At 37.7% G+C, this 144179-nt stretch overlaps 2 pseudogenes; both read right to left on the reverse strand.

Moving 5' to 3' along the window:
- Positions 1–26816: 26816 nt before the first annotated feature.
- On the reverse strand, positions 26817–32211 carry LOC149224955 (protein MICRORCHIDIA 1 pseudogene; annotated as a pseudogene).
- Positions 32212–33991: 1780 nt separating this feature from the next.
- LOC149224956 (protein MICRORCHIDIA 1 pseudogene) lies at positions 33992–103784 on the reverse strand (annotated as a pseudogene).
- Positions 103785–144179: the final 40395 nt, after the last annotated feature.

Raw genomic sequence — 144179 nt, forward strand, 5'->3', positions numbered from 1 at the left:
ACATATTCCAAGGTCTTTGAATACATTAGCAGATGCAATTGCTTCTCGAATGTTGGACAGACATTTACGATAATCATGCAAGTAAATTTAAAAACATTTCATCACATATGTTAAACAAGATAAGCCGGTAATAGTGATATATATAGATAGAAGTGTGTCAAAAAAATATATACATCGTCTTCGATCATAGGTTGAAAACACCTTATGATCGGCAAAATGATAGTACAAAAAGTCAAAATGTCACATGTGACTACAAAAGTGACTAGTCAATCACTGGTGGTGCTCTCTGTATGACACCACTGCGCGGGCTACCTTACGCAAAAATCTCCTAAACGGTCCAGGGACCGCGACTACAAAACGCTGAAGCCTGATAGGAATATCATCCATAGTAGTCTCAGGTATGTCTGCCGTGAGACGCTCTAGATCATGCTCCAACTCAGCTAGTACGTCTGCAGCCGCGTCCTGTGGGGCCGGTACCGGTGCAGCTGGATGTAGTCTATCAAAAGGCCGGAGGTTGGCTGGACGCTGTGGACCAACATCTGCATTTTGAAAAGTTTTACTATTAGTTTTGAGACGATATATATGAAAAATTAAAAAAATTCATAATTAGAAAACTTGTGAAAATAAAAGTACCTCTGTCGTCCCATTGTTCTCCCTGTGGAAGAACCATGTCCGGATCACCTCTGAAATCCATTCCGGCATACGGAAAGTCCTGTATCGAAAAAACCTGGTCCTCTAACCAGTGAAAGTAACTATCTGAGAATCGAACCACTGCCGCACCCTCGTCAGGATGCCGGGCCATCACCGCAACCCATCGTATCAGCTTTGGCTCCCGAGGACCCAAGATATCAACAGTGAGTTGCTGAGGGATCAACATTGGAACTCTCTCCAAGGCAAAGCTCACGACTATAGGCCCATATCCAAAAGTCTTTAGTCGTCCGTTCTTTGCCTTGGTCAATTGGCTCTTCATATGAGCCGACACAGCTTCACACCAGTTGAAAATGGTGCCTTGGTAACAGTCAATTGCCATCCGCATTTGGGATCCGGAAGCAATGTGTAAAGCGGCCGCGCCGCAAATTCTGGTAACCGTGAACGCTATGACTTTGAGTTCCGGTAGAGTGATGTGTTTTATCTCTATGCCTTTTGAATGGTGAGCCCCACGTGTGCACCAATCCTCGCGGAGACTATCAAGGGATTGGCCACCCGGCCTAGTCCCCGCAAGACTGAGTTGCTCACCTCTGTTCGGCAAGCCAGTGAGAAAGTATACATCGAGGGCTCTATCTCGAGCTGGTGCCCTCCTATGTAAAAGCATTGTTCTTGAACGTTCCATCGCTCAACCAGCCATTCCAAGAATCTTACCTGGCCCCTCATGCCCGGTATGGTCCAATATTTGTATAATCCGCATGCTCTTAGGGCATCCAGAGAAGGTTGGTGATTTATTGCAGCTTCATCTTCCTCTACATGCTCTCTTTCTCTCCAGTCTAACATGATTATTGCCCTGCATATCAAAAATAGCAATTAGAAATTGATTTGGGAATTTTTGGTGGTTTTTTGAGAGAGTTGGGGTTTTGAAATGCGCACTTCTCGGAAGACGCACCCCGGCTTTGTAGCACAGGGCGCCCGGACGCAGCTGGCCTGAAGGCGGGCTGCGTCTTCCGACCGTTTTCCCGTATGAGAAAAAGTCGGGGGACGCAGGTCACCCGAAGGGCACCTGCGTCCGCCGAGAGGCGCATTCCAAAACCAAAACCCCCCCAAAAAATGAAACTAAGACCTAAAAATTAATTCTAAACGGATAGAAATGCAGAGTAGGATGTGTAAAATACCTGGATGAGACGGCGTTCGATTCCGACGGTCAGATTTTCCGCAGCAACCACGGGAAGTTTCTTGTCAAAAGCTCCTTTTTCAACCTCCAAAGTCAAACGGTAAAAATGACATGGTAAAAGGTCTTTTTATAGGTTTTTTGGATGAATTAGTTCATTTTTTACCATGAAAAGTTGTTTTTCGATGTATTTTTGCCTATTTTAAACAGGTATGAGTAATGTGTCGCTTTTGTGCAGGACAAAGGGATTTCAAGGGAAATTGTAATTTTTTCACAAATAAAATATCAGAGTCATCTTTTAAGCCCTTTTCTGACTCCTAAAAAATGAAAAGATCGCCGAGCGTTTCTTTTACACTCGTTAAAACGGAATTAAAAGACGGTCCCCTTTTAGCTCTTTTCTGACCGCAAAATCAGGAAAAGATTGCCGGGTTTTTGTCGTTTCGAACTCGATAAGGAAATAAAACGACGTGTCCTTGATCGCTTTTTACTTTTCAGGTCGACGACACTATTATGAAAGTACTCCTTGGTCGCAAGATCAAGCGGTTCCCCCAGGTATTATTTTATACTTTTTCGGGCTTGAGGGACACAAATATACGAAAAAGTTCAACGTGGAGTCTCCTTTTGTTTTTTCAGACTCTCTAAAAATGAAAAACGCCGAGTTTCTCCTATACTGGACTCGTTAAACTTTTACAGTAAAGGACCTGTTCAATTACAAACAGGAACGAACCACTCCTTCCTAGGGTTCGAATTTAAACTAGGTTGGACTCGTCCGAAGGATGAGCTTATAATCAAGCATATGTTATCCTCCTCAAGCTTGTTAAAAATAAAGAGGTACTTGCTAGAAATGGTGGGGGAAAAGAGAGAAGAATGAGCCTATTTGTTACCTTTTATCTCAAAAGAAACTTTATTACCGCTCTTGAACACGACACTTTTCATTCACCTGGGTTGGGAAATCTTTTACCTCACAGTTGACCAAACCACTTTGAAAGTCTTTAACCGGGTTCCGGGGATTAACTTTGAGTTATTCGTCACCAAGCCATCTGTTGTGTCGTTATGTGTTCAAGAGGTCTGCAAGCAAAAACTTTCATCTGCAAAATACTTGTCATCCATTTGACCATCCCTGAGTCAGTCCTTACAGCAACATTTCTTCAACTTGAACAATGATTTCGTGTTGCGGGCTTGCCTGCAACGGGTCGCTTTCTATCGACATCGACACATTATCTAGAAAGATGACTTAGGAATCGACAGCACCTTGAAGTCTGCATGCATCAATGGCAGGTTTCTCGCCTTTGACGTCAGTTTACATCATTGACTTTCGATCAAAGGATTCCATGAAGTGTTCGACATCAAAACATCTATTCACATTTCACGGGTTGTGCTTGGTACTTTGAGAACCATTGACATTACTGGTGGTTTCTCTCACGCTTGTTAACAGTTTGCATCATCGACTGGTAATCAAGTGGTTTCTAACATGTTCGACATCGAATCATTTAATCACATGGCTAGAATCGTACCAATTCGGGAAGTAGAAGTGAAGACCCTGGATCTAGTTTCTACCATCCAGGCTGCGAGGAGTTTTGTATTCATTATCTATGTAGACTAATCATAAACAGATGGCTGCGTCCATACTGTGTCTACAAAAGTCTATAAAAATGATGTACTGCAAGATCATTCCTGTATCAGAATAGTTAGTCCATTAGTTAAAGTTTTGAATCTGAGTATGGGAATGCCTACCTCAGTGATGATATAATCTTATACATGTATTTTGTGTTGAAAATTGCAGGTTCCAACCAGGCCATCCACAAGACAATCCTTGAAATGATAAAGCGCTTCACCCTTCCTAGAATTACAAAACCCTAAATCTATTCCAGGCTTCGCACTTTAGGGGGCAATCTGTTACACTAAAAAATGTCACCATGACCACTTACAGTTAGTATGGCTCAAATCAACAGTCATGCTACCCCCTTAGGCAAGTCTTATGCCTCTGTTATCCATCTCAAACTCAAAGAAGAGAGAAAGTCTTGTAAAAAATATGTTTATCTCTGGGGTCGCAGGTTCTCTCTAGCCTTACCTGCGGGGACGCTGACCATGTTCACAAAAGGTGCGTCCTTGGACGCTCTGTATGTTAAGGGACAGGTGCGTCCTTCTGTAAAAGGCAAAATGCGCGAGTTTCATCTTAAAAAAGTTACTTGTGGTTACTTCTAGAACTTTCTAGAGGTCGGTTTGATGATTTGGATGCGCCTCCAGTTGGTTCATGTATCTCTATTAAGGGGGAACTTATCCCATCAATAAGGGAGCTATCCCACCCAAAGAGGGGGATTATCCCATTGATGGTGGACCTGAATAACCTCTTTACAGCACTATAAATAAAGACATTGAGCCAGAGGGAGGGGAGGTTGGAGCTATACATTTTCTTTGGGTAAATGCTGCAGGAATTAGGACTCCCATTTAGAACCTTGTGAGGAGAGATTGTCTTTGCTTGATTCTACTTGGAAGTGGGTGAGCTTTGTCAAAGTAGAGGAAAACCCTTGATGGACCCTGGGAGGAACTTGCACAACACCAAGGCCAGGTTGTAAGAGTTTCTTTGTTTCGTTATTAATACAAACTGGTTTATTTTTCTCAATAGCTTGTGTTAATGAGTTATTTCATGTGTTCCTTGGTCTGCATGTTAAATATATGTTTTATTATATGAAATGCAAGTGCTTGGTAATTGTTTGATTGTTTGTGGTTGCAGGAATTGACTTGAAGGAGGAGCTCATCCGGATCGGCAAGGACGGACTACAACAACCGCGTTTTGGAATAAGGTAAGCCTAAACACTTGTAGTTTTCATGTGTTAAAAGATATATTTAGAGAAAGATCACTCCATTTTGTCTTGTTTGTCGCTAGAGAGTTTAGACTCCTAGGGAGGTCAGTTGTGTCCGCACAAACGACTTTTTCCGCCACGACATGGGGTTAATCATCTTGGGGTTCTAATACCACCTTATCTGAAATGGGGACCTAAACGCTTCTTGTCAAACTTACAAGAACCTCTCCCACTCCAAAGCTTATATATTCCCAAGATCTATGCTTATGATTGACAATTTGTGGAATTAAAGGACTTGAAATAGGTGTATGCTTTTGTTTTCCTTTAACTATTAAGTGCTTATGTTCATTTGCTTAAACTGATATGAAATGCATATAATAGTAAATAAAGCAGCAAATAAGCAAACCACATAAGGCAACAATATAATATGGAGTTCACCCTAATATCTTGGGCTACATCTCCTTGATCTCTAATCAACTCGATTAGGCTCTTTGGGATTATGGTAAACTTCTTTTACAAGTTCCACACTCAACTCCATTGGTTTACAACTGAACCTATGGGTTTAGAATACCATCTTATCCTGCTAGTTGTCCATACTCTGCAGACAGATCTAGGCTTCTCTGGACTAGACTCCTTCAATTAGCGCTCCAGGCTATCTTGAGCTCCTGGATTGCACCAACTCCCTCAGAATTCTTTTACTGTCTCTGGAATTCCTTCTTCTATCTTCAGCACACATCAGACACCAACAACAGCTTGATCATTTGATCTCTTTTCTGTTCTGAACTTCATTACAGCTCCAAGGCTCTTAGAAATCTGGTTTGAGCTCTTTGGCTTTGGCTCTCATGAGCTTCTGGTTTCGCTTGACCTCCAAGCGACCCTCTACTTCTGAGTCACCCGGACTCCGCAGGTTGCCTCCTCTGGGCTTACACTCAACATTCAATCATCTCTGAGCCTATTGGGCTTCTCTGCACTTCTCCTGAGGATAACTTTGCCTCTCTGTGTTATCAGTGGTTCGCTTGACCTCCAAGCAAATCTCAGTAGCCTTCCGCTGCCTCCAACCTCTGGTGGCTCTCGGCTTTCACGAGCTTCTAGTTTTGCTCAACCTCCAAGCGACCCTCTGCTTCTGAGTCACCCCGAATCTGTAGACTGCCTCCTCTAGGCTTACACTCAGCATTCATCTCTGAGCCTCTTGGGCTTCTCTACGCTTCTTCTGAGCATAACTCTGCCTATTTGTGTTATCAGTGGTTCACTCAACCTCCAAGCAAATCTCAGCAACCTTCAGCAGCCCTGTCCATTGAGCTCCATGTCCTTTTTTGTAATACATTAGTTACAGTCACCTCCTTCATTGAAGACCAACTATTTCATTACAAGAATCTGTTTACAAATGGAAAGGAACCGGCGAGCATGGCCACCCAATCATTTTTCCTTCCTCTGGCTGAAATAGGAAAATAACGGAAATACACAAGAAAGTGTACGCAAAACACATCATGAGCCTTTGAGCCAGAACTCAAATAGAATTTAATCACATTGATAAACCTATCAGGTCCGTCGTGTCATCGCAAATTGAAATCGCACAGGCATAATGCTTAAAACCCAAGAAATGGACAAAAAATCAATACACGGGGATACACTGAAAATCCTAAAATCCAGACTTCAAATAATATGCAATCGCGTCCCTTTCTCTATCGGATCTGCGCCTTGATTGTTGATAACAATCACATTATCATATGTGCACTGGCCCTTGTATTGTTGCGATGCGATTCACTGATCACCGATCGGCGCTATCGCATATCGCACAGTTGCATAATTGCATGTCGCATTGTCCTCCCGCCAGGCCTTTATCCCTTCAATGCTCCAATCCGATACATCTTACAGATTCGATAAGGGTTTAGGCTATGGAACATAATACTTCGAGTCCACCTCCACATCGCTCCATCGCCGATCACTTTGTCGCACATCACAACATCGGCATATCACCAATCGGCCTACCCAGGGCTCCAATGTCGCACGAAGGCCTTCCTTCGATGCGATATATTGGAGACCACTATCGGGGAGCCCTTAAGACCTGTTGCTCTGCCCTTTAAACCTTTCTGATGTGATTTTATTTAAGAGATTCACATTCTCCATTAAGTCCCATTTAACAAGAAAATATCTCCTTTTCAAAGGACAATGGGCAATTTTCTTTTTACAATATCTCCTTCATCTGAAGTTTGTTTTCACCCATTCAAATTGTGTTAGATTCAGAATAAAGAGATCTTTGCAATGAGACTATTTCCAAGAGCATCCTTTGACCTTAATTTTCCTCTGTGAGAAAGATTTTTAGACTTAGAAGTCTATTCTAGATCCATTTTGGATCAGTTATAAACAAAAATCCTTAACGGATTGGAAATACTTAAGGCAAGGCAAAGGTCAGGATGTTCAAAGCTTTATAGGGGAATTTAGAAAACAGGCACTTAATTTGGGCATTGCACTTGACTCGCCTAAAGTAGTAACTAAGTATATTGTATCATTACATAGTTACCTTAGACATTCATTATTATTGTTTGAACCAACTACTATTGACTCGGCCAGTGTAAAGGCCATCCATCTTGAGAATAGGGGCAAAAATGAAAGAGATGATCATTTCAAGAAACCACCTTTCAAACCTCCAAATGGAAAACCCAAAGTGAAAGGAAAAGTAAAGGAGAAGGGGACGGCATCAACCAGGAAAGATGAAGGAGAAAGACCTTATTACACTCACTGTAAAAAGGAAGGTAATGACGATGATCATTATTGGAAACTGTACCTAGAAAAGAGACCAAAGAAGTATGGAGGAAAAGGAAACTAGAAGACAGTGGAAACTGTGCAGCAAGACCTTGGATCTGATTCTGGAGATGAATCATTGATCACAACAGTAGGAACAATAGATACTCTTACACCTCATGTTAATTCTGAATCACATGAAGGCACTAGTTCAATAGATGAGTCTCTTCCTAATGAATGAAAGAGAATTGAGCTATTTCATATTAGAGTTATCATAAATCATGCAAAAGTGGAAACTCTATTTGATATCGGATCCCAAGAAAACTTAATTTCAAAGTCCTTGGTAAAGAAGCTAGGCTTAGAAACCAAACCACATCCACAACCTTACCCACTTGGATGGATACATGATAAAGAAAAACTGAATGTAACTAAGCAGTGCAAGGTTAAATTTGTGATTTCTTCTAAGCTAGTGGATGAGGTAAAACTTGATGTGATACCATTGGATATATGTGGCATGGTGTTAGGGAGTCCATATCTATATGATAGAAAGGCAATCTTCTTCTGTCATGAAAACAAATACCAAATCACAAAAGATGGGGTAGAATATCTTGTAACGGCTCATGGAACTAATGAACCAAGGGGTCATCAAACCGAGCACTTCTCCATGCGGCTCACTGATTATCTTAATGCCAAAGAAATATGGCACATGGAGGATGTGCGTGGATTATCGAGCACTAAACAAAATCACAGTGAAAAATTGTTACCCTCTTCCCCGCATTGATGACTTACTAGATCAGTGAAAGAATGCTATCTATTCCACCAAATTGGATTTGCGTAGTGGTTATCACCAGGTCCGAATTGCAGAGTAGGATGTGTGGAAAACCACCTTCAATACCAAATAGGGTTGTTTGAATGGATGGTGATGCCATTCGGACTTTGCAACACTCCAGCCACTTTCATGAGGGTCATGAATAATCTCTTTAGGCCTTTCATTGATGAATTTTTTCTTGTACATATAGATGATATTCTTATCTTTAGTAAAAGTTGGAATGAACATGTATGTCATGTGAAGAAATTTCTTGATGTATTGAAAAAAGAAAAACTCTGTGTAAAATTGTCAAAGTGTGAGTTTGGGAAAACCTCTTTGGTTTACCTAGTCATATTGTTGGTCATGGTCAGCTAAAAATTGATCCTTCTAAAGTTGAAGCAATTGTGAATTGGCCTAAGCCTACTAGTGTAACCAAGGTTCACAGCTTTTTGGGTGCAGTACATTATTGGAGGAGATTTATTGCTAATTTCTCTATTATTGCAGCACCTTTACACACATTGACAAGTATAAATCAAGTCTTTCAATGGGGACGAAAGCAGCAGAATTCCTTCGAAACACTGAAAGAAAAGATCAACACCGCACCGGTCTTGGCCTTACCAGATCTCCAACAGCCTTTCGAGATCAAGACAGATGCCAGCAGATATGTCATGGGATTTGTATTGATGCAGCAAAAGAATTTGATATGTTACCTTTCAAAGAAATTATCTTAGGCTGTGATAAACTATCCCACTTATGACAAGAAGTTATATGCCTTGCTCCAAAGTGTGAAAAAGTGGAAACACTACCTGATCGGCAAGGATACCATCATCCATATGGATCATCAGCCCTTGCAGTATCTTCAGTCACAAACCAAGTTCCAGCAATCTCGTCATTTCAGGTGGATGGGTTTTCTTCAACAGTTTCATCTGGTAATAAAGTATAAGAAGGGCACAAGCAACAAAGTGGACGATATGCTATCTCGCCCTCCTATTTCTGCTTCTGTTATTTTGCATAATGCTTGGTTATCTTTTGAAAGTTATGTTGAACAATATGCTAACGATGATGACTTTAAGGAGATTTATGCAAAACTAACCCATGGTCAACAGGTGGAAAACTAACACTTTCAGGGGAAACTGTTGTATTACCTTGGAAAATTGTGCATACCCATAGGAGAAAGGGTACATGTAATCCGGGAGGCCCACACCACCCTTGTGTCTAGCCATTTTGGTGTTGAAAAAACTTTGTGTCAAGTAAAAAGATTTTGTTTTTGGCCTCATATGAAGAACATTGTAACTCACTATGTAAAGGGATGTGTGATGTGTTTTGTTTCAAAGCACTCTAATAGAAAACTCGGGCTCTACACACCACTTCTTATTCTGAATTGTCCATGAGAAAGTGTGTCGATGGATCTTGTAGGAGGTTTTCCTTTGTCTAGAAAAAGTCACGACCATTTGTATGTCGTCGTTGACCGTATAAGTAAGATGTGCATTTTAATGCCTTGTAAAAAGCAGATCACTGCAGAGCAGACTGCTTATCTTTTCTTTCAGCATGTTTGGGTCCATTTTGGGTTGCCCACATCAATTGTGTCAGATCGGGACTCTTGCTTTCTCGGAGAGTTTTGGACCAACTTGTGGAAGATGATGGACACCAATTTGAAAATAAGCACGACATTTCATCCACAGATTGACGGACAAACAGAAGTTGTCAATCGCACCGTGGTACACTTGTTGTGAGACTATTGTGGGAAACATCCTAAGTTGTGGGATGAGCATATTCCATATGTGCAACATTCCTACAATCGAGCAGTACACTCATCTACGCATCGTTCACCATTTGAGACATGTTTTGGCTACCTACCAAAATATCCTTTTGATATGGTCTTTGGAAGGGAATATGACTCCAGTGGATGTGATGACAAGGAAAAAGCACAGAAATTCATTCAGCGGATCCAATTGATTCACCAAGCAGTACAGGAGCAGTTTGAGAAAAACATCGATTCGACCATCAATTTCAAGTGGGCGACAAAGTGTGGTTCCATATCAGCAAGGACAAGAAGAAGGGAGAACAGAAGAAGTTGCGACCGATCCGGTATGGTCCATTCACCATCTTGGAGAAGATTGGAAACAATGCCTTTCATCTTGATTTGCCAATATATATGCAAATGTACTCCGTAGTGAATGTGGAAAACTTAAAGCTATATGAGCCACCATTGATTATGGACACCGAAGAGGTGGGCACAATTCCTATAGTTGATGAATTTTCACCAAAGTATCTCGAAGAATTACCTGAGGACATCATCCTTGACAGAAGGACCAGGACTTCATGATGGGGAGATGTGGAATACCTTAGAATTGGTTTCAAGGGGATGCACCCTAGCAAGGAAAAATGGCTGGAAAAAGAAAGAGTGAGGGAATAATTCCCTCACTTTCCAATTAATTGATAAAGCTTTTGGCAGTCGAAAAGCTCCTCAATGGGGAGGATTGATCCAAGTGGATCTCCAGACACCAGTGGCATGGAAAAGGCTCAAAATTCAAAATGGTGGAAAGACGATTAACTTGACATCATATCAAAGTGCTCGTCTCCCTGATTCCAATGGTGTGAACGGCGCTCCAATCCAAGTTTGGATGAAGGAGATAGAGGCAGTCAAAGTTTGGTTGAGTTTTGTTGGCTAGGCAGGATTAATGGAGACACAATTTGGACTTTTCCGACAAATGGAATCCATCCAACTCTAGCCAGATTCTGGGAGAAATTGTCACCTAGTTAAAAATACTCCTTCGGTCAAAATCCAAATTTTCAAAAATGGCCTGTTGTTTTTTTATTACAGAAAAAATTATAAAAAAAGGGTGGCGGGCCACCATCCCCGCCACCCCCAATCTCATCAATACAATTACTAATGGAGGGGCAGACCATGACCCTCAACCCCTCCCCCCCATTCACAGGACTGTTGTATGCAGGTGGAAGTTTGGGTGGGTCGGCCCTTGGGGCACAGACCCAACCCTAGTAGAAACAAAATAACGTGCATAAAAGGTGGGCTGGCCCTTGGGGCGCGGACCCAACCTTCCACCCACCAACTATTAACGAAGACACCAACGGTAAGTGAAGTGGGTGGGTCGCCCAAGGCGGGCCCAGCTCAAACCAAATGTTTAAAAATTAACATTCAGTTGTGTTGAAAAAAGAGGAGGCAGGGTTTGACCGCCCGACCTCCTCCATAATAACCGGATCGCAAACCAACTCGCCAATGGAAGTTCTTGTGATGTCTACCACTTACTTATTATTTAAACGCAGTTTATCAGTATGCCCAGGGCAGAGGAGGAGAGTGCATGTAGTTCGAGGCAGATTTTGCAGGTGGGCCAGATTTTCACTTTGTCATATTTTGACAAATTTTATATGGTTTCAGTGTTCCTCGACACCACGAACGCAATGGCGATGTTCATTTCTCCATCAGAGTTCCGAATTTTTCGGTCATTTTTCAGTATGGAGGTATAAAACTCCTTTTTTGTAACTGATGCTTGTATTCTTCTTTCTCATGCCACTTAATGAATGAAGGCCTCCCCATTGATCGAGTAGGGCCTGGAGACGTAGTTCAAGTTAGACGAACTTCATTATCAAGTCTTGTTGTCTTATTTCATGTTTTATGTGTTTCTCCTCTTCTCTCATGTGCACATTAAATTTCTATGTTAAGCTACAATTTATGCATGTAATTATTTAATACATCTATAAGAAAAAGATTTTGGATCAAGGAAAATGCCTCAGTTGCACTCAACTCATTCCATTCTCCGATCAAGGGTGTATAGGTAATTGTATAGGTGGTCCAATGAATGGATAACATCCAGTTGGGATTCATGGCAATCCGGAATCATTCTTCCAAGAAGAAACTTCATTTTACAGTAAAAGCGTACTTTATTCATGTACTAATTAGATCTTCCTCTCATATGTCCCGTGTATGGAATCCACTCATTCTATTCCATCAAAACCTTAGTACCAAAGTGGGAAGTTTTGTGGGATGATTCCTTTCCTTTTGCCAAGGTAATTTCTACCTAACTATAGTCTGGTGTAAGTTCTCAATAACATGAATTTAATGCTACTATATGGTGATGCAACAAAGAGTTACCTTGTTGGGTTGTCTCCTGATAATAAGTGGTCCCATGCCTAACACGGGCCCCTTGACATGGCATGATTTTCCAAACTACAACTAATCTAATAAAGAATAATGATTCTTCCTAGTGAAGACACACCCCTCACGATGAACAAATAGACACCAACGCCTACAACCCCAAAAGATAATGACAACTATAAAATACAGGGGATATGACCATTTTAATTCATTCTTCATCCCCAAAATCACCTTGCACCTGTGTATTAATCTAACCCAACTCCAAACGGAAATCCATAGCATCCCTTGTCAATCTATCGAACCATACAACCACCCCTACTGAAATGTTATGTCCTCAAAACCAATGTGGCCTACCCCCTACCACTGCTGCAAAAACCCGTCAACCTTAGGTGCATTCAACCCACTAGAAATTTTCCTGAGAGACACCACTTCACCACATAAATATGATATTCATAAGAATGTTGAGAGAGGATAAGGTAGGGGTATCCCTTTTAGGTAACTAAATAAACCTTCCTGATCCCAAAAAATATCACAATGTCAAGCGAGACCATTGAAAAATAGGATCCACAACCAATAGACTACCCCAACAAAAGCACTACCAACATAATAAATTCCCCATGATTAAAAAAGGAAACAATTCTACCAATATTAACAGAAATTAGAAACACAGGATGACACTGCATTGCATGCATCACAGAACAAGACCAAATCCAACATAAAATCCAATGAGGATGGTAAGGAACTACCAAATTTTGATAGTGATGATAATAGATATTGTACTACTTAGTGACAACATTTAGAAACCTAAAATTTTCCCAATTTGGTAGAGGAAAGCTAGAGGACCTTCCTTTTGTCTAAGACAATTTCATAATCCACTAGATTGTGAAACTGCTTTGGCTTCGAAAACAACTGTTAATTGACGTAGGCCTGTCCTACTCCAATTTTCTCTTCCACATGAGGCTTATGGTTTTTGCCTCCTTTCCACCAAGCACACTCGCAGGTAGGCCACTACAATTTATTTGCTAACCAAACTACTCACTCTTCCAGCCTCCAACCACCAAGCATAGATGTTTTCCTCCCTTGGATTACCTCCTATCAATGCATTTTGGCCCTCAATACCCTCAAATTAAATCTATAAAACATTCCCTTTACACAACACGATGCTTAAAATTCTTTCAATAACTCTCATCAAATGCTTAAACTCCTTGGTCATCCCGCTCATGGCCTCCCAATGATGTTTCCTCTATACTACCCCTTACATGATGATTACCAATTCATGTGCAATTAAGCCTCGTGAGGGGAATTATGCCACATCCCTCAACAAATTCGGTAGGTTGGGTAGTGGCATACCACCCCCCTTCTTCCACGCACATCACCCCATCCAAGGCTAGATAATCTTGGAGCACCAATTTCCTGTAGGAATCCTTTAGAGGAGACTCAAGCAACTGAGACCATGATGAGGTCATTAGAGTAGAATATTCAAGGCTTCCATGATTGGCTAGTAAGTTTGTTATTTTGTTCCCCATTTGTCAGACATGTGATAGAATGAGGGAAGGAATATTTGACAACATGAAGTATACCTATTCCAGCAATGACTCTAGCCTCCAACTTGATGACACTTTATGGATGCAAGATATTACTTGAATCTTGCAAAGCATGTTGATGATAATCTGAGTGTCCCCTTCTACCAATAGCTTGGTGTAGGCCTGATTTTGAGTTATTTCAAGACCCATATAGATTCCCATCAATTCTATTGTGTTGTTACTACTAATGCCAAAATTTCTTGAGTATATATACATTGACCTTTCTAAAATATCTCTAAATATGCCCCCAAGCCTTGTTGATCTTGGGTTTCCTTTTGTCCCTCCATCAAAGTTCAATTTAGAAATGTTTGTGGTGGAGGGCTCCAAGAGGTTGGGCTTGCAGCCAACGAAATCATGGGGGGTTAAGAAGGGAGGTGCATAAGAGGGGATGGAACCATCAATGTAACAACATAGCCTCTAATCCAAACACCTTCCAATCTTCCCGAGCCAAGTTGAGTGAAAGAATTAATTCTCTAACTTGAACCACTATCATATTCCAAACAAAATCAAAAGGCCTTGCCTATCCATTAAAAATCAACCAATTCATCTCCTTCCATATACCCCATAGCACAAAGCCTAGGGTGAGGAACCATATGTGATTAAGAATCAAATTGACAAAGACTTGTGATCTCCAAAGAATTATGGTATTACATATGTTCGTGGGACCTCTATTAGATCTTTCAAGGAAGTCATGCAATATGATCCATAGGTCCCTTAAAAATGTACATGAATTAAATATATGCTCCAAACTTTACAAATTAATGAAGCAGAGTAGGCATCGTGAAGGGCCTTGGTGATTTCGCTTTTGAATATTCTCCCATGTTAATGACTTATGTTGTAACAACATGCAGAGGAATATTGATACCTTGGGCCAAATATCTGGCTTCCAAATATTTGTCCGCACTTATTCCTTTCATATATCTTTGTGTCCTTCTTCTATGTGATAATCTTCTTCAATAGAAAAAGTACCTTTAGGTCCACAAATCTAGAAAAATTGTTCCTCTTGGTTATATAGAGGTATTTTACGGTCCCTTGGGTTTTTCCAACAGTATCACATGCAACCCCCTCTAAATGGGGTGGCTAGTGAAATCCATCTATGCCATTTATGCTCATTTATTTCCTCTAACCAATAATCCACTATTGTAATTATATCATTGGCTTCCATGTGTTGTCTTAATTTTTCCAACTCATCTTTGGTTTTAACCTAGGTAATTGTTGCTAAGAGTCTGCCCCAAACAATATTGTGCACCAATTTTTAACTTCTTAGAAGCAATACTTTTGAATTAGATCGATCCCCTTCTTGGCCAAGTTCCAAATAGATGAGCTAGGGGTTGAAGTGTTCATTCTAATTATAATTTTTTGACGCAATTAAGGTGCATACTTATACTTCCAAATTTGTTTGCAAATGTCTAATCCCCCTTATATCCATATCCACCAAATCTTTACACCCAGGACAATTGTCATAATTGTTGGATCCCGAAGGCCCAATCCTCCCCTAAGAATGGGCTTGCACATGGTATTCTACGCTACAAGTGGCCATTTCTTCTCAAAATGAGGGCCTCCCCATAAAAAATTTCTCTGAATATGGAGGAATTCCTAAATAATATGGGTAGACACCACCATTGTTGAGCATAGATAAAAAGGAGGATCTTGAAGAGTAGCCATAAGTAATACCAAACGACATGTGATGTTCAATGATCTAAATGCCCAACTTGATAATTCTTTATGGAATTTAGTAAGGAGATCCTCCTATAAACTCCATTTAATTGAGGTCTCTTCTAGTGGGGCACTCAAATACTTAGATGGGAGTTGACATATGTAGATAACCAAAATTTTGGCTACATGTCTTTGGACAGTTATAGGAGTATTAAAAAAGAAAAGTTTTGACTTAGCTCTATTTATATCCATACCTGAAGCCAAAAAGAATTGATCCAAAATTTGATTGAAGACTCAAGCTTATTTTACCGATGGAGTGCCAAATCCCATGGTTTTGTCAATAAATTGTTGATGAGTGAGGGGAAAACATTCCCCATATAGTCTAAGGTCGTACAATTTTTTCTCAGTTGTTTTTTCTTTAAGCATATGCCCTAATCCCTCCATCGTAATGATAAATAAAAAGCGCGATAAGGGGTTTCCTTTTTTAATCACTCGAGAGAAATGGAAAGGCAATGACGGAGATCCATTGACCAAAATTGGAAAGGATGTGGAAGAGATAAGATTATAAATCCAATAGATCCATTCTCCTGCAAACCCAAATGCTCTTAAAATACTCTACAATAATTCCCAATTCAAATTGTTATAGGCCTACAATAAATCTAATTTTATCATCATCCCCAGTTTCTTTGTGACCCTTAGAGAGTGTATTTCCTCATGGGAAACCATTATGCCATCTAAGATTTGTTGTCCTTAATACCTATTTTTTCTAGTGATATGATTTGGGGAAGAAATGGTTTAAGTCTATTTGTAACAATCTTGTGTTGTCACTGCAACAAACACCCTCCAAAAATTTTCCTACACTTGAATTTTGGAGCCTCCTGAGGATATTTTCATATGTCGTTCCATGTTTGTCTAATGTTTTGCAAATTATTAAGTCTTCTTCTAAGTGTCAAATTCACTTTCTCACACATGCTATGTCTTCGATGAATTCACAAACACACATCTTGTATGCAAGCTTAGATAGCCATTGTGTAGCTCTTGAAGGTAAGGCTTGCGCAATCACTAGTGACAATGATTATCCAATCCATAAGCATAGTGTATTGTGCAATAAGTATCAACAGTTAGTGCACACTCTCCATTGAAAGTCTTCCTCACTTCGATTGCAATTTCATTTCTATTCCTGTGAGTTTTCTCAATTATCACTATGGCACACCTTTGTTTTCGCAAGTGTCATTTTCACATTCAAAATTGTTGTTTTTACTTGCATTCACTTTAATAAGTGTTGTTTTCATGTTATATTTTCTCTAGCATGTGTCACTTTCACTTTATTTAATCCTTTACAAGTGACGTCTTTTAGCGTGGCAAGTGTCGCACGGTGTAAAAGTGGAGTTATGGTTCACTTCAAGAGGAAACTTTTGGACCAATGGGTCCTATCTATCATGTAGACATGTATTAGACTAATTCCCAAAGTTTTATGCCCTGGTGTACTAGTGTCGTCACGGTCATCGCAAAGTACATCTTAAGTGTCACACTTCAAGGAGAATATTGTTTTGTTGTCGCACCAAGGGGATCATGTTGATTCTGGGTGCTAAATGTTTAATGTTGTCTCATTGATTGCATTGAGTTTTTTATTATCTTCAATTCCAACCTTAGTTTCATCTCTACCTCATTGATCCCGCACTTAATCAAATTTCGGAAATTTTCATGCCTGACCAGTCAAAGCTCGCTCTTCCCCTTTGAACTCCGCATTGCGTAGCTGCAAGCCTCAAGAATGCATCCCTGCCCCTTGGAACTCCAAGGACTACGCATTGCATAGTCATAGTGCCCAAGGATTTCATCTTGGCCTCCAAAACTGCACAATCCTACCTCGAAGCCATTCCCCTTCTGTGAATTGTGCAGTTGGCAGCAGTAGTATGTCTCCCTACCTACTTGAACTATACAACTGTACAATCCTTTGGCCCTCTCTCTCTCCTAAACTGCGCATTATGCAATTACAGTGGGTAATCCTACCTCACTATGACCCTCAATTGCGCAATATTGTCTCTTGGGCCTCCAGTGCTACACATTGCACAGTGACAAGCATCAATACCTCACTCTTGGCCTCTGGAACTGCGCATTATGCAATCGTTGAACCTTCCTCCCTGTCCAGCACTTAGCTCTAGGTCAATCAATGGATTTCATGAAGAGAGTTAGACTATGGATTTTCCTAACTGATTTTTCCTTGTCATGAATGAATTTTACTTCCAGGTATTGTATCTTGACATGACAAGATGGTGTTCAAGAAAGATAACAAGGATACCATGCAAGATGACACTCATGAAAACTGCAAAACATAATATTCATCAAGCAAGAAGATGAATGGACATGCATTTACAACAAAAGACCAAATATCAAAATCACATGAAGACTCCATATCATGCAATCCCTTGGAGGGTGAAGATGAATAACAAATAATATATTTCATGAAGATGAAGTACTGAACAAACCTCTCACTAATATTATAGACAAAGCAACAGGAGGAACAACTTGGCATTGCCACTTCATCATGGAGTCCATGTCATCATTGTCAAGTTGTGACTTGTACCAGTGCCATCACAATTTCATGTGTGGCATGTTCCTTGCCACATCATTTTTATATGTAATGATATAATTATCAAAATTAAAGTACAAAATGTAATGTGTGGAAGTCCAAGATTCATAAGTGGAATATAAAGAGTCGCATATTCATATATGGACAAAAGAGTCTTTAGGAAAAGTCCAAAAGTCATATAAAAGTCCAAAAGGTAACATTAGAAGTCCAAGAGTCATGAGGGTAACCCAAGAGTCATAGGGGATATGAAAGGTCATCCATCTTGTTATAAATTAAACCTCATAACTCAAGCAAAGGGATTTTGGAGGCTTAAGTTTATGTAGAGCTAGCCTTGGCTTCTTTAGCTTGGAATAGGAGAGAAGATCATTCCTTGGAGAAGAAAGAAGTGACTTAATGTTCCATTATTGGGGCTAGTGGCTCGCCATTGTAATGGTGTACTTGGATATTTCACCTAATAATCAGAAGCTTGATGAGCCAACACATTTTCATGCATATATTGTGAATATTGTAAGACTATTCATTAGATGTTTGCAGTATAGGTTTTGTTCACATGTGCTAAGGAAATTGAACTATTTCATTGGATTTGGTACTTATCTTGTTGAATGTGTGTTTTAATTTCTTTATGTTCATTTTTTCTATGTTAACTATTTCACTAGATAACTAACAAACATTTCCTTGCTCTCATGTGTTGCTCTTAGGATAGTAATATTACCTTGCTTCTAGAGGCTCACTTTTATTTCCCTCTCATGAATTTTTTTGTTTACAAATTTAAATTGGTGTTTCACTTTGTCAACTTACTTGTTTATTTCAAAGGTTATGTAGTTACTCTCTTATGTGATTCATTTCATCCATGGAAAATCTTAGAGGTATGGTGGTCGGGCCTGTTGAGAAATCTAGGGGCAACAAGTTAGGTGATTTCTCTTACTTTGATAAGTGCTTGTGATATGGTTTTGCTTAAATTAATTGGATTCTTATTTCACTTGATTATATTTATTGTTATTTTCATCAAACAACTACCAAAAAATAAAGAAAAATGAGACAAGAGGACACAATATATAGGTGATTGTCTAGGGCCAAAACCTCTCCACTTGAGAGGAAAACCCACAAGAATTATTCTCTTCTTATATAACTTCAATTGATGAATTACAAGGGATATGACCCTTAACCAAGGCCCCTCAAATAACAAGTCAAATATTTCCTTGATGATATTTCCTTCTAGCAACTTCAACCTCACCAATTTATGCAACTTTAACCCCCAAGAAAATTCTTCTCCAACTTCGACCTCAAAGTAGATTCTTCTACAACTTCGACCTCCTGGTAGATTCTTCTCCAAAAACCCTATATCTTGCATGATAGAAAAATTATGGTAGATTATTCCTCCTTTCTTCTTCACTTGAGTTGATTATCTATCCTAGAGAACTCAACTTTCCATGGGTACTTCTTGATGCCCTAACTTGACTTCTGCAACTCAGTCTTTGTTGTTGCAAAAGGTGCCCTAATTTCTTCACATGTGTGAAGAGTAATAGTCCAAAATTCTCGCTCTTCTTTTATTCTTATTATCCTTCTTTTTGCACCTGTTCCTCTTCCTTGATCAAACTTATGTGAAGTGAGGGAGTTCTCTAAGTGAGCTCGAAGTCTCCCTTATATATAGGTCTCCTACTAGGTCAGATTGATTTTTTTAGGCCAACTTGATATTTGCACCATGATGAGGTCTTGGAGGGTCTTTGACTCTAGATTTGACTCAAATAAATTGTCTTTACAATATGTAACATGCCCAAAAGGGTCTTCCATATATGAAAAGGACTTAATTGACTTGTACTCTCAATTGCAATCCCCAAAAGCACTCAATTGGTGTTTGACCTATAAATAAATTTCCCTTGAGCATGAAGCCCATGCCTCAAGAACAAAAATAATATATTTATTTCCTCTTTACATAAAATATATAAAATCATGATTACATATGTCATTATGAAGACCGAACATAGTTACATATTTCAATAAGGTTGATACTCTAGATGGGGCTCCTACTCCAAATGGTGTGAGGTCTAGTTGGGACTTCACATCAGGGAGAACCCCTTGGTTGATGTAACACCTTCCTCTCAGACCTACCCAAAGTAACCATTCCAACTGGGGTAAACATGAGACGAGAGGCTACTATGATCAAATTCGACCTCCTATGTGACCCCGAGGAACTGGCATCAATGGAACATCACACACAATCATCCAACATCATCAACAGAACCCTTAGGAGACAAGTCATCCACTCGGACAGCATGCCCCTGGGTCCCACTGTTTTTTTAGGTCTCTTAGGCCATAGTCACTCTCATGCTATGGACAAGGGAGTGACCAACAACCTAAAATCACTCTCACGGACCTACCTGCTAGCTATTGTTGTGCCAGCGACCCCGGGATTTAAGCCACTTTTTCAGGCCGAGAGCCTGGGCCATTGCCCAGAATGGAATGATAGCATGAAATCAAGAAAAGTACAGGGAAAGAATGAAGCAAAAAAAATAAACTCAAAAAGACCTTAACCAGACCCCTACTAGCCATGATAGGCATTTCGTCAAACATATCATCGACATGTAACCTACATGTGTAAACAACATAATTAAGTGTAGGGATATCATACTTATATGAGAATCACTATGAACCATTGTTCCCTCATGCCATTTGTTTCATATTCATCTATTAGGTCATAGACACATTATCCATTCACATACAAGTAAAAACATGTTGAGAGCCATACATAGCTCCTATCATAAAATGTGCATATAACAAGCATAATAGGAATGTAAATACAATAAACATATCAACCATCAAAATCCATATATACATCAGTACCTTTTCACATGAAAATCAAGAGAATTAATTTCTCATTAATAAATGCAATAAACCAACCAAAGATGGGACTACCACATTCCACCCGAGTGTAGAATGGTTGAGCCAAATTTCTCTTCTGCCATTCACCCTCGTGCCATATTCTAAGGATAAATGTGGGATATCATATAACACATCAATCAAAACTCATCCAGGGCTTCCAGAGGCCATCCACCTCAACCCATCAAATAGTGATTCCACCTCACCGTCGGACTCATAAAATCATCATTAGATTGGTCTCCATCCGAGCCTTTCATGGCTTCTAGAGCATTTTTCCAACCAAGGTTTCAAGAACTAGTAACTCAACCCACAGCTTATATAGGGCTTCCAGAGCATTTGTCTAACCAAGGCTTTCAAGACTAGTAACTCAACCCACCAAGGGCTTCCAGAGCATTTGTACAACCAAGGCTTCTAGGACTAGTAACTCAACCCAAGCTATTACAGGGCTTCAAGAGCGTTTGTTCAACCAGGGCTTCCAGGACTAATAACTCAACCCAAGCTAAGGAAACATGAGAACCAACCAAAAATAAAAAATGAAAGTAAACCCACAATCACCACAGTTATCTAAGAAATGGCAAGGTTAGGCAATCCACTATCGATCTAGGCAATCCTCCATGCCAATGATAGATCATGACCAAAAATCCACATGCATATGCCATGCATGCCAAAACTAGTGAATAAATCATATGTGCAACTCAGTACCTGTAAGAAAATCTGATGTGGCTGTTGATATCGATGCCTCCTTGTGCTTTCCTACTTTTCCTTTGCTTTCTTGCTCCAAGAATCTAAGCATGCCACACCCTCCAAGACTGTTCCAAGAAAACTCTAAGTATCCAAGAGTATGAGAGAGAGAGAATAATGAGAGAGAGCTCCAACATTGAATTGACAAAAGGTTACCAACTGATCCTCATAAGCCTTTTTATGGATGAGGCCTCTATTTTCTTCATTTTCCATTGTTTTCCTTCATTTCCTCCTCACATGTAATATCTGACATTTCACCTCCTTTTTATCCTAATTTCTATTATTTTCATAAATAAATGTGCCAAAAATGCATTTTTTCCTTTTAATGCCTTAGCCATTGCCTTTTCCAATTTCCTTAGCCATAAACAACCGAATGAACACCCCCTAGGATGTCTTGCCCAACATTCAGCTTGGAATAAGTGTCCCATCAACTCTGTTAGCGCTCGAATCTGCCTCAGGCTGAAGAAGGAAAAACTTGAGGCAACATCAAACCAAGCTCAGCCTCGTAGCTAGCCCTACGAGGACAGGAGAGGGCTCTCTCCAGTCAATCTCAATAAAATGAGCAATAGGGTGCGAGATGACTTAAATGGGGACTGATTTTAGGCTAGTAAATAGATATGAAAGGGTATTTTGATAAATGACTGGGTTTTTTGGGCAGCGTGGGATCAAGGAACAACATGAACAAAGAAGTTAAATTAAAGACACAGATTATCTCCTGAGGCAAGATAGGCAAGAGATTTAATATCAAATTTGAAATACTGTGGAGTGGGTGAACTGTTGAGAAGTTGACAAGGGCATAGAAGATGAATCCTTGTCAAACAAAAGAAAACATTAAATATGAACACTTTCCCAAGGCAGAGCAATAAATTGGATTCTGCCTTTCTCACTTTAAAAGCATTCATCTGAAAATGATTACGAATGAACTATGAAACAGAAACAAGAGACATATGACACAGGAGAAGAAACACATGCTAAATTCATACCGCAAGGATCTCATGAAACAGAGCTGTACCATACAATTATTTCTCTGTCAAATCTGTACAATGAAGCCCTGGTTTTTTTCCTCCCACACTTTCCTCAGAAACTCAAAACCATTTACACATAATTTTCATACAATAAATAGATTTCATCTGAGGGGAAACAAATCGATGAAAAATAGGGAGTTGGAAAGCCAATCAAAGAAGATAGGAAAGAGCTGTCCATCTGTGCTGAGGACAAAGCAACGTTACATCTCATTTTCTCTGGTGACTAATTAAAAATCAAAAAATGTAACGTGGATCCCATGAAATCATGATTGAGGAAAAAAATGGGCGAGCGTTCCTATCTCCCTACCGTGGTAGATGTTCTGCGTTCTAATTTTGGCTTTTGGTCCTTTCACCTTATCGCTACCGTTTGAATAAAACCGATTTTTTAATAAAAATGGTTTTCCACTCAAATTTTGCCTTTAATGAAGATATTTTACTGGTGTTCTGTTGCATTTAAATCTGAAGTATACGTGGTTCCTTTTCCCTTTGAGTGAGTTCGGTAAGCACCTTGAATTTATGACCAACACCTTGACATCTGGTAGAGAAATCAAGTGTTTCTCTAACTGTCATTTCTGCGACGCGTAAGTCACGCTGGCTTATGTAAACAGATGTTTTGAAAGGAACAAACGCGTCCAGTCTATGCCCGTTGTAAGTGCTCTCTCCAGTCATCTATTCTATGCACATCACAACAATTTTTTGAGCTTCACACACATCTTCCTGGAGAACAGCACACCTAATAGTCTCAATTAACACCCATCTCAAGTGATTCAGACTCAATAAACTGAATGATTTGCAAAAGGAAGTAATTCTGCTTCTAAGAGCCTGCACTGATTTTATGAAACCCACTCTAATATCATCTTGTTCCTGTGCATTATCAAGAGTGTTTCCTTTCATCGGCCTGGTCGATACTGTTTTCATATGTGCTCTTCCCTTCATAATGTGCTGAACCAATGTCAATCCTATCAAAAGCTTCATCATCTATCTCCCATAGGTCCAATGAGCTACTGCTTAGACCTGATTTATATGACATTCTAGTTTCCCAGTCAAGAAAAATGAGAGCCGCTATAATATGTGGCACTATCTCAAAATTGTCATCTGAAACTTTAAGACAGAAAAAACTTCCATCGAGAACTTGTGCAAAAAAGTTGGCTATATGCAATGTTTCTTCCAATGATGCTTTATTTGTTTGTTAACATTCTTCAATTCCATTAGGCCATATTAAGGAAGACGCATATTTTGTCCAAGCAATGCGAGATATGAGTGCTGATGTAAGATGCTTCAACAATTCCTCACTTACAAGTCTTGCAGCTTCTTTGGAAATAATTCGCATTGGATCCTCTTCTGCTCCTCCAAGGACACATCGTAAAAAATGAACACATGAAGGGTTCTTTAGAGTGTTACGACGAGCAATGGCAACAGCTACCGCATCTAATCTCCTAGAATACCAGTTCTTAGCTTCAAAGCCTAACATTCCACATGATTTTTTCAACACTTTCTTGTCAATTAACTTGTCCAAATGGAAGCTGCGGTGAAGGAATAAAGCGATCCCCTGAAGTTGGCTGGGTTTTGACAGTACCCCGCATGCCTCCACTGTGAATCAAAACACTATGAAGAGTATATAGATTGCGCACACTTCTATCTGCATCTAGAAAGATATATTTGCCATTGTCTCTGTCCAAGTCAAGTGAAATAGAGGTTCATATCGATTATTTATCTTGATCATTGTGTCTCGCATGAAACCATATTCAACGCTTCAACTGAATTTGTAGTACAAGAGGAAAACCGAGGAAAAGAACACCTTTTCTTGCCTTCTGAAGTCCATATTGCTCTACGCGATATTTGTTATCACCATCAAGTTTTTTCAACTTCAACATACTTATCAAATGAAGCATAGACATCTCGGCAGCCTTTAACATCAAGCTGTAGATCATATAATGATTCCTTCCTTGTAGATTTATAATCCACATTTATGCACTCGATGTAGTTCAAATGATGTCTTTCAAATAGATGCTTTATTGTATCCTCACCAGCTATGCCCTTCATTTATCTTCTAACTTCTGGCAGAGTACGTGGTTTAGTTCCTGCCAATCCTCTGTAGTTCTCCCAAAATATTTTAGGTTGCAACCTGCTGATTCCGTAGCTACTGTAATATTCACCCAAGAAACGAAGACTCTTTACAACTTTAGGCCAGCTATCCATGCTAATCTTCTCCACTCAGCTTCACTCACTTTTAGGTACTCGGCTTCATGCAAATGTCAGCTTGAAATTTGTATTATATCAAAATAAAAACTGACATTCACGCGCTGGTTTCTGGAAAGAGGAAGGTGGGTTGTTGTAACAACGATCAACGATTCTCCCTGCAATCATTGTTCTCCTACAGCGCCACGGCAGATGGGCTCTTCACACATCCTTTCAAAGCTCTTTAGTTTGCCTCACATTGGAGCTTCTGGTTACTGGTTAAGATGATGTTGGTTGTCCATTACTCTGAATTCACGTTGCAGAATTGTAATGTCCCTATGTGATGACTCCTTGAAAATATTAGATTGGTCGATGGATTGGTTAACATTCCGAGGAATGCTGGTTTTGAATTAGATATCATCGAGACTTGGAACTTCAAACCTCTATAGTGAGCTCTATTTTCCATTCTAGATTCACGCGAGAAGTCTCTCCACACAAGCACGCAGTTTCGCTAGACAAGCATGTACAGTCAAGCTCTCCATTGTCCACGCATAGTTGTATGCTCTCCCACAATAAGTTGATGCTCGTCGTAATATTAATTAATATTAATTATCTAGTTTTAATATTAACTTTGGTTCATTAATCATTTAGTTATTAATTAGGTATTTATTAGCGCTATTAATTTCCTTTATTATTAATATTATTGATCTATTACCATTATTAATATTAATTAGGTTAATATATTAATTAATTTATATAGAAATTAATTAATTTATTATTTATTATTAATATTAATTAATGTCAATTAATTATTAAGTGATTACTAATTATCAATTGGTATGTATTAACTTTATTAATATTAATTAGGTTAATTAGTTTATATAACAATCAATTAATATATTATTTATTATTAATATTAATTAATGTCAATTAATTATCAAGTGATTACTAATTAGTATTTATTAACATTTTAATATCGATTAATTTAATATATTTATTAGTTTATAACAATTAATTAATTAATTATTATTAATATTAGTGTATTAATTATTATTAATATTAATATAATTTTCTCTAATCTTTAATTCTATTATATAAGTTTTTCCCTTTTAGAGAAGATTCTTCGGCGAAAATCACATGGAGTTTTTCCCTCTTAAATCATAATTAAATAAATCATTAAATAATTAATTGATTAAATAAAATAAAAAATTAAATTAAATAAAATAAATAAAATAAAATAAAAAAAATTTATCATATATTAAATAATTATTATTAGTATTACCATTTAGATTCTGAATTAAAATTAATCTATTAACTCACCTATAAATAAAATTAATATATAAATCTCAAAAATTAAAATTAAAATAAAAATAAATAAAATAATTGAATGAATTATTAATTAATTAATAAATAAATCAATAATTAATATTCAGCCGACTTCTGCTGATTTTAAAAATTTATTTTCCTCATTATTATTTATCTCCTTCTTAGCGGCTCTTCTTTTATCATCATTCTTAAGCCCTGAAGATGGATCCCAGTTGGGATTTGAAACATTGGAATAAAAATGTTCATACTGTGGATTCTCCGGTAACTGAATCAAAAGAACATATTCTCTACACACATCAACTCTCATCTGAGCTCAAATTAACCTCGTCGAAGATTAGAATAGGCAACGGATCAAATGATGTCGACAACAAATTGAATTTTTTGATGAGTCGATGATAAAATTCGGCCTTGGGGCTCTGTGCGGTGCGCGCACTCCCAGTGCACCACGCTTGGTGAGTGCGCCGCGTCAGTGCAAAAAATGCACTGTGGAGGGGCGCCCAATGCGTCGCGCGGCCTATGTGCGCTGCGCTCTAAGCCAATGCGCCGCGCATACTTATAACACAGTCTTAGTCTCAAAAAAAACAATCACCAGTTTTACCCTCTCTCCATGAGACTTGCAGAAAATTGCGAGCATATTCTCTGCACAGATGTTATTAACTAATTTGTTTGATGTACCCGGAACTAATTTTAGTTCCTTCCCACTAGTGACAGCCTGAACATTGCGAACAGGATTTGTCAAGGGGGCCATGCCCTGACTATTCGAAATTTGTTTAGGAGATACTCCTGGAACAACGCTTGGCAATGGACGAGGATTCTGAATTGAAGGTAAATCACTCTGTGGATCTTCTCTTTTTGACTTATTCTTTCCTTGATATCCAATTTTATCACAATTCTCTCTCCAGAAATCAAAAGTCATCTGCTTGAGTCTTGACTCCAACCGTATGAAGACTGCATTTTTTTTTTTAAATCCTGTTTATCATGTGCAGGTTCTATGAGGTTTGCTTCAAGAACACCTACTACACCTCTTCCTCTACTACTATTGTCTTGCCAAACCTTCCAAAATGGCATAATAAGCCGATTTTTATGATAAATATTGAACCCGTGAACATTAATGAGAGGAGCTTCCTTTGTAAATCCTATTGTTGTTGCAACCGATACCTCTTTCATCCCAACATCAAGTTGTGGCTTGTAGATTATTACTTTGGAAAATTTTAGATCATCAGCTAAACTATGATATTCAACTGGCTTTCCCCTTAGAATGATTTGAAAATTTGGAATCTTCCTCAGATAAAGAATAGATGCATAGGCATGTAATGAATATAAATGACGGTAAGAAATATGTGACTGAATCAATTCAGTAGCATGTTTTGTTCCTGACTTCAGTCCACCTCGCAATCTTATATCCTCCTTATCTGTGTCAAAATCAAGCTCCAGGATGCCATCATCATTAAGCCAAAGGTTGTAAACAATAATTTTTGTTCCATGAGGACCAATGTCATCGAACTGCTTCATAAGCTCATTTTTTGATGCATAGGGAGACCACTGCAATATTGTGGCCAAGTTTTTCGTCCAAGTACTTTCTGTGCTGCGAACTAACATTCTAGGTCCTTCATGATCTGATGGAAGCTCAAAATTGACCATTGGAACAATGATGTCATCCTGCCCAATTTTCCTCAAGAACGTATAGGAAAGGATCCCAATACTATGTGTTGACGAGCTACCAAAAGAACTTCGGGTGAAAACAATAGCATCTGCTCCTAGCCTCATCATGCTTGTTTTGAAACCATTACCATATTGTCCAATGGTAGTATTTGTGTTCTTCATGGAGTATCCCAAGCTCATGCACCGTCGGATGCATTTAGGATCCATACCCCCTCCATCATCCTGAAAAAGTAAAGCATGGTTGTAATCTCGTGGGTTAAAAATTTGGTCTGCTTTAACATAAGTTGCACCATTTTGGATCTCATCAACTGCATTATCAAGAAGCTCTGCAATCGCTCCAAATGCCCATTTGTGGGAGGTTGCATTAGAATGAATAAATTTAGGGTGTACACGAACATGGTCCATTCCACCTGTTGTAGTTCTTTTTTGTGTAGATTGAACATCATAATTGCTTGCTCTCCAAAACTGGTGATTTTCTCGGGCAAGAAATTCAGGCTGATTTGGCATTGAAGAGATGATTGGACGTATGCATGTGGTTTGATCATTTGCTATCAATGCCTGACTTGTTCGACTGACAAGACTTAGTCTAACATTGGCTCCAATTGGGATGGCAGTTGCCGCCCTGTGGAGGTTCCAAGAACTGCAGATCTTTGGGTGAGCAGACAGTGCCTTCGTCCATTGGGCTATGGAGTCCATGATTCCGACAAACCAGCATGACATCAATTTACTGACTAAACTTGACTCGAACTGACTCAATGCGAACTGAAATGATTGAAAAACTTAACTCTAGAAAACTAACTCAAAATACCTAGACCTGAACTTAAAACTTAAAGCTGGGTGGCAGTACATGGCCACCCGTGTTTCTTACAAGGAAATATGAGATCAAACTATATCAAAATGCCAATGCAACCATTCAAGAAGATGGCTTCTTGACTGATTCTTCCTATCAGATCTTCTAGTCAACAGTACAAACTGATCACTGGGCATCCAAAAACATAGTTGACCATGATCTCCTTCATCGCTGAACACTGCAATAAACACTTTCACAGCTGACTGCAAAAAACTTGCCAGAGGATCTTGAAAAACATGAAGGTTTGCCATTGCCACCTCCTGCTGAGAAAACGAGATGTCTCTTTCTCTTGCTTCTGATTTTTCTTCATAAATAAGAGCATGTTCCTGGTCTTCAAAAAATTCTGAACAAGTAGATGAGAAGATTCCCTCTTCAAAGAACGTTTCAGAACATGAAACATATGAAGAAGAATCTGAAATGGAATCCTGAATGTTTTGATCTTCTGTGATGTGAATATACTGTAGGTCATTTTCATATGATATGACAGCCAAGTTTTCATGTTCCTTATTACATTCATTAATCATAAGAAAAGCAACTTCAGATGATTCTTGAAACTCAGGCATGACGTCTCTATCATCTATCATAAATTCATCCAGAGAAACTTTTTCACCTACTTGAACAAAGATATCCTCTTGTTGTTCATGAATTGGCTGGATTACCTTGGTAGGAAGGTTGTGTTCTGATGAGATGAGGGCAGTTAGGCCTGTAACTCTTCCTTCTTCGTTTGAGGCAGCCTCAACAATGCATTTCTCTTCTATGGAATCCAGAACAACCTGTTTTTCCTCATTTATTTCAACCAGATCTGAAATAGTACTTCTTCTTTCCTCATTTTCGGCCATATGGAACTCTTCAACCTGTTGATTCTGATCCTGCTACAAAGTTTCCTCTAAGAGTTCTGTAGACTGCTGAAACGGATTTTCGTACAATGCTTCCATGATTTCTTTGTCCGTAAAATTATCATCCTCATAGTATTTTTCAAGGTTCTCAATAAAACCATAAGCATGCTGGCAACAATCCTGGACTAAATTTAATGATGGATAAGATTCTTTATACTTCTCAAAGAATATGGAATGAAAATCCTTTAGACAATAAATGGAAGCAGGTGGCAAACTTTCATACCAAGATTGGGCTTCATTTTCCAGAGTAGCCATAAACATTTTCATCAAACAGTGTTCAGGAAAATTGGTCTTTAATTTATGCACGTGAATGTGAAATTTCACCATATGAAGAGCAGCGTCATTACCTCCACATTTCTGAAAACAGGCAAATTATTTGACCAACCTACCTTGGGTATTTTATTTGGAAAACCTGGGATGTGCTCTCGGCTCATGGGAGCGTATCTTCTTTCAATCCGATCCATCTTAAAAATGTCAAAGCTACTAACCTCTCTGTAGTGGAGATACCATGAAGCACCGGTTGCTAGATTCTTCAGTGAAAGGAGTTGTCGGGTGAATGATTTCAGCCGTCTTCTTATGTCTAATCGTTGTTCACCATCAACAATCAGCTTTGGACTTGAGATATGTACTGGGGCAAAACAATCTTCAAGCAAACCACGTTCGTTCCCCAGTATGGTCACCACTATGTTAGCGCTCGAATCTGCCTCAGGCTGAAGAAGGCAAAACTCAAGGCAACATCAAACCAAGCTCAGCCTCATCGCTAGCCCTACGAGGACAGGAGAGGGCTCTCTCCAGTCAATCTCGATAAAATGAGCAATAGGGTGTGAGATGACTTAAAATGGGAACTGATTTTAGGCTAGTAAATAGATAAGAAAGGGTATTTTGATAAATGACTGGGTTTTCTAGGCAGCGTGGGATCAAGGAACAACATGAACAGAGAAGTTAAATCAAAGACACAGATTATCTCCTGAGGCAAGATAGGCAAGAGATTTAACATCAAATTTGAAATACTATGGAGTGGGTGAACTGTTGAGAAGTTGACAAGGGCATAGAAGATGAATCCTTGTCAAACAGAAGAAAACATTAAATATGAACACTTTCCCAAGGCAGAGCAATAAATTGGATTCTGCCTTTCTCACTTTAAAAGCATTCAGCTGAAAACGATTATGAATGAACTATGAAACAGAAACAAGAGACATATGACACAGGAGAAGAAACACATGCTAAATTCATACCGCAAGGATCTCATGAAACAGAGTTGTACCATTCAATTATTTCTCTGTCAAATCTGTACAATGAAGCCCTGGGTTTTTTCCTCCCACACTTTTTCTCAGAAACATAGAACCTTTTACACATAATTTTCATACAATAAATAGATTTCATCTAAGGGGAAACAAATCGATGAAAAATAGGGAGTTGGAAAGCCAATCAAAGAAGATAGGAAAGAGCTGTCCATTTGTGTTGAGGACAAAGAAGCGTTACATCTCATTTTTCTCTAGTGACCAATTAAAAATCAAAAAATGTAACGTGGATCCCATGAAATCATGATTGAGGAAAAAAATGGGCGAGCGTTCCTATCTCCCTTCCATGGTAGATGTTTTGCGTTCTAATTTTGGCTTTTGGTCCTTTCCCCTTCCCGCTACCGTTTGAATAAAACCAATTTTTTAATAAAAATGGTTTTCCACTCAAATTTTGCCTTTAATGAAGATCTTTTACTGGTGTTCTGTTGCATTTAAATCTGAAGTATACGTGGTTCCTTTTCCCTTTGAGTGAGTTCGGTAAGCACCTCGAATTTATGACCAACACCTTGACATCTAGTAGAGAAATCAAGTGTTTCTCTAACTGTCATTTCTGCGACGCGTAAGTCACGCTGGCTTATGTAAACAGATGTTTTGAGAGGAACAAACGCGTCTATTCTATGCCCGTTGTAAGTGCTCTCTCCAGTCACCTATTCTATGCACATCACAACAATTTTTTGAGCTTCACACACATCTTCCTGGAGAACAGCGCACCTAATAGTCTCAATTAACACCCATCTCAAGCGATTCAGACTCAATAAACTGAATTATTTGCAAAAGGAAGTAATTCTGCTTCTAAGAGCCTGCACTGATTTTATGAAACCCACTCTAATATCATCTTGTTCCTATGCATTATCAAGAGTGTTTCCTTTCATCTACCTGGTCGATACTGCTTTCATCTGTGCTTTTCCCTTCATAATGTGCTGAACCAATGTCAATCCTATCAAAAGCTTCATCATCTATCTCCCATAGGTCCAATGAGCTACTGCTTAGACCTGATTTATATGACATTCTAGTTTCCCAGTCAAGAAAAATGAGAGCCGCTAGAATATGTGGCACTATCTCAAAATTGTCATCTGAAACTTTAAGATAGAAAAAACTTCCATCGAGAACTTGTGCAGAAAAGTTGGCTATCTGCAATGTTTCTTCCAATGATGCTTTATTTGTTTGTAAACATTCTTCAATTCCATTAGGCAATATTAAGGAAGACACATATTTTGTCCAAGCAATGCGAGATTCCATGAGTGCTGATGTAAGATGCTTCAACAGTTCCTCAATTACAAGTCTTGCAGCTTCTTTGGAAATAATTGGCACTGGATCCTCTTCTGCTCCTCCAAGGACACATCGTAAAAACTAAACACATGAAGGGTTCTTCAGAGTGTTACGACGAGCAATGCCAACAGCTACCGCATCTAATCTCCTAGAATACCAGTTCTTAGCTTCAAAGCCTAACATTCCACATGATTTTTTCAACACTTTCTTGTCAATGAACTTGTCCAAATGGAAGCTACGATGAAGGAATAAAGCGATCCCCTGAAGTTGGTTGGGTTTTGACAGTACCCCGCACGCCTCCACTATGAATCAAAACACTATGAAGAGTATATAGATTGCGCACACTTCTATCTGCATCTAGAAAGATATATTTGCCATTGTCTCTGTCCAAGTCAAGTGAAATAGAGGTTCATATCGATTATTTATATTGATCATTGTGTCTCGCATGAAACCATATTCAACTCTTCAACTGAATTTGTAGTACAGGAGGAAAACCGAGGAAAAGAATGCCTTTTCTTGCCTCCTGAAGTCCATATTGCTCTACGCGACATTTGTTATCACCATCAAGTTTTTTCCACTTCAACATACTTATCAAATGAAGCATAGACATCTCGGCAGCCTTTAACATCAAGCTGTAGCTCATATAATGATTCCTTCCTTGTAGATTTATAATCCTCCTTTACGCAATCAATGTAGTTCAAATGATGTCTTTCAAGTAGATGCTTTATTATATCCTCACCAGCTATGCCCTTTCATTTATCTTCTAACTTCTGGCAGAGTACGTGGTTTAGCTCCTGCCAATCCTCTATAGTTCTCCCAAAATATTTTATGTTGCAACCTGTTGATTCCGTAGCTACTGTAATATTCACCCAAGAAATGACGACTCTTTACAACTTTAGGCCAGCTATCCATGCTAATCTTCTCCACTCAGCTTCACTCACTTTTAGGTACTCGGCTTCATGCAAATGTCAGCTTGAAATTTGTATTATATCAAAATAAAAACTGACATTCATGCGCTGGTTTCCGGAAAGAGGAAGGTGGGTTGTTGTAACAACGATCAACGATTCTCCCTGCAATCGTTGTTCTCCTACATCGCCATGGCAGATGGGCTCTTCACACATACTTTCAGAGCTCTTTAGTTTGCCTCACATTGGAGCTTCTGGTTACTGGTTAAGATGATGTTGGTCATCCATTGCTCTGAATTCACGTTGCAGAATTGTAATGTCCCTGTGTGATGACTCCTTGAAAATATTAGATTGGTCGATGGACTGGCTAACATTCCGAGGCATGCTGGTTTTGAATTGGATATCACCGAGACTTGGAACTTCAAACCTACACAGTGAGCTCTATTTTCCATTCTAGATTCACGTGAGCAGTCTCTCCACACAAGCACGCAGTTTCACTAGATAGGCATGTACAGTCAAGTTCTCCATTGTCCACGCATAGTTGTATGCTCTCCCACAATAAGTTGATGAACATATTCTCTGCACACATCAACTCTCATCTGAGCTCAAATTAACCCCGTCGAAGATTAGAATAGGCAATGGATCAAATGATGCCGACAACAAATTGAATTTTTTGATGAGTTGATGATAAAATTCGGCCTTGGGGCTCTGTGTGGCGCGCGCACTCCCAGTGCGCCGCGCTTGGTGAGTGCGCCGCGTCAGTGCAAAAAATGCACTGTGGAGGAGCGCCCAATGCGCCGCGCGGCCTATGTGCACCGCGCTCTAAGCCAATGCGCCGTGCAGACTTATAACACAGTCTTAGTCTCAAAAAAAAAAATCACCAGTTTTTCCCTCTCTCCATGAGACTTGCAGACAATTGCGAGCATATTCTCCTCACAGATGTTATTAACTAATTTGTTTGATGTACCCAGAACTGATTGTAGTTCCTTCCCACTAGTGACAGCCTGAACATTGCGAACAGGATTTGTCAAGGGGGCCATGCCCTGACTATTCGAAATTTGTTGAGGTGATACTCCTGGAACAACGCTTGGCAATGGACGAGGATTCTGAATTGAAGGTAAATCACTCTGTGGATCTTCTCTTTTTGACTTATTCTTTCCTTGATATCCAATTTTATCACAATTATCTCTCCAGAAATCAAGACTCATCTGCTTGAGTCTTGACTCCAACCGTATGAAGACTACATTTTTTTTTTTTTAAATCCTGTTTATCATGTGCAGGTTCTATGAAGTTTGCTTCAAGAACACCTACTAAACCTCTTCCTCTACTACTATTGTCTTGCCAAACCTTCCAAAATGGCATAATAAGCTGATTTTTATGATAAATATTGAACCCGTGAACATTAATGGAAGGAGCTTCCTTTGTAAATCCTATTGTTGTTGCAACCGATACCTCTTTCATCCCAACACCAAGTTGTGGCTTGTAGATTATTACTTTGGAAAATTTTAGATCATCAGCTAAACTATGATATTCAACCAGCTTTCCCCTTAGAATGATTTGAAAATTTGGCATCTTCCTCAGATAAAGAATAGATGCATAGGCACGTAATGAATATAAATGACGGTAAGAAATATGTGACTAAATCAATTCAGTAGCATGTTTTGTTCCTGACTTCAGTCCACATCGCAATCTTATATCCTCCTTATCTGTGTCAAAATCAAGCTCCAGGATGCCATCATCATTAAGCCAAAGGTTGTAGACAATAATTTTTGTTCCATGAGGACCAATGTCATCGAACTGCTTCATAAGCTCAGTTTCCGATGCATAGGGAGACCACTGCAATATTGTGGCCAAATTTTTTGTCCAAGTACTTTCTGTGCTGCGAACTAACATTCTAGGTCCTTCATGATCTAATGGAAGCTCAAAATCGACAATTGGAACAATGATGTCATCCTACCCAGTTTTCCTCAAGAACGTATAGGAAAGGAGCCCAATACTCTGTCTTGACGAGCTGCCAGAAGAACTTCGAGTGAAAACAATAGCATCTACTCCTAGCCTCATCATGCTTGTTTTGAAACCATTACCATATTGTCCAATGGTAGTATTTGTGTTCTTCATGGAGTATCCCAAGCTCATGCACCGCCGGATGCATTCAGGATCCATACCCCCTCCATCATCCTAAAGAAGTAAAGCATGGTTGTAATCTTATGGGTTAAAAATTTGGTCTGCTTTAACATAAGTTGCACCATTTTGGATCTCATCAACTGCATTATCAAGAAGCTCTGCAATCGCTCCAAATGCCCATTTGTGGGAGGTTGCATTAGAATGAAGAAATTTAGGGTGTACACGAACATGGTCCATTCCACCTGTTATAGTTCTTTTTTGTGTAGATTGAACATCATAATCCCCTGCTCTCCAAAACTGTTGATTTTCTCGGGCAAGAAATTCAGACTGATTTGGCATTGAAGAGATGACTGGACGTATGCCTGTGGTTTGATCATTTGCTATCAATGCCTGACTTGTTCGACTGACAAGACTGAGTCTAACAAATTGTGGTTATCTTTTTTAACTTTTATTACATGGAATTTTTGCCAGGGCTGTTACAGAACCCTCCCCCTTGTGGGACACCGTCCTCGGTGTTCAATCACACATATACCTCAGCAACCTACTGAAAGAAGACATACTCCTCATGGAGCTTTATAACAAAGCTCGACGCAGTATTTACAATGAAAGATATGCTCAAGAGAAAAATATCAGAACAACGTGACAAGATACCGCATAGTAGAAATTTATAACATAGCTATTACGATATTTACAATGATCATCATGTTGAGTTCCAACTCATATAAATTCATAGCATCATGATCATATAACCACATGATAACATAATAACATGACACCCATACCACATAGTCGAGCTTTATAACATAGCTCGTTACGGTATTTACATCCATACACAGGTGTACATATAGCAACATCACCAAAATATAGATACCAAAACACATGCCAAATCATAGATCAAACATATACTAAACACCATGTTTAAGCATATATCAAAATATCATATAGCATATATCAAACCATCATAAAGCATATAGCAACCACCATAAAGTAAATATCAAACCATCATAAAGCATATACCAAACCAACATAAGTAAATACCAAACCACCATATCAAGTTGCTTTGCCTCAACTGGCAAATAAGGAAGGATACATAACCTGCATCTGATCCGCCATCTCCCATGTAGCTTCATTGGGCCCAAAGTGCTTCCATTGCAATTTAACTTGCTTGATTGCTCAGTTCCAAAGCATGAGCACCTTTTTCTGCAATATACACTGAGGCTCCAGTTGGAATTCTCCATCTGGTTCCACTTGTAATACAGACCAGTCAATCACATGATCAACATCTTTAACATACTTCTTAAGCAATGATACAATGAAAACATCATGGAATTTTACTGTCAAAGGAAGTGCAAGTCAATAGGATACTGGCCCAATCCTCTTAATGATACTGAAGGGTCCACAAAACCGTGGTGCTAGCTTGGCACATGAGCCAATTTGTAAGGAGCTCTTTTTGTTGGCATTATGACACAGGTTTGGCGCTATGACACAAGTGTTGTCCTTGATGGCAACTCACTCAGATGGAAGATCACTGTTCAGGCTCTCAAAATGAAAGAAAGCAAGGTATACGCAGGTTTCCTTTGACGAAGTCGCGTATACACGCAGTATTGCCGATCAAAAGTCGCGTATGCGTATGCACGCACTTTCATGCACAGAAAAGCGCGTACATGTGGGAAAGCTTATTTTTAGGTCCATGGTATTTGGAACTATGGTTTTGGACCTTGGTATTGCATCTGAAGTATTAAACCCAGGTATTAGGTCCCTAGTATTGGTTCTCTATGGTTTTGGACCATGGTTTGAGTAAGGCCTAAGACTATAAAAAGGAGGAGATCATTTGGCAAAAGGATTTGACTCAAGGATTGAAGATATTATGAAGAGCAAGATCGAAAATATTGGTGAATGGTTTATGGTGAATAGCTGAATCTGAATCAAGGAGGAACCTGAGCGCAAGAAGATGGATAAGTTCTATTGATGAGTCAAAACTCAAGACTTGAATAGTAGTATCTTTGTGTGATTTTGATCTGTTATATTTGGCGCATGACTTGATCTATAAATCTGATAATCTGGGTGTAACTAATGTCTGAATATCTGAAAGAATGAATTATCCTTTATAGATCTGTACGCAGGTTCATCAAAGCAAAGGATCGTATACATGTTTGTTCAAAATAGCGTATACGCAGGTTGGGCTCAATTTAGAAGCATATGCATGTAGGTTGTACACATTGAAGTAGCGTACATCTCTTGAAATATGTTTTAGCTACTTTTTTTTGTTGCTACAGTGGTCTGGGTTCAGAATTGGTGTCTGGTTACTGTTATTGTTTTTTGGGTACAACATTCATAGAAGTGACTATTTGATTCAGTTTGTTTGGTGTAAATGAAATTGGTTGATGCAGATATATTTGATGTTTGATTGATGTTATTCATGGATCCAGTCTGAAAATTTATGAAATGTGGTCCCTGGAAGAAAAGAGAAGGTTGTAACCTTCTGTAGGTCAGCACCTACGTACTAGTACCTCAACTAGTACAAGATCCAAGGGGGTTGTAGCTCCCTTCCAGGAGAAGCTGGAGAATGAGAGAAGGTTGTAGCCTTCTACAGGTAGCAGCCTGCGTATTGGTATAAGACTGCACCAATACAAAATCATTGTAAAAAGAAGTTTCTAATTAAAAGAAGATAGAGACGAATTGAGCAAGTGGTTTTCACCCACATTGGGTTTCCATCTTACATCTTTGTGTCCATGTGTGTGATGATCTATTCTGTTTTATTGCCCCTGTTTACTGTTCTTATGATTAATGAAGTCCTGATGCACTTATTAAAGATAAAAAATTAATTAATCTTAAGTTTTTTGATATACGTTGGTTTCCTTAGACACAGTAGCGTATATATGCAGTTTCCCATAGCTGAAGTAACGTATACAAATCTGATTGTGAAATGAAAAATAATTGATTTAATAATACTGATTCACCCCCCTCTCAGTATTATTTCCAACACTTTTTCGGTTTGATGTGAAAATACACTTGTTCCTCAACCTCGAACTTGTTGAACAACATGTTCTTGTCAGCGTATGTTTTCTACCTATTATGTGCTTCCTTAAGAATTTTATTTGATCACCTGCATTTCTTGTTCCATGTCCAATAACATATTTGGTCAAATCAATATCCTACTAACTGGATCACTCCAACTAATGGGAGTGTTGCAACTTCGCCCATGCAATGCCTCGATAGGACTCATCCTTAGTGACTCCTGATAATTGTTGTTGTATTCGAACTCTACCAAGGGGAGATACTCTTCCCACTTATGTTCCTGATGCATCACATAGATCCTCAACATATCCTCTAATATCTTGTTGACCTCTTTGTCTATCCATATGTCTGTGGATGATAAGTTGTGCTAAAGGCCAACTCTATGCCCAAACCTACAAATAACTCCTTCCAAAACTTGGAAGTAAACTTCGCATCCCTGTCTGACACAATCTTCTTCGAAACACCATGTAGTCTAACCACATCTCTAATGAATACCTATGCCACATCACTAGTTGAGAATGTAGACTTCCCCATAATGAAGTGTGCAACCTTTGTTAACCTGTCCACAATGACCATGATGGAATCATTCTGCTTCATTGTCTTTCGCAACCTTGTGATGAAGTCCATGGAAATGACCTCCCATTTCCATTCTGGAATCACAATCGGTTGTATCATTCCACCTGGATGTTTACACTTTTCCTTCACTCACTGACAATCAAAGCATCTAGCCACAAACTCTGCTACATCCCTCTTCAAATTCAGCTAATAATAATACTTCTTCACTGTTGTCAGTGTCTTCTAATAACCTAGGTGACTTGAATAAGGTTTCGCATGAAACTCCCTTAAGATCACTTTCTTGAGCTCACAGTTATCCAGTACATATATCTTGAATCAAAACCTGACCAATCCATCTATTGTAAGATGATAGTCCATGCCCTATGCACCTATACATGTACCTATACCATGACCTATACCTGTACAATCTCCATATACCTGACATCATAATGTCCTTCCTGTAAGATCATATCCTATAAATTTGTCCCATAGGATCTCATAGCTTCCAAGTGATGTACCTGTATCTGTCTACTATGAGCATCTACCACGTTTTTCTCCTTACCTTCGATGTTCATGATTTCGAAATCAAACTCGCTGATCCTGGCCAACCATCTAATATGCCTGATGTTCAGATTCGGTTGATCAAACAAATACCTCAACCCAATGTGATCACTAATAATTACAAACCTCCTGCCAAGAATATAGTGTCTCCACATCTTTAATGCATGTATAATCATTTCTAGCTCAATATCATGTCTCGGTAGTTCTTCTTGTGCTCGTTTAGTTTCTGGGACTCATAACATACCACTTGTTCATCCTGCAAAAGGACTCCACCAAGCCCTCTCTTGCAAACATCTATGCATACCACAAACTCTTTGCCTAGATCTGCAATCTTTAACACTAGTGCATGTTTCAACAACTGCTTAAGCTACACGAAGCTAGCCTCACACTCTCAGTCCATTCGAACTTAATACCTTTCCTCTGAAAGGATGTAATGGGATAAGAAATATGCGAGAAGTTCTTGATGAACCTCGTGTAATATCCTGCCAGACTCATGAAAGAACTCACCTCATCCACACTCTTAGGATCTACCCACTCCGTGATGGCCATTATCTTCTTTGGATCTATTGTAATTCCTTCCTTGGAGACAACATGTCCCAAGTAGTGCACCTTAATGTTGGCATTATGGCACAGGTTTGGAGCTATGGCACAAGTGTTGTCCTTGATGGCAACTCTCTTTGGTAACAGATCTCAGTTCAGACTTTCAGAATGAAGGAAAAGACATATACGCAGGTTCATCTAGATGAAGACGCGGTTTATACATTTCAAAGGCGCGTATGCGTATACACGCACTTTCATGCAAAGAAAAGCGTGTATATGTTGGAGAACTTAACTTTGGTCCATGGTAGTTAGTCCTTGGTATTTGAACCTATGGTTTTGGACCATGGTACCTTGTCAGAAGTGTTGATCCCAAGTATTGGGTCCGTGGTATTGGTTTATTATGGTTTTGGACCATGGTATTATGGAAGGTCTAAATCTATAAAAGAGGAAGGAGATCATGTGGTAAAATATCATCTCAATTATTATTGAATATCTGATAAAGTGCTAGATCTGGAATACTGGTAATTGGGTTATGGTGCAGATCTGGATCTGAATGAAGGAGGAACCTTAGCGCAAAGAGAAGGATAAGTTCTATTGATGGGTCATAATCCTTAAGCTTGAATGATAGTATCTTTGTATGATTTTGATATGCTATATGTGGCACTTGCTTGATCTATAAGTCTGATAATCTGGGTTAATTAGTGTTTGAATATCTGAAAGAGCGAATTATCCTTTATAGATATGTACGCAGGTTCAGTGAAGCAAAAGCGCGTATACACGCTGGTTTAGTGAAGCGAAGGAGCGTATACGCCGTATACGCAGTTTGTTTCATACGCATAAGTGTATGCACGCAGGTTTCAGGTTATTAAAGCAGCGTATATCTTTTGAGTTGTGATCTAGCTACCTCTGTTTATTGTTGCAGTGTTCTGGGTTCAGATTTGGTGTGTGGTTACTGTTACTATGATCTGGGGACAGTCATCAGAGAAGTGTTTATGTTGATTCAGTTTTGATTGGTGAAAAGGTGATTGGTTGATGCAGAAATTCTTGATGTTTGATTGATGTTATTTGTGGATCCAGTCTGAAAATTTATGAAACGTGGTCCCTGAAAGAAAGAGAAGGTTGTAGCCCTCTGTAGGCCAGCACCTATGTACTAGTATCTTGGCTAGTGCAAGAGCTAAGGGGGTTGTAGCTCCCTTCCAGAAGAAGCTGGAAAACAAGAGAGGGTTGTAGCTCTCTGCAGGTTGCAGCCTGCGTACTAGTAAAGGACTGCACTAGTACAATTGTAAAACGAAGTTTCTAATTAAAGAAAAGATAGAGACGAATTGCAGCAGGTGGTTTTTCACCCACATTGGGTTTCCACCTTATATCTTGTGTTCTTGTGTGCGATTGTCTTTCTGCTCTGTTTTACTATTTCTGGTTACTGGTTATTTGCTTCTGAATCACAGATTAACAATCAACATCAGAAAGATAAATTAAATTAAAAAGTTTGCTTTATATACGCGGGTTTCCTTCTACATAGTTGCATATATACGCAGGTTTAATTAACTGAAGTAGCGTATATCATTTGATTTTGAAAAAGGAATATTTGACTTGATAATGTTGATTCACCCCCCCTCTCAGTATTATTTCCAACAATTGGTATCGGAGCAGGTTCTTCAGAAGAATCTTGATCGCTTGAAGAAAGATCTTTCATCATGAGCAACTATGAGAGGGAAGCATCAATCAGGCCACTGATTTTTGATGGGACAAACTTCGTTTATTGGAAGGTAAGAGTTACTGCCTATCTTCAATCTCTTGGTACAGAAGTCTGGGATATCATAAATATAGGGTATACTTTTCCATCAGCAACTCCTACAGATCCGGCTGAGAAGAAGAAATATGAAACAAATGCAAAGGCGGTCAATACTCTATTAGGATGCCTATCTCAATAAGAATTTGTCAAAGTAATGCAGTTTAAATCTGCAAAAGAGATATGGGAAATGATTGTTCTGAGCTATGAAGGAGATGATCAGGTAAAATGAGCAAAACTTCAAACCCTCAGGATTCAGTATGAAAATCTCAAGATGTATAATGATGAAAGTGTGGCTAACTTTTTTCTTCATGTAGATGAGATTGTTAATTGTATGAAAATTTTGGGTGAAGAAATAAAAGAGGTTGTTGTGGTTGAAAAAGTTCTAAGTTCTTTGTCCCCTAGGTTTGAATCTAAAGTTTCTGCAATAGAAGAAAAGGAGAATCTTCAAAACCTTAAAATGTCACAGTTGCACGAAATTCTAACTGCTTATGAAATGAGGAAAGGAGGTCCATCAGACAAGAGAGAAGCTTCCTTCAAGGCTTCAGGCAAAGGAGAGTACTATGAGTCAGGACACGTGTCAGAAGAAGAAGAAGAATCAAATTTTGTCAGAAATCTTCAACGGGGTACTGGAAGATTCAGAGATAAGTTACCTTTCAAATGCTTTGCTTGTGGAAGAGTAGGTCATTATGCTGCCAAATGTCCTCATAAGGATAAGATTGGCAATGGAAAGGAACCTGTTAGATGGAACAAGAAACAGAATGCAAATAAGAAAAGATATTACACTCATGAAGACAGTGACGGACTATCAAATAGTGATGAAGATGAATGAGGTAATGACTATAAACTTTTAATGGCTTTTGAAGATGATGATTACATGGATGCTATAGATGTGGATAGCTTTTATGAAGAGATTTCTAGACTCAAGACATGTTTAGAAGAAAAGAATGTGATCATTGATACTCTGCAGTTTCAACTTGATGAAAAAGAAAAATTTCTTGAGAAGTTAGAATGTGAAATTGTTGGCCTTAGAAAGGAAATTGAGAAAACAAAGGCGCTTAATCTTAAATTTTTTAAAGGATCTGAAACTCTGGATGAGATTATCAATGTACAACGTTCTCCACTAATCAAGACAAGTCTAGGTTATAATGGAGAAACATATCAAGCATCCACCTCAAAGAGTTATCTTGATGCAGCAAGGAGGAATGAGGAAAAGCCCAATGGAGATCACCAGGTGAAGCAGGGATGAATTACATCAAGAACAAACAAAGACTACCAGGTAAACCAAGGGCAATCCATCTTAAGGGTGAACAAAAGCTACAACCAACCACAGGTAAAAACTTCTCAATTTGCTTCAAGAATGGATGACAATAGAAATTACAATCATTTGGCTGGTAGATTTGATAATCGCAGAAGTTTCTTCAATGGCCAATGTTTCTCTTGCCATAACTTTGGTCACAAAGCAGCTCAATGTGTTGCCTATAAGACAATCATGACTAGAGAAGCTCAAAAACAAAGAAGTATGACTGGGATTACGAAAAGGACCTATAACAACTTTTCGACACTTGAAAATGAAATTGAATGTTCTATTTGTAATAACTTCGATCATGAAGATTCTGAATGCAGGAATAGGTTTCGGTAGAAAAAGGAACAAGCCTCAAGCACCAGAACATGGAGAATAAAGGAACCATAGCCAAAAAGATGTGGAATAGATTTTTAAGCAGAAGGACAGGAAAATCTATGGTACATTGACAGTGGATGTTCGAAGCATATGACAGGTGATAAAGAAAAACTTGAATCATATACTGCCTTAGAAAAGGGAAAGAAAGTTTCTTTTGGAAATGATATCCCTACAGCCATAAAAGGAAAAGGCACTGCTCAGTTGAAAGAAAAGGTCAAAGCTGGAAATGTTTTGTATGTTGATGGCTTGAAGCATAATCTACTGAGCATCAGTCAGATGTGCGATCAAGGAACTGAGGTAATATTTCGATCAAATGGATGTAGTGTTTGTGATCTTGATACAGGAAAAACAGTGATCAAAGGTAGAAGAACTCCAAATAATCTATACATATTTTAAGAGGGACAACAACAATGCTATTTGAGCAAGGATGATGAACACTGGTTATGGCACCGGAGGTTGGGGCGTCTAATCTTTTCACAAATAAGGAAAGCATGCAAATACCAGGCAGTTCGTGGTCTTCCAGATATCAAAATTCCAGACAACACCATATGCAAATCATGTCAGTTTGGTAAGCAAACCAGAACTAACTTCCCTGAGAAGGAAGGATCAGCCAGCAGGCCTCTTGAACTAGTCCATACTGATGTATGTGGTCCATTTAGGACAAGGTCACCTCGAGGAGAAGAATACTTTATATTATTCATTGACGACTTCTCCAGGATGGTTTGGTTAGGACTTATGAAGCACAAAGACGAAGCATTCGAGAAATTCAAATCCTTCAAAGCTTTGGCCGAAAACGAATCAGATCACAAAATTAAGTGCCTCAGGTCCGACAGAGGTGGAGAGTTTACCTCAAATGAACTTTTCGATTTCTTTGAAGAACATGGAATAAGAAGGGAATTCTCTACAGTTAGGACTCCTCAAAAAAATGAAGTGGTGGAAAGGATGAATAGAACGGTCCAACAAATGGCTCGTGCTATGCTTGACGAGTCTGGAACTCCCGTAACCTTCTGGGGTGAAGCTGCATTTGCTGCGGTTTTTATTCTCAACAAAACAAATGTCTGAGTGAACAGCACTCAAACTCCTCATGAGCTCTGGTATGGTGAGACTCCTTCGGTAAAGCACTTCAAAATTTTTGGAAGCAAATGCTATATTAAGAATAATGATGAACAGCTTGGAAAGCTTGAACCTAGATCAGATGAAGGCATTCTCCTTGGTTATTCTCCCCACAGCAAAGCATATAAGTGTTACAAGAAAAGGCTTGGAAGAATTGTTGACAGCATTGATGTAGTGGTTGATGAAAAAGGATACATTCCTAGGCAAGTAAATTATGAAAATATCGAAGAGGATGAAGACTACTCTGCAAATCAGACTGATGATGAAGAAGAACCTCAAGAGGCATCAGAGGAACAGATAAGGATAGAAGAAAAGACTCCATTCAGGTACGTTCAGAAGAATCATCTAGAATCTTAGATTTTGGGGCAGAAAGAGGCAGGTGTACAAACAAGAAGAACAATTGCATAAGCCTCAAGCTATTTGGCATTACTCTCCTCCACTGAGCCACAAAATGTAAAAGAGGCATGCAAAGATGAATGCTGGGTCAAGGAAATGGATGAAGAACTTGAGCAAATCGAAAAGAACAACACTTAGGAGTTGGTTCCCAGACCAAAAGACAAGAATGTCATAGGGACAAAATGGATCTTTAAAAACAAGTTGAATGAAAATGGAGAAGTAATCAGAAACAAGGCCAGACTTGTGTGTAAAGGGTATGCTCAACAAGAAGGAATAGACTTTGAAGAAACTTTTGCTCCCGTTGCTAGACTTGAGGCCATCCGAATGTTCCTTGATCTCTCAAGCTTTCAGAAGTTCAAAGTATTTCAAATGGACGTGAAATCAGCCTTTCTAAATGGAGACTTAGAAGAAGAAGTGTACATTGAGCAGCCAGATGGTTTCATTCTTGGGAATGATACAAATCTTGTATGCAGACTGAAAAAGTCTCTCTATGGTCTTAAACAGGCTCCAAGGGCTTGGTACTACCGTTTGGACAAGTACCTTCATCAACAAGGTTTTTCAAAAGGATCAGCAGATAGCAATCTTTATATAAAAATTGAAAATGACAAATTGCTAATACTTGTTGTGTATGTAGATGATATTATCTTTGGCAGCAATGAAGAAGCTATGAGTCAAAGCTTTGCCTTGGTGATGCAGAAAGAATTCGAAATGTCCTTGCTTGGAGAACTAACATACTTTCTTGGATTGCAAATCCAACAAAATGAAGGTGGTATCTTCTTGTCTCAAACCAAGTACCTCAAGCAGATTCTGAAGAAGTATGGCATGGAAGAATCGAAACCAGTATGTACCCCTATGGTTACAGGATGCAGTCTCAGTGCAAATGATGAATCAACAGCAGTACATCAACCAACCTATAGATCTATGATTGGAAGTCTACTTTATTTGACAGGTACCCGACCAGACATCATGCATGCGGTGGGAATAGTTGGAATATTTCAGGCAAATCCAAAGGAAACTCATCTTCAGGCAGTGAAGAGAATTTTCAAGTATCTTCAAGGAACTCAAAACTATGTCTTATGGTATCCTAGAGATACAGATCTCACTCTTCATGCTTATACAGACGTAGATTGGGCTGGAAGCGTGGATGACAGAAGAGCACAAGTGGTGGTGCATTCTTTATGGGTTCCAGATTAGTATCTTGGTTCAGCAAGAAACAGAGTTCGATTGCTTTATCTACAGCTGAAGCGGAATATGTGGTTGCTGCATCTTGTTGCACTCAACTTCTTTGGATGATGAAAACCTTGCAGGACTTCCAAATCACTTGTACACCACCTATCTCCATCCTATGTGATAATACAAGTGCAATCAGCATTTCAAAGAACCCAGTCATGCATTCAAAGACCAAGCACATACCGATCAAGTATCACTTTCTCCGCGAACAAGTGTTGGAACAAAAGGTCAAATTGGAGTATGCTCCTTCTAAGGAACAAGTTGCTGATATTCTCACCAAACCACTGCCCAGGGAGACATTTGAATACCTCAGACAGAAGCTGGGAGTAGTTGATGCATCATCTTGCTGTTAAATCTTGTATGTTTCAGAGAAAAATGGGTGTACGCGAGTTGCCTGAGGAGGATCCGCGTACATACGCCGGTTTGTGCAGAGACAGCCGCGTATATGGAGGTTTGATGGATATCAATTGGGACAAGCTCTAGTTGAATATATTCTGATATGGGTCTGAGAGAGACCATCCGGCACAGGTTTAGGGGGAGCAGATAATCTTCTAATAATGCATTGTTGGCATTATCTTAGAAGCTTTTGGTTCTAGTTCACAGCTGTTGGGTTTCAGGTGGAATAGAGGCAGAGGGAGAACAGAAGGAAATCTTGGTTGTTGATATGAATGGTGATTGACAGATGCTACTGCTATCAGTTATTGGTGACTTTCATAAGTCTTGTTCTATATATTTCGTCTCTATGTCATGTATCTCTTTTGTGGTATCTCTTTTATGGTGTCAAGGTCATGTAACGGCCTAGTTTGGTTTCCCCACTATGCCTGGGATGAACATCTAATGAACTTGGTTGTCATATGTAAATTTCTGATGTATCCCCACTTGGTTGGGTGGATGATCCCCACTTGGTTGGGTGATGGATGTATGTATTGAGTCTTTTGGTGATAGGAAGGTCTGTTATGATGTATAAGTCATGGTTCTTCTTGAAGAACATCTTTTGCAGATCTTGCCTATAGTCAGGGGGAGCATGGTCAGCACAGAAGGGCAGAAATTTCAGCATGTACTCAAAGGGAGAACAACCCTTTACCCTTGATGACAAAGGGGGAGAATGACTTTGAGGATTTTGGGTTGCCATCAAGTCCAAAGGGGGAGATTGTTGGCATTATGGCACAGGTTTGGAGCTATGGCACAGGTGTTGTCCTTGATGGCAACTCTCTTTGGTAACAGATCTCAGTTCAGACTTTCAAAATGAAGGAAAAGATATATACGCAGGTTCATCTAGATGAAGACGTGTATACATGCGGTTTATACGTTTCAAAGGCGCGTATGCGTATACAAGCACTTTCATGCAAAGAAAAGCACGTATATGTTGGAGAACTTACCTTTGGTCCGTGGTAGTTAGTCCTTGGTATTTGAACCTATGGTTTTGGACCATGGTACCTCGTCAGAAGTGTTGATCCCAAGTATTGGGTCCGTGGTATTGGTTTATTATGGTTTTGGACCGTGGTATTGTGGAAGGTCTAAATCTATAAAAGAGGAAGGAGATCATGTGGCAAAATATCATCTCAATTATTATTGAATATCTGATAAAGTGTTAGATCTGGAATACTGGTAATTGGGTTATGGTGCAGATCTGGATCTGAATGAAGGAGGAACCTTAGCGCAAAGAGAAGGATAAGTTCTATTGATGGGTCATAATCCTTAAGCTTGAATGATAGTACCTTTGTATGGATTTGATCTGCTATATGTAGCGCTTGCTTGATCTATAAGTTTGATAATCTGGGTTAATTAGTGTTTGAATATCTGAAAGAGAGAATTATCCTTTATAGATCTGTACGCAGGTTCAGTGAAGCGAAAGCGCGTATACACGCTGGTTCAGTGAAGTGAAGGAGCGTATACGCCATATATGCAGTTTGTTTCATACGCAGAAGCGTATGCACGCAGGTTTCAGGTTATTAAAGATGCGTATATCTTTTGAGTTGTGATCTAGCTACCTCTGTTTATTGCTGCAGTTTTCTGGGTTCAGATTTGGTGTGTGGTTACTGTTACTATGATCTAGGTACAGTCGTCAGAGAAGTGTTTATGTTGATTTAGTTTTGATTGGTGAAAAGGTGATTGGTTGATGCAGAAATTCTTAATGTTTGATTGATGTTATTTGTGGATCCAGTCTGAAAATTTATGAAACATGGTCCCTGAAAGAAAGAGAAGGTTGTAGCCTTTTGTAGGCCAGCACCTACGTACTAGTATCTTGGCTAGTGCAAGAGCTAAGGGGGTTGTAGCTCCCTTCCAGAAGAAGCTGGAAAACGAGAGAGGGTTGTAGCTCTCTGCAGATTGCAACCTGCGTACTGGTAAAGGACTGCACCAGTACAATTGCAAAATGAAGTTTCTAATTAAAGAAAAGATAGAGACGAATTGCAACAGGTGGTTTTTGACCCACATTGGGTTTCCACCTTATATCTTGTGTTCTTGTGTGTGATTGTCTTTCTGCTATGTTTTACTATTTCTGGTTACTGGTTATTTGCTTCTAAATCACAGATTAACAATCAACATTAGAAAGATAAAGAAAATTAAAAAGTTTGCTTCATATACGCGGGTTTCCTTCTGCATAGTTGCGTATATACGTAGGTTTAATTAACTGAAGTAGCGTATATCATTTGATTTTGAAAAAGGAATATTTGACTTGATAATACTGATTCACCCCCCCTCTCAGTATTATTTCCAACACTTAGTCTGAAAGAAACTACACTTGTTGAGATTAGCATACAACTGATGCTCCCTCAACAACCTCAACACTGTTGCTAAATGCTCGGCATGCTCTTCCTCATTTTTAGAATATACCAGTATATCATCAATGAACACAATAACAAACTTATCCAAATATGCATGCAACACACTATTCATCAAACACATGAATGTAGCTGGAGCATTAGTTAAGCCAAATGGAACAACAACAAACTCATAATTCCCATACCTGGTCCTGAACACAGTCTTTTAAATGTCCTCCTCTTTGTTACATACTTGATGATATCCGGATCTCAAGTCAATCTTCGAGAACATTGTTTCTCCCTTCAGTTGATCGAATAATTCATCAATCCTCGGCAAAGGATATATGTTCATGATAGTCACTTTATTCAACTACCTATAATCAATGCATAATTTGAGTATACCATCTTTCTTCCTGACAAACAAGACCGGTGTGCCCCAAAGTGATACACTTGGCCTAATGTATCCCTTGTCCAACATTTTCTTCAGTTGCAATCTTAACTCAACCAACTCAGGTGTGCTCATCGCGTAAGGTGATTTCGATGTTGGAGATTCCCTTGGCACTAACTCAATAGAAAATTCTACCTCCCCATGAGGTGGAAACTCTGTAATGTCCTCAGAAAATACATCTTGAAACTGCTACAAAAATGGGTACTTATTCAACACATCCGCATCCTCAGCCTCCTCACCCTTATCACTAGAAATGTGTACTGAAAATAGCTTGTACCCCTTCCTGCGACTACGCTTTGCTTGCATAGTTGTCACCATCCTAACTGATGTTGCTTTCTTCTTACCTTGTAATACTCTTGGTTCTCCATTGTCATCAACACACTCAATAGCTTTATCATAGTAGTCAACCTTGGTTCTATGTAGATACAACTGATGTGTTAGATTCAGTTTGTTTAGCCCTACGTCAGCGATCAAAATCTCTTTTGTTGCATTTCATTTTTAGGTGTCTCATTCAGTCCAGTCATTTGCATTCCATTAGGAGCATCGATTTTCTGACGGAACAGTCTTGTCACTCATCTCCCTCATGTCTTGTATCTGCTACTCCATTTCTATACATCAAAATCAATTTTAAAGTCATTCACAGTCCTATTTGGTCTCTTGGTCAGCAAAAGGGTCATTTTAGCCATTAGGTTTATGGTTTTGTCTTCAAAAAGTCTAATAATGTCCACAGGCACATGAGGGAGGTTCGAAATAAGTTTTCATTGCAAAATTTTATCGTAATAATGTTCGATCATGACTTTTCTTCAAAACTCTGTTTTGAAGAAAAATCACCAAATTTTGTCTTTTGTAATAAATATCACGTGATTTTCAAAGTTGTTTCAGTTGTAAAGTCCTTCAAGCGCAGCCCTGGTCGCCTTTTCCAAATCCAATGACATCCATCCCTGCAGAATAGACAAAGAGATTCATCATCAGTTCAACAAATCAAAGTGGAAGCAAAAACAGAGTTATGTGAAAGTGCCAAAGTCTGCAACACTAAAAAAGTGGGTTTGCCAAATGAAGAATCAAAGTCCATGCCATAGGAGATATTCTTGTGCTTCAATAGTTCATTTACATGCAAAAGAGAAAATTTGGTGAGTAAGTGTGAAGTGTGGGTGAAAATCACACTAGGTTGCTCGGCGCGGCGCACTGGGCAGGAGGCGCGGCGCACCCATCAGGCACGGCGCACTAGGCCTTAGTCTGCAGTGCAATTTAACACGGGCGCGGCGCATTGGGCTGAGTGCACGGCGCATACAGCCAGGAAGCCTGAAAATTGCCAAATTCGCTCCAAAATCACCCAAAACGTATGCCTTGCCATCGATACAAGTAGGTTGAACTGCTCTCATGGTTTTTCATCCAAGATTGATGGTTGTTGATGGTGTTTGATGAATGGTGAAGTGTGTTAAGGAAAGCAAACACTATCTCTTCAAAATTTGCAAAGGAGATTGCTACTAGGGTTTTGTATTTGGTTGTTTTGCTCATGACTCCCTTATTGCATATTTTCCTTGTTCTCCTTATTCCCTAAATTCACATACCCCTAATCCCAAGTTCCCTTTCCCAAAATCTCAAATGCACCAAACCCTAGTCTCATACTTAAAATTCCCAAACCCTAATGGCTGTCCCAAGGGCTTCATGTCATCATTCAGCAAAACATACCATCATTCAGAGGGTTGTCATCATCATGTCAAGTTCCACTGGGTCATTTTATGCCTTGTTCATGCTTCAGTTGTGCCTAGGTAAAGTTTGTTTCCCTCTCCTAGGGTTTTGAAGGAAATTTCTCTTGGATGGTCAAATCATCGGCAAGACCTGTATTCTGATGTTCATACACCTTCTCCCATCCTTAATGTACCTTGTTAAACACTTCCCATCACTTAGATCCCTCAAATTCCTCATTTTTGCACAAACCCTAGGTTCTTGCTACAACTTGACAATTTCCTAGGTTAGGCCTGTGTTTTGCCTTTTTGGACCCCTTCCCCTCACTTAATCCTTGAAATTCCACTTTTCCCTAATTCCTAACATCCCTCCCTACTTCCCAAAATTTTCTCAAGAATTTAGAAGCCCCTTATCCCCTTCATTTCGCTTCATTTCAACGAATCCCCTGTTCCACATATCGGGGTAGGTTTTACTCAAATGATGCTTATGAGCAAGGAAATATGAATTTGGAAACAATGAGAGAGGTTTCTATCCAAAATAGGCCAAGGAAGAAAAACCTCCTTCATTTTTTACACAGGTGTCATGGTTTTAGAGAAAAGTCAAAAATACAGTCGCCTCAGGAGAATTGATGCACCTCTGAAGTGACCTTGGGAAAATCAAGTTTTCTCCTAGCATGGTTGGCCAAATGACTTGCTTGTTGAGTCTAATGATAAGTAGACACAAATATATTTTCAATGAGCCAGCATGAGCTCAATTGAGGAAGATCTTCAAAAGTTGACTGCAACAACACTCTACCCTGAGGCAGCCTCATTTGGCACATTTTGACTAGTCTTGGGAGATTTGATTTTTGATAGGGTAAATGAACTCCAAATTGAAAAATTCTAGTTGGGTTGGAAATTAGACTCAAATACCTTTCCAAATCGCTATCCTGTACCCAATTTGGACACTGAGAAGGCCCTCAAAACTAGTCTACAAAAAGGCGCCACGTACAGAAATTTTTAACACAGGGTTTTCCTCCCTATGCGCCGCGCCATGTGGCGTGCGTTTTGCTAGGGAGCTCCAATTACAAAAAAAATGCATTTTTGACACACAGGAAGCAATCTTGGGATATTGGACATTTTGAGGGGCAAATGGACACAAAATCTAGAAATTCCACTTGGGTTGGAAAGTAGATATGCAGGGCTTTCCAACGAGCTATCTTGGGCTCAATTTTGACTTCGGGAAGTGCCTAAAAATCAGCTCCAAAATGGCGCGATGCATAGAGAATTTGGGCGCGGTGCATAGAGAAATTTGGCCTCATTTTCACTCTTCAGCGTAGAAATTCACCCAGTTTTGACTAGTTTTACTTTTTGATGTTACTCTTGATCTTCAATGATGTAATTTGATGACCATGATGTAATTTTGGCACATTTTTACTTGTTCTAGATTATTCATTCACTAAAAAGTGAAAATTAAATGAATGAATTAGTTTCCTAGCATATAGAGGCAAGTTGTTTCGTTGCCTATTTTTCAGTTCCTTGTTTAGATATGGTTGAAACAGCTCCTAGAATGATGAGCTCAAACCCTAGAGGCGTGGGAAGGAATTAGGCTTGTCTATATCATGTAATTTCTCAGTCATTTCAGGGTTGGACACTTGGGATTGCTTGGCACTCCATTGTACATTTGATTTCTGCATTTTTGGCAAAGGAAAGACCACGGTTTTGCAGCACTTGTTGTGATCCTTGTGGCTCTGTGTTTTAATGGTGTTTTTCTTCATGTAATCGTAAGTTCATTGATGTTTTATTTATGCCATTTCCCTTCTCTTTGCTTCTGAAATTAAACAAATTGAGTGACAAAGGTAGAATTCATGAGTTTGTTGTGCTCTGCCTTAAAATTTGTTTAGTTTTATATGTTTTCATCAGTTTGGAGAGGATTCTTGTAGCCTCTTGCCCTCTTCAGCTCCTCAGCGGTCTTTCCATTCATTCACTTAATCTAAAGCATCAAAACTACTACCTACCTTGCCCCAACCAGAACTTTGCAAAAATTTGGCCTCATCCTCGGACCCAAATTTGCCTTTCCCTTTTTTCCAACAAAACCCTCAAAAACTCAAATTAAATCCTTGCACTTCATACCTAGCCTAAAATTAGTTTATATTTCAGTCATCTCAAGCCCCATCGATTATATTTTGCTAAGATTGACCCAGAGAGAGCCCTCTCCTATCCTCGTAGGGCTAGCTACGAGGCTGAGCGTGGTTTAATGTGGACCTAGAATCTTACCTTTTTAGCCTGAGGTAAATCTAGGCTCTAACATAGTGGCGACCATACTGGGGAAGAAAGTTTATTTTCATTGTTTGGCTTTGTAGACTACAGACGAAGCCTGAAGATTAGCCAGGTAGCCTTCGAAACGCTTTTGCTTTGCATTAGCGCAAGTAGATAAAAGCTACTTCAGTCAATCTCTGGTTTAGTTTATAAGCTGAACATTTGATCTAAACGATCACCCCAGTACATGTATCAAGTTAAAATCTGATGGTTGATGGTGGAAAACGATCAGACATAAGAAGGCTGAAATCATTCACGTGGTGACTCCTGTAAAGACTCCACTGGAGGACTAACTCTTCTCTCAGAAAATGGAAGGATCTTACACAAAGTTCAGGTATCCAAAGTGGAATGGTATTCAGGATCTAGTCCGCTTTCTTGTAAATTACTTCTTTTCTGTTCTTGAAGCTATCCTGAAAGTTTTTGAAAAATTTTTGTATGATAAAGGTGATCAAAATCTTCAATCAACCTATTCAAAAAGTGTAAATACTAAATTTCCCTTTGATCCTGGCCTCCTTACTTTTCCCACATCTTATGATGACTCTCTTCAGAGTGATGAACCTAAAGAAAACAAAACTGATCCCGTCACTCTTGTATATACTCCTACACCTTTTATAATCCCAGATAGGTATAAACCTCTTGTTTTACCTTATGTTCCTCATGCTTTCCCCAAAAACTATGATCTATACTTGCCGAGGTTTGATGGTGAAAGTAAGAATGTCAACGTTGAGCAACATGTGCAGAATTTTGAGTCTTTTCTAGACCTTTTTGAGGTTGATGAAGAGGATGTCAGCATTAGGCTTTTTGCTCTTTCTTTGCAAGGTAAAGGTAAGAGTTGGTTCAAAAACCTGCCTGATGCGAGCATTTCATATTTCCAGCAATTCGTTAAAGCCTTCCTCGACAGGTGGGTGATCGAACAGAACCTTTTCTTGATTATAAAAGAGTATAACCAGCTGAAAAGAATGCCAGGGGAGACAGTACAACAGTTTTCTACCAGATTTAACCAAGTTTATTGTTCAATGCCAGTTGAGATAAGGCCTTCTCCTAAATCCACTCTCTTGCACTACCTGGGTGCCTTTGAGCCAGAAATGGAGTTTCAGTTGAGAGAAAGGAATATTGCAACACTTGAGGATATGCAGAACAATGCATTAAATGTAGAGGCTCACTTGCTGATCCGAAGGGCAAGGTTGAAGGAAGAAGAGATGAAAAACATAGATCCGAAGGAATAGACATCTCTAGAGGTAAAGCTTGACATTTTGGTAAGTGCAGTGGAAGAGATAATGCAAAGGATCACCACAAGGAACGAGTATAATGTTCAAGCCCATCGCTCGCTGATTGAAGAAGAACAAGTTGCTGATCCAAAACATCTTCTTTCTGATCCCAGTTGTCATAGATCTGGTAATGATTGTCTTATAGATCATCTTGGAGAAGAGAGATCTGTTGATATGACGATTTTCCTCAGTTTGATGAGTATGATGATGATGATTATGTTCTCCAAACAGAAGCTAATCTTGCAGACAAATCAGCAGCTAGTTTGTGGGAGGAGGAAGTTCACTTTCAGCAGCTCGAGTACAATGATTAAATGATGCATATCAGCAATGACAATGATGAGGAAAGTGCAGCAAATTTTGAAGTAAGTGAAGGATATTTGCCGTTTTGTTTTGATTCATTTTAGTTCATCAAAGACAATTTTCATGCAATCAGAAATCAGATGTCAACAAGTCTTGATCTGGACCATCATGAAGGCAATAAAAGCCTTGTTCAAGACTTCTCATATTCAGATTTCCAGCCCCCAAAAGCCATTGCTTTTCAAGTTGCAGATGAATACATGGAAGCTGGCACATATGATCAAATGATACAAGAAGATTCCCTACCTTTCTGTTTTGAATCATTTCAGTTTTTGAAGGGTAAATTGCATAGTAAATCTTCAAATGAGCAGCGTGTAGGAAATCAACAATCTCTCAGTTTTAATGTTGAGGATGAAGGTCAGATTACAGGTGAAGGTGTGGCAGTTGAAATACATGATATAATGATGCAAGATGATTTTGTACCCTTTTGTTTCGAAGCATTTCAGTTTATAAGGTAGAATCTTCGTAATATCTCTAAAGAAAAAGATAAATAGCCAGTAAGATGTCATACTATTTTAATGGATACATCGTAGCAGTCTTCTCAAATTTTTGATGATCCTATTGCTCATGTGTTGGATGATGTTTGCTGTAAAAGTTCTTCCCCATTGGCTAACCATGTGCCAGATAAGAATGTTGATAATAATCTTATTCAAAGGTAACCTTCATTGTCTTGTTTAATAGATTTTTCATTACAAAGCTCAGATCAAAATTTGCAGTCATATGAGGAGATCGATAAAGGAGACTTTTGTTCTGTTTGGAAATAGCAACAGAGTTTGGTTATTCATGAAATTCAGGATCCTTTTAACAGCTTGTTGCAATCATCAGAGAAAGACAGCACAGAGGTGAGGAAAATCTTAATATCTAGATATGAAGATTACTTGGACCAGAGCAGTAATGTGTTAATGGAAATCAATATCAATGTTTATGAAGATCCTTTCGCAGTATTCTTGAAGTCATCCAGTTAATTCATGCTTTGCAATTTTATCAGCAGTCAACTTGATCCCAAGTTTCCATGGGAGTTTCCTTTTGATTCTTCCCTTTTCCTGCGCATCGTAAAGCATTTGGGAAGAAATCAAATAGCAGTCGGAATGCTTACTTGGTTGCATTGGTTGTTCCATTTCACTTGATCATGTGGTGAAAAGAGTAATTAGAGTAGGTTTGATGAATAAGCCCAATTATGAGCATCTTTCCAGTTTGATAGTTATGTTAGTTAGGTTTGGTTTTATTGTAATTTTCAGTTTTAGCCTTGAGTCAGAGTTCGTCTACATAATGTCAGTTTTCGTGTTTTTACTCCATAGCCCAATGGACGAAGGCACGGTCTGCTCACCCAAAGATGTGTCATTCTTGGCACCTCCAAGGAGCTACCATCCCCATTGGAGCCAATGTTAGAGTCGGTCTATTCAACCCTCCATCACCGATCAAAATATCTTTTGTTGCATTTCATTTTTAGGTGTCTCATTTAGTCCAGTCATTTGCATTCCATTAGGAGCATCGATTTTCTGACAGAACGGTCTTGTCACTCATCTCCCTCATGTCATGTATCTGCTGCTCCGTGTCTATACATCAAAATCAAGTTTAAATTCATTCACAGTCCTATTTGGTCTCTTGGTCAGCAAAAGGGTCATTTTAGCCATTAGGTTTAGGGTTTTGTCTTCAAAAAGTCTAATAATGTCCACAGGCACATGAGGGAGGTTCGAAATAAGTTTTCTTTGCAAAATTTTATCGTAATAACGCTCGATCATGACTTTTCTTCAAAACTCTGTTTTGAAGAAAAATCGCCAAATTTTGTCTTTTGTAATAAATATCATGTGATTTTCAAAGTTGTTTCAGTTGTAAAGTCCTTCAGGCGCAGCCCTGGTCGCCTTTGCCAAATCCAATGAAATCCATCCCTACAGAATAGACAAAGAGATTCATCATCAGTTCAACAAATCAAAGTGGAAGCAAAAACAGAGTTATGTGAAAGTGTCAAAGTCTGCAACACTACAAAAGTGGGTTTGCCAAATGAAGAATCAAAGTCCATGCCATAGGAGATATTCTTGAGCTTCAATAGTTCATTTACATGCAAAAGAGAAAATTTGGTGAGTAAGTGTGAAGTGTGGGTGAAAAGCACACTAGGTTGCTCGGCGCGGCGCACTGGTAGGAGGCATGGCGCACCCATCAGCACGGCGTACTGGGCCTTAGTCTGCAGTGCAATTTAACACAAGTGCGGCGCATTGGGTTGAGTGCGCGGCGCATACAGCCAGGAAGCTCGAAAATTGCCAAATTCGCTCCAAAATCACCCAAAACATATGCCTTGCCATCGATACAAGTAGGTTGAACTGCTCTCATGGTTTTTCATCCAAGATTGATGGTTGTTGATGGTTTTTGATGAATGGTGAAGTGTGTTAAGGAAAGCAAACATTATCTCTTCAAAATTTGCAAAAGAGATTGCTACTAGGGTTTTGTATTTGGCTGCTTTTCTCATCACTCCCTTATTTCCTATTTTCCTTGTTCTCCTTATTCCCTAAATTCACATACCCCTAATCCCAAGTTCCCTTTCCCAAAATCCCAAATGCACCAAACCCTAGTCTCATACTTGAAATTCCCAAACCCTAATGGCTGTCCCAAGAGCTTCATGTCATCATTCGGCAGAACGTACCATCATTCAGAGGGTTTTCATCATCATGTCAACTTCCACTGGGTCATTTTATGCCTTGTTCATGCTTCAGTTGTGCCTAGGTAAAGTTCGTTTCCCTCTCCTAGGGTTTTGAAGGCAATTTCTCTTGGATGGTCAAATCATCGGCAAGACTTGTATCCTAATGTTCATACACCTTCCCCTATCCTTAATGTACCTTTTTGAACACTTCCCATTACTGAGATCCCTCAAATTCCTCATTTTTGCACAAACCCTAGTTTCTTACTACAACTTGACAATTTCCTAGGTTAGGCCTGTGTTTTTCCTTTTTGCACCCCTTCCCCTCACTCAATATTTGAAATTCCACTTTCCTCTACTTCCTAACATCCCTCCCTACTTCCCAAAATTTTCTCAAGAATTTAGAAGCCCCTTATCCCCTTCATTTCGCTTCACTTCAACAAATCCCCTGTTCCACATATTGGGGCAAGTTTTACTCAAATGATGCTTATAAGAAATGAAAGATGAATTTGGAAAAAATGAGATAGGTTTTTGTTCAAAATAGGTCAAGGAAGAAAAACCTCTTTCGCATTTTACACAGGTGTCATGGTTTTAGAGAAAAGTCAAAAATATAGTCTCTTCGGGAGAATTGATGCACCTCTGAAGTGACCTTGGGAAAATCAAGTTTTCTCCTAGCATGGTTGGCCAAATGACTTGCTTGTTGACTCAAATGATAAGTAGACACAAATATATTTTCAATGAGCTATCATGAACTCAATTTTTAGTTGAGGAAGATCTTCAAAAGTTGACTGCAATAACACTCTGCCCTGAAGCAGCCTCATTTGGCACATTTTGACCCGTCTTGGGAGATTTGATTTTTTATAGGGAAAATGAACTCCAAATTGATAAATTCTAGTTGAGTTGGAAATCAAACTCAATTATCTTTCCAACTAGCTATCCTGCACCCAATTTGGACACCGGGAAGGCCCTCAAAACTGGTCTGAAAAAAGGCGCTACGTACAGAAATTTTTAACATAGGGTTTTCCTCCCTATGTGCCGCGTCATGTGGCGCGCGCTTTTGCTAGGGAGCTCCAAATTACAAAAAAATTGCATTTATGGATTTGGCATGAAAAATTATGGTTGCTTTTTCATGGCCAAGAAATTTGGGCAGGTTTTGGGCCCTCAAAAGGTAAAAAAACACTCAAAAAATGACCTCACTGCCCCTATTTTGACACACAGGAAGTAGTCTTGGGAGATTGGACATTTTGAGGGGAAAATGGACATAAAATCTAGAAATTCCACTTGGGTTTGAAATTAGACAGGCATGGATTTCCAACGAGCTATCTTGGGCTCAATTTGGACTTCGGTAAGTGCCTCAAAATCAGCTCCAAATTGGTGCGATGCATAGAGAACTTGGGCGTGGCGCATAGAGAAATTTGACCTCATTTTCACTCTTCAGCTCAGAAATTCGCCCAGTTTTGACTAGTTTTACTTTTTTATGCTACTCTTCATCTTCAATGATGTAATTTTATGACCATGATGTAATTTTGGCACATTTTACTTGTTCTAGAGGATTCATTCACTAAAAAATGAAAATTAAATGAATGAATCAATTTCCTAGCATATAGAGGCAAGTTGTTTCATTGACTATTTTTCAGTTCCTTGTTTAGATATGGTTGAAACCGCTCCTAGAATGATGAGCTCGACCCCTAGAGGAATCGGAAGGAATTAGGCTTGTCTATATCATGTAATTTCTCAGTCATTTTCAGGGTTGGACACTTGGGATTGCTTGGCACTCCATTGTACATTTGATTTCTGCATTTTTGGAAAAGGAAAGACCAAGGTTTTGCAGCACTTGTTGGGATCCTTGTGACTCTGTGTTTTGATGGTGTTTTTCTTCATGTAATCATAAGTTCATTGATGTTTTATGTATGCCATTTTCCTTCTCTTTTCTTCTGAAATTAAACAAATTGAGTGACAATGGTAGAATTCATGAGTTTGTTGTGCTCTGCCTTAAAATTTGTTTAGTTTTATATGTTTTCATCAGTTTGTAGAGGATTCTTGCATCCTCTTGCCCTCTTAAGCTCCTCAGCGGTCTTTCCATTCATTCACTTAATCTAAAGCATCAAAACTACTGCCTACCTTGCCCCAACCGGAACTCTGCAAAAATTTGGCCTCATCCCCTGACCCAAATTTGCCTTTCCCTTTTTTCCAACAAAACCCTCAAAAATTCAAATTAAATCCTTGCACTTCATACCTAGCCTAAAATTAGTTTTTATTTCAGTCATCTCAAGCCCCATCAATTATCTTTTGCTGAAATTGACCCGGAGAGAGCCCTCTCCTGTCCTCGTAGGGCTAGCTATGAGGCTGAGCGTGGTTTGATGTGGACCTAGAATCTTAGATTTTTAGCCTGAGGTAAATCTAGGCTCTAACATGATGCATGCCCAATAACATACTATATGAACCCAATGGTAATACATTCAAATGTTTTGTTGTAGGCATAACATTTAAATCAAATGCACAAGCTTTTACCCAACGATGCACTCGATTCTTTGTACCTGAGCCAACTGCACTAATCGAGACTCTACATGAAACTCCTTATTTAAACCACACTTATCCACCCAGTCAGGACTAACATAGCTATAATTAGATCCAGGGTCAATCAAAATAGAAATATCTTGATCACAAAGCTTACTGTCCATCTCAATGATAGATGCCAGTGTTATGTCTGCCTATTGTCCATAGTTGCATCGATACGTTGAATGCTCTGACCAACATCCCCAATAGTTTGTGCCTCCTATGCACTGTATATCTGAGGCCTACCACCCTGATTCTGTGGACAATCTCTCCTACAATGATCTTTGCCACAAGTCCAACACTCTATAGGCTTCCATCCTCCCTGTCCTCTATCTGACGCATTGAACCTCTTAGGTTTTGCAACATTCTCCTTGTTATCTGTACCCTATGGCCTTGCTTCCTTTTTATCCCATTTTCCTTTGTTCTTTACATTACCTCTCCATGTTAGCTTAGTCTTAGTGTTGTGCCTCGATTATTAATAGCAATGCTTTATCTTTTGAATGGCCTCCTCCAATGATCTAGGCTCATCGAATTCAAACCTATCTTTGAATGCAACTAGTAATCCACTAATGAATCTCTTAATCTTAGCCTTCTCCTCCTTGAGATAAGGCACATACCTCAATAGTTCCAAGAACTTACCGGTGTACTCATCATTTGTCATGGATCCCATCTTTAGTTCATAGAATTATTTTGCCATGTCATCAAAGTATCTATCCGACAGATACTTTTTCTTGAATAGCCACTCAAATTCACTCTAAGCCATATCTTCCTCATTTATGTCCCTGGCATTCTTCACATCTTTCCACCAGATGTTTTCTTTACCTTTAAGACTGAAAGTATCCACTCTAGATTTCATATTCTCTGAGTAGTCATGCAACCTGAAAACTTCTTCATACTGAGCAACCAAGCCTCTGCATCCTGTGATCTCTTTACCTCTCCATCAAAATTAGGTGTCTTTTCTTTCTTAAACTCATCCGGCAAGTATCCCCTATCACTCCTCCTGTAAGGATGATAACGATGATGATCATAGTGCTTATCTGAATCAGAACTAGAGTCAGACCTATGTCTATCCCTTCTCCTTTCCGAAGTGTCCAACAATATACAATCACGGATTGTATCCTCTCTATCTAATCGATGACCACCATGAGATCTACTACCATATGCCCCATTAGTTTTTTCCTCCTGCTCATGACTGATCTGAAGTGGTCCTTGTCATTGCAAATCTGACAAGCTCTGGAGTATCACTGCATTTACCTATGTTAACTTTTCCTGTGTATGTACAATTCTATCATTATTTGCCTTACAACTCCTTATCTCTTCCTTTAAACTTCTCAGTGTTACTACCAAATTGGAAGAGTTCCCAACACCATGCTTCTCTTTGGATTCGTAGGGAGAATCTTTTTAGTCAACCATCTTGCTAGTCATTTGATATTTCTTCCTGCAAGGAATAATATGTTAGATAAACCAAATCATAATAGATCGACGTACCTTAATATAGCTCGAGGAGGATACCTTATTTGTAAGATCACCCAATCAGTTTGATACATGTATAACATAATCATAACAGCTATCGACATATGCAAGTAAATGTATCAACTCGTAAACATCACTCTAACTAGGGTCCAGGCATCAATGCAAGGCCATATCAATAATGCATGCTATGACCTCATGCATGACAACAACCAGTACACATTGCCACATGCAACCAATATTATGCATAAGCAATTCCAAATCAACTACACCTACGCATAAACGTATGTAGTCGAACATAAGCAATCAAATATTGTAATCAACCTACAAGACTGATACATGTAATACAAATAGTCAAAATGTAACCTAACATACAAGGATGTAAGTAGGTGACATGAAATCAACATGTAAGTGACAAATAACCATATCCAATCAGTCACATACTCATGTCAAATAATCTTCATGAAATCAACATCAAATTCTCCATGACAACCATACTACAACCTTAATCCAACGTCAAGCAATTGCAACAAATATATAAGTGTAAGAGACACAAATGCAACTGACATGCATGCATGAGTAACACATTCAACCCATCCAATCTGAGAGTTGAACCATGCCCTAATATCACTCTCTAACACACTTCGCTAGGCTTACCCAAAGTAACCATGCCAACTAGGGTAAACATGAGATGAGAAGCTACTATGATCAGATTCGACCTCCTATGTGACCCTAAGGAAGTGGAATTGATGGAACATCACACATAGTAATCCCATGATTGTTTTAGGTATATTAGGCCTCAGTTGATCCCATGCTATGGAAAAGGGAGTGACCAACAACCTAAAATCGCTCTCACAGGCCTACCTACCAGCAATTATGGACCAACATTGCCAGTGTTGTGCCAAGGACTCCAAGATTTAAGCCACTTTTCAGGCCCAAAGCCTAAGCCACTACCCAGAATGGAATGATAGCTTTTAATCAAGAAAATTACATGGAAATAATGACCTGAATGTTGGGAAAACTTGTTAATGCTAGCAAGCTCCCTCATCATGTTATGAAACCATCTCACAAAAAGATAGAAAAGATAGATGAACGCCATAGAAATAAGCCTCTTCTAGGGGGAAACCCCCTTTACAATACACAAATGAATAATTCTTGGATGATACAAATGAAAATACCTCCTTTCTATATATAGGAGTCTAAGGGGTCATAATATAATTAGAGACGACATAACAATAATAATGTAAGGGCATAATAATAACAATAGTGGGCTTCTATGGGGCACAATAGTAACAATATGGGGACTACATGGGTACAACAATATAATAAGGGGGTTTTACTAATAACAATAAGGGGTTACACTACTAGTATAGGGGCCTAACATGCCCTTCTCCTTCAGAAAGTGTTGTCCTCAACGCTTGAGTAGTTTTTGATGCTTCTGTATAAAATTTGTGTCCTCCCATGTGGAATCTTTAGCGGGAAAGTTCTTCCACTTGATGAGATACTCTGAAATTGATCGATTTCCTAGCTATCGGGTTCTTGTTTCTGTGACTGCTCCAGGTTCCAATATGATTTTTCCTTCCTCTTCAAGTTCTGGAAATATTGTCTGATTTGGGATATTTTGAAACTTTTGAATGAGTGGCCACACTTCTTTGTCCTTCTTCCATTCATCCCTTGCTTCGTTTATCGAATTTGATTGGATAATAAAAATAGCACAAAACAATGCTTCCACATCCTCATCCTTTCTTGAGAGTGCATCTGCAACAAAAAATTTCTTCCCTTTTCTATAGATGATGTCAAAGTCATAACCCAACATATTTGTGACCCATTTTTTACGTTCTTATAATGATAATATTTGTTCTAAAATGTATTTAAGACTATCATGATCCATCTTTACCTTGAAGTGTCTTCCCATCAGGTAAGGTCACCATTTCTTAAGTGCATGTAGCATTGCCAACATTTCCTTCTCATAAATAGCTTGCTTGAGATGTAACCGTAAAAATACCCAATCACCTACATCAAAACATTTTTCACTGCGATGTTGATCTACCTGTTTTTTCATTCGATTCTGCACCAAAGTGGAATTATCCTTTAAAAGTTGGAGAACTTGTTGTTGATGCTCAATGTGATCTTTCACTACTTGAACCTTTTTCTTCTTGATATTTCCTTCTATCTTGAGAGTTTGAGGAGTGGTAATTTCTTCCAATGCTTTACAAGATATGGTCGGATTCATTTCTTGATGCTCGATGTGATTTTTCACTTCTTGAACATTCTTCTTTTTGATATGTCCTTCTATCTTGATAGTTTGAGGAGTAGTAATTCCAGCCAATGCGTTACAAGATATGGTTGGATTCATTTCTTCTTTCTCGATGCGATCTTTCACTTCTTGAACCTTTTTCTTCTTGATATGTCCTTCTATCTTGAGAGTTTGAGTGGTAATTCTTGCCAATGCTTTACAAGATATGGTCGGATTCATTTCTTCTCTCTGGGGTTGGGTCCTTGCGTATATCCTCTTCTTTTGATGTTTCTTGATCCTTTTCTTCCTCCTCTTCATACTTTATGTAAAATAATTTCTTCTCATAACACTTATGACCTTTAGTGCATTTTCTATCACAATTGTAACAAAGCCCTTTTTCTCTTTTTTCTTCCAATTGTTGTGGCGTAAGCCTTGTAGGTTGTGGAAGGCTAGGAGAAGAAACACTTCCATAATTATAGTCATGAGTGGTGGGATTCCTTCTTTTCATAATTTCTCTTTCAATTTTTCTTGCCAACTCAAATGCCTCCTCCACTGAATCAAGTTCCCAAAAACGAACCTCATGTCGAACATTATTCTTTAAAGTCCCTATGAAGACATCAATCCTTTGCTTCTCTGGAATATAATTTACCCTTCTATTCAATTTTTGAAAGTCTTCAATGTGCTCTTCCATTGAACCCTTTTGTTTGAGATTTATCAATTGGCTAAAGAAGGAGTTTCTCTTTGTATCCTCATAATGTGCTATCATTTCCTCCGTGAAAATTGACCACGTGACAAGTGGTTTACGAGAACAAAGCCCTTTATACCATAAAAAATGATTCGGTTCTAAATAATTAGATGCAATACATACCTTTTGTAACAGTGGTACACCATGTAGATCAAAATATTTCTCCATTTGTAGTATCCAATTTATTGGATCCTTGCCATCAAACTTCCTCATCTCGCTTTTTCTTGATTTTAGGAGCTCGCTCTTGAAACGACTGTAACTCTGTAATTTCAGATCTTCCAGTTCTAAATTCGTGAGCTATAGTAGCCCTTTGTGTCCTCTTTCCAATTCCACCAGTCTTATCCAAATTGGATTCTCCAAGGAAGAGTTATGCCAAATCTCCCATGGTGACCTGATTATAGACTAGTTCAGTAGAGCGAACTTGTATGACATGACACGTGTCACTATTTCGACCTTTGGATATAAAAAACGTAAAAAAGAAACTACAGTCTATGCTCTTTCTGTAACTTCTTACGAAATTTCAATTCGATGCTCAGAGAGGAAGTTATAACGATTTTCCCCAGGTCGCCTGTTTGGAATGTAATTCGGGGGTCTGCAAAAACCCTAACTTCCTCAGACTATATCCCCGAGAATATAGTGAGACAGGATCTGAAATTTGGAGCCAAGGTTTAGACCGATTTCGTCTCAAATGGGTTTTTTCTTAGCTTTTTAAACTTCATAGCGAAATAGTTATAACGAAAATGCCACGATGACCTATTTGGAGCAGCGAAACCTAGGAATCCAAAGCTCTGATACCAAATGTTATGAAACTAGCTCACCAAAAGATAGAAAAGATAGATGAACGCCTTATAAATAAGCCTCTTCAAGGGGGAAACCTCCTTTACAATACACAAATGAATAATTCTGGGATGATACAAATGAAAATACCTCCTTTCTATATATAGGAGTCTAAGGGGTCATAATATAATCAAAGCCGACATAACAATAATAATGTAAGGGCATAATAATAACAATAGTGGGCTTCTATGGGGCACAATAGTAACAATATGGGGACTACATGGGTAAAACGATATAATAAGGGGGTTGTACTAATAACAATAAGGGGTTACACTAGTAGTATAGGGGCCTAACACATCATTACAAAAAAAACATGTGTTTAGGATCGTCTCAAATTAACCAAAATGTGAGGAATTATGTGTCAAGTATTGAGTGTCTTTTATGAGAATTTTATGAGTTTAATTAGATGTTTAAAACACATATAGATAAAGTAAATTGTAGATAAATAAAACACAAAAAAAATCATAACACAAAGCTAATAAAGGAGCTCACCCCTCCTGGGCTACATCTCCTTGGACCTGCTTCAATAGCTAGGCCCTCTTTAGATTAATGTCCAATTCTCTAATTACATCCACCTGAAGTTCTCCAATGGATTTTCAACCTACTCCATTGGATTCTAAAGACACAAAAACCCCAAAAATGACTTTCCAAGCTCTGCAATTGGACTTTAGCTGATCTAGGCTTGACCTCCTGTCCTGGTGGCCCTGGGCTTCCTTAAACTTCAACGTAGAAAAATCACATACATAAGTGCCTTTCTACCTCTGCAACCTATTCCATTGTGTTTATAGCATCAAAATCATCTAGGAATGACTCTTTTGAGCCAAAATTGGTTGAAAACAGCCAAAGATATTGCCTCTTTAGTTTCTCCTAGGAGATCTCCACTAAAACTGGAGAAACTCTAGTTAACTCTGCCAAATTTGGAGTAATGCCGAATTTATCGGACCATCCAAAATTACCACCAACCTAAATCTGAAATTAATTAGTGGATAAGCACAGTTTAATTAGCACTAATCCTTCACTTAGAGTTTAATCAATGCAATTAACACTTAATGCTAGTGGTTAAGGGGTTGTTGGTCACATGCTAGCAGTTACCATTAGCCTTACCTCCAAATACAACATCTGATCATTATATGTTAAGTAACACATAGTGTGGCATAGCAGTGGAGTGTTGGTCTTATGCGGGCGAGGTCACGGGTTCAATTCCGCTGACCTTCAAATAATTTTTCATAACCTTTGAGAGGGTTCGTGGAAGCCTCCAGGCTTGCCACGTGTCACCCTCTCATTGGTCCACCCAATGTCATCGACCAATAACGTGTCACCACTTGTCAAAATCCAGTTAAGCCACCTATGGGAATATTATGGAAAGATTCCCTGGAATATTATTTTTTGCTGATTAGGTTGTAAGAATGCCTATTCAGCATCCGAGTCACAAAAATTTGCATGTTTGACAAAACAGACAGCAGGCTCTATCTTTCTCATACGAACTCCGTTTTGAGTGAAACGAGTTGCGTTGGGATCGTATCACTGAGACGGACGTGAATGTTCAAGTTTTGAGTGATTCCAAGAACTTTTATTTTTGAGCTAATTTTTGAACCTAATCCAAATTTTTATCACTCCTTCCCACTGACAGGCTTTTGGACCCACAAAATATGGTTATCTAATGAGAGTTTAATACTCTTCTCATTCCCAAGTTCTATCCATTGATTCTACTTGGAAAGATATCCATGACAACCACTTGGGTTCATAGGCATGCCTTGCCTTGCAAATGGCTTGGCACTTCAACCAATGTTCTCCTTTTTCTGTTGACCCAATCCAACACTTGATGGTTTTTTTTTTATTAAACACCTTGTTGTACCAAAGCAATCCCTCGGTGCTTGGAAATCTGGTTGATGGCCTTCCCACTGAGAATCATGTTCCTCCTTTGCAACACATGCATTCAATGAAAGCTTCTCCTTAGAAACCACTTTTCCAAGTTAATCCCATCTGATGAACTATAACAATGAGTTCCAATATCAATAATTACAAGAAAAGAAATGACCATTCTTTTACCTCCATGATTCCAAATTCCACATATGGAAGAATGCATTCACCATCTATTTCGCCTCTTGGCGTAAACACATCAAATCGCATTGTAGACCATTTGATATTTTATAAGGGCTGCAATTGTTTTTGGAATTTTTGTCCACTTTCGCTTCTTGATTCCATCATCCTCTAGAATTGACATGCTACTCATGTCATTATTTTAGAATGAAGGCTAATCATGAGCCTCTTTATCAAGCATGGACCTTCTAAAATATTGCAACTTCTTGTCACAAGAAACACCATTAACCTTGAAAAACACTCATGCAAGAATATAACTTGATGACCTCGTCCTTTTGTTTCTTCAAAGCAAAAAATGTCACATCATGTGAACATTTCCATGTACCCTTACATCTTGGTGTATAAGCCATCTTGGTGTTTAGTCGATGGTTTACTAAACACAAGTCGACAAAACATGCTTCTTCAAAGCAACTAACTTTCAAGTCAATCAGAAACATGTACAACAACTTGACGATTTACAACAAGAATTCTATATTCTCATGAAACAATTCGTCACATCTCCCTTTCATCTTTGGAGATAAAGTCAACTCTTCCAAGTCGATATAACATACATGTAACAATCAATCGACCACACAATCTGACACTCATGCATGTGCAAATGATCAACATCCTCAAGTTGACTACATACATGTTAACAAAGCAATCAACCAACACAATTCAGTCACTCATGCATGTTCAAGCACAATGAAACTATTAAAAATTCCAGTGTTCACACACACAAACTCTCATGCATGTATAACAATTCTCAACTCTCTCACAAGTACAATCACAAGTACAAGAATCCCATTGGTCTGTACGAGCACTTAAAGAGCTGAAATGACCAAATTTGCTGCAATAAAATGAGTCAACATACTCCATTTTCGAACACCTTCCTGGCGTAAACATGCAAGTTCAAGAATGCAACATGCATGCATATTTGTAATTGCAAATTGCCATCTTTGCTGCATCTAAGTGAGTCAACACAACTCTACTTTTCCAACATCTTGCTTCATGAAATATGCAACATACTCTCAGGAGAAAAGAAATGCATCCAAATAACAAGGAAATGCATCAACAAGGCAAGATTTGCATCAATTATCAAAAGAAATGCAAGGCCTTAATTGGTTAATAAATCTAACCATCTCTTTACAAACCATTTCAATGGCGCTTCTTTCAGGTGCACTTCATCATGTGTATCATCCGGACCCACATCAATTATGGAACCCTATTTTCCATTCTTGCCAAAATCTCTCTCCACCTTCTTCAATTGTCGTGGATGACTTGTTGGATGCAAAGTCCAACACTTGTCTACAATATGACCCTGCTTATGGCAATGAGTGCAAAATAATTGCATCTTCTTTTCAACATGGATTCCATTATCCAATGGACCTTTGGCTTTTTGTCCCTTTTGTTTTGAAAGTTTCCTATGTATGGCTATCCTCTTCCAACACCTCAAAATAGTATGGTTATTCAAACCACAAAAGTAACATGTAAATTTTCTCTAAATCTTATGCGAAATTTACCATGTTTGTCATAATCAAAAGAAACTTGATTAAAGGCATATTATACCTTGCACATTCACCTCTGTCGCCTTATTGAGGAGTTGAATTTGATGAGGTAGTGGCTCTCTTCGGAATACCAACAATCGTTTCAATGGCCTTAGATCTTTCAACATCCTCTTATTTTCCATTTCCACTAGTTGCATGCTTATGAGCATCTTCTTGCAAAGTGGGTATAAAATGTTTGCATTCCTCATGAACGCAAACTTCATAAGCTTGAGGTAATGAACATGTAATGAAATTCCTTCTTGGAACACCTTCATGTGCCTCCTTGGCTTTGGATCATTCTCCATCATGTTTTCCATAACCAAGACCCAAATACCTAGGCCTTCCCTCAACAACAATTAGCTCAACTATGCCTTGTGCATGTTTTCCTAACCCTTTACCTTCATAACCCATCTTAATCAATAATTTGGACCCTATTCCTCTAGTGTGTCTTTCAAAAGCGCCAAAACATTCATTTTGAGAGGAAATTGAAGATAAACTTGAATTGAATACCTGATTTTCATACACATACTTGGCTAGGGTTTCCTTGGCATCATGGAGTTGAATCTCCATGTCATGCATCTTTTCAAGAAGCTCTTGCTTCTCCTCCTTCATGGCCATCAATTCCTCTTGAAGTATAGTGTTCTCCTTCCTATCTTCATTCAGCTCTTGCACCATATCTAATGATGATAAGCTCTTGCAACATCTCTTCATCAAAGATTCTTGCTAAGGAATATGGATTAGAAACATCACTTGTTGAAGCTGCCATCACATAAACTTGCACATAGTTAAATTCTCCTTTCAAAAACACAAAACCAATAGCTAATTTTCTAGATAACCTTGGCAAACCATCTCAGGTTTAAAATGAGATAACCTGGCTATGATACCAACCTGATCAAAATGTTGGGCAAACTTGTTAATGCTATGCAAGCTCCCTCATCAGTATAAAAGACATGTGTTTACGATCGTCTCAAATTAACCAAAATGTGAGGAATTATGTGTCAAGTATTGAGTGTTTTTTATGAGCATTTTATGAGGTTAATTAGTTTTTTAAAACACATATACAGCAAGTAAATTGTAGAGAAATAAAATACAGTAAACTCATAACAAAAAGTTGATAAAGGAGTTCACCCATCCTGGGCTACATCTCCTTGGACCTGCTTCAATGGCTAGGCCCTCTTTGGATTAATGGACAATTCTCTGATTACATGCACCTGCAGTTATCCAATGGCTTTGAAACCTACTCCATTGGATTCAGAAGACCCAGAAACCCTAAAAATGACTTCCAAGCTCTTCTATTGGACTTCCGCTGATATGGGCTTGACCTCCTCTCCTAGTGGCCCTAGGCTTCCTTAAACTTCAATGTAGAAAAAACACGTACGTAAGTGCCTTTCTACCTCTGCAACCTATTCAACTATTCCATTGTGTTTAGAGCATCAAAATAATCTAGGAATGACTCTTTCTGAGCCAAAATTGGTTGAAAATTGCTAAAGTTATGGCCTCTTCAGTTTCTCCTAGGAAATCTCCACGAAAACTGGAGAAACTCCAATTAACTCCACCCAATTTGGAGTAATGCTGAATTTATCAAACCCACCAAAATTACCGCCAACCTAAATCTGAAATTAATTAGTGGATAAGCACAATTTAATTAGCACTAATCCTCCACTTAGTGCTTAATCCACGTGGTTAGCACTTAATGATAATGGTTAAGGGGTTGTTAGTCACATGCTAGCGATTAGCCTTACCTCCAAACTTCAACGCATTAAACTTTAAATACAACATGTGATCGTTATATGTTAATTAACACATGGTGTGGCATAGCCGTGGAGCATTGTTCTTGTGCGAGTGAGGTCACGGGGTCGATTCCGCCAACCTGAAAATAATTTTACATGACCTTTGAGAGGGCATGTGGTGGTCTCCGAGCTTGCCACGTGTCACCCTCTCATTGGTCCACCTAGTGTCGTTGACCAATAACGTGCCACCACTTGTCAAAATCCGATTAAGCCATCTGTGGGAATATTTTGGGAATATTCCCTGGAATATTATTTTTTGCTGACTGGGTTGTACGGATGCTTAGTCAGCATCCTAGTCACAAAATTTTCCCTATTTGACAAAACGGACAACACGCTTTATCTTTCTCATACGAACTTCGTTTTGAGTGAAACGAGTTGCGTTGGGATCATATCACCGAGACAGATGCGGTCATTCAAGTTTTGAGAAATTCTGAGCACTTTGATTTTTGAGCTAACCTACAGGTGTAAACAACAAAATTAAGTGTAGGGATATCATACTTATCTGGGAATCGCTATGAACCATTTTTCCCTCATGCCATTTGCTGCATATTCATCTATTAGGTCATAGACACATTATCCATTCATATACAAGTAAAAACATGTTGATATCCATACAAATCTCCTATCATAAAATGTGCATATAACCAACATAATAGGAATATAAATACAATAAACATATCAGCCATCAAAATCGATATATACATCAGTACCATTTCACATGAAAATCAAGGGAATTAATTTCTCATTAATGAATGAAATAAACCAACCGAAGATAGGACTACCACGTTCCACCTAACCATAGAATGGCTGAGCCAAATCTCTCTTCATCCATTCACCCTCGTGCCATATTCCAAGCATGAATGTGGGATCTCATAGAACACATCAATCAAAACTCATACGGGGCTTCCAGAGGAAATCCACCTCAACCCATCAAATAGTGATTCCACCTCATGGTCAGACATCACAAAATCATCATTAGATTGGTCTCCATCCAAGCCTTCCAGGGCTTCCAGAGCATTTGTCCAACCAAGGCTTCCATAACTTGTAACTCAACCCACAACTTATACAAGGCTTCCATAGCGTTTTTCCAACCAAAGCTTCCAGGACTAGTAACTCAACCCACCAAGGGCTTCCAGAGTATTTTTCCAACTAAGGCTTCCAGGACTAGTAACTCAACCCAAGCTATTACAAGGCTTCTAGAGTGTTTTTTCAACCAGGGCTTCCAAGACTAATAATTCAACCTAAGCTAAGGAAACATGAGAACCAACCAAAAACAAATAATGAAAGTAAACCCACAACCACCATGGCTATCCAGGGAATGGAAAGGCTAGGAAATCCACTGTTGATCTAGGAAATCCTCCATGCTAATGACATATCATGACCAAAATTCCACATGCATATGCCATGCATGCCAAAACTAGTGAAGAAATCATACATGCAACTTGGTACCAGCAAGCAAATCTAATGTAGTTGTTAATCCTGATGCCTCCTTGTGCTTTCCTACTTTTCCTTTTCTTTCCTACTTAAGAATCCAAGTATGCCACACCCTCCAAGAGTGCTCTAAGAAAACTCTAAGTTTCCAAGAGTATGAGAGAGAGAGAATAATGAGAGATAGCTCCAACACTGAACTGACAAAAGGTTACCAAATTATCCTCAGAAGAATTTTTATGGATGAGGCCTCTATTTTCTTCATTTTCCATTATTTTCCTTCATTTTCCTCTTCACTTGCAATTTATGACATTTCACCTCCTTTTTCTCTTAATTTCCATTATTTTCATAAATAAATGTGCCAAAAATGCCTTTTTGCCTTTTAATGCCTTAGTCATTGCCTTTTCCAATTTCCTTAGCCATAAACAACAAAATGAACACCCCCGAGGATGTCTTTCCCAACATTCATCTTGGAATAAGTGTCCCATCGACTGTGGTCATTGTTTTTAACTTTCATTACATGGAATTTTCACCAGGGTTGTTACAGTTGATAAATTTCCAACACCATCAACATCTTGGTGATCACCTTGTATATAAAATTACATAATTTTATAAGCCTATAATCACTAGTTTCCTACACTCTCTCTCTTTTGGGGACCAAGGTGATGAAGCTGGTATCCAACACTCTTAGAATGGAACGAGACTTCCTTGAATCCTCCATTGCTCTCCACACATCCTCTCTAATCATCAACTAACATGCTTGAAAAAATTCCACTGTGAAGTCATCCGACCCAAGAGCTTTATTTTGAGGCATCACCTTTATTTTCATTTCCACCTCCTCATCGGTTATAGCTCTGAGAAGAGCCTCATTCTGTTATGCATAAATTAGGTAAGGAATGCGTTGAATTGTATGCCATATTTCTCTAGTTCTATCCATTTGTGTCTATGTCATAATGTTTTGAAAAAAATGTTGAACTCCTAATATATTTCCTAGTGGGTTTTCATCCTTCGCCCATTCATCCCTTTCATAGAGATTATTCTATTTTGATGCCTGTGTTGCAGTATTGACCTATGGAAGAAGTTAATATTATTTTCTCCCTCTTTAAGCCTTTGGATGCAGGATTTCTATTTCCACAAAATTCCCTTTTTCTTTCATCTCTCTTCCAATTCCTAGAGAACTTTTGCCTCAACTTTTATCAGCCCCTTTGATCGACCATGTAGAATTTCCTCTTATTGAATTTCTACCATTTTATTTTCCAGTTTATCCTTTTCCTATAGGATATGCCCAAACTTATCTTTTTTCCAACCCTTTAACTTCCACTTGATGTGCTTGAGATTTTTATACAGGGAGAACATAATTGTTCCCTCTCTATTTCGTGTCTCCTCCTACCATTGTTGAACATTATACTAAAACTTTGGGTGTTGAAGCCATAATTTCTCAAACATGAAAGGGTGGTTTCTTGTCTAGGTATTTAGATCTATGTTAAGGCATATACCCCAATGGTCTAACCTGTGACTAGGGAGAATGTTGGCCTTGAAAATGACAACCCAGTTCAAAATACTCTCAAACATCATAAACTAGTCCAGTTTTGAGGCAACCTATTGTAAGCCTCCCCTACGATTATTCCATGTATAAACCCCATTATTAGTCTCCACCTCTACAAGTTTGGTAGCATCAATTTCTTCTTGAAAAAATTTCACTTTGACCTCCAATCATCTAACCCCACCCCTCTTCTCATCCAAGGAATTTATAATATTGAAATCCCCCCCCACCCTGCAGTAATCCAAAGGAATGGATGGATGAGCTTACTTTCCTGGACTATCAATTTTAAGAATATAGGCTTGTCATTAGGGATATTGGGACAACATACATTTGATATAGAAATATTCCCCATAGCTAATAATGTTATAAATTAATTAATGAGGCAATGAAATATACAAAATATTTCAAAAACACAAACACATAAATACATAGAACAAGAGAGACACAGATATACATGGTTCACCCAATTTGGACTATGTCCACGAAGAAACAGTTAGTCTTTCCTTTTATATTATCCATCAAAATGAAGAGATACAAACTACAATAGATTCTTTGTAATGTCCTCTTCGCTCCCACACAATCTCCTCTCTCTTTCTCGCTTTGAATAATAATACACATCCACAATAAAATTCCCTCATATAAACCACGGGGTTGTCTTCTAGGGAGAAAACCCTAAATTAAACATAACTTATACTTTCATATCATCCACCTAATGAACGACCTAGATTGACTACGAAATTACAATATTTTATAAGGCAACAATAGTGGGGGGAAAGCCCCCCCACACCCCCTGTTGGGGATTGGGATCCAAACATGGTTGAACAAGACCTATGAATCAGGAAGATAATCAGGCTCCACATCCAACAATCTCCCACTTGGAGACTGATTATACCAACTCCATATTTGCTTTGCTTGTTGGACAATTCTTCCACTTTGGACCTGGTTGTTTCTCATCTTCATCGTCATTCTTAAAGGCCAATTGAAACTGAGCAGGACCTAAATTTTTCCCTACTTACAATCTTTGTCAACATATCTGCAGGATTCTAGCTAGTGTGTATCTTTTCCAGCTTCAATTTCCCATCATCCAAAACCAACCGTATGAAGTGATACCTGATTTGTATATCTTTAGTATTAGAATGAAAGGTCGAATTCTTTGCAATATGAATAGCACTCTGGTTTTCACTATATAGCCTGCTCATCTCCTGCTTCTTGCCCAAGTCATCCATAAACCTTTGTAACCAAATCATTTCTTTGCTTTGCTTCTGTTGTTGAAAGTGCAACAATGTTTTGCAATTTTGAAACCCAACTGCCAGATGTTACACCTACAGTAAACACATACCATGTGGTGCTCCTCCCGTTATCTCTATCACCTACCATATTTGCATCAACATATCCCTAGAGAGAAATGTTTGAACCTCCAAAACATAATGCTTGATTTGTGGTACCTCTCAAATACCTGAGAATGCACTTCACTTCCATCCAATGCTCTTTTCTCAGAGTGTTCGTATACCTACTTACAACTCCCACTACATGTGCACTATTAGGTCTTATGCAAACCATTACATACATTAAGCTTCCAACATCTGATGTATATGGAACTTTACACATATAATCCATATCTTCCTGGGTCTTGGGAAACATCTCCTTACTTAGTTTGAAATGGTTAGCCAAAGGTGTACTAACTCGTTTTTCATTCTGCTTACTACATCTTTCCAACACCTTTTCTATGTACTCACTCTGAGACAATGTTAATTTTTTATTTTTCCTATCTCTAGTTATTCTCATACCAAGGATTTTTTTGTAGCACCCAAATCCTTCATTGCAAATGAATTTGTCAATCTTCCTTTGAGCACATTTATTTCCTACATGTTAGACCTTATAACAAGCATGTCATCTACATACAATAGAAATACAATATAGATGCCATCATTTCACCTTTTAAAATAAACACAAGGGTCAGAATGACATCTAGTATAAGCTTGTTCAAGAATAAACTTGTCAAATTTTAGATACCACTTCCTTGGAGCCTGTTTTAAGCCATACAAGCTCTTCTTCAATTTACACACTAATTTATTCATCCCTTTGACCTCATACAATTGTGGTTGTTGCATATATATTTCTTCCTCCAAATCCCCATGGAGAAAGGTTGTCTTTGCATCTAATTGCTCAAGAAGCAAATCTTCTGCTGCTGCTAGACTTAAAATAGTTCTGATTGAAGTCATTTTAACAATAGGAGAAAATTTTCATCAAAGTCTAAACCTTTCTTTTGTGCATATCCCTTCACCACAAGTCTAGCCTTATATCTCTGTTTACCTCTATCTTCTTCCTTCAACCTATAAACCCATTTATTTTGTAATGTTATTTTACCAACAGGCAACTTGACTAAGTCTGAAGTGTGGTTTTGCATCAAGAATTCCATCTCTTCTTATGTGGATTTCTCCCACTTCTTCCCGGTTTATACCTGCATTGCTTCTTCATATCTTTCCAGTTCACTAGAATCAATCAACAATACATAATATAATGAAGGATAATATTGTTCAGGGGATCTACTTATCCTGATAGATCTACTAACAATAGTTTAAGGTGTTTGTTGCTATTGTAGTTGTTGTTGTTGTTGTGGTTGCTAATCATTTTGATTTTCAGGCGCCTTTACTTTTTTTGTGATCTCATCAAGCACTGTGTATTTTTTTGTTTTCCTTTTCATGTTTCTTTATCTACATTTGATCCTTATACAAGACCTTTTCATTGAATATGATATCTCTGCTCCTAATGATTTTGTGATTTCATAATCATATAAGTGATAACCAAAATCATTTACACCATATCCAATAAAGGTACATTTCTTTGATTTTGCCTCAAGCTTTGTTCTATTTTCTTTATTGATGTGGACAAAGGCTTCACAGTCGAAAGTCTTTAAGAATGATTATTTTACCTTTTTACTGTCCATGCCTCCTCTGGAATACCACCATCCAAGGAAATTGAAGGCCCTTTGTTTATTAGATAGAAAACAATATCTACAACATCTGCCCAAAATTGTAAAGGAAATCCTACATGCAATCTCATGCACCATGCATGCTCCATGATTGTCCTATTCATCCTTTCTCACACGCCATTTTCCTATGGTGTTCCTAGAACTGTCTTCTCTTTGTGAATTCCATGCTCTGACTAGTAGTTATCAAACTCTTTGTTGCAGTATTCAACTCCATTATCTGATATGAGATACTTCAACTTCTTTCCTATATCATTCTCAACAAAATATTTCCATTTCTTGAAAGTATCAAATACATCGGATTTATTTCAAATACAATAAATCCAGGTTTTCCTAGTTGCATCATCAATAAAAGTAACATAATATCAAGAGCCACCGAGAGATGATACCTGAGAATGTCCCCATACATCTATATGCACAAGCTCTAATTTTTCACTCTTATTTTCCTTCCCAACTCTGATAAATATGACTCTCTTCTATTTTCCATAAACACAATTTTCACAAAAATCCAAATCAACATGCTTCAGACCTGGCAACAAATTTCTTGAATGAAGAATCTGCATCCCCTTCTCAATCATGTGCCCAGGCCTATGATGTCAGAGTGTTGTATCTTCTCCTGTGGAGGTTAAAGAATTAAAAAAATTAGAAATATTATTGGATAAATACAATGTACCAACATTTTCTCCTTTTGCTATTACTAGAGCTCCTTTAGTGACCTCCCAGATTTTGTTTGTAAAAGTAGTTACACATCCTTCACCTCCCAACTACCCTGTTGAACTTAGATTTTTCTTCAGATCTAGAAAATTTCTTACCTCCTTCAATAGATATTGGTTTCCATTATGCTAATTTATAAAACCTTACCCATTCCAACAATTATACAAGGTTTATCATCACCCACACGAACCTGTCCAAAATCTCCTTAAACATAGTCATGAAAATGTTTCCTATTAGGTGTGGCATGGAATGAGGCCCTTGAATCTACCACTCATGCATCAATAATATTCTCTAATTAAAGATTCAAAGTATCTTGCAACACATCACCTAACACATTCACTTCATGATTGTTCTCTTGATGTCCATCTCCTTCTTTTCCCTTCTGAGATTTGCAGTCTTCCTTCAGGTGTCCTTTCTTCCCACATTTTCAGCACAGTATCCCTGATCTAGTTTTGGATCTTCCTTTTCTTGACTTACTGTGATTTCATAGGCTCCTTCATCTTTCCATTTTTCTTATCCTAGTCTCTATAGTCAAAGCATTACCTAATGTCCCACCAGAGATTTTTCATTGCATTTCCTCACTAAGGATGGCACCAACAACATCATCAAACTTTAAAGTATTAGATCCAAAGAAAGAGTTACTGATGGCCATAACTAAACCATTACAAATTTTTGGTAATGAGCAGAGAAACAATAGAGCCCTAACTTCATCATCAAAATTTACCCCTACATAAATTAACTGACTGGTAACCGTATTAAACTCATTTAAATTATAAGCAACAAATCCACCTTCTGAGATATTCATATTAAACAAACGCTTCATAAGAAATACCTTATTTGAGGTTAAGGGTTTTTCATATAGTTTCGCCAAGGCACTCATTAGACCTTCCAATGTTGTTTCCTTTGAAATATTAAAGGCTACCAAAGCCACCAGGCACAACTGTATTGTTCCTAATGTTTTTCTGTCAAGAATCTCCCATTCTTCGTTTGAAATACTCGTCGGCTTCTTTGACTTTCCGCTCAATGGTAGGTATAGATATTTTTTATACAAATAATCTTCCATCTACATATTCCACAACTGGTATTTTTGGCCATTAAATTTCTCGACCCTAAACCTACCATCTTCTGCCATTGCTCCCACTCGAACTAGGAACCCTTCTCTCCTGCGAGTTTATCAACCAAATAACCCTTTGGCTTCGATACCATTTGTTAGAAATTAATTAACTGAGCAATCAAATACACAAAATTATTGTGGAAACACAAATAAAGAAATTCATAAAATAAAAGAGACACATATATATATGTGGTTCACCCAATTGGGGATACGTCTACAGAGAAACAACCAGTCCTTCCCTTTATATTATCCAGCAAAATGAAGAGATACAACCTATTGCAGATCCGTTGTAATTTCCTCTTTGCTCTCACACAGTCTCCTCTCTCTTTCTCACTTAGAATAATAATACACATTTGCAATACAATTCCCTCATATAAACTAAAGGGTTTCCTTCTAGAGAAAATAATCTTAAATTAAGTATAACTTTTATTGTGAGATCATCTGTCTAATGAACAACCCAGATTAACCATGAAATTGCAATATTTTACAAGGAAATTTTTCACCTATTTTTAGCTTCGAGAGCACTGCCTCGAACCCCTGCCGGGGCGGCTCCAAACATGCATCTACCCCCCTTGGACCCCCCAGGATTCAATAGTGGGGGAGAAATCCCACCCACACCCCCCATCAAGGATTGGGATCCAAACGTGGCTAAAATAAGATCTCTGAATCAGGAAGATAATCAGGCTCCACGTCTAATAAATAATCTGAAACTTTATGGTTATGCTCATGAAAGAAGAAAACATGTTCATGAATCTAATATCTTCCTCGGCACATAGAATTTCTAGGCCTCTTGAGGAGCCTCGAGCGTCTAGGGCCACTGATTGACATTTACGCTTCTAGTTATTGCGTATTTTGGATAACATCTCTCCTAAAATCTTGGTTTCTTGTATTATCATAATAGACATTTATCTTCAAGCCACTTATCCTTTAGGAGCCTTTTCTTGTTTTTGCTACTTAGGCCCCTCATATTCCATGATATTGTCTTCATGATTGAGACTTTCTAAATCCATAGAGTAACTTCATGATAACCCTAACTCATCCTGAATTCACCAAATCTCCTCCAATTTCTCTCAATAGTCTCAGATTAGTCTTGCATCCCCTCTTCTTCTCCTCTTTGTATAGCTTCATAGTATCTTTCATTAAGTGCATATGTATTCCAAATGGGCATGTATTTTATGCGCCTGAACTAGAACCCACTATGGCATGTTTATACTTTTAAGTATGCTCGCCCCAAGTGGAAAACTTGATATTTGGGGAGAGTGAATGGATCTTTCCCTTTCCAAGCATTGGCTATCTCCTGCAAATTTAATGAATTTAGCTCCATATCCTCGGTTTGTTCTGGTAGTGGTTATACATTGTCTAGAGCGATGGGAAGAATTATAGTGGGGAGAGGTGGCTACCCAACAAAATCCCCATGGCACAAATTTTCAACTTAAGGGTTAACTCATTCGATAGGTTGTGTACCTAACGATGATAGTGGATTTTCCTTTGGGACATACTGGCCCAATGGTTGATTCATCTCCACACCTGTCAGTTATTCAAGTGCATTTCCCTCCTATTCCTCCTGTGTTGCTAGTGACTTGTATCCATTGGCCTCCACCTCTTTCTTTATTGGTTGGCCTTGGTGTGGAGGTGGTTCAGCATTCCACTAATTCTCACACGAGTAAACCCATCATCAGATTGGTTTTAAGGAGCCTCGATAAACACATTTTTGGCAATTATTGGGAAATTACAGTACAAATGACCATATTCATGACATCTTCTGCACTTGAATGGTATGTACTCGTAGTCTAACATCTTCTTCCAAAGCTCATCCTAGTAATAAAAATAAATTGATCCAGGGAGGGGCTCAAATATATTCACATACACGCAAATGCGTGCATAAGATGTGTAGTGTTACTATTTTTTTACTTCTAAACTTTTCGCATAATACCCTAGGGCATTACTTATCTGTGCCAAATTCTCCTTATCCCAGAACTCACATGGTAAAGAGTACATCTTAATCGTCATTGGTGCTTCCTTGAAGTCCTCATTGTTTGGGATGAACCTCTGTGTTCAAAATCTCAATTAAATCCTTGCAAAGTTAAAAAAGTAGGGTCCATCTTCGAACACTTGGTTCCAATCTCCAAAATGGCAAAAATAATTGTCAAAAAACCCTTGGCTCCCAGCTCTAACTTAATCTTGCCTTTCAACTTCCATCTGCTATAAACTTAGTGGGTTAACGCTTTCTTTGTTGGCCATATTCCCAAAAATTACCAATTAGTGCACGATCTTACATATATTGGATGTATTCTCCTATCCAATTTAACAAAATCTCCAATTTAGGGTCAATAGTTGCTTTAGGTAAGACACTTCTTGGTATTTATTTCCCTGCATGTTGCTACAAACCTTTCGGCTCTCCATATTTCTTAGGATTTGAAGAGTTGGATGATGTGTTAGAGCCTAGATTGACCTCAGGTTGAAGGGAGGCAATCCTAGGATAACCACAAACCAAGCTTAACCTAGTAGCTAGCCCTACCAGGTTGGGAGAGGGCTCTCTCCTTGTCAATCTCAGTCAAGATGACTGGATCAAATATTGATTTTAGGCTAGGTATAGTAGCCCTAGGGTTTTTGATTGATTTTCTTGGTTTTGTTGTTGGATCAAATGGAGCAAGCAGCTTTGGGTCTGAGAAATCAAGTTAGGAATGCAGGGTGTTCTATGGGGCGAGGTAGGTAGGTGTTTTGGCACTTGAAATTGAATGAGATGGTAGGTTTAAGACTGGTGAGGCACTAATGAGGGCATGAAAAGATCATGTATCCTTCTCAAACAGTAGAAAACATCAAAAACTAAATAGTTTTCCAAGGCAGAGCATTGTAACCAATGTATTCTACCTATCTATCTTGATATCATTTAGCTAGAAGAAATGAATTAGATTGTGGCACACATAACACATGTGAAAAACTACTAACAGAAGAAAAAAACTATGCAAAAACACTTTACCACAAGTATCCCAAAAAAATAGCTACAAAGCCTGGTTTATTTCCTTGCCAAACTGTTGGTAAAGATGTACAATATAGCTCAGAGCATCCATGAGAGTCCAACCTTTGCTAATGACTAAAAAAATACATAATATAGACATCAAACCACCTATGCTAGCCATCAGGGGTCGAATCCAAGAGATAAGGAACTATTACAACCATTTCCAAATAAGGAACAACAATATAGGCAGTGGAACAACTTCCCTCTAAAACCATGGAAACTGATTCATTGACCCCCAAACCACCTCAAACTGATGAATCTTCCCTCTAAGATCATTTCTCAATTATATTTACATAGAATAGCATTAATTACAATCATAAATTCATCCATGAAGAGATAAAAAGTCAACTTGCAAAGAAACTAAGCGAAAACTGGATTTTTTCAGCAAATTGGCTCTATGCGCAGCGCCACTAGCCAGGTGCGTAGCGCCACTTCACAACCACTTTTGGAGGCCTTCCCCTTGGCAAAATTGAGCCCACGATAGCTCATTTGAATGGTCTTCTTGTCTAGTTTCTGTAAAATCTTGAAGTTTTGCATTTGGATGTCATTTGCCCCCTCAAAAGTGAAATCTCCCAAGGCTACTTCTATGTGTCCAAAATGAGGCACAGAGGTCATTGTTTGGTAGTTTTTTGACCTTTAGGTGACCTAGTTTTGCTCCAAAATTGCTGAGATTTTCTAGGTTTGATGCTATCATCATGATAAATCCAGATATATAAACCATTTCTTCAAAATTTCCTCCAGTGAAAAGCGCAGCACATCGCCACCGCAATTTTCTGTGTTCAAAATTTCAAAATTTCAAAATGACAAAAATTAATCAAAACTTGCCCAGATTTGGCACAAGGCACCACCATTAGTTGCTTTGATGGGCTAGTGAGGATTCAGCCAAGATTTTCAACTTATCTTGCTCCTTTTTGGTCCTTAAGGCCTTCCTCAACCTAGCCTTAAGCTTCCTCACTCTTATGTTGCAGATCTTGTTGCGGGTCATGTAGTGGTAGGCCATGTGGCGAAGCAGCTTCTTGTCTCTGTTGGACTTCTCAATCAGCCCCTCAAGGTGTATATTAACCCTCTCTAGCCATGTTTCCCTATCATTCTCAATTTTTTGTTCAATTGAAGTAAACTTGACATTTGCCTCCTTGGCCTTTTGCCTGTTTTCTTTGATCATTTGTAGCTCCATGAGGACTTGCTTGTCGCTCAATTGTTTGTTTTCTTGCTCTAAGTATTTGATGATCCACTTAGCCCTCTCTAAGTTATCTGACAAGGATTGTATCTCATCCTCTTGTTCTTTTATGATCACGTCTTTGGAATTTTTTGGATCTTGAGTTTCTAAGTCAATGACATCAACTCCTTGATGAGTGATGTGCCATTGTGTTTCCTCATGATCAACAAGATTGAAATCTCTTTCCTGCTCATCACTAAGATCCTTCCTTTGCATCTTTTTCTTGCCCTTACTTTTTCCCTTGCTTCGCTGCTCAACCTATACCTGTTTTGCTGAAGAAGAAGGAAAAGCCCCTTCCACTCCTTGTGGAGATAGCATTTGCCTGTAGCCTGATGATGAAGGCGAGACCCCTTCCACACCTTGTGGAGATAATACTCACCTAGCAGCTGCAAAAAGTTTCCTAGTGCCCCTCTCATCATAGGCTCTAGTGCCTCCTTCCTTCTCCTATTGTGTCATATTTGTAAATCCTTCAATCCTATCCCAAGTTGTTCTTAAGGGGGATGTTAGGATATTCTGACACATAGGAAATAGTTAAATATAACTTGGTCTAGTATAGAGTTAGGTAAAGTGTGTTTCTTTACTATGTACATTTTGTAACTTACAATCCGACAGTCACGATATGTAGTGATTCGACGGTTCATTCTCTCCTCGGTATTACCGACACTTGATCCGTGGCTTAACACCCGATTGGTCCATGATCTCTATTTAAAAAGCATGGAGGGTCATTTGTAGGTTAACCCATTCATGAGAGAAGCTTATGTAAATTTTCATTCTTTTATTAATAAATTGCCTGAAGTGGCTGCGTTGGTTCAGGCCGTGGACTGTTTCCCTCTTTGAGGGTTTTAACCACGTCAAAATACTGGTGTATTGATCTGTGATCTATGTGTGAGCGGTGTCCTTTGGTGTTTTGTCTGAGGAACTTACCCTGTAAATTCCTACATGGTATCAGAGCTATTTTAGGGCCGCGTCCATTGGTGATCCAAATCTGAAGCCGGTAGAACTGCATCCGACTGTCGTTTCCTAGATATACTGTTTCTGACTACTTTCAAGCTGAGAGGACTGCTCTATTGTGTTGGGAGCATCTTTTCCAGTGAGGAACCCCTTTCGTTTCATACGAAAAGGTTTTCGGTAGCCCTAGATATGTCATTTTTAAGATCTGGAGGTATATAGTGTTTATTTGCAGTTTACAGTTATTTTCTCTCTGTTTATTTCGGTTTCGATTTATTTAGCTTTTTTTATTACCGGATCTATACCTTTCATTTCTGTGTATGCTCTTTTCCCCATGACTCTGTACGATCTGGGCAAATCAGAAACAGAAAGGAAGGATTTTTCTCATGCGTATGCTCTTTTCCGCTGCGCCTTAGTGTGATCTCGAAAAATCAGAAACATTGAGGAAAATATTTAGTTTCCGGCTAAAGCTAACTTCGAGCCGCAAGGTTCGTTTTTTTTGTATATCCGTGTTGGGTTTTGTGTTTTTTGTTTTGTAGGGAAAAAGAGCTTTCTCAAAGCAAGCACACAACCCAAAGCTTCAACCCCCCCCCCCCTCTCTCTCTCTCTCTCTCTTCTATTGGAACACTTAGTTTCAGCATCTATAGCTTCAGTTTCTGTTAAAATGGAAAGTCCATGCCAAGTTATTCTTGACAGCACCAACTACTTCCAATGGTGGTCCTACATTGTGGATTTACTTAGAATTAAAGGTCTTTACAGAATAGCCTCAGGCCAAGAGACCAAACCGAAAGATGAAGATAAGGCAGCTAAATGGGAAAATAGGAAAGACCAAGCACGTGGGTTGATAGGGATGTCTATTTCTCCAGATCTTAGATTCCATATTGTAGAACTTGATGCTCCTGATGAAGCAATGAAACAGATTACTAAATTCTTTGGAATTAAAAATGAACTTAGAGCCCATCAACTTGAAAATGAGTTGCTTACATTGGACCCCAATAATTTTTCTTGCATTGAAGATTTTTTGTCCAAGTTCAAGACCCTTAGACTTCTCTTGGAAGGTGTTAAGGTTAAGAAAGAAGATAGTAACCTCTAAGTTGGGACCAGTCTACTCTGTGTTTTTTTCCACCTTCCATTCTACAAGAGAAGCCTTCATTTCTCAAGGACAAGACTACAAGTCCCCTTCCTTTGATTCTTTTTGTGATTCTTTAATAAGAGAACAAGAAAAACTCTTACACCTTGGTCTTCTTAATCTTGGAAACTCTTCTAAGAAAGCGTTAGCCACCCAGCAACAACCAAATCCAAAGAATCCTAAGAAGTTGTATCCTAAAAAGAATGGTCCTAAACCAAACAAGGGTCCTAAGCAATTTCAGCCTCAAAATGAAAAATCATTTCAACAAAATGATAAGACAAATAAAAACAAAGGGAAGAAGACTGATAGACATTGCAACTTTTGTAATCGAGATGGCCACTTAGAATCCAAATGCTTTAAGAAGATGGAAGCCTTGGAAGCAGCAATGAAGAAGCATAACATCCATTTGGAGCACTCTTCAACTTCAACTTCATCTTCAGGAATGGCACTTTCTGCATGTGGTTGTCAAGCATCTCGGTCTGGCTATGCACTAAATGTATCTTCTTCTTCTCATTCTCATGAGTGGCTCATTGATTCTGGAGCTTCTTATCACATGGCCAAAAACAAAGCCATGTTTTCTTCTTTAAATGATTGTAACACCAAAAATATATATGTTGGTGATGATAGATCTCTTAGTGTTGTAGGGACTGGAACTGTTCATATAGACAATGGTCAATTTAATGATGTATAATGTGTTCCAACCTTATCCTGCAACCTTCTATCTGTATATCAGATAACTCATTCAGGTGAAGGTAAAATCGTTGAATTTTCACCTCACGATGTTGTAATTAAGGACCTAAGAGATCCTAGACAGATTTTAGCTACTGGCATTACTGATGATTCTACAAGGTTGTATAAGTTTCACAACTTTGGGTCAACAAATCTTCCCTCGGTATTTGTTGCTCATAATGATGAAGTGAGCAAACTTTGGCATGAGCGATTTGGTCACTTAAACTATCGCTCTCTTCAGAATCTATGTAAAGAAAATATGGTGACAGGTCTTCCAATGGTATCTTGCAGAGATGGTGTTTGTTCCGGATGTGTACTCGGAAAACATCATCGAGACAGTTTTGAAAAACGTGCCTCTTGGCACGCCTCAGCCCCTTTACAGCTCGTGCATAGTGATTTATGTGGTCCACTTCCAGTTGTTTCCTTCTCTGGCTACAAGTATTTCTTAACTTTCATTGATGATTTCTCCAGACGCACTTGGGTATACTTCTTAAAACTCAAGAGTGAAGTATTTAACATGTTCTTGGCCTTTAAGGCCTTTGTTGAAAAACAATCTGGACATCAAATTCTTAAGCTAAGATCTGATAATGGCGGAGAATATGTTAACAACAAATTCATCAACTTTTGCACTGAGAATGGAATTCAAATGCAACATATTGTTCCATATACTCCACAACAAAATGGTGTAGCTGAAAGGAAGAATCGCACCTTAAAGGAAATGGATAATTGTATGCTTCAATATAAAGGACTTAGTCTTAATTATTGGGCAGAAGCAATTAACTGTGCAAATTACATAATAAATCACACTCCTACTAAGGTTTTAAAGAATATCACTCTAGAAGAAGCATGGAACTCAATTAAACTAGATGTAAGTCACTTTCGTGTTTTTGGAAGTGAAGCATGGGCCCATATTCCAGATGAGAAACATAAAGCTTTAGAACCTAAGAGTGAAAAATATATTTTTGTTGGATATTCTGAAGATGTCAAAGGATATAGACTTATTCCACTTAAGTCCAAAAATGTTATCATTAGAAGAGATGTAAAGTTTGTTGAAAATATATCGGCCTACGAGCCTAGTTCGGCAGATGTGCCACCTCTCCCTATCTCTTCTACTTTTGAAAATATTTCTTCTTCAGATGATGAAAGCGAGGATGAAAATCCCCCCCAACCTTCTCAAGATCATCCTTCAGCTCCTTAGCCTCCAAAATGGGTCTGTGCTGCTCGGGATGCAGCAGGTGATCTTGTCGGTGATCCTACAGATCAACGACGTACACGTTCTCAGTTTGATAGAGCCTCTTCTTTACTGGCTCAAGCTTCAGTGAATTATGATCCTAACACCTTTGCAGAAGCTTCAAGCCATCCAGATTGGGAAGCAGCTATGAATGAAGAATATCATTCATTATTGGCAAATGATACATTAGATCTTGTTCCTCTACCAAGGGACGAAAACTTGTTAGATGGAAATGGGTTTACAGAACCAAGTATGGACCAGATGGGAAAGTTGATAAACATAAAGCTCGTCTTGTTGCTAAGGGTTTTTCACAAGTTGAAGGCATTGACTACACTGAAACCTTCTCCCCTGTTGCCAAAATGAACTCTATCCACCTTGTTCTTTCCCTTGCTGCCTCTTTCAAATGGGAAGTCCATCAGATGGATGTTAAATCTGCCTTCTTGCATGGGGACTTGCATGAAGAAATCTATATGGAACAACCTATTGGCTTTATACAAACAAACTCCAGCCTTGTATGTCAGCTTAAGAAATCCCTTTATGGTCTCAAGCAAGCTCCTCGAGCTTGGTATGCCAAAATGGATAACTTTCTTTTAGAAAATGGCTTTTCTAGGTGTCATTCTGACAATACTGTCTACACCAAGAAAGTGGGCAAGTCTCTTATCATTCTTGTTCTTTATGATGATGATCTTATCCTGACTTAGGACATTTACATTATTTTCTTGGTCTTCAAGTCTTGCAATCCAAGGAAGGTATTTCCCTTTCCCAATCCAAGTATGCCTGTGATATTCTACGCCATTTTCACATGGAAGACTGTAAGCCAACCCCTTCTCCCTTTCAGTCTGGAGTCAAACTTTCAGTCACTTGTACTTCTCCTGAAGTTGATGCTGCCTTATACTGTCAACTTTTAGGAAAACTTTTGTATCTAACCCATACTCGTCCTGACCTTTCCTTTGTTGTTGGCCTTGTTGCTCGATTTATGCAAAACCCACATGAAAGTCATTGGAAAGCAGCTAAAAGAATACTTCGTTATGTTCGAGGTACAGTTTAGTTTGGGATTCATTACAGTGCCGAAGCAACTCCTCTATTGGTTGATTTCACTGATTCTGATTGGGCTGGTGACCCTGATGATCGGAAGTCTACTGCAGGTTATGTGTTCACTCTTGGTTCAGGACCTATTACATGGGCTTGCAAGAAACAAGGTGCCATTTCTCTTTCTTAAGCAGAAGCAGAGTATCATGGTGCCGTAGAAGCTAGTAAGGAAGCCTTGTGGCTTCGTCAGATCCTGTCAGAGTTTGGCTTTCAGCAGCAACATCCGACTACACTTTGGTGTGATAATCAAAGTGTCATTCAACTATGCAAAGATCCAGTCCAACATCAGCGCAACAAACACATTGAACTGCACATGCACTTCATCAGAAAGCTCATTCACGACCATGTTCTTGAAGTGCAATATTGTTCAACAGATGATCAAGTTGCAGACATCTTTACAAAGGCTCTCACAGAGGCGAAGTTCACTAAACTTCGATTTATGGTTGGAGTTCAGGAAGTTGTCACTAAGGGGGGATAGGCTCTAGTGCCTCCTTCCTTCTCCTATTGTGTCATATTTGTAAATCCTTCAATCCTATCCCAAGTTGTTCTTAAGGGGGGATGTTAGGATATTCTGACACATAGGAAATAGTTAAGTATAACTTGGTCTAGTATAGAGTTAGGTAAAGTGTGTTTCTTTACTATGTACATTTTGTAACTTACAATCCGACGGTCACGATATGTAGTGATCCGACAGTTCATTCTCTCCTCGGTATTACCGACACTTGATCCGTGGCTTAACACCCGATTGGTCCATGATCTCTATTTAAAGAGCATGGAGGGTCATTTGTAGGTTAACCCGTTCATGAGAGAAGCTTATGTAAATTTTCATTCTTTTATTAATAAATTGCCTGAAGTGGACGCGTTGGCTCAGGCCGTGGACTGTTTCCCTCTTTGAGGGTTTTAACCACGTCAAAATACTGGTGTATTGATCTGTGATCTGTGTGTGAGCAGTGTCCTTTGGTGTTCTGTCTAAGGAACTTACCCTGTAAATTCCTACACTCATATGTCACAAACATTGGCACTCCAACAGTTTCAGTCTCTTTGACCTTTTCATGTCCTGAAGGTCCACCTTCTTCATGATGCACTAATGAAAAGATTTGTGGGCCTTTGAACATCTCATGAGATATGAAAGTCTCCCATGGCATGTTAAGAAGGTTCAGTTGATGTAGAACAATGATTTTAATCAAAGAGTAGTGGAAAATGCTATTTAACTGCTGGGGGTATGGTTTCTTCTTTACAATAAGTGTCATCTTCTCAATGTTTCTGAACATGAAGTAAGGGATATTCATCATTCTTACCCTTGTGAAATGCATCAGCAGTCTAATGTGGTAGGCATACAACCGGGAGAACCTATCTTCACAAGTGAAGTACTTGATAATGATCTTCATCAATGGAGCAAACTTGTCTTCCAAAAACTTGAAGGGGAATACTCTCTTGAGTTTGTCTTTGTATCTAGCCTTGATGTAAGGCTCATAGTACTCCCTGTCAATATCCTGACCTTTGTTCCATTTTTCACCCACATCTGGAATACCTGTAGCCTCTGAGATGACAGCTAGTGATAAAGTGAATGTAATTCCAGCAAGGTTTACTTCATTGTTGTCCAAATGTGTCACAAACAATCTTGCCAACTCATGATGAAATTTAACCCTTTCAACCATTTCACAAAAACCAAAACATGGCTGGTTTTTAAAACAAGAAATGGCAAGTGGGTAGGCTTGCAACTCCCTTAAACTGGTGGGCTCCTCTCTGATAACCCTTCCTCCTTTATGAGGCTTCCTATGCTGTATGTTTCTCTCCCTGGAACTGTCACTAAGGGTGTCTTCTTCAATCTCATATTCACTGTCTTTTTCCATTGTTTTTATAGTTGTGATCACTTGTGGTGAATGAAGAGATAGGGTGAATGAATGAAAGATGAGTATGAAGAGATTTTATGGATAAGTAGGTGAGAGTGAATGGGAGTGTGAATGGGATTTAGAGAGTGGGTAGGGTTTAGGGATGTATGTAGGATAAAGTGTGTAGGGTTTTGGGGATAATGTATAGGGTTTGAGAAATTTGTATGTGAGAGTGGGATTTAGGGAGAATATATGAGGGAATGGTGTTTAGGAAACAATAGCAAATGGATGAGACAGGAAAACAATAAATGAGTGAGCTTTTAAATTTTATGAGACAGTTTGGTGAACACTAGGGTTTTAAATTTATGAGTGAAAGGATCACCAAGACTTGATGCAAAACACTTTTTAACGAGAAAGATTGATGTACTTACTTGCAAAGAGGTAATTTGAAAAATTTGAGGCAAATTGGAGCGATTTGAGTGTTTTTGGGCTTGACTGGGCAAGTGCGTAGCGCCTCACCCAGGTGCACAGTGCCTCCCAGGTGCACAGCGCCTGTTCAAATTAACACTGAGGAAGTCTACCAGGTGCGTAGTGCCGGCCTCTGGTGCGCAGCGCCAGTCAAAACTTGTCCAAAAACGCAGTAACTGCACTTCTTTCACTCAATGACACTTAAAGTCGCCTTTTAGCTCTTGAACTTCAACTCAAACAATGAAATTATCAATAGAGGGATGATCTTTATATAGCTTTTCAACTTTTTTATTTTTGATGTACAAAACCCACTTTGTAATGTCTATTTGCTTTTTCAAATACTCTGTTTTTTGGATGCTTGATCTCTTTGCTTGGATAGGTGAACTGATGCTCAAATTTCTTTGACTTTTGCAGTGGCAAGTACTTGGTAATATCACCAGGTGACCAAGAGCAGCATGGGACCATTTATTACATATGAGATAAATGAAATTACATGAAGTTAAACAATTAAATACAAATGCTATGTTTTCACCTCAAACCAGTTTTGAGGTGAGAACTTTATTAAGCTTACAAATTAAGAAATTAGAACCTTCTGATCATTATTAACATCCTCATGTGTCTACTGACCATTATTAATAATAGACACTGAAATTTGACCATGGTAAAACCCTAATACCTAATGAGACTGAAACCTTGGACCTAAGAACTAATTGATGAAATGAATTGAAAATAAGCATGAATCATTGACTAAAAAATATGAAAGGAGGTCAGTAGATATATGTCATGAGGGAAAAACCTGAAATGAACCCTACCATCAGTAGATCCATGACCTAATGGAATGCAACTCATCAGAATGGGACTCCTAGTATGAAATGCAAAAGAGTAAATTTTGATCAGTGATGGTAGTGTGAAGGCACTGACACTAGCATGATGTGTGAGTATTTTGCTCAGGAATCCTTCCTTCCGAGACAACCTTACAAGATGAGAGCAATGTCAGATGGTTCAGGTTCAAGTTCGGGTTCGGCAATGATTAGGTTTGGTTTGAGTTCGAATTTTTGATGAGGCTCGCCATTAGATTCGTCTATATATATATAATGAATTATAGGGATAAATAGTAAGAAATCAACATCAGTAAACATCAAAAATGCTATCACGAACATGGAATCTGCAAGGATAAATTACAAGCTTGAGTTGTGACATGAAGTTATGAGTTTTGATCTATGGACTTGGTCAATGGCTATGAGGTTCGATGAGGTTTGCCGAACCTATATTTTTTTTTAAGATTCGCCAAAATTCGAACCTCAAAGTTAAAGTTCGTCGAACCTTGTGACATAGGATGAGAGATTAATGCTCCATCTCTTGGCACTAGCCATGAGTAGAGTGGCTAAAGGAAATAGTCACGAACAATCATTAGGGTTTTACAAACAAACAAACAAAAAAACCAGCTAAGTTTTTGCATAACTCAAAAATCAACCCACCAATATAACTCATTACTTCTACGAGATAAGTTATTTCAATTTGCAATTTATTATTTTTGTTAAGGGCATTATTCATGTTTTTTTTCATTTAATTTGTTAATGTTAAATTTAAAATTTATATGAAAAAATGAAAATAAATTGTATATCATTATTGTTATTTATTATTTTTTAGAATAATGAGTAGTATTTATTGAAATAAGTTTCAATTTATTAATATTTAAAAACTGATAACAATTTTTTTTTAATTAAAAATAGATTTTCATAAATCATAATATAAATGAGTTAGTAAATAATAAATATTTGTAGTCTCACATAGTTTAAGTTTAAAATTTAATATAAATATAAGTATGAAATAAATTAGCCTAGTTCTATCTTAACTCTAGATCTACCAAGCGTAAAGAGGGATCAAATCTCTTTTCACTTTAAAATAGGTTTGCATCTCAAGAGATTTGATTCCTCGCTTGGTAGATCCAGAGTTAAGATGGATTAAGGATGGTTTAATTTCCCCCTTAAAATAAGTTATATTCCACATGAATACCATGGTTCAATACCATGGGTTCTCATGAAAAACCACTGGTAATTTGACCAAGTCAAGTTTACCTTAACTACCCAACAAAAAATTAAAAAAAATTAATAATAATAATCACGTAGAACTTTTATTTTTTTAGTTTGAAGTTATTTTTATTTGAAGGTAGTGTTATTTATGTTTATCTATTAGGATGGTTTAATTTCCCTCTTAAAATAAGTTATATTCCACATGAATACCATGGGTCAATACCATGGGTTCTCATAAATCTGGAGCTCAAAAACCACAACTTGACCAAGTCAAGTTTATCTTAACTACCCAACAAAAAATAATAAAATAATAATAATCACGTGGAACTTTTTTTATTTTTTTTAGTTTGAAGTTACTTGACCAAGTCAAGTTTATCTTAACTACCCAACAAAAAATAATAAAATAATAATAATCACGTAGAACTTTTTTTTATTTTTTATAGTTTGAAGTTATTTTTATGGCCACTTGGCAATTCCTCCGCCTCCGTAAACGACTCCATTTATATTTATCTATTGCACTGGGATGAAAAGCGCCTCTCAACCCAATAATTTTAAATGAGTTAATAGAGAGGATGGCTAGAAGATCAATAGATGTTGGGTCCCAGCTCTCTCTTCCTAGTCACTTTCTTCCTGTCCGCCCCTCCTCCTCCCCTCCCCTCATTTTTTTTTAATTTATTTATTCATTTTTTTATTTTTTTATTTTATTTATTCATTTATTTATTTTTATTTAATTGTTGATTGATTTATTTTATTTTTTAGCATTATTTATTTATTAATGTATTGATTTATTTATTATTATTATTATTATTATTGGTATTGGTATTATTTATTTATTTGTTTTATTTTTGAGTATTACTTATTTAATTTATTTTTAAGTATTATTTATTTTTTTTTTTTAAGTATTATTTATTTATTTATTTATGTATTGATTTATTTTATTATTTATTTGTTTTTATTTATTTATTTATTTTTAAATTTTAAATTTTATTTTATTATTATTATTATTATTAAACTCTAGAATTAGTTAATCATTCGTTTTATTCCAATATTTATATTATAGTTAAGAACTCTATAAATAGTTAATTATATTTTTATTTTAATATTTATTTTCTATGGATTTATTAGTTAATCCCCTTTAACTAACTATTAAATTAATAACCAATGAAATTAAATTATTTATATATTTATTAAATTAACAACCATTTAAATTAAATTATTTAGAGGCTAGGTCCCTTATTAATTTAAATTATTTAATGTCCCTAGTCCAATTTAGTCGTTACCCTAGTTAGCCGTTGGAGGCTCTGCTCAAGCTATTTATCATGCAAAGCTGGATCTGGTTTGGTTCGAAATGTGTCGACAAATGATAGATCTTGTGATTTACGCCGAAAAATCTCTCGTAACCTAATATGGATCACAGAAGCCTCAATTCAACAAATAATAAAAATATATAAAAATTTGCAATTCCATTTATAAAATATAAACAAAATTGTAAATATTTGATAACATTCATATGGCACATGGTCTTGAGTATGTCCAAAAATTTTCCCACTCACATATGGAAATATAGTACTTATTTTTTCATCTACTAGTAAATATACATCTTGTCTTTGTCATTTTATATTACAATTACTTTTCAGTTATATTTAGGCTATATAATGTCCAATCAATTGCTATCATATTATCATCACACTTAAATGACCAAAAAAAACTATGACTTTGCATAAAAGAAGCTAGCCAGGCCCAAGGGTCAAGAAAATATTCCTAGAGTTATTTTTCTTTAGTCTCAGTGTTCTTGCATGTGCCTTGGTCCAAATCTAGTCTAATTTTGGAGAGTGTATCAACTTCCAATTTCATCTTTCTCTGTACATGATCGAAACTAATCTTAGTAATATGAGAGAGGATATGTTTAATTTTTTTGTAAGAGTAATAGAAGAGTGTAGTTTCTGAGTTGGAGCAGTTCTTGTCATCCATTTTATAACCACCTAAGAGTCCCCATATATATGCAAATTTGTGATGCCTTGTTCACAATATATCTATAGAATAATTTTGAGGGAAAATAGTTCAACATAGTTATTTTTTGCAAGCCCAGTGTTGGATGGAAAAGAAAGATAAAATTTGTGGGAGATGTGTAGTGTACTCCATGCCCCGCCCTTTGAGGGATTTCCCTGCATTTCCCTAATGAAGAAGACCCATTGGGTATCAATTTCAATGACAATCTAAAAAGTAGCAAGTAAGATCTATGGAGAGTTGCTTTTTTTGAAGATCCTGCAAGAGCTTTTTGAAGGGAAACCTTTATAGTGGAAGGGGCTTTGTCATAAAAAATAACTTTGTTTTAAAAGGAGGAAGTGGGGGGGGGGGGGGGGGGGGGGGTTATCCACTTATGTGTACACATGCCACAAAACCATTTAATGGGGTTTCTAAGAATGAAACCACACATTCTACCACTCTACTTTATCCACTTATGTGTACACATGCCACAAAACCATTTAATGGGGTTTCTAAGAATGAAACCACACATTCTACCATTATGCTTTAGGTAAAGCCCTCATGGGAATTTCCCAATGATGAAAGACATTGCTTTCCACCATTGAATCCAACACACATGGGCTAAGATTTATAATATCATGAATAGTTTAAAATTGAATTTAATATAAATATGTAAGTATTAAGTTCATATATACTTAAATTAAAATTTAATATAAATATAAATATAGTCATTGGGAGGCCATGGGGTGTAGAGGAGACGGTGACAAGGTGATTTGTTAAGGCACTCTGTGGTGTAAAGGTCATCTGTTCAAAACTCCATGAGCAAAAATTCTGCCATACTAAGGGCTAGTGTGGCCTAGTCCAGGTGCAATCCTCGGGTGATTTTGAAGGCTTAGATGCCCCTGCATCATGGCCACTCAAGCCACAGGTTAGGCATGCCAGTCATCTCAAAACACACACTAATACGTCCACACGTGCACACGCACACACACACACACACATATAAAATATTTGGGAAGTTCAATTAGTAATTGTTATGTAAATTATGAGATTTAAGATTCAAATCCCCTAATAAACTTGTGTTTACAAAAGATGTATGTTACAATAACAATGGCGAGAATTGACCCTATATTTTATTTTAATTTAATTTAATATAAGATTACCTTCAAATTTTAAATAAAAATGTTTTTCATCATGTACCTCAAAGGATCAAAATTCATAAATATCTTAATTGTTGAGAGAGGAATTTGATAATAATATTACAAAAAAAAAAAAAAAACATTAAAGTATTTGATCCAAAAATATTTTAACTTTTACAAAAGGAATTTGAAAATAAAAAAATTGTAAGTTAAATTAATATTACCTGTAATTTTCAAATTACATCCCTAATACATCAATATTTACAACGCGCCCACAAAACTAGGGCATTGGCCATTATCTAATTTACAACTCTAATCTTGGAGCCCACCATTGACCACTAGTATTTTCTAAGTTCTTTTTTTTCTTTCATACATCAATCCATTCTGAGAGCTTGTTTTGGAACCATTGTAGAGGAGACAATTGTTGCCTTTTCTTGAGACATATCTACTTTCGAAGGGTATTCCATGTTGGTTGCTTCCTTATCACCATATGAATGGTCTGATTCATGGAATCATGTGTGCCCATTCACAGGTGAGGCCAGAATTATAGTTGAGTATTTTTTATAACATATTCATCGAGAGAACCCAAATATCAGAGGAATGAGACAGGACAACCTATGGCTGCACTAAGGTTGTAGGATTTGAATCTTATGAAGGTGTTTTTGGTTGTTATTTACTACCTTGCATAGGAATAGAAGGTTTCCTAGAACGTCCCTTTGAATTTTTAGGATCTTTCCACCCTTGAGTCTTTTTCATGTCCATCAAGCATGGAGAGGGCCCTTGAGAAGAAGGGCATACATTCTAAAGATGACCAGGTTTTTGGCAAATCCTACAATAAAAGATTGCGTTCTTATAAGCCAGTGGTTTCAAGTAAACAACTCCCCTCCAATTCAAGGGGATTTTATGAGGATTTTATGAGGTAATCCTAGTTGATATTAACTTCAACACATATAAGTGCAAAGGTTACAATACCCTACACTAGCCTGTTAGTGTCGATCTTAATAATTTTCCAAGGGAATTACCAACATCATATAAAATATCTAGGTGCATCGTATGAAGGAGAAAATTAGGGAGATGAACCCACACAAGAGTAACTAAATCTGGGTGCATCATATGAAGAGGAAAATTAGGTAGTTGAACCACAAAAGAGTGGCTAAAGATGGCATAGATATGGGATTAAAATCTACAGAGGGATGAATCCAATTGCATAAATTTTCCCAAAACTAGCTTTCGCTCACGAGAAATGAAGGGAGAGCGGGCCTACACTAGATCTTTTAAGAGAGAAATCTCAGTCGCAACGACGATGCCATGACCATGAACAGAGGTCAGCTTGACAGAGATTTCAAGGGGCTTAGGATCAGTCGCAATAGCAGCAACAACAACAACAACTTGAGACCTTTGTTGTCGAATGGAGGGCAACAACGAAGCTAATTGATTGACCTTCATTAGGAATCATGATGCATTGGATGGCGACAAGCTTAGATTCTTCAACGTACTTATGAATTTTGCGACATTATTGTCGAATGGCATGGTGGAATGTGTCGAATCACGCATAGCCATGCACACAACAGTTTTCATACTTTAATTTTGAATTTTTTTAATATTATAAGGATCAATGGACATAATTTTATTTTAAATTGAAGTTAATATAAAAGAAACATTAAATTATGTTAGTAACTCATTTGTATCATTATCATATATATTGACAAAGCTAAGTTTAGGTCGGGGCTAGCCCCTGTATTGGATGGAAGAAGATCGATCTACCCATAATGGGATGTTATTCGCCAGGATTGTGCGAGGCTCAATCGAGCCTGGATGCTTCTTGGGATAGTTAATTCCCCAAATTGGCTTCCATCCTCAAACCCTCCCCATGAGGTTTGGACCCGTGATCTAGCACTAACTAAACCCCAAGAAAACCAACTGGTCTACACTTCATGGGTGGATCATTATCATATTTATTGGAACATTAACGAGATGAGCACCATTAAACCCTTTAACTAATAAAAATGAAACATGTTTATATGAAATGAAAAGATGATTTTATCTTTTAACTATCTAATATTCTATGATGGAAGATAATACCAAAACAATTAAGTTTCAAAATAAAAATATGGTTTTGTTTATAAGTTTCTAAATTTTGATAGTATAAAACATAATTTAAAGAAATAGAATTTGTTTAAGATAAATGTGATAACTAACAATAATATAAGAAAGTGTGATTTAGTGATATCAAAAATTATCATCCTTTCCATATCAACTTAAATTTTGTTTATGACATGATTATTAAATTAATTTAAATGATTAAATATTACACATTGAAATAAGATGTCTCTCAATGAAGTCCCGTGCTAAATATATACGTCCTTACTAAATTAGACATGCTATAATATACACCAAATATTTACCCTTTTACACTCGTTGACAATGTTAAAATATCTAAAGGCAAGAGATGATTAACATATGCTATAATATACACCAAATATTTACCCTTTTACACTCATTGACAATGTTAAAATATCTACCAACAAGAGATGGTTAACATATGCTATAATATACACCAAATATTTACCCTTTTACACTTATTGACAATGTTAAAATATCTACAAACAAAGATGATTAACATATCACGAAAAGCATCATAAAGAAAATTCAAAATGCAAATCCAAGGAGAGTGTGATACTTAAGTTAAGCATGTTAGGTACGAGTGTGATACTTAAGTTAAGCATGTTAGGTGTGAATTACACATTGGAAGTGCATCACAATTGTGTGTGGTGAAGGTGGTAAAAAAGATTTAAATAAATAAGTTTTAACGTCCACGAGGCTAAAGATAGTCGATGGGACAGATTACTTCACCATATAATTCATGTATTCAATCATTTTCCTGTGAAGCCTCACAATAAATGCTGCCAATTTCTCTACAAGCACCTCGCTGAATAAATTATCCCAAGAGCTAGTTTCCTGAACATCTGTATAACTTTCCCTGCTATCTTTGAAGGACTTCCATGCTAAAATGAAATGTTTTTCTGTTTCCACTTTTCTAGAAGAGAAACAAATGCATACTCTTTCTTCCCATACTTCATTTGGCCTTTTCGAGCGCCCTGTTTCACAACGAAGTTGATGAGAATTAGTCCTTAACTAAGCAATAAGAATTTTGGCTCTCCAATAAATATTGGCCCCTATGTACGCTTTTTGTTGATGATTATGAGTGGAATTAAACTCTTCAATATAGTATTTTTTCTTTCTCCCTAGATCCTTATCCCAAGTACTCTTGTGGAACTTCTCCATAAAAAAACTTTTATCTCTTTATTGTTTGTGGGACACCTGTTCAAGTAAATACCCCATTTACTAAACCATTTGTTATTTTGTTGCATCCAATTCTTCTTTCTTTTGCACAATATGTCATTAAATAAAACCTTAGGCCATCTTCCCTCTTCCATTTGCTCAATTATTTCTAAATATCTTATGACTCACACCATTATGATTGCTTCAATAGGAGCAGCCCCCGTTTCACTCAACAAGATAGCATAAGGAACTGCACTTTTAATTTTGAACTTGTTTGTAATCAAGTGCTTCTAAATTTTCTCAATTTGTTTCCACTACATGTCATATTTATTGTTGGCCCACAGTTCACAACTGTAGAGAATCGCCAAAATCACTAAAAGCCCAAAAAGAGCTTGAGTGGTATTCCAATCCCATATCTCTGCCTCTCTACACCTATTTGGAAAAGCATAAAATTCTTTCCAACCCCCCAAAGTTCTTTTCTTTCTACAACCATCCCAACTTAGATTTTTATTGAAGTCAATTCTGAGGTATTTGTAATCCACAACTTCTTCCAAAATGTTTCCTTCAAAGTAGAACTTATGTTGGTTATGTTTTCTTTTGTTAGAAAAAACCACTACTTTCATTTTTCTAATATCGACTTGCATCCCCACCCCTCTACAAAAATGCTTAAGGGAAAGTAAGTGCTCCTGCAAACGAAGGGTAGATTTCATGATCATAATAAGGTCATCGGTATACAAAATAGCCTTATAACAAACTTTCCCAAATGGATACTGTCACCCCCTTGCGAATTTAGCCACTCTTCAAGCTTGTCCTCGGAAGCCTCAATCCAACAAGAGCTCCTTCCAAGTCCTACTCAAATGATGATATCAAGGATGAATGATCACAAGACACATGGAAACAAGGGTTTCCTATGAAGTGCAGAAAGCACCAAGGACTTCAGACCTGGTCTAAAAAATCTCAGCATAATAATCTTGCTCTCTTCTCTCCCTTTGGCCTTCCCTTTGATGTCTTTTTATAGCTCTCCAAAGTAGTTTTTTAGTTAGGAGTTAGTTGGGAACTGGGCCACGGGCAATAACAGGTGATCCAGCAGGTAAAACCCGCGATCTCCGCCCGAAAAAGAGGAATTTATTATTTTTTAAGTGTTTTAATAGATACACGCGGGTTGGGTATAACAGACCTGCGTGTACACGCGTTTAACTCAGGCAATGTCGCGTATAGGGAATAAAACACTGTTTTTTAAATTTTTGGACCAGGTCTGGAAGGAGGGGTTGCCCTAGGCCATGAGTGCAGCATCACAAACATAAGAGTGAGATTTGGAGCTATAACACTATGCACAGTTGCTCTCAAATGCTAGGAACCCAAGTTCCTCCATTCTTTTCCAAAGCTTATCCCTAGGAACTGTTTCAAAGGATTTTATGAAAAAAGTAACAAATGGCTTCTTCCTTTTCTCCCAAAATTTTTCAATGATGTGCCGTTATGTTATGATCAACTATGGAATGTTTAGGTCTAAACTGCTTGCCCTTTAGCACATTTATCTCTTTCTATCACCCGCATGTTGATTCTATTTTCTAGCATGCTTTCAAATAACTTTGAAAATCAGGGTTGTATCATTATGGTCCTATAATTGGAGGGATTATTCACGTCACCACTCCTGAAAAGAGGTATTTCCAGACTAGTTGTCCAATCTGTGGAGCCCATATTGTGTGATGTTGTTGAAATTTTTTGTAATGTGAGGTGTAAGAATTTTTAAGCCCCACTTTAGATACTCTGCTTGGAGTTCAGTTAAGCCTTTTGCTTTTCCAACACCCAATGTCTTGATACCCATCTCTACCTCTTGCATTGTAAATAGTTCAATATCAGTGTTGACCAACAGAGGAGGGTCAACCTTGGGATCTTGATCATAAAGTTGTCTTTCAAAGTCAAACCATTTAGCAATTGTAATACTATTTTCTATTTTCATCCAGTTGGAGCTCCTTCCAAAATAATTTGGGGTTCTTTTTCCTAAGGAAGATTAGTTCTTCCCTTGAAACCATGAAATCAACCATTTTCTTTCTTAATATATGCTTGTAAGCTTTGAGTTTTATGTTATCCTTGTTTGACTCTTTCAGCGTTCTCCTTCCCTTTTTGTATTCCTCATCAAACCAAGCATTAACCAGAAAGCAATTTGTTTCAGACTTCTTATTTTTGCTCTTTTGCACTCTACAAGTGCGCTTTGAATTAAATGTGTTAAATCGTGACTATGAAGGCCATGAATTGGAATTTTTTCCTTCTCTAAGAGCCTCTCTAGTGTTATTTTGAAGGTATTACAATTTTCTAGAGTCAAAAGAATTATTCCCTTCAGGAGATTTTTTTGAACACACTGAGTTTTTGACCCTAACCGATTCTTTCTAGTCCAACAGAAACTTAAACAAATTGGCTTGTGGTCCAATTTTAAATCCCAAAGTTTTTCTCCAATCAAAATTCCTCCATTTTCTCACACAAACCATGCAAGCAAATTAGATGATCTACTACACTTGCTCCATTGCAAGTAGTGCAAATGAAATTACCAAACTTTGCCCATCTAGTCAAACCATTACAAATGACTAAATCGAAAGCTCCACATATAGTAAACAATTGTTCACCAAAGAGATTGTAGTCCTTGTCCTTTGAAATCCTTTACCACTAATGATTACTCTCTTATGTAAGATGGGTAGGATCATAATCTTCTTTACAACAAAGAATGCTATCTTTCTCACTTGCAATCCTAGCATTGAAATGACCCATTATAAGTACTTCACCTAGCTAAGAATATGTTGTGATATCTACTTTTAACGCTGCAAAGAGATCTTTGTTGTCAAGCCCTTTGCTTTTGTAAGTGAGCGTTATAAAGAGTGCACCAAAAGACAATAAAAAGTCAAAGGAGAATGTGTGATTTAAGTTAAACATGTTAGGTGTTAGTTATGAATGAAGAAGCATATATGATAAGTACATGATAATAAATATGCATAATACATGTAGCAAGCATAGAAAAATCAATATAATTAAAAAATAAAATAATTAATTAATTATATATATATGTGTGTGTGTGTGTGTGTGTGTGTGTGTAGTCTAACTTATAGACGAAATGACCTTTGCCACAATCATTTTTCTCATTAATTTTAAACCAAATCCAACAAATATTTTTTTAAAAAATGAGTTTAAGTTGTTGAATTTGTAGAATTCAAGTGCCCGGAGGGTTTTTCAGGGTGATGAATCACCTAAATTTTATAATTTTATAAATATTTAAATATAAAATTGTTTATATTATATATTTTATTTTGGTTATATTTATATTATATATTAAATATAATACATAAATTATTGTGTTTATTTTATTTTGGTTTTGAATTTTTTTCCCCACGGAAAAATCACAATTTTCTATTAATTATGAAAATTACATGTTGTAGATACTTGAACGGCATATGCAGTAAGTTGAGTTGTAGCCATAAAAATGAATATGTATGTACAAAATTACCCACAAGGGGTATACTATGATTGTTCATGAAAAGATATATACAAAATATATAAACCAAGTACTGATAGAAATCGCTGATAAATATTGCAGATTAGGGCCTATCAGCTCGCTGGTATAACTGATCAATATAAGGCCGATGGTAGTATTGAAAATGATCTGCATCCTTCTTCTCTTGTATTAGCCATAACCCCCTAGGCTGGACCATGGCCGCCTTGGATAACTAGTCGGCAGCCTGATTGCGCTCCCTATAAATGTGTTGACAAGAAATATAATCAAATTGAGATTTTAAAAGCATGACTTCATCCAATATATTCCTAAGAGAGTGCACATGACATGCAGATGTATTATTGAACCAGTTTATGATGATTTTAGAATCCCCAAATATCTGAATATGTCTGCAATCATGTGCTAGTGCAAAATGGAGCAAATGTCTAAGGGTGATGAGTTCAGCAAAATTATTAGTACCAATCCCCAAGCCCATCTGGATTCGGTAAACATGACTTTCATATTTGTGCAATAAAATACCCCCCCCCACACACCCTTTTTCTTGAGCAGCACCATCAAAATATGCCCAAGAATGATTACGGTTTATGACTTCAGGTGTCACAACTCGGATAGGTGGTGTGGGGTCGTCTTCTGGAATTTCATGACAGGCATTGATGATCTAGGCAATAGATAATGGCTAGCAAGCAACTCTGCCTCTAAAGATGATACCGTTTCTATTCAACCAAATGGTCCAGCATATAATCAGAGGGAGACAGTGATTTTTCTAGTTCATGGACCCCTCCCTCCAATGATTCCAAGCCTCCAATGTGTTTTGTCTGTGCCATCTGATAGTAATGGACAATGTAGAAAGTACTTGTTCCCATATATTGATCACCGTGGGGAAATGGAGAAAGAGATGATCATTAGTTTCCTCAACCTAGTGACATAAAGCACACCAAGAGGGGTCATAAAAGGATCTTTTCATTAGATTACCCCCGGTAGGTGTCTTGTTCATTAAAACATTCCACATAAACAGTTTGGTGCGGGGGGAGCTTTGAGCTTCCAAAGAGCATGCCACCAATCCATGAGCACAAGTGGCATGTGAGTGGCATGAATAATAGGATAACCTTCTTTAGGTGTGTATACTCCATGCCCAGCTGGAGCCCAAATGAGTTCGTCATCACCCTCCTTGATGCGAACATGAGATTCAGTCAGTGCAGATATATATCCTACCCATGCCTGGTGCCATTGGACTGGGATACCCAAAAGATCAGCAGATTTCCATGCTTGTACAAATATGGAAGTGTTCTCCAAATCAGCAATATTGGCAATCATATGAATACCTCTGTTCTTAAGGAAATTAATAAGATCAGGAGGAAGTCGGTACATGTTGCCACAACCAGTCCAGGGATCCATGCCAATACGCACAGATGTGCCAGCTCTAATGCACCATGCAAGGCCATTTCTGATAGTGGGAAGGGTATGTAAAACAACTCGCCAGATCGTAGATATACCTGTTCTTTTCCATGTAGGTAGGCGAATCCAATCCATATTCTATAAGGGCCATATATATTTGTAGTGTACCACTTCGGTCCAGAGACTGTGAGAGTTAAGTATAATCCAACCCATCTTGACAGCAAAAGCATGGGCTAAAGAAGGTAGGTCTTTCAAACCCTAGCCACCCCACTTCTTGGGTAGTGCAATGTTGCAGCATCCCACCCAAGTAAATGGCTTCCCTTCCTTGTATCCATTCCAAAGGAATCTACAACATATTTTTTGTATCCGTGAAAGGATTCCTTTAGGAATCCAAGCTAAAGACATCCAGTACACCAAAGTTGCCTCTAGGACCGAATTAATGAGGACCAATCATCCTACTCTAGATAAAAACCTATGGTTCCAGTTGTGTAATCTCTTTTCAACCTTGGCAACAAGCCAAATCCAGCCCGCAATTTTGTAACAGTGAGGTTTGATTCGAAAACCAAGATGTTTGAGCCTATACTCCAATTGTAGTCTCGAGAATGGAAATTCCTGTAGTGTAATCCAAATTTCCTGTGGAGTGAAAGCTGAGAGGGAGATAGTGGATCTTAGCCTGTTGGATTCCATACTGGTAGCAGTTGAGAAGAGCATCAAAATATCATAGAGTACAGAGAAATCTTGAATGCCTCCATTGAGGAAGATGAGCACATCGTCCACAAAAAGAAGGGATATAGTACAATGATCAGTTATCTTGAGACCCAGTAATTGCCCCTCCCTTCTAGCCTATAATATTGATCTACTCAGACCTTCAATAACAAGGAGAAACAGGAGTGGGGAGAGAGGGAAACCTTATCTGAGTCTGTGCTTAGCATGAAAGGAGTTGGAGGCTGAACCATTAATAAGGACACAGTAGTAATGCAACACATGATCCATTGAATGAAAGAGAGGGGGAAGCCTAAATGAGTGAGGAGCATTCTTATGTATAGCCAACTAACCTGATCAAATGCCTTGGAGAGATTGATCTTAAGGATGGCTCCTTTAAGTTGCTTCATCTTAATGGAGTGGAGGGCCTCCTGGGTAGTACCTATAGCCTCATGTATTGTCTATTATGCAAGAATGCAAATTGCTCAAGCAATATCTGGGTAGATAAGATAGGCTTAAGACGATTGGAAATGATATTGGCAATAATCTTGTAGAGGCAGTTGCAGAGGGAAATAGGCCTAAAATCATTGAATGAGAGTGGGGAGTCCACTTTAGGAATGAGGGCAATGAAAGTAGAGTTGATAGCCTCATACATGTGACCAGTTAATTTGCAATCCTCCACAACCTTGAGGAGATCTTGTTCAATGGTGTCAAAAAAGGCTATATAAAATTCAACAGACCAACCATCCAGACCAGGGCTCTTATCCTTTTTGAACCATTTAAGTGTGATTCCAGTTCCCCCATGGAAACAAGTTTAATAAGATCATCTGACTCATCTTGGTCAACAAAGCGAGGGAAAAGCCCAACAATTCGAACTATTTCTGCAAGTGTGGCCCCAGGAGGAGCCTTGAAGAGCTGTTGGAAGTGTGAGTTGCCTAGATGTGCCAGTTGGTGAAAGGAATGGGCGAATTGACCATCCTCGGTGGGAATCTTCCAAATAGTGTTGTTGGCCCTTATCCCCTTCGCATAATTATGAAAAAATTTGGTATTATCATCCCTAGCCTGTAACCAAATAACTCGACTCCTAAGGCGCCAGGTCTCCTCACGATCTTCAAAAATTTTGGATCTCTGAGTCTCTAGATCAGTGAGAATGTTTTTAGCTTCATCAGATGTGAATCCTCGACCCTGCTCATCCAAAAGATCAACCAACTTGTTTTCAATGTTCTTAAGAGTCTGTTCTTCCTGATCTCTCTTGTCCTTAGCCCATTTGATAGATAAACTCTTTACCTCATGGAGATTGTGGCAAAAACCTTTTGTTATGGATCTCTTGTGAGCAAGTGGATGTGCACGCCAGTAATCATTGACCAATTTGATGTAATCAAGGTCCATCAACCAAGTAGAATTGAATTTAAAAGGGGCCCTAGGTTTTGAGAAGGGACCCGACAGTTTTAGGAAAATAGGAGAGTGATCAGAGATGCCACCAAATCCCACCCAATGTCGATAATTTGACAAGGCTCTTACCAGGTGTTCCTTGATTAGGAATTTGTCCAATCGCCTTGCCAGAGCTGCATCTCTGGTTCTTCTGTTGCGCCTGGTAGTTTGCATCTAGTTCATGGGGATATCTATCAAATGGTGATGCTCCAGAAGTTGTGCCATGGTGTCTGATAGGGGGTCTAGTTATGCATTGCAACCCCAAGATTCCCCATATCTGATAGAAAAATTCAGATCCCCACCCAGAATAATATTGTCTAAGTTAGCCAGTGATAAATTGAGAAGATGATTCTAGAACTTAGCTCTGTTGAGATAGGGAGCGTAAACATTGATAATTATGAAGTCCATGGCTAGCTCCGAGGAATAAATGTCCATGCCAATAAATCCAACACCACCCCCAAGTTGAGCCAATCTTGATAGTGTGGGGATTGATGCCCAGTGCAATACCACCAAATCTTCCAATGACATCAAGTGCATGTAAATTCCAACCCGGCTTTAGAGATTGCATGACAGAGATAACCTGATTAGTTGTGCCTAGGGTTTCTTGTAAGTATACAATTTTGATAAGCTCAGAATCCAGTAGTCTTCTGAGAGCTAGATTTTTAGCAAGGCTAGCCAACCCTCTACAATTAAAGGAGATCCACTTCATGGGTGAGATTGGGGGAGGGTATTCGATGCTCTAAGAACCCTGTCAAGTGTAGATTGCCTGCCATGAGCCACATCCACCCCAGCCTAGATAATAGCTTTAGAAATATAGGAGTGCCGACCCCTGGGGAGCTTGGTGATTTTAGGATGGGAGATCAAACCAATCCCAACATGCTCAGGAGGGTGTGACACCTGAGAGCGAATATTGTAGGAGTGTGAGTGTCCAGAGGAGGTCGAAAGCTCTGGAGAAGGAGATGAGGTAATCAAGCCAGGTATAGAGGGCGGGGTGGTTGAGATGGATGGAAAGTGAAGTTCCAGAGGTTAGGTAATAGGGGGAGATGAGATGCATGTAATGGATGCTTATGCAACATGCAAGTGATGTGCAAACCTAGATAAAGAAATAGTAGATATAGAGCATAGGGGAGGAGGAGTACTTGATGAGCGAGTAATCATAACATCATAGGTGGGGAGGGAGGACGGGGAGAGGCCGAAGATGGCACTTGAGTAGTTCCACAATTCGTTGTCTTTGGAGCCTGTGACCGAGGAGTCTGGCCTTCAGCAGATGAAGGTGTAGCAGGAACAGCATCAACTGTGGCTTTGGGGGCCACCCAATAAGTATCAAGGAAGCAGGCTTTTAGTTACTTATTTAGGGGGAGGCTACGGAGATAACTAGAGCACTCTCTATAGAGATGACCAACCTTGTGACACCTTCTGCACCTGAATGGAACCCCCTCATAGTCCAGGATTTGGATGCAAGTGAATCTTCTCCAATGTAATGTAATATGCTCCTCCAAACCCTCTTTGGTGTCCAAGTACACCAATATGCTAGCCATCGATTTGTTGTCAGATGTAACATATGATTTGTCATAGTCCAGGAAAGTGCCCAGTGCATTCCCAATGCAGGTGAAGATATCCTCGAACTAGAAGTGAAGGGGGAGACCAGGTAGCCTGACCCAAAGCAGTCCAGTGCGCAATTGTTCCTGCTCAGGATCGAAAAACGAGTTCCATCCCTTGAGCAACATAGGGGCCATCTTGATGTGTCAGTACCATGAGAGGAACCATGAGGTGTAGTCCTCCCTCTGAAAGCTAAGTGTGAACCATCCCCGAGCCAGAGTGGTAACAGTCGGGAGCTCCTTGAGAATATTCCCCCAAATTTCCATGACCCAAAGGTGCAAACAGGCAGCAATGTACGCTCTTCCTCTAACTCTGCCCACCAAAACCTTATTTTTGTATCCACAATATCCCCCATTTGCACCCCTTCACCGAAACAAAGGGACAGATCCTTACGGGAGGCTTTGACACACTTCAATTTCTTGTCTTTGCCAGAGTGGGGTGCCATCGGGTGGTCCTGAAGGGGATCCTATGTACCCAGGTTATCCTTCAGGGATTGAGGGTTAAAGGTCTAAGGGTTCACAGTCGGAATGTCAAAACAGTTGGATGGAGAGGTTGATAGTTTGGTCTCAACATAAGTATGTGGGTAAGGGGATGAATCCGGGGGGAGTGGGAGGAAATATGTAGCAAATACAAACCCTACCAACAAGGGGAGGGCAGAGGAGGATGGAAGATGTGGCAAATCCAGAGGTAGTGAATCGAAAGATGGGGAGGGTGGGATGCAGGATGCAAGGAGGTGTAGAGTGGCCGGAGAAAGGGGAGGGAAGTCAAGTCCCGAAGATGCGATATAGAGTGCAGAGAATGGTAGACTGGCACGGAAGGGCTAGGATCGGAACGGACATGCGGAAATCCCGATTGCAACAAATAGGGCGTTCCCAGGGGCCTAGTAACTGACACCTCCAACAAAGTGCTAAGGCTAGACCAAATGGATTCATAGGGATTTGGATCCACCGAATAATCGACCACGTCCTCATCCATTGCCGACATTTTGCAGTCAATCCCGGGGACAACAAGAACGGACCATGGAACAAGGTTGACAACAATATCAGAATGGATGCCCAACAAACCGTGATGGTGAAGTTGCCAACGCAGCAGGGGAGATGGCGGTGTGCAACAACAGGGTCTGTAGTGAAGGGTCGATAGGAAAACCCTAGCCGTGCTCCTTCAGAGATTCAGAACAAAGTGTCATCTTTCCTTCATCTTATTTGATAACATTGTTGAAGTAGGATTGGTTGCTATAAAAAAATGCTTCTATGCATGGATGATCTTAAAAGAAATAATAGTAATTGATTAAAACTAATTTTTTAAAAGAAAATTTGAATTATTAGGGTGGCAAGAGTGGGAAGGGTTACTCTCAATCTTGATGAAAATATTGAAATTGAATATAGTTGGAGGTAAGGAAAATGTGAAAATAATGTGGCAGAGGCATATGAATTACTGCAAGGGATTCTTCTGGCTAAAGAAGCAAACATCAAATATTTGGTGGTGTTAGGAGATTCACGACTAGTTATCCATCACCTTGTTTGTGGATCTTTGCCTAAGGATTGCAAGTTGTGAAGCATTATTGATCGAATCAGGAATTTGAACTAGCCATCTCGAGTATTAGCTTCTTTCTACTTTGAGAACGAACAATTTTTTTGTAAATGATCTTGCTAATAAAGGTGTAAACTTGGACACAGGATTCCTAATGAGAAATGGTATTCCTTCCCTCACAACTATTCCTTAACAGTGGGTCTTATATGCAATGTAAATTTTGTTTGCATCTACAGGGCTTTTGGAGAATGTACACCTCTAAAGACCTTGTATCTTTTTAGATAGTAAAACAACTAATCGATATTAAGAATAAAGATCATCATGAGGTTAAAGGTATAAAAAAATCATTGTATTACCTATTGTAAAGGTCGCACAGATTTTGATTTAATACAATATTTTCATCATGATTTAAAAATAAATAAATGATTAATTATAAATTTTGTTTTCACTATTTTTTTTTATTTTGATTGAAAACAGAAAGCCCCCATTGTTATCTGAATGGTGGTAAAAACTTTGGAAAATTGAATACCCTTCAAATGCTTGCCTTTTTCATTGGTTTTTATTGGAAAATCGGACTCATCAGGGAATTATAATCCAAATTGGTGCCCTATATGTAAAAATGAAGTAGAATATGTAATTCATATTTTTCTTACCTCCCCTTTTGTTTCAGATGTATGGAACTCGACATGTTCTTCTTTAGGCATAAATTTTCGGTGGTAGGGTATCTCCTTCTCATCAGCTTGGGAGACCTGGTGGAACATTCTCCGACCAAAAAAGCTTTGCGCTCTTCCTCTTTCGATATCTTGGGGAATCTGGCTAGCAAGAAATGTAGTTGTTTTTCAGGATAAACAAGTTATCCCTAACATATTGGCTTTAAAATCTTTGGCAGTTTATGCTTTCACTTCAGTTGTATTCCTCGAGTTTGGCACATTATAGAAGAGTCTATTGACTTCTCTGTCCCATGGGCTTTCTTCAACGGTGCATCTTCCTCTGGGAGATCCTGTGGAGGAGGTGCTATCCTTCATTTATCTCATCGTCATAGTTTTAAGATGAAATTTGACCTGGACTCAGGGATAAACAATTATGCAAAAATCATGAGTTTGAAGCTTCTTATGTTATTTCTAGTAGAATCAGGGATCCACCACATACAATTTTTTGGTGATTCTAAGACAGACATAAATTGGTTCAATAATATTTCTAGATGTCATATATATACCTTCAACCCTATTCTGGAAGAAATCAAAATGTTAAAGCCATCATTTGATTAATTTTTTGTTGATCATATTTACAGGGAAAGGAATGGAGAAGCTTATGCTCTCTCTAGAGCAATTGTTTCACAAGATTTGGGTTCGTGGCACATAGTGGAATGTAACATGGATCATGAAAATGGTTTTTATCATAGGCCTTTCATCAAAAGGCTCCATGCAGATTAATCAACCATGTTTTTTCTTACATATTAGCATAAGTATATATCAGTCTTTTTATAGTTTTGTTTCTGTCTCGGTGGGTCTGAAGATCCACTACAAACATAATTTTTTTTTTGTTTATATGACTTTGATATACGGTTATTATGGACAATTGTCCTTGGTCCCAAGATTTTTTGGTATATATATCATCGAAATCTAGGGGATGTAATGTTTTTTAGCCTTTTAAATTAGCCTCTCCATGTTTTCACAAATTGTTTCTATTCCGATATTTTGATCTTTATAAACTATGTTAATGTCTCAACCCGTTTGGCTATATTTTATAATGCTCTTCAACACATACATAATGTAATTTTCAGTAATAATAAAAATTATTATATTTTTTCATAGAAAAACTATTAATTTTTAAATTAATTAAAAACATATTTAATTAATTCCTATAATTTCTTTAAATATAAAAAATAAAACAATAAATTAAATTTTAAAATAATTTAATATAAATAAAACTCAACCCCTAAATCATTTAAAAAAAAAACCAACCAACTTCCATAAAAATAAAAATAATCAACTTACTTTATGAACACAACCAACCAAAAACCTACCATGGTATAGATGCAAAAACAAACCTACACTACTTGGGATGGACTCTCACTAATTTAATGGGCTCACATGAATATGTTGAAAACAACACCTTAAGCCAGCGTTTCTAGGTTGCATCGAAATATGGAAAGATTCCTTTATGATACTACTAAGTTTCCTCATTTATTGCTAACCTTCACATGGGAACTTGTACCTTAAACAATTGATTAACGAATTTTCCTAATAAGTGAGTTTCAATAATAATAAAAAATGTATAAGAGGAAAAACGTTGATTTTATTTATGTGGTAAAATTAATACATTTAGATTTATGAAGATGCAACATATACTACAAATATAAGGTATTTATGAAGATACAACATAAAAAGATACTAGAAATATAAGGTGTTGTGACACGATTTGGTTCATGTCAATATTAGAGGAAAACATAATTCAAAATAGATATAGATAGTTCTCTAATAGGTCGAGAAATCCAAGCTTAAAGAAAGCATCAATGATTTCAGGATCGGATTCATTGTCAATATTAGAGTAAAACATAATCCAAAATAAATATAAGTAGCATTCCAATAAGTCGAGAAATCCAAGCTTAAAGAAAACATTAAATATAGGTAGCTTTCCAATAAGTTGAGAAATCCAAACTTAGAGAAAGCGTCAGCAATTTCAAGATCCAGTCTATGTCGACATCAAAATAAAACATAATCCAAAACAGAAATATAAATAACCCTCCAATAAATAGAGAAGTCCAAACTTAAAGAAAGAAACAACAATTTCAATAATTATGTTAAAAGGTACATAGGGATAGGTCGAGAAATCCAAGCTTAAGGAAAGCATCAATGATTTAGGATCGGGTTCATTATCAATATCAGAGTAAAACATAATCGAAAATAAATATAAGTAGCCCTCCAATAAGTTGAGAAATCCAAGCTTAAAGAAAGCATTAAATAGAGGTAGCCTTCCAATAAGTTGAGAAATCCAAACTTAAAGAAAGCATCAACAATTTCAAGATCCAATCTATGTCAACATCAAAATAAAACAAAATCCAAAACAGAAATATAAATAACCCTCCAATAAGATCCAATCTATGTCAACATCAAAATAAAACAAAATCCAAAACAGAAATATAAATAACCCTCCAATAAGTAGAGAAGTCCAAACTTAAAGAAAGCAACAGCAATTTCAATAATTATGTTAAAAGGTACATAGAGATAGGCTAAATTATTAAGGTAGAGTTGCAAAGTTGAATTATTATGATTGAATTACATGTAAAATAAAATAATTTTTCACTTTTATACAGAAGGATGAGTATCAAAATTTTTTTTGTGAGAATTTTATTTTAAAGATAAGTGTATAGGCTAATTCATAATTTTCTGAAAAACAAATCTGGTCGATTAGCCTAGTTTAGTCCAAGAAACTTCTACGAATCTAGGAAAAAAATAAAATAGAAAAAAACAATAACAATAATATAATTTTTTATATATAATTTTAATTTGTTAAAAGATTTTTATAATTTTCTGAAAAACAAATCTGGTCGATTAGCCTAGTTTAGTCCAAGAAACTTCTACGAATCTAGGAAAAAAATAAAATAGAAAAAAACAATAACAATAATATAATTTATTATATATAATTTTAATTTGTTAAAAGATTTTTTTAGATAGTTATTTTTTATTTATATTAAATCTTATATATAGATTTACTTTTTTAATTATATAAATTTATATATTAAATATTAATTAATATTAATTTATTATATTTTTTAATATACCATTTTTAATACATTCTTTTTATTTCTTATTTCTTATTTCTTATTGATCTCTTTTAACTCTTATTCGGATGATTTAGTTATGATTGGTGCTTATCTTATTTTTATGAATAGTAATATTTTGTTGTTGGTTATTTTTCATTTTTATTATTTTTAGTTTGATATTGAGATTAATAATCTTTTTTATCTCTTATTCCAATAATTTAGGTGATATGAGTGTATAATCTCTTTTTTTTTTAATAATATATTTGGTTGTTTGTTTTTTTTTAATTATCTAATATATTTTTATTTTTTTTTTTTAATTGTTTATTTATTTTTATTTTTAATTTTAATTTTTTAATATATTTATTTTTTCCTAAATTTAGATATGTTTTTTATATTAAAATAAGTTAAAATATTATTAAATTGTTTTTATTGGTTGAGATTTAAATTTGGCATAATATAATTTATAGATGAAATAACATTTTTTATTAAAATTCATCAAAATTGGGCAATATAATTTTAAGATTTTTTGTTGTTTAAAATGCATTTTTTGAATGCTTAAATAGATTTAGCACCATGAAAAACCCCAGGGGCACTCGAATTATGTAGAGTAAACAATTTAAACTCAAGTTTTTGAAAATCTCTATCGGATTTTTATTAAAATTAACCAGAAAAAATGTCATAAAAAAGTGATTTCATCTATAAGTTAGACTAAGCCTATATATATATATATATATATATATATATATATATATATATATTTTAAATATTTTTAAAGCATGTAATACAATAAATAATTCAAATATTTTAATATTTTTTAAAACACTCCTTTATATTCATATTTTAATATTTGTATAAAATTTATATTCACATTTTAATATTATTGTTAAAATATTTATTCAATAAATAAATTACTCATAATTTAACTAATAGATAAAATGATTTTTATTAGGACATTTTATGGTCAATTTTGCCCAATATATAGTAGATATATTTAAGAATCATAACATTAAGTTGTTTAACCTCAGAAGTTTGAGTGCCTCAAAGGTTTTTCACTATGTTGAATCCTTCTATGTATTCAAAAATGCATTTTAAGCAAGAAGAAATCACAATCTTGCTCAAAATTGTATCCCTAGTTTTGAGCCGAAAAAAAGCGTATCATCTATTAGTTAGAATTAATCTAATAAATTAGAGTTGTTGTATTTATAATTATATATGTTTTCAAAATAAATATTAATAATTTTTCATTAATTAAGCCCACAAAGCGTAGAATAGACGATGATGGGTTGTATTGTTAAGACACTTTGTGATGTGAAGGTCACCAGTTTGAACTTTCTGGGCAAAAATATAACCATGTTAAGGATTGGTGTGGCTTGTTGAGATTTGTAGCTTGGGAGGTACTCCAAACCCTAGGCTAGAGGGTTGTGAAGGAATTGGCACCACAAAGTCACTGCCAAGTTAAGAACCCAAGCTTGTGGGTGTGAAACCATGGAGAGATTTGATGACATGGCACTTAGAGATGACAATGCACCATTAGAGGAGCAAGGGGCAACTTCAAGCGCCAACAGAGCCCATGTAGAATGAGAGAAAATAATTTTTGGATGTTTGTGTGGGTGAATGTATCTACAAGTTCAAGTTGACCTTCGCATAAATGACCTTCTTGATGGGTTACATGACACCCCAAGGAAATATATAAATAGGAATGAGGAGGAACCTTATTCCTCATCCAATCGTGGCACTTGTTCCTCATGAGAAGACTGAAATAGGAGGTTTAGTTTACCTTAGAGTTGCAGCCCTAGGAGACCAAGCGAAAAGGAGAATAAGGTTATTCTTGAGACCGTTTGGGGTTGTTTCGGGCAAATGCAGCCAAAAAAAGGAGAGGATACTAGGTCTAGGGTTTTGAGGAAAAAAATCTAGGCATAAATTTGAAGTAGACTCTTTGTACCATAGGCCAAAAATTTATGTGTTTGTGCAAGTGGAAGGAACCTTAGCTGGGGAGGCCAAGTAGCCTAGAAGGATACCAAAATCTAGCCACATCTTCCTAAGGCAATATCGCAGGAGTGAGGGTCTGTTAGAGTGGTTTCTAAAGATATTTGGAGGTTCTATAGGTTGCCCTAGATAGGGACAAGTACCTCCGAAAAACCCATACTCAGATCTGAAGGTTTTGGAGAGCATAAGTGGTTGTCTTCAAGGAGGAATAGTGCAGGATTGGTATCCTATTTTAGGACAGAAGTGAAAGGCATCTTAAGGTTGTTTGGGAGGGAAACAAGTAGGTGCCTTTACCACTCTAAATCAGTTGGCAAGAAGGACTTTGACAATTCTAAGAAGGGTGGAGTTGAAGGAGCCTAAGGGCTTGTCTCTTGAAGGACTAAGGGCAGCCAAGTAGGACTATGAATCATCCCTAGTTCATTGGCTAAGAAGGACATTTGCAATGAGTAGAAGGGAAACCCTCCATGCCCTAATTCTGTCTTCATTGGGCAACACAGGAAGGAACTAGTGGGAATAAAGTCTCTAAGAGTTGTTTCCTTGAAGGACTAAGGAATAGCTAGTGGGAAAGAAGTCCCAAAGGTGTTCTTGAAGGAAAAAGGAGCATCAAGTGGGCAAATGTCAAGACCCGAGGTGTTGATGCATTAATGGATGAATGGTCAGCTAGAAGATAGAATGGAGTCATATTTAGTGGCCTAAAGGAGTTCGTTCATTGATAGAGGCAAAGAGGTGTTGTTGTAGATTAGAGCCAAAGGACCGGTCAGATGTGTTAATGGTACGTGGACTGAAAGGGTTGTGTGTGGCCATCGTAAAAATGTAGGTTAGATTGTATCTTGTTCAGGGAGGATTAGTTTTTGAAGGACTAACACCAAACCCTAGTTTGTATTCTTGTATCAGTGGATGTATGAGAGTTGTTATCCTTGGTACGGGAGCCCTAAACAGTTGTATTACAGTTTGTTAATATAACAAAGTTGGGTAGTTAAAATTGTAAAAATTTATCTATATGTGTGCATGTCTTGATTTACTGTTGTTTATATTCCATTATGTAAAGTTGTTTGTTGTGGTATTTGGATTGGTAGTGTTAGTGATTCTAAGACCCTAACCTAGATTGTAGTACCATAGAAAATCAACATGGAATCAGAGCTACTTTTAAGGGTCAGTGAATTAGAGTGTGCATAGTGAAGTAGCTCAGAGGGAGCTGAGATTGTCTAGATCATGGTCAGCTGAAGACATGGAGATGTGGTCTTAACTAGCTTGGCAGCGAGATTTTCTGGGATTTCTGGTGGATTAATGGAGAACCTAGTGAACAATAGTTTGTTGTAGGGCAGGTTGATGATCATGGACTTCCTTTGACTTTCCATGGATCGTTGGGATAGCTCGAGGATTGTTTTAGCATGGACAAGATTGGTATCACTGAGATCGCTTCATGTGATGGACTGGATGTTGTCAGGCTAGTTTCTTCATTGGATCGTGACATTGCATATCCAAGACTAGAGGGATGTGCATGAATTTTGTTTGACCAAGGAGGATGAATGTTTGCAGGACTGGGTTGCGGTGAGGTGATGGCATGTGTTCGACCACAACTCAGATTGACCTTGTAGGACATGATATTAGTAGTAGGTTGAGTCAGTGGAGATCGTGAACATCCAGAGGGAGTCTAGCTTTAGAGGGAACATCCCTATGGAAGTGTTAGGGTCTTCAAGTTTAGATGTGATGAGGTAGAGGCACTACCTAGATATCATGGTTCATTCTACACAGTATGTTGCAGTGGTGGACACCAGATGAGCTAATGTCGTCGGCGATGATGATGGAGACTTCCTCGTGTTGGAAGTACCTCCCTCACTAAGAGGGAGTGTTGAGATTTGTAGCTTGGGAGGTACTCAAAACCGTAGGCTAGAGGTTTGTGGAGGAATTGGCACCACAAAGTCACTTGAGGGCTAAGAACCCAAGTGTGTGGGCTTTGCACCCAAGCTTGTGGGTGTGAAACCATGGAGAGATTTGGTGACATGGAACTTAGAGATGATAGTGCACCCTTAAAGGAGAAAGGGGCAACTTCAAGCACCAAGAGAGCCCATGCAGAATGAGAGAAAATAATTTTTGAATGTTTGTGTGGGTGAATTTATCTACAAGTTCAATTCAGCCTTAGCATAAGTGACCTTCTTAATGGGTTAGATAACACCCCAAGGAAATATATAAATAGGAATGAGGAGGAGCCTCATTCCTCATCAAATCATGGCACTTGTTCCTCATGAGAAGAAATAGGATTTCAAGTTTACCTCAAAGAGACTCAACCCTATGAGACCAAGCAAAGAGGAGAGTAAGGTTATTCTTGTGACTGTTTGGGATTGTTTTGGGCAGATGCAGCCAACAAAGGAGAGGAGACTAAGCCAAGGATTTTGAGGGAAGAATTTGGGCATAAATATAAAGTATACTCTCTGTACCATGTAGGTTTTAACCCTATACATAAATTATTTGCAAACAAATTCTTAAAACAGAAAAATATACAATGGAAAGAACATAAAACAAATATACACAGATATTTTCCCCTAGATCCCAAAACCGGACCATGAGATTGATTTGTCATTATATTCCTTTAAATTTTACAATACATATATATACATGTCGAAGCATTCATAAACCCCAATCCATTAACCTTGGATTAGAACATAACCATAGTTCCCTTAACTGGATCTACAAAATACCATGGGTAGAAAACCATCATGCCCAAAACCATGTGCAAAACCCATGCACAAAACCATGGGTAGGTCCGCACATCATTAGTGGGTCTGCCCCCCATCCTTGGGTCTGCCCAACTATTATTGGGTTTGCATACAACATACCCAACATTCTCCCACTTGTTTTCTTTCCATATAGGGGGTCACAAGAACCTTTGTCATTGGTCCAGGCCTGTAATGCCCATTGTTTCTCTACACCAAGAAAACTTCTCAGTGCTCACAGACTTCATCAATGCATCTACAACATTCTTCAAAGTGTCTACCTTTACCAGCAAAACCTTTTTGTCCTCAACCATGTCCCTCACAAAGTAATATTGAACATAAATGTGCTTTGTCTTCGAATGATAAGCAAGGTTCTTTGCCAAGAAAATTGCACTTTGGTTGTCACAGTCTATCCTTATAGCTCGCTGCACCAACCCCATACTTGAACACAATATCTGCAACCAAACTACTTCCTTTCTTGCATGAGTGGATTCCATGTATTCAACCTCTATAGTTGAAATTGCCACTATAAACTACCTCTTACTCATCCAACTGACTGCTCCTCCAAATAGGTTAAACACATACCCATTTGTAGATCTTCTCTGATCTAGATCTCTACCCCAGTCTGCATAAAAAAATCCATGAATATCCAAAACTTTGTCCAATCCTGGTCTTCCTTGGTAGCATAAACCATAATAATCACTAGTGCCACCACGCAAATACCTAAAAACCTGCTTCATTGTTGTCCAATGTTCCTTCCCTGGTTCTGACATAAACCTACTCCATACTCCAATTGCATGTGCAATGTCTAGTATGGTACAGACCATTGCACACATTAGGCTACCAACTGCACTCACATATGGAACATGGTACATGTCCTCTTCCTCTTCTTGTGTCTTGGGACACTGTTCAACATACAACTTTACACCTACAGGAATAGGAACCTTCACCGATTTACTATCCTGCTTATTAAACTTCTGCAATATTGTCTCGACATACTTCCTTTGGTTTAACCAGAGCTTCCTCTTTGCCCGATCACATTTAATTTCCATGTCCAAAATATAGTTTGCAACACCAAGATCCTCTAGGTCGAATTTGGAGGACAATTAGGTCTTCAAATCCTGGATAATTTCTTTATCATTTCCAATCAGCAACATATCATCCACATACAAGACCAAATAAATAACACGGTCATTAAAATACACATGTGGAGTCTTATCCTCCAACGTCGATGAAGGTGATCTGTTAAACAAGTAACATGTAGTATCCACTGCCTCTGCCCATAATTCTTTTCCTAATCCAACACCATTGAGCATGCTTCTTGCCTTTTCCATCAATGTCATTTTCATTCTTTCTGCAATTCCATTTTGCTTAGGTGTGTATGGAGTAGTCTTCTACTGTGTTATACCACACTTATTACAAAACTCTTCAAATTCCTTCTTGCATAACTCTCCGCCATTATCTATCCTCACCACCTTGATATACTTCTCTGTCTAATTATCCACCAGAGCCTTAAATTCTTTAAACCTGTCAAAGACTTTAGATTTCTTCCCGAGGAAATATATCCATGTATTCCTTAAGAAGTCATCTATAAATGAGACATATTACACAAACTTACCCATTGATGGAACTGAAACAGGTCCAAACACATCATTGTACACAAGCTCTAATATCCCTTTCACCCTCTTAGCACCAAAGGGGAAACTCACCGGATTTTGCTTCCCATATACACAATGTTCAAAGAAATAGAAATCTGGAGAGAAATTAGACATACCTTCTACCATACCATTACCATGTAGTATTCAGAGGCACTTCTCTCCAATATCTCCAAGTCTTTGATGCCATAGCATGGTCTTTTCTCTAGAGACCATTAGAATTTCTGCTCCACTTTTAGGAACCACAAAACTGTTGCACCCATCAATAACAGTGCTATCCAGAAGCTTGTACAAAGTTCCAATTTGAACTCCCTCCATCAATACGAGTGCTCCCCTAACCATCTTGTAGGTAACTTTCTCGAACATTGTTTTTACACCTGCCAACACATGCATCTTTATGGCCAATGCAAGAATATGCAGAACTCCACGAAGTGTTCTAATCTTTCCACCTTGGTTCTTCAACTTGACTTTTCTACATATGATGATTCTGGCCTTCCTGTCATCCCCTAAGAAGACATCACCACCATCATATTTCTCGTACTCGCAGAACCACTCCTATGGGGAGTGAAGTGAAAGGATGCACTTGAGTCAATCAACCATGCATCATGATCTACATGTGTACTTGAAGAAGAAGCCAACATCCCCACCTTCATCTAGGGTGGTTTTCACCTCTATAGAAGGAGCATCATCAGATCCCTTTCCTTTCTCAGGAGCTTTATATCTACAATCCTTTTTGTAGTGCCCTTCCTTTCCGCATTTCCATCACACCTTTACAGGTTTTCTTGGAGATTTAGATCTCCCTCTAGATTTAGGTCTCCCACTCGAGGACTTATTTTTGTTTCTGCTCTGGGACCGTCCTCATACAGACAAGGCATCTCCATTCTGGCTCTCCATATTTTTTCGTCTCATTTCCTCCATCAACAAGGATGAAACTATTTCATCAAACTTCAAGGTAGTCGTATTGCTACCTATAACAACAACCAGACTATCCCACAAATCTGGTATAGAACACAACAAATTGATGCACTTATCTCCATCTGAAATTTTTATATCTACATATAACAACTGGCTTACAAAAGTATTAAAGGTGTTCATATGCTCTGTTATCGAGTCTCCATCCTTCATCCTCAGGTTATACAACTTTTTCTGCAAGAACAGTTTGTTCACTAGAGACTTAAATTGGTACAAAGTCCCTAACTTGTCCCACAAAGCCTTTGTTGTAGCTTCCCCTTATACATTCAACACTATTGAATCTGAGATGCACAATCGTATTGTGCTCTCTGCCTTCCGATCCAACTTCGCCCAGTCTTCTACTGACATTGTCATTGCTTTAGTACTAGAACCTACTGCGATCTATTGATCTTTATCCACCAATAGATCCAGGTACATCTCGAGCTTCCACAACTCAAAACTTTGTCCATTGAATTTATCGATTTATATCTTTCCATTGTTCGCCATCTTCTTTGATCGCAAGAATCGATCCCACAGATCTCCAACTGAATAGGGTCTGCCACAGGCCTGAGCAAAACCCCTCCATTAGCAACAAAGGCATCCCCTTGAAACCGAAACAACTCTGATACGAAATGTAGGTTTTAACCATGTACAAAAATTACCTGCAAACAAATTCTTAAAACATAAAATAGACAATGGCGAGAACATAAAACAAATATACATAGAGATTTTCCCTTGGATCAGAAAATCGAGACTATCAGATTGATTTTTCATCATCAAAATTTACCCCTACATAACTTAACTTACTGGTAACCGTATTAAACTCATTTAAATTATAAGCAACAAATCCACCTTCTGAGATATTCATATTAAACAAATGCTTCATAAGAAATACCTTATTCGATGTTGAGGGTTTTTCATATAGTTTCGCCATGGCACTCATTAGACCTTCCAATGTTGTTTCCTTTGAAATATTAAAGGCTACCAAAGCCACCAGGCACAACTGTATTGTTCCTAATGTTTTTCTGTCAAGAACCTCCCATTCTTCGTTTGAAATACTCGTCGGATTCTTTGATTTTCCGCTCAATGGTAGGTATAGATATTTTTTATACAAATAATCTTCCATCTACATCTTCCACAACTGGTAGTTTTGGCCATTAAATTTCTCGACCCTAAACCTACCATCTTCTGCCATTGCTCCCACTCAAACTAGGAACCCTTCTCTCCTGCGAGTTTATCAGCCAAATAACCCTTTGGCTTCGATACCATTTGTTAGAAATTAATTAACTGAGCAATCAAATACACAAAATTATTGTGGAAACACAAATAAATAAATTCATACAACAAAAGAGACACATATATATGTGGTTCACCCAATTGGGGATACGTCTACAGAGAAACAACCAGTCCTTCCCTTTATATTATCTAGCAAAATGAAGAGATAAAACCTATTGCAGATCCGTTGTAATTTCCTCTTTGCTCTCACACAGTCTCCTCTCTCTTTCTCACTTAGAATAATAATACATATCTGCAATACAATTCCCTCATATAAACCAAAGGGTTTCCTTCTTGGGAAAATAATCCTAAATTAAACACAACTTTTACTGTCATATCATCTGTCTAATGAACAACCCAGATTAACTATGAAATTGCAATATTTTACAAGGCAATTTTTCACCTATTTTTAGCTTCGAGAGCACTGCCTCGAACCCCTGCCGAGGTGGCTCCAAACATGCATCTACCCCCCCTAGACCCCCCAGGATTCAATAGTGGGGGAGAAATCCCACCCACACCCCCCATCAAGGATGGGGTCCAAACGTGGCTGAAACAAGACCTCTGAATCAGGAAGATAATCAGGCTCCACATCTAATAAATAATCTGAAACTTTATGGTTATTCTCATGAAAGAAGAAAACATGTTCATGACTCTAATACCTTCCTCGGCCCATAGAATTTCTAGGCCTCTTGAGGAGCCCCGAGCATCTAGAGCCATTGATTGACATTTACGCTTCTAGTTACTGGGTATTTTGGATAACATCTCTCCTAAAATCTTAGTTTCTTGTATTATCATAATAGACATTTATCTTCAAGCCACTTATCCTTTAGGAGCCTTTTCTTGTTTTTGCTACTTAGGCCCCTCATATTCCATGATATTGTCTTCATGATTGAGACTTTCTAAATCCATAGAGTAACTTCATGATAACCCTAACTCATCCTGAATTCACCAAATCTCCTCCAATTTCTCTCAATAGTCTCAGATTAGTCTTGCATCCCCTCTTCTTCTCCTCTTTGTATAGCTTCATAGTATCTTTCATTAAGTGCATCTGTACTCCCAATGGGCATGTATTTTATGCGCCTGAACTAGAACCCACTATGGCATGCTTATACTTTTAAGTATGTTCGCCCCAAGTGGAAAACTTGATATTTGGGGAGAGTGAATGGATCTTTCCCTTTCCAAGCATTGGCTATCTCCTGCAAATTTAATGAATTTAGCTCCATATCCTCGGTTTGTTCTGGTAGTGGTTATACATTGTCTAGAGCGACGGGAAGAATTATAGTGGGGAGAGGTGGCTACCCAACAAAATCCCCATGGCACAACTTTTCAACTTAAGGGTTAACTCATTCGATAGGTTGTGTACCTAACGTTGATAGTGGATTTTCCTTTGGGACATACTGGCCCAATGGTTGATTCATCTCCACACCTGTCAGTTATTCAAGTGCATTTCCCTCATATTCCTCCTGTGTTGCTAGTGACTTGTATCCATTGGCCTCCACCTCTTTATTTATTGGTTGGCCTTGGTGTGGAGGTGGTTTAGCATTCCACTAATTCTCACACGAGTAAACCCATCATCAGATTAGTTTTAAGGAGCCTCAATAAACACATTTTTGGCAATTATTGGGAAATTACACTACAAATGACCATTTTCATGACATCTTCTTCACTTGAATGGTATGTACTCGTAGTCTAACATCTTCTTCCAAAGCTCATCCTAGTAATAACAATAAATTGATATAGGGAGGGGCTCAAATATATTCACATACACGCAAATGTGTGCATAAGATGTGTAGTGTTACTATTTTGTTACCTCTAAACTTTTCGCATAATACCCTAGGGCATTACCTATCTGTGCCAAATTCTCCTTATCCCAGAACTCACGTGGTAAAGAGTACATCTTGATCCTCATTGGTACTGCCTTGAATTCCTCATTGTTTGGGATAAACCTCTCTGTTCAAAATCTCAATTAAATCCTTGTAGAGTTAAAAAAGTAGGGTCCATCTTCGAACACTTGGTTCCAATATCCAAAATGGCAAAAATAATTGTCAAAAAACCCTTGGCTCCCAGCTCTAACTTAATCTGGCCTTTCAACTTCCATCTGTTATAAACTTAGTGGGTTAACGCTTTCTTTGTTGGCCATATCCCCAAAAATTACCAATTAGTGCACGATCTTACATATACTAGATGTATTCTCCTATCCAATTTCACAAAATCTCCAATTTAGGGTCAATAGTTGCTTTAGGTACACTTCTTGGTCTTTATTTCCCTGCATGTTGTTACAAACCTTTCGGCTATCCAGATTTCTTAGTATTTGAAGAGTTGGATGATGTGTTAGAGCCTAGATTGACCTCAGGCTGAAGGGAGGCAATCCTGGGATAACCACAAACCAAGCTTAACCTAGTAACTAGCCCTACCAAGTCGGGAGAGGGCTCTCTCCTTGTCAATCTCAGTCAAGATGACTGGATCAAATATTGATTTTAGGCTAGGTATAGTAGCCCTAGGGTTTTTGATTGATTTTCTTGGTTTTGTTGCTGGATCAAATGGAGCAAGCAGCTTTGGGTCTGAGAAATCAAGTTAGGAATGCAGGGTGTTCTATGGGGCGAGGTAGGTAGGTGTTTTGGCACTTGAAATTGAATGAGATGGTAGGTTTAAGACTGGTGAGGCACTAATTAGGGCATGCAAAGATCATGTATCCTTCTCAAACAGTAGAAAACATAAAAAACTAAATGGTTTCCCAAGGCAGAGCATTGGAACCAATGTATTCTACCTATCTATCTTGATATCATTTAGCTAGAAGAAATGAATTAGATTGTGGCACACATAACACATGTGAAAAACTAATAACAGAAGAAAAAACTATGCAAAAACACTTTACCACAAGTATCCCAAAAAAATAGCTACAAATCCTAGTTTATTTCCTTGCCAAACTGTTGGTAAAGATGTACAATATAGCTCAGAGCATCCATGAGAGTCCAACCTTTGCTAATGACTGAAAAAATACATAATATAGACATCAAACCACCTATGCTAGCCATCAGCAGTCGAATCCAAGAGATAAGGAACTATTACAACCATTTCCAAACAAGGAACAACAATATAGGCAGTGGAACAGCTTGCCTCTAAAACCATGGAAACTGATTCATTGACCCCCAAACCACCTCAAACTGATGAATCTTCCCTCTAAGATCATTTCTCAATTACATTTACATAGAATAGCATTAATTACAATCATAAATTCATCCATGAAGAGATAAAAAGTCAACTTGCAGAGAAACTAAGCGAAAACTGGATTTTTTCGGCAAACTGGCTCTATGCGCAGCGCCACTGGCCAGGTGCGTAACGCCGCTACACAACCACTTTTGGAGGCCTTCCCCTTGGCAAAATTGAGCCCAAGATAGCTCATTTGAATGGTCTTCTTGTCTAGGTTTTGGAAAATCTTGAATTTTTGCATTTGGATGTCATTTGCCCCCTCAAAAGTGAAATTTCCCAAGGTTGCTTCTATGTGTCGAAAATGAGGCACAAAGGTCATTTTTTGGTACTTTTTTTACCTTTAGGTGACCTAGTTTTGCTCCAAAATTGCTGAGATTTTTTGGGTTTGATGCTATCATCATGATAAATCCAGATATATAAACCATTTCTTCAAAATTTCCTCCAGTGAAAAGCACAGCACATCGCCATCGCAATTTTCTGTGTTCAAAATTTCAAAATGACAAAAATTAATCAAAACTTGCCCAGATTTTGCACAAGGCACCACCATTAGTTGCTTTGATGGGCTAGTGAGGCTTCAGCCAAGATTTAACTTATCTTGCTCCTTTTTGGTCCTTAAGGCCTTCCTCAACCTAGCCTTAAGCTTCCTCATTCTTATGTTGCAGATCTTGTTGCGGGTCATGTAGTGGTAGGCCATGTGGTGAAGCATCCTCTTGTCTCTGTTGGACTTCTCAATCAGCCCCTCAAGGTATATATTAACCCTCTCTAGCCATGTTTCCCTATCATTCTCAATTTCTTGTTCAATTGAAGTAAACTTGACATTTGCCTCCTTGGCCTTTTGCCTGTTTTCTTTGATCATTTGCAACTCCATGAGGACTTGCTTGTTGCTCAATTGTTTGTTTTCTTGCTCTAAATATTTGATGATCCACTTAGCCCTCTCTAAGTTATTTGACAAGGATTTTATCTCAACCTCTTGTTCTTTTATGATCACGTCTTTGGCAGATTTTGGATCTTGAGTTTCTAAGTCAATGACATCAACTCCTTGATGAGTGAAGTGCCGTTGTGTTTCCTCATGATCAACAAGATTGAAATCTCTTTCCTGCTCATCACTAAGATCCTTCCTTTGCATCTTTTTCTTGCCCTTACTTTTGCCCTTGCTTCGCTGCTCAACCTGTACCTGTTTTGCTGAAGAAGAAGGAAAAACCCCTTCCACTCCTTGTGGAGATAGCATTTGCCTGTAGCCCGATGATGAAGGCGAGACCCTTTCCACACCTTGTGGAGATAATACTCGCCTAGCAGCTACAAAAAGTTTCCTAGTGCCCCTCTCATATGTCACAAACACTGGCACTCCAACAGTTTCAGTCTCTTTGACCTTTTCATGTCCTGAAGGTCCACCTTCTTCATGATGCACTAATGAAAAGATTTGTGGGCCTTTGAACATCTCATGAGAAATGAAAGTCTCCCATGGCATGTTAAGAAGGTTCAGCTGATGTAGAACAATGATTTTAATCAAAGAGTAGTGGAAAATGCTATTTAACTGCTGGGTGTATCGTTTATTCTTTACAATAAGTGCCATCTTCTCAATGTTTCTGAACATGAAGTAAGGGATATTCATCATTCTTACCCTAGTGAAATGCATCAGCAGTCTAATGTGGTAGGCATACAACCGGGAGAACCTACCTTCACAAGTGAAGTAATTGATAACGATCTTCATCAATGGAGCAAACTTGTCTTCCAAAAACTTGAAGGGGAATACTCTCTTGAGTTTGTCTTTGTATCTATCCTTGATGTAAGGCTCATAGTACTCCCTGTCAATATCCTGACCTTTTGTTCCATTTTTCACCCACATCTGGAATACCTGTAGCCTCTGAGATGACAGCTAGTGATAAAGTGAATGTAATTCCAGCAAGGTTTACTTCATTGTTGTCCAAATGTGTCACAAACAATCTTGCCAAATCATGATGAAATTTAACCCTTTCAACCATTTCACAAAAACCAAAACATGGCTGGTGTTTAAAACAAGAAATGGCAAGTGGGCAGGCTTGCAACTCCCTCAAACTGGTGGGCTCCTCTCTGATAACCCTTCCTCCTTTATGAGGCTTCCTATGCTATATGTTTCTCTCCCTGGAACTGTCACTAAGGGTGTCTTCTTCAAGCTCATATTCACTGTCTTTTTCCATTGTTTTATAGTTGTGATCACTTGTGGTGAATGAAGAGATAGGGTGAATGAATGAAAGATGAGTATGAAGAGATTTTATGGATAAGTAGGTGAGAGTGAATGGGAGTGCGAATGGGATTTAGAGAGTGGGTAGGGTTTAGGGATGTATGTAGGATAAAGTGTGTAGGGTTTTGGGGAGAATGTATAGGGTTTGAGAAATTTGTATGTGAGAGTGGGATTTAGGGAGAATATATGAGGGAATGGTGTTTAGGAAACAGTAGCAAATGGATGAGACAGGAAAACAATAAATGAGTGAGATTTTAAATTTTATGAGACAATTTGGTGAACACTAGGGTTTTAACTTTATGAGTGAAAGGATCACCAAGACTTGATGTAAAACACTTTTTAATGAGAAAGATTGATGTACTTACTTGCAAAGAGGTAATTTGAAAAATTTGAGGCAAATTGGAGCGATTTGAGTGTTTTGGGGCTTGACTGGGCAAGTTCATAGCGCCTCACCTAGGTGCACAGTGCCTCCCAGGTGCGCAACGCCTGTTCAAATTAACACTGAGGAAGTCTACCAGGTGCGTAGTACCGGCCTCTGGTGCGCAACGCCAATCAAAACTTGTCCAAAAACACAGCAACTGCACTTCTTTCGCTCAATGACACCTTAAAGTCGCCTTTTAGCTCTTGAACTTCAACTCAAACAATGAAATGATCAATAGAGGGATGATATTTATATAGCTTTTCAACTTTTTTATTTTTGATGTACAAAACCCACTTTTTAATGTCTATTTGCTTTTTCAAATACTCTATTTTTTGGATGCTTGATCTCTTTGCTTGGATAGGTGAACTGAGGCTCAAATTTCTTTGACTTTTGCAGTGGCAAGTACTTGGTAATATCACCAGGTGACCAAGAGCAACATGGAACCATTTATTACATATGAGATAAATGAAATTACATGAAGTTAAACAATTAAATACAAATGCTTTGTTTTCACCTCAAAACCAGTTTTGAGGTGAGAACTTTATTAAGCTTACAAATTAAGAAATTAGAACCTTCTGATCATTATTAAAATCCTCATGTGTCTACTGACCATTATTAATAATAGACACTAAAATTTGACCATGGTAAAACCCTAATACCTAATGAGACTGAAACCCTGGACCTAAGAACTAATTGATGAAATGAACTGAAAATAAGCATGAATCATTGACTAAAAAATATGAAAGGAGGTCAGTAGATATATGTCATGAGGGAAAAACCTGAAATGAACCCTACCATCAGTAGATCCATGACCTAATGGAATGCAACTCATCAGAATGGGACTCCTAGTATAAAATGCAAAAGAGTAAATTTTGATCATTGATGGTAGTGTGAAGACACTGACACTAACATGATGTGTGAGTAGTTTGCTCAGGAATCCTTCCTTTCGAGACAACCTTATAAGATGAGAGCAATGTCACATGGTTCAGGTTCGAGTTCGGGTTCGGCAATGATTAGGTTCAGTTTGAGTTCGAATGTTTTGATGAGGTTCGCCCATATATATATATATATATATATATATATATATATAATGAACTATAGGGATAAATAATAAGAAATCAACATCAGTAAACATCAAAAATGCTATCACGAACATGGAATCTGCAAGGATAAATTACAAGCTTGAGTTGTGACATGAAGTTATGAGTTTTGATCTATGGACTTGGTCAATGGCCAGGAGGTTCGATGAGGTTTGCCGAACCTATATTTTTCTTTTAAGATTTGCCAAAATTCGATCCTCAAAGTTAAAGTTCGTCGAACCTTGTGACATAGGATGAGAGATTAATGCTCCATCTCTTGGCACTAGCCATGAGTAGAGTGGCTAAAGGAAATAGTCACGAACAACCATTAGGGTTTTACAAACAAAAAAACCAGCTAAGTTTTTGCATAACTCAAAAATCAACCCACCAATATAACTCATTACTTCTACGAGATAAGTTATTTCAATTTGCGATTTATTATTTTTGTTAAGGGCATTATTCATGTTTTTTTCATTTAATTTGTTAATGTTAAATTTAAAATTTATATGAAAAAATGAAAATAAATTGTATATCATTATTGTTATTTATTATTTTTTAGAATAATGAGTAGTATTTATTGAAATAAGTTTCAATTTATTAATATTTAAAAAGTGATAACAATTTTTTTTTAATTAAAAATAGATTTTCATAAATCATAATATAAATGAGTTAGTAAATAATAAATATTTGTAGTCTCACATAGTTTAAGTTTGAAATTTAATATAAATATAAGTATGAAATAAATTAGCCTAGTTATATCTTAACTCTGGATCTACCAAGCATCAAGAGGGATCAAATCTCTTTTCACTCTAAAATAGGTTTGCATCTCAAGAGATTTGATCCCTCGCTTGGTAGATCAGAGTTAAGATGGATTCAGGATGGTCTAATTTCCTCCTTAAAATAAGTTATATTCCACATGAATACCATGGGTTCTCATGAAAAACCACTGCTAATTTGACCAAGTCAAGTTTAACTTAACTACCCAACAAAAAATTAAAAAAAATTAATAATAATAATCACGTAGAACTTTTATTTTTTTAGTTTGAAGTTATTTTTATTTGTAGGTAGTGTTATTTATTTTTATCTATTAGGATGGTTTAATTTCCCTCTTAAAATAAGTTATATTCTACATGAATACCATGGCTTCCCATAAATCTGGAGCTCAAAAACCACAACTTAACCAAGTCAAGTTTATCTTAACTACCCAACAAAAAATAATAAAATAATAATAATCACGTGGAACTTTTTTTATTTTTTTTAGTTTGAAGTTACTTGACCAAGTCAAGTTTATCTTAACTACCCAACAAAAAATAATAAAATAATAATAATCACGTAGAACTTTTTTTATTTTTTTTAGTTTGAAGTTATTTCTATTTTAACGTAGTGTTATTTATATTGTCGTAGTCTAACAATTATGCTTTTTTGCCTGAAAGTTATGGAAATTCCAGCTATATTTTGAAAAAATCCTAACGGGATTTTTGTAAATCCAAGTAAAAGTTGTCTAAATTCATAATTTTAGGTGTTTTAGACGTTTTTTATGGTGAATCCATTTCCACCATTAAAAACATGATTCAAACACTGCTTCTACAAGATTTTTTGAAATTATTCATAATTTTAGGTGCTTTAGATGTTTTTTATGGTGAATCCATTTCCACCATTAAAAACACTATTCAAACACTACTTCTACAAGATTTGTTGAAATTTTGCCCGGATTCGGCCACTTGGCAATTCCTCCACCTCCTTAAACGACTCCATTTATATATATCTATTGCACTGGGATGAAAAGCGCCTCTCAACCCAATAATTTTAAATGAGTTAATAGAGAGGATGGCTGGAAGATCAGTAGATATTGGGTCCCAGCTCTCTCTTCCTAATTGCTTTCTTCCTGTCCTCCCGTCCTCCTCCCCTCCCCTCATTTTTTTTAATTTATTTATTCATTTATTTATTTTTTATTTTATTTATTCATTTATTTATTTTTATTTAATTGTTGATTGATTTATTTTATTTTTTAGCATTATTTATTTATTAATGTATTTATTTATTATTATTATTATTATTATTATTTATTTATTTATTTTTGAGTATTACTTATTTAATTTATTTTTAAGTATTATTTATTTATTTATTTTTTAAGTATTATTTATTTATGTATTGATTTATTTTATTATTTATTTGTTTTTATTTATTTATTTATTTTTAAATTTTAAATTTTATTTTATTATTATTATTTTTAAACTCTAGAATTAGTTAATCATTCGTTTTATTTCAATATTTATATGTATAGTTAAGAACTCTATAAATAGTTAATTATACTTTTATTTTAATATTTATTTTCTATGGATTTATTAGTTAATCCCCTTTAACTAACTATTAAATTAATAACCAATGAAATTAAATTATTTATATATGTATTAAAATAACAACCATTTAAATTAAATTATTTAGAGGCTAGGTCCCTTATTAATTTAAATTATTTAATGTCCCTAGTCCAATTTAGTCGTTACCCTAGTTAGCCGTTGGAGGCTCTGCAAATGATAGATCTTGTGATTTACGCCAAAAATCTCTCGTAACCTAATATGGATCGCAGAAGCCTCAATTCAACAAATAATAAAAATATATAAAAATTTGCAATTCCATTTATAAAATATAAACAAAATTGTAAATATTTGATAACATTCATATGGTGCATGGTCTTGAGTATGTCCAAAAATTTTCCCACTCACATATGGAAATATAGTACTTATTTTTTCATCTACTAGTAAATATACATCTTGTCTTTGTCATTTTATATTACAATTACTTTTCAGTTATATTTAGGCTATATAATGTCTAATCAATTGCTATCATATTATCATCACACTTAAATGACCAAAAAAACTATGACTTTGCATAAAACAAGCTAGCCAGGCCCAAGGGTCAAGAAAATATTCCTAGAGTTATTTTTCTTTAGTCTCAGTGTTCTTGCATGTGCCTTGGTCCAAATCTAGTCTAATTTTGGAGAGTGTATCAACTTATGATTTCATCTTTCTCTGTACATGATCGAAACTAATCTTAGTAATATGAGAGAGGATATGTTTAATTTTTTTGTAAGAGTAATAGAAGAGTGTAGTTTCTGAGTTGGAGCAGTTCTTGTCATCCATTTTATAACCACCTAAGAGTCCCCATATATATGCAAATTTGTGATGCTTTGTTCACAATATATCTATAGAATAATTTTGAGGGCAAATAGTTCAACATAGTTATTTTTTGCAAGCCCAGTGTCGGATGGAAAAGAAAGAGAAAATTTGTGGGAGATGTGTAGTGTACTCCATGCCCCACCCTTTGAGGGATTTCCCTGCATTTCCCTAATGAAGAAGACCCATTGGGTATCAATTTCAATGACAATCTCAAAAGTAGCAAGTAAGATCTATGGAGAGTTGCTTTTTTTGAAGATCCTGCAAGAGCTTTTTGAAGGGAAACCTTTATAGTGGAAGGGGCTTTGTCATAAAAAATAGCTTTGTTTTAAAAGGAGGAAGGGGGGGGGGGGGGGGGGGGGGGGGGGGGCAGGGTTATCCACTTATGTGTACGGGGGGGGGGGGGCGGGGCGGGGTTATCCACTTATGTGTACACATGCCACAAAACCATTTAATGGGGTTTCTAAGAATGAAACCACACATTCTACCACTCTGCTTTATCCACTTATATGTACACATGCCACAAAACCATTTAATGAGGTTTCTAAGAATGAAACCACACATTCTACCACTTGCTTTATCCACTTATGTGTACACATGCCACAAAACCATTTAATGGGGTTTCTAAGAATGAAACCACACATTCTACCACTCTACTTTATCCACTTATGTGTACACATGCCACAAAACCATTTAATGGGGTTTCTAAGAATGAAACCACACATTCTACCACTATGCTTTAGGTAAAGCCCTCATGGGAATTTCCCAATGATGAAAGACATTGCTTTCCACCATTGAATCCAACACCCATGGGCTAAGATTTATAATATCATGAATAGTTTAAAATTGAATTTAATATAAATACATAAGTATGAAGTTCATATATACTTAAATTAAAATTTAATATAAATATAAATATAGTCATTGGGAGGCCATGGGGTGTAGAGGAGACGGTGACAGGGTGATTTGTTAAGGCACTTTGTGCTGTAAAGGTCATCTGTTCAAAACTCCATGAGCAAAAATTTGGCCATACTAAGGGCTAGTGTGGCCTAGTCCAGGTGCAATCCTCGGGTGATTTTGAAGGCTTAGATGCCCCTGCATCATGGCCACTCAAGCCATAGGTTAGGCATGCCAGTCATCTCAAAACACACACACATACGTGCACACGCGCACACGTACACACACACATATAAAATATTTGGGAAGTTCAATTAGTAATTGTTATGTAAATTATGAGATTTAAGATTCAAATCCCCTAATAAACTTGTGTTTACAAAAGATGTATGTTACAATAACAATGGCGAGAATTGACCCTATATTTTATTTTATTTTAATTTAATATAAGATAACCTTCAAATTTTAAATAAAAATGTTTTTCATCATGTACCTCAAAGGATCAAAATTCATAAATATCTTAATTGTTGAGAGAGGAATTTGATAATAATATTACAAAAAAAAAACATTAAAGTATTTGATCCAAAAATATTTTAACTTTTACAATAGCAATTTGAAAAATAAAAAAACTGTAAGTTAAATTAATATTACCTGTAATTTTCAAATTACATCCCTAATACATCAATATTTACAACACGCCCACAAAACTAGGGCATTGGCCATTATCTAATTTACAACTCTAATCTTGGAGCCCACCATTGGCCACTAGTATTTTCTAAGTTCTTTTTTTTCTTTCATACATCAATCCATTCTGAGAGCTTGTTTTGGAACCATTGTAGAGGAGACAATTGTTGCCTTTTCTTGAGACATATCTACTTTCGAAGGGTATTCCATGTTGGTTGCTTCCTTATCACCATATGAATGGTCTGATTCATGGAATCATGTGTGCCCATTCATAGGTGAGGCCAGAATTATAGTTGAGTATTTTTTATAACATATTCATCGAGAGAACCCCAATATCAGAGGAATGAGACAGGACAACCTATGGCTGCACTAAGGTTGTAGGATTTGAATCTTATGAAGGTGTTTTTGGTTGTTATTTACTACCTTGCATAGGAATAGAAGGTTTCCTAGAACGTCCCTTTGAATTTTTAGGATCTTTCCACCCTTGAGTCTTTTTCATGTCCATCAAGCGTGGAGAGGGCCCTTGAGAAGAAGGGCATACATTCTAAAGATGACCAGGTTGTTGGCAAATCCTACAATAAAAGATTGTGTTCTTATAAGCCAGTGGTTTCAAGTAAACAACTCCCCTCCAATTCAAGGGGATTTTATGAGGATTTTATGAGGTACTCCTAGTTGATATTGACTTCAACATATATAAGTGCAAAGGTTACAATACCCTACACTAGCTTGTTAGTGTCGATCTTAATAATTTTCCCAGGGAATTACCAACATCATATAAAATATCTAGGTGCATCGTATGAAGAGGAAAATTAGGGAGATGAACCCACACAAGAGTAGCTAAATCTGGGTGCATCATATGAAGAGGAAAATTAGGGAGTTGAACCACAAAAGAGTGGCTAAATATGGCATAGATATGGGATTAAAATCTACAGAGGGATGAATCCAATTGCATAAATTTTCCCAAAACTAGCTTTCGCTCACGAGAAATGAAGGGAGAGCGGGCCTACACTAGATCTTTTAAGAGAGAAATCTCAGTCGCAACGACGATGCCATGACCATGAACAGAGGTCAGCTTGACAAAGATTTCAAGGGGCTTAGGATCAATCGCAATAGCAACAACAACAACAACAACTTGAGACCTTTGTTGTCGAATGGAGGGCAACAACGAAGCTAATTGATTGACCTTCATTAGGAATCATGATGCATTGGATGGCGACAAGCTTAGATTCTTCAACGGACTTATGGATTTTGCGACATTATTGTCGAATGGCATGGTGGAATGTGTCGAATCACGCATAGCCATGCACACAATAGTTTTCATACTTTAATTTTGAATTTTTTTTAATATTATAAGGATCAATGGACATAATTTTATTTTAAATTGAAGTTAATATAAAAGAAACATTAAATTATGTTAGTAACTCATTTGTATCATTATCATATATATTGACAAAGCTAAGTTTAGGTCGGGGCTAGCCCCTGTATTGGATGGAAGAAGATCGATCTACCCATAATGGGATGTTATTCGCCAGGATTGTGCGAGGCTCAATCGAGCCTGGATGCTTCTTGGGATAGTTAATTCCCCCAAATTGGCTTCCATCCTCAAACCCTCCCCATGAGGTTTGGACCTGTGATCTAGCACTAACTAAACCCCAAGAAAACCAACTGGTCTACACTTCATGGGTGGATCATTATCATATTTATTGGAACATTAACAAGATGAGCACCATTAAACTCTTTCACTAATAAAAATGAAACATGTCTATATGAAATGAAAAGATGATTTTATCTTTTAACTATCTAATATTTTATGATGGAAGATAATACCAAAACAATTAAGTTTCAAAATAAAAATATGGTTTTGTTTATAAGTTTCTAAATTTTGATAATATAAAACATAATTTAAAGAAATAGAATTTGTTTAAGATAAATGTGATAACTAAAAATAATATAAGAAAGTGTGATTTAGTGATATCAAAAATTATCATCCTTTCCGTATCAACTTAAATTTTGTTTATGACATGATTATTAAATTAATTTAAATGATTAAATATTACACATTGAAATAAGTGTCTCTCAATGAAGTCCCGTGCTAAATATATACGTCCTTACTAAATTAGACATGCTATAATATACACCAAATATTTACCCTTTTACACTCGTTGACAATGTTAAAATATCTAAAGGCAAGGGATGATTAACATATGCTATAATATACACCAAATATTTACCCTTTTACAGTCATTGACAATGTTAAAATATCTACCAACAAGAGATGGTTAACATATGCTATAATATACACCAAATATTTACCCTTTTACACTTATTGACAATGTTAAAATATCTACAAACAAAGATGATTAACATATCACGAAAAGCATCATAAAGAAAATTCAAAATGCAAATCCAAGGAGAGTGTGATACTTAAGTTAAGCATGTTAGGTACGAGTGTGATACTTAAGTTAAGCATGTTAGGTGTGAATTACATATTGGAAGTGCATCACAATTGTGTGTGGTGAAGGTGGTAAGAAAGATTTAAATAAATAAATTTTAACGTCCACGAGGCTAAAGATAGTCGATGGGACAGATTACTTCACCATATAATTCATGTATTCAATCATTTTCCTATGAAGCCTCACAATAAATGCTCCCAATTTCTCGACAAACGCCTCGCTGAATAAATTATCCCAAGAGCTAGTTTCCTGAACATCTGTATAACTTTCCCTGCTATCTTTGAAGGACTTGCATTCTAAAATGAAATGTTTTTCTGTTTCCACTTTTCTAGAAGAGAAACAAATGCATACTCTTTCTTCCCATACTTCATTTGGCCTTTGCGAGCGCCCTGTTTCACAACGAAGTTGATGAGAATTAGTCCTTAACTAAGCAATAAGAATTTTGGCTCTCCAATAAATATTGGCCCCTATGTACGCTTTTTGTTGATGATTATGAGTGGAATTAAACTCTTCAATATAGAATTTTTTCTTTCTCCCTAGATCTTATCCCAAGTACTCTTGTGGAACTTCTCCATAAAAAAAACTTTTATCTCTTTATTGTTTGTGGGACACATGTTCAAGTAAATACCCCATTTACTAAACCATTTGTTATTTTGTTGCATCCAATTCTTCTTTCTTTTACACAATATGTCATTAAATAAAACCTTAGGTCATCTTCCCTCTTCCATTTGCTCAATTATTTTTAAATATCTTATGACTCACACCATTATGATTGCTTCAATAGGAGCAGCCCCCGTTTCACTCAACAAGATAGCATAAGGTACTGCACTTTTAATTTTGAACTTGTTTGTAATCAAGTGCTTCTAAATTTTCTCAATTTGTTTCCACTACATGTCATATTTATTGTTGGCCCACAGTTCACAACTGTAGAGAATCGCCAAAATCACTAAAAGCCCAAAAAGAGCTTGAGTGGTATTCCAATCCCATAACTCTGCCTCTCTACACCTATTTGGAAAAGCATAAACTTCTTTCCAACCCCCCAAAGTTCTTTTCTTTCTACAACCATCCCAACTTAGATTTTTATTGAAGTCAATTTTGAGGTATTTGTAATCCACAACTTCTTCCAAAATGTTTCCTTCAAAGTAGAACTTATGTTGGTTATGTTTTCTTTTGTTAGAAAAAATCACTACTTTCATTTTTCTAATATCGACTTGCATCCCCACCCCTCTACAAAAATGCTTAAGGGAAAGTAAGTGCTCCTGCAAACGAAGGGTAGATTTCGTGATCAGAATAAGGTCATCGGTATACAAAATAGCCTTATAACAAACTTTCCCAAATGGATACTGTCACCCCCTTGCGAATTTAGCCACTCTTCAAGCTTGTCAATACATAAACCAAAAATGGTAGGAGATAATGGGAAACTTTGCTTGACCTCGGTATCAATTCTCAAACTCTCAAAAATTCTTGCTAAAGTTCTAATTTTAACTTTCACCTCTTCATATAGCCTATGCACAGTTGCTCTCAAATGCCTAGGAACCCCAAGTTCCTCCATTCTTTTCCAAAGCTTATCCCTAGGAACTGTTTCAAAGGATTTTATGAAAACAAAGTAACAAATGGCTTCTTCCTTTTCATCCCAAAATTTTTCAATGATGTGCCTCAAAGTTATGTTATGATCAACTATGGAATGTTTAGGTCTAAATCCTGCTTGCCCTTTAGCACATTTATCTCTTTCTATCACCCGCTTGCTGATTTTATTTTCTAGCATGCTTTCAATTAACTTTGCAAATCAGGGTTGTATCATTATGGTCCTATAATTGGAGGGATTATTCACGTCACCACTCCTAAAAAGAGGTATTTCCAGACTAGTTGTCCAATCTGTGGGGAGCCCATATTGTGTGATGTTGTTGAAATTTTTTGTAATGTGAGGTGTAAGAATTTTTAAGCCCCACTTTAGATACTCTCCTTGGAGTTCAGTTAAGCCTTTTGCTTTTCCAACACCCAATGTCTTGATACCCATCTCTACCTCTTGCATTGTAAAGAGTTCAATATCAGTGTTGACCAACAGAGGAGGATCAACCTTGGGATCTTGATCATAAAGTTGTCTTTCAAAGTCAAACCATTTAGCAGTTGTAATACTATTTTCTATTTTCATCTTTTTTCAGTTGGAGCTCCTTCCAAAATAATTTGGGGTTCTTTTTCCTAAGGAAGATTAGTTCTTCCCTTCTTGAAACCATGAAATCAACCATTTTCTTTCTTAATATATGCTTGTAAGCTTTGAGTTTTATATTATCTTTGTTTGACTCTTTCAACGTTCTCCTTCCCTTTTTGTATTCCTCATCAAACCAAGCATTAACCAGAAAGCAATTTGTTTCAGACTTCTTAATTTTTGCTCTTTTGCACTCTACAAGTGCGCTTTGAATTAAATGTGTTAAATCGTGACTATGAAGGCCATGAATTGGAATTTTTTCCTTCTCTAAGAGCCTCTCTAGTGTTATTTTGAAGGTATTACAATTTTCTAGAGTCAAAAGAATTATTCCCTTTAGGAGATTTTTTTGAACAAACTAAGTTTTTGACCCTAACCGATTCTTTCTAGTCCAACAGAAACTTAAATAAATTGGCTTGTGGTCCAATTTTAAATCCCAAAGTTTTTCTCCAATCAAAATTCCTCCATTTTCTCACACAAACCCTGTAAGCAAATTAGATAATCTACTACACTTGCTCCATTGCAAGTAGTGCAAATGAAATTACCAAACTTTGCCCATCTAGTCAAACCATTACAAATGACTAAATCGAAAACCCCACATATAGTAAACAATTGTTCACCAAAGAGATTGTAGTCCTTGTCCTTTGAAATCCTTTACCACTAATGATTACTCTCTTATGTAAGATGGGTAGGATCACAATCTTCTTTACAACAAAGAATGCTATCTTTCTCACTTGCAATCCTAGCATTGAAATGACCCATTATAAGTACTTCACCTAGCTAAGAATATGTTGTGATATCTACTTTTAACGCTGCAAAGAGATCTTTGTTGTCAAGCCCTTTGCTTTTGTAAGTGAGCGTTATAAAGAGTGCACCAAAAGAAAATAAAAAGACAAAGGAGAATGTGTGATTTAAGTTAAACATGTTAGGTGTTAGTTATGAATGAAGAAGCATATATGATAAGTACATGATAATAAATATGCATAATACATGTAGCAAGCATAGAAAAATCAATATAATTAAAAAATAAAATAATTAATTAATTATGTGTGTGTGTGTGTGTGTAGTCTAACTTATAGACAAAATGACCTTTGCCACAATCATTTTGCTCATTAATTTTAAACCAAATCCAACAAATATTTTTAAAAAAATGAGTTTAAGTTGTTTAATTTGTAGAATTCAAGTGCCCGAAGGGTTTTTCAGGGTGATGAATCACCTAAATTTTATAATTTTATAAATATTTAAATATAAAATTGTTTATATTATATATTTTATTTTGGTTATATTTATATTATATATTAAATATAATACATAAATTATTGTGTTTATTTTATTTTGGTTTTGAATTTTTTTCCCCGGGGAAAAATCACAATTTTCTATTAATTAAGAAAATTACATGTTGTAGATGCTTGAACGGCATATGCAGTAAGTTGGGTTGTAGCCATAAAAATGAATATGTTTGTACAAAGTTACCCACAAGGACTATGATTGTTCATGAAAAGATATATATAAAATATATAAACCAAGTACTGATAGAAATCGCTGAATAATATTGTAGATTAGGGCCTATCAGCTCGCTAGTATAACTGATCAATATAAGGCCGATGGTAGTATTGAAAATGATCTGCATCCTACTTCTCTTGTATTAGCCATAACCCCCTAGGATGGACCATGGCCGCCTTGGATAACTAGCCGGCAGCCTGATTGCGCTCCCTATAAATGTGTTGACAAGAAATATAATCAAATTGAGATTTTAAAAGCATGACTTCATCCAATATATTCCTGAGAGAGTGCACATGACATGCAGGTGTATTATTGAACCAATTTATGATGATTTTAGAATCCCCAAATATTTGAATATGTCTGCAATCATGTGCTAGTGCAAAATGGAGCAAATGTCTAAGGGTGATGAGTTCAACAAAATTATTAGTACCAATCCCCAAGCCCATCTGGATTCGGTGAACATGACTTTCATATTTGTGCAATAAAATACCCCCCCCCCACACCCTTTTTCTTGAGCAGCACCATCAAAATATGCCCAAGAATGATTACGGTTTATGACTTCAGGTGTCACAACTCAGGTAGGTGGTGTGGGGTCATCTTCTGGAATTTCATGATAGGCATTGATGATCTAGGCAATAGATAATGGCCAACAAGCAACTCTGTCTCTAAAGATGATACCATTTCTATTCAACCAGATGGTCCAACATATAATCAGAGGGAGACAATGATTTTTCTGGTTCGTGGACCCCTCCCTCCAATGATTCCAAGCCTCCAATGTATTTTGTCTGTGCCATCTGATAGTAATGGACAATGTAGAAAGTACTTGCTCCCATATATTGATCATCGTGGGGCAATGGAGAAAGAGATGATCATTGGTTTCCTCAGCCTGGTGACATAGAGCACACCAAGAGGGGCCATAAAAGGATCTTTTCATCAGATTACCCCCGGTAGGTGTCTTGTTCATTAAAACATTCCACATAAACAGTTTGGTGCGGGGGGAGCTTTGAGCTTCCAAAGAGCATGCCACCAATCCATGAGCACATGTGACATGTGAATGGCGTGAATTATAGGATAACCTTCTTTAGGTGTGTATACTCCATGCCCAGCCGGAATCCAAATGAGTTCGTCATCACCATCCTTGATGCGAACATGAGATTCAGTCAGTGCAGATATACATCCTACCCATGCCTGGTGCCATTAGACTGGGATACCCAAAATATCAGTAGATTTCCATGCTTGTACAAATATGGAAGTGTTATCCAAATCAGTAATATTGGCAATCATATGAATACCTCTGTTCTTAAGGAAATTAATAAGATCAAGAGGAAATTGGTACATGTTGTCACAACCAGTCCAGGGATCCATGCCAATACGCACAGATGTGCTAGCTCTAATGCGCCATGCAAGACCATTTCTGATAGTGGGTAGGGTATTTAAAGTAGCTCGCCAGATCGTATATATACCTATTCTTTGCCATGTAGGTAGGCGAATCCAATCCATATTCTATAAGGGCCATATATATTTGTAGTGTACCACTTCGGTCCAGAGACTGTGAGAGTTAAGTATAAGCCATCCCATCTTGGCAGCAAGAGCATGGGCGAAAGAAGGTAGGTCTTTCAAACCCCAGCCACCCCACTTCTTGGGTAGTGCAATGTGGCTCCATCCCACCCAAGCAAAAGGCTTCCCTTCCTTGTATCCATTCCAAAGGAATCTACAACATATTTTTTGTATCCGTGAAAGGATTCCTTTGGGTATCCAAGCCAAAGACATCCAATACACCAGAGTTGCCTCCAGGACCGATTTAATGAGGACTAATCATCCTACTCTAGATAAAAACCTATGGTTCCAGTTGTGTAATCTCTTTTCAACCTTGGCCACAAGCCAAATCCAGTCCGCAATTTTGTAACAGTGAGGTTTGATTCGAAAACCAAGATATTTGAGCCCATCTTCCAATTGTAGTCTCAAGAATGGAAATTTCTGTAGTGCAATCCAAATTTCCTGTGGAGTGCAAGCTGAGAAGGAGATAGTGGATTTTAGCCTGTTAGATTCCATACCGGTAGCAGTTGAGAAGAGCATCAAAATATCATAGAATACAAAGGAATCCTAAATACCTCCATTGAGGAAAATGAGCACATCGTCAACAAAAAGGAGGTGGGAGATAGTGCAATGATCAGTTATCTTGAGACCTTGTAATCGCCCCTCCCTTCTAGCCTGTAATATTAATCTACTAAGACCTTCCATAACAAGGAGAAATAGGAGTGGGGAGAGAGGGCAGCCTTGTCTGAGGCCGTGCTCAGCATGAAAGAAGTTGGAGGCTAAACCATTAATAAGGACACAGTAGTAATGCAACACATGATCCATTGAATGAAAGAGAGGGGGAAGCCTAAATGAGTGAGGAGCATTCTTATGTATAGCCAACTAACCTGATCAAATGCCCTGGAGAGATTGATCTTAAGGATGGCTCCTTTAAGTTTCTTCATCTTAATGGAGTGGAGGGCCTCCTGGGTAGTTCCTATAGCCTTATGTATTGTCTATTATGCAAGAATGCAAACTGCTCAAGCAATATTTGGGTAGATAAGATAGGCTTAAGACAATTGGAAATGATATTTGCAATAATCTTGTAGAGGCAGTTGCAGAGTGAAATAGGGATAAAATCATTGAATGTGAGTGGGGAGTCCACTTTAGGAATGAGGGCAATGACAGTAGAGTTGATAGCCTCATACATGTGACCAGTTAACTTGCAATCCTCCACAACTAAAAGGAGATCTTGTCCGATAGTGTCAAAAAAGGCTATCTAAAATTCAACAGACCAACCATCCAGACCAGGATTCTTATCCTTTTTGAACCATTTAAGTGTGATTTCCAGTTCCCCCATGGAAACAAGTTTAATAAGATCATCTGACTCATCTTGGTCAACAAAGCAAGGGAAAAGCCCAAAAATTCGAACTATTTCTGCAAGTGTGGCCCCACGAGGAGCCTTGAATAGCTGTTGGAGGTGTGAGTTGCCAAGATGTGCCAGTTGGTGGGCATTTTCCAAATAGTGTTGTTGGCCCTTATCCCCTTTGCATAATTATGAAAAAAATTGGTATTATCATCCCTAGCCTGTAACCAAATAGCCCGACTCCTAAGGCGCCAGGTCTCCTCACGATCTTTGAGGATTTTGGATCTCTGAGTCTCTAGATCAGTGAGAATGTTTTTAGCTTCATCAGATGTGAATCCTCATCCCTGCTCATCCAAGAGATCAACCAACTTGTTTTCAATGTTCCTAAGAGTTTGTTCTTCCTGATCTCTCTTATCCTTTGCCCATTTGATAGATAAACTCTTTATCTCAAGGAGATTGTGGCAAAAACCTTCTGCTATGGATCTCCCCTGAGAAGGTGGATGTGCACGCCAGTAATCATTGACCAATTTGATGTAATCAGGGTCCATCAACCAAGTAGAATTGAATTTAAAAGGGGCTCTAGGCTTTGAGAAGGGACCCAACAGTTCTAGGAAAATAGGAGAGTGATCAGAGATGCCACCAGATCCCACCCACTGTCGATAATTTGACAAGGCTCTTACCAGGTGTTCCTTGATTAAGAATTAGTCCAATCGCCTTGCCAGAGATGCATCTCCTGTTCTTCTGTTGCGCCAGGTAGGTTGCATCTTGTTCATGGGGATATCTATCAATTGGTGATGCTCCAGAAGTTGTTCCATGGTGTCTGATAGGGGGTCCAGCTGTGCATTGCATCCCCAAGATTCCCCATATCTGATAGAGAAATTCAGGTCCCCACCCAGAATAAGATTGTCTGAATTAGCCAGAGATAAATTAAGAAGATGATTCCAAAATTCAGCTCTATTAAGACAGGGAGTGTAAACATTGATAATTCTGAAGTCCATGCCTAGCTCCGAGGAATAAATGTCCATGCCAATAAATCCAACCCCCCCCAAGTTGAGCTAATCTTGATAGTGCGGGGATTGATGCCTAATGCAATGCCACCAGATCTTCCAATGACATCAAGTGCGTGGAAAGTCCAACCCGGCTTCAGAGATTGCATGACAGAGATAACCTGATTAGCCATGCCTAGGGTTTCTTGTAAGTATATAATGTCGATAAGCTCAGAATCCAATAGTCTTATGAGGGCTAGTTTTTTAGCAAGGCTAGCCAGCCCTCTACAATTAAAGGAGATCCACTTCATGGGTGAGACTGGGGGAGGGTATTCGATGCTCTAAGAACCCTGTCAAGTGTAGATTTCCTGCCATGAGTCACATCCACCCCAGCTTGGATAATAGCTTTTGAAATGAAGGAGTGCCGACCCCTGGAGATCTTAGTGATTTTAGGATGGGAGATCAACCCAATCCCAACATGCTCAGGAGGGTGTGACACCCGAGAGCGAAGATTGTAGGAGTGTGAATGTCCAGAGGTGGTCGAAAGCTCTGGAGAAGGAGATGAGGTAGTCAAACCAGGTATAGAGGGCGGGGTGGTCGAGATGGATGGAGAGTGAAGTTCCAGAGGGCAGGTAATAGGGGAAGATGAGATGCATGGAATGGATGCAAATGCAACATGCAAGTGATGTGCAAAACTAGATAAAGAAATAGTAGATACAGAGCAGAGGGGAGGAGGAGTACTTGATGAGCGAGTAATCATAACATCATAGGTGGGGAGGGAGGACGGGAAGAGGCCGAAGATGGCACTTGAGTAGTTCCACAGTCCGTTGTCTTTGGACCCTCTGACCGAGGAGTCTGGCCTTCAGCAGATGAAGGTGCAGCAGGAACAGCATCAACCATGGCTTTGGAGGGGGAGGCGACGAAGATAACTAGAGGGCACTCTTTATAGAGATGACCAACCTTGTGACACCTTCTGCATCTGAATGGAACCCCCTCATAGTCCAAGATTTGGATGTGAGTGAATCTTCTCCAATGTAATGTAATCTACTCCTCTAAACCCTCTTTGATGTCCAAGTACACCAATACGCTAACCATCGATTTGTTTTCAATGTAACATATGACTTGTCATAGTCCAGGAAAGTGCCCAGTGCATTCCCAATGTGGGTGAAGATATCCTCGAACTAGAAGTGAAGGGGGAGACCAGGTAGCCTGA

This window comes from Pinus tabuliformis, chromosome Q (genome assembly GCF_031772625.1).
Source record: "Pinus tabuliformis cultivar Carrire ecotype Pingquan chromosome Q, CPIR1, whole genome shotgun sequence".
In the NCBI taxonomy this organism is placed as follows: Eukaryota; Viridiplantae; Streptophyta; class Pinopsida; order Pinales; family Pinaceae; genus Pinus; species Pinus tabuliformis.